We start from the raw sequence: 132,455 nt of genomic DNA, 5'->3' as shown, positions 1-132,455 counted from the left end.
TTACAAGGAGGACGGAAAAACTGCTCCCCAGGAAAGAAGCAGCAGAGACCCACAGGGCAGACCACTCGCCAGCCCACCATGACTTGTCTATCCTCACCAGTGATGACAGCATTCACTTTTTCTGAATCCCTCCAAACAAGGACTGATCCACCTCAACCCACCTGTGACCAGGACTGTTTAATTTTTATGCATAGCTTTCTCCTCCTGTCCCCAATTCCTTGTCTACTTAAAGCTAAAGCTCATGCCTGTGCCCCGAAGATGGCTGAAGACAAACTAAAGTGCTACTTTGCCGCTTCCCGCAGTGTGTCCCAGGTCACAAAATTAATGTCCTTTCTCTGCCCTTCACAATTACCATCTCTTTATTTGGAATACAGCTGCAAGTGGCTGGACCTGGGGAGTTTGGGCCTGGGGCTTAAAACTCCAGTTTCACAATCAGACCCCACCTTCCACAGTTTCTAGTCCATCTCAATAGTATACTTGGTTATGAATTCATCCACGGATGGACCCACTAGTTAGGAGAGATCCCTCATGATCCAATCACTTCTCAGTGGTGACTGGATCCACCAATTGGGGACCAAGCCTTCAACACATGAGCCTTTTGGGCGACACTTCACCCTCAAACCACAACAGGCCCAGACTTCCATAAAAAAAGAGCCTTGAAATGCTGTGGAGGACTTGCAGATGTGGGGTGAACAGGGCAAGGATTTCTGCAGGCTCTGGGATGCCAGGGCTGGCATGAACCAGACACACATCATCCAAAACTTGCTGCTGTGGAATTAACAATGCCCCAGACGGCCGTGCTGAGGAGGAGCTTTTGTTTGAAGACAGTGATGACTCAGTTTCTGACGCAGCAAATGCCAGTGATAAAGTAAGAGCTCTGGATACCAACAGAGACAAAGGGGCTTCAGCCCCCGGAGTTAGTGGGTTTCTTCCTTTTGAAGATGAAGAGCAAAATCGTTTATCTTGGCTGTTCTGTGACTGATTCTACTACTTCAATATGCAGTCATATGCCAGTGTTTGTTTGCTTCCATTCAATTCCCCCCTTTGCTCACTAATACCCAGCAAAGCGTTCATTACATGAAGGAACGCCACAACACAGGAGGCTTTTCAAATGCATTGCTTCTGTAGTCTCTGTGATTTTTTTCTACCTACATCTTGTAATCATTTCTAAATTGAGTTATTGGTTAGTCCGTGTGTACTAAAGTCTGTTAAGTAGGGTTCTTTGTTTTCAAGCATCAGAAACAGACTTAAGCTAATCTCAGCAAAAGTGAATTTTCTGAAAGGTTATGGGGAGTTCACAGAATCAACAAAAAGGCTTCGGGCTCAGCTTTGGAGTAGGTCAGCTACAAAGACCTTACTGAAAGCTGGGAAGCAGAAACCCAGAGGACGGTCTCAGAGCAAAGACCCTCTGGTCCCTTTGTAATGACTGGAATGGCACGAATTCTGACTGCCTTCAGTCTCCTCATCCTTCTGATCAGGATTCAAATTTGGGTGAGGAATGGTGGTCACTGTGTTAGTCTGGGTTCTCTGAGAGTCAGACACCAAGATAGGATTAACATGCGAGGATTGTTTCAGCAGAGAAGCAAGTCAGGAGAAATGGAGAGGGAGCTGGAAAGACTGGGGGAACCATCAGATCACGATGCAGGTCTGACCCTGAGGAAGGGGAGAGAGAACAAGATAGGGTGGATATGTCCCAGATGTCTGTGCGGTTCAAGAAAGGTTTGGAAAGGTTATTGGGGAATTCCCAAACCAAAGCCACCCATAGATGACTTTTGTATCTTTCAGGAATGGGCCTGCAATACCTAAGCATGGTCTTGGAGCAGCCTGGGGGGAGTGTGGCCTCAGCTGTTAAGTCCTTCAAGGTTTTAGTAGGCAAAGTTGTATCAAGTCCAAGTATTCGATATCGGTTATTGAAAAGAATAATTATAATCTCATATAAATTTTATTTTAATAAAATATTTATAATTTTTAATAAAATAATATTTTATTTAAGCATAAAATATTAGTATCCTTATCTGTCAAAAATGTCCTCCTCTGAATAGTGAATAGGAATAATAATTCCAAATTTCATTTAAAAGATAACTTTAGAATTTAGCAAAACAACTAACAATCGATATTTTATCATCTCATTGACTGGGAGAAGTTTGCTCATTTCTTCTGCTCTGAATTGTAGGTACACCAAATGAAAACCTTTTGCCTAGCATGAGAATAATAACAGAAAGATTAGTACTTCCTGTTTGTAATAGCCAACTTCTTACATTCTTTAAATCTTCATAGCAGAGCTGAGGGTGTAGCTCAGTGGTGCAGTGTTTGCCCAGCATGCAGAGGGTCCTGGGTTTGGTGCTTGGTGTGATAAACAAAAACAAAAAAACAAATTTTCATATCAAAGTCATTAGGAGATTTTTGGGTAAATATTTTTGACAAATGCTTTAAATTTAAATAAATATAAAATGATTTTATATCATTTACCTAACTTCTAACTGCTAATATTGGAAGTATTTTCCTCAGCCCTTCACAGGTGACCTAGGTATCAAATAGTCTGACTCAACATGATTAAAATTATCAGGACATTCTATAAAACTTTTACCAATTTCTAATGCATGTAAATGTTGTCTGCCCACATTGCTGTGTGGAGCTCTCTGACTCTCCCAGTTCCGGGTGTTGCCCACTTAATGAATTGTTCTTTGCTCAAATAACTGCTAAATTTAATTTGACTAAAATTTTTCATTTACCACCACTAACTATGCTCTCTTTGAAATGGCGTCCGTCCTTAGCTTCTTGAGAGAGAAATACGTAACAGGTGCTTTTACTGGAAAACACTGACTCCTTACTTGGGCTCCCAAATTAACTAAAAGCAGGAGAATGGCTTGGCCTCCCAGCCTCCATTTTGCATCTGTCTTTGTGTAAGCCATTCACCTTACAGGATGGAATCTAGAAAGGACAGGACTTATCCATAACATCTTCACAAGGAGGGATGGAGGAAATCGCCTTAAAAGAAGGGAACTTCAGAGCCAGCAATAACAACTTCTCTGGAACCTCCCAAAACAAGGACTGCAATAAAGACCTACCAGAGCATACCTGTGACTGGACTGTGCATGCCTTTCAACCCTTGCACTAATTCTTTGTCTACTTAAATCCATAGCTCATGCCTGTACCCACAGATGGCTGACGATGGGCTGAGAGTCTACTTTGCCTCTTCCCATGGCATGTCTTGGGCCATGTAATAAAACCTCCTTTCTCTGCCTTCACCATTACTCATCTCCTTCTTTGGCGTATAGGGAGGAGTAGCTGGACCTGAAATGTGGAATCCCACAAGTTTGGGCTTGGGGCCTAAAACTCTGATTTCAAATGTAATAAAGTAATGGAAAACACAGGCTCTGCAGCCAAGCTGCCTCATTTTTTTTTAAAAAAAGTACTGGAGTTGGGCCCATGTGGTCTAACACTTGAGCCATCTCCCTAACCCTAAACTGCCTGGTCTTGAATGCTGGCTCCAAACCTTCCCAGGTATGTAAACTGTATCCGATCATTTAAACTCTCTTTGGTTTCATAACCTTCACAGTAGATGATAATCGTACCTATCTAACGGGCTGTTGCAAGATTTGGATGGATTCATTCATGGGAAATGCTTAAAATAGCACTGGCACAGATTGAATAGTTTGTTGCTGTTAATCTATTCACATTCCTGGTCCATCTCCAAACTCCTGTTTGGGCCTCGGTTGTCTCTGTAGGGTCCTCTTTTTCCCAGTTCCCTGAGTCCTTTGTTCCCAAGAATTCTCCACAAGGCTTCTTCTCACTTCAGACACTTCCCCGGGCAGCTGAGTCTTCGCCTCCACCTTGGGACCATTTGCAAGTTGATGGCTCCTAGGCTTATGCAGCCAGCTGCCTTTCACATGAGCTCTAGATTCACAGTTTTAGCTGATTACTGCACATCTACCACAGACACCTCAACCTCAGCCAGTGGACAAGCAAATTCCTCTGTCACCTCCACCTTTCTAAACATTCCCTAGCCATTGGAGAGCCATTGAAATTAGAGTAGGGTGTTCTTCTTTGGTAATTTAAGAGAAGAAGGCGTTGTAATGTTAGCCAAGGTCAGGGCAGGTGCTGTTTTAATGGTAGAAATAATTATTCCTGGTCGACCACTGGGATAGCTTTGGAACATGATGGGTGTGACTTTAAAGTAAGGCTGGACTATTTAGAGAAAAGTTACGTAGCAAGCATTACTCTTTTCTCCCCTCTACTCTTGTAAGCTAAAGCTCACTGTGTGCCCCTTATCCAACAGAATCCAGCTTACTAAACGCAGCAGAGATTGCTTTTTCTTTTTCTTTCTTTCTTTTTTTTTTTTTTGGCACTGGGGCTTGAACTCAAGGCCTACACCTGGAGGCACTCCACCAGCCCTGATTTGTGAAGGGTTTTTTTTGAGATAGGTTCTCACAAACTATTTGCCCAGGCTGGCTTCGAACTGCAATTCTCCCGATTTCTGCCTCCTGAGTAGCTAGGATTATAGGTGTGAGGTGCCCGGTCAGGGACTTGATTTTGTTCATGAAGTAGACATCCTGGAAAATGGAAAGGAGGTGAAACTATGAGGAAGGGAGGTTAAAAAAGAGAAGACTGTGGGGAGAAGGGAGCCCGCTGGCCTTAGAAAATATGGGAGTCTTCAATCAAGGACAACCTAAAGCTCTGAACAGTGGGGCTCTATGCTCTTGTAGTCTGAAAGGAGAGGAAGAAAATAGGTTCAGGTCACCAAGCCTGTTTTTCTACCCAATGACCCTATATGAGTTTGTCACTGGTGACTTTGTTTAAAGATCTGTTTAAACACTCTTCAGAGTCCAGTGTTTGTTTAATTCAGAAGTAGTTTCCCAAACAGAATCTAATAAGGGAGAGAATCAGCTCCTTTTATTCCAAGTTACCACCAGCAATCAATAGTGTATTTACCACAAAGCTGCAGGGTCACTTGCCAGCATGAGCTCTTTCCACAGCCCTTGGAGAGGCAACATATGCACCTGAGCAAATGTTTTTGTAAAATTCGAGCAAGACATTTTTTTCGTATTCCTTTCCCCCAACTTCTTCCACTCCTGCAAGTTTCAATGTTAAACCTGAGTCTGATACCTCCTCTCCCCAGCACCACATCCTCAAAAATATCTCCACCATGGACAATGGAACTGTGAGGAAATAATGTCTCACCTAGACACAATTACATAAATCCTCAAAAGTATTCCTCTCTGAGAGAATGGTTTGTGTGTGCATCTTCTGGGGACAAAACTAAAGCTAAACAACAACAACAAAAAAAGCCTACTTACCATGCAGGGATCACTGCTATTGGTTAAAAGCATCACTCTCTGTGCAATCTTTCTTAAAGGTTCTCTCTTCACTCCACCTCCATCTAATGGTTTATAAAACCTTATTCATTCTACCCTACAAAATAAATGAAAAAAGTTACAAAATGAGTGAAAAAATTTATCAATGTAGTTCACACCAGAACTGAAATGAATTTAACTCATGATTAAAGCAGAAGAAAAGTTCTTGGAATTAAAAAGGAACTTTCTTAATTTGATAAAGATTTTCTCCCCAAACCCTGTATAAAAAGGATAGCTAACTGTGAAATATTAGCATTACTATCAGTCAAGAACAATCCATAGAAACCTATTATACCAACTTACATTCTTCAAAATTGTGCTGGAAGTTTAAGCCATAGCAGTAAGACAAGGAAAAGGAGAAAGAGAGAGAGAGAAAGAGAGAGAGAGAGAGAGAGAGAGAGAGAGAGAGAGAGAGAGAGAGAGAGAGAGGGGAGAGAGAGAGAGAGGAAAGAAGGAAGACATAAAGATTGGAAAGACAGAAATTAAAGTAACAATTCACAAAATAACCAATTATCATAATTATCACAGGAAATTCAGAGAATCAGTAGATTACTAGAACTAACAATAGAGCTTTTAAAAACTGAATTGCATTCTAAATACATCAACATGATAGTATCAAAATCTTAAAAATTCTTTGGAGCAAATCTCACAAAACATGTCAAAGACAGTAATAGGTACTAAAAAGGTGCTTTTGCTGACAGAGTGGCTCAAATGATAAGAGCACCTGCCTAGGAAGCATGAAGCCCTGAGTCCAATCCCAGTACTGCCAATAAATAAATAAAGCTAAAAAGGTGCTTTTGCTGAAAGGCACTGACTCCTCATTTGGGCCCATGAATTAACTAAAAGCGGGAGAAAAGCTTGGCATACCTGTCTCCATTTTTGTGTCTGTTTTTGTTTTGAGCCATTCACCTTGCAGCCACCTTGGAATCCAGGAAGGGCGGAATTGATGATAACATCTTTATAGGGAGGATGGAGGACCCTGACCCCAAGGAGAAGAACAGCAGAGCTTCCTTCAGACAGGACAGACCACCTGCCACCGGTGAAGACAATGACTTATTTATCCTCAAGTAAAGACAGTGATAATAACTTCTCTGGAACCCCTCCTAAAAGCAAGTCTGAGATAATACTCAACTGGGACCATTCAACTAGCATACTTCTCACCCCCGTCTTAGTTCTCTTTCCACTAACACCAAAAGCTTCTGTCTGGACCCCAAAGATGAGCCGAAGTGCTTCTTTCCTTCAGCAGTCTATGCCACATAATAAATCTCCTTTCTCTGCCCTTCGCCTCTTCTTCTCTCTTCATTTGGAGTAGAGGGGCGAATGGCCAGACATATGGAAACCCTGGAGTTGAGCCTGGCAGCTAAAATTCCAGTTTCAAGTCCTTTTAGAAAAAAAAAGGAAACTAACTGAAAAAAATGAAAGGATGCTACATAAAACAGAGACATATCTCCCTCACTGGCAGATTCAATATTGAAAAAAATGTCCATTATCCCCAAATTGTTCTCTGAACTCATAATTCCAGCCCAAATCTCTACAAGGTTTTACCCTATGTAAAGGGATTTTCCTTGCCAAATAAGAAATCTTTATTAGAAAGTATGATAATTACATAAGATTATAACATTGATACAAGGAGAGGAAATAGATTTGTGGTACCAAATAACAAGATGCAAAATGGGACCCTTCACACATGACAACTGCATATGACATTAAAGGAGGAATCTATCAATAATCACTGTGGAAAAACTAATCATATGGAAAAATGAAAATTATGCACCTGTCTCACACAATCCACAAAGGAAAACTCTAGAATAAAGAAGGCAGGCTGGAGGAATGTCTCCAGTGGTAGAGTGCCTGGCTAGCAAGTGTGAGGCCCTGAGTTCAAACCCCAGTACTACAAAAAAGAAGAAAAATGCAGACAGGAGGTAAGCTGACAGATGGCAGAAGAGACTCAACACAAAACGAAAATGTTCACCCTCACTTCTAATCAGAAAAATGTTAATTATAACCAAACTGAGCTAGCATTTCAGTCCATGAGAAAGCCCAACAATTTCCGGGTGCAGGTGGCTCACATCTGTAATCTTAGCTACCCAGGAGGCAGAGATGAGGAGGATCATAGTTCAAAGCCAGCCAGGGCAAATAGTTTGAGAGACCCTATCATGAAAACCTCATCACAAAAAATGGGCTGGTAGAGTGGCTCAAGGTGTTGGCCCTGAGTTCAAGCCCCAGTACTGCAAAAAAAAAAGACCAATGGTGTCAAGCGCTGGTGTGGACGTAGACCAGGAGAAACTCATACGCTGCTGCTGGGGCCCTAGATGGGACCAGCTGCTCTTGAGTAATACATGGTTAGCTTGAAGATGTGGCCTTAACTCTTAGCAACTCTTATGCACGTGCCCAAGAAAATAGGGCAGGGGGTGTAGCTCAGTGGTAGAGCATAAGGCCCTCCGTTCATGAAAATGTTAATGTTTTCCATAACTTTCTGTTAGCTTGAAATATTTTAAAATAATAACATTTTGGGGCTGAAGGCGTGGCTCAAGTGGTAAAGCCCACACAAAACCCTGAGTTCAAACTCCAATACTGCAAAAATAAAGCGACAAAAATATTTAAAATATGGTAAAACCAACCCTGATTGATTTATACCCTCAAAGAGCTATCTTAATGTAGCAGCAATGTATTGCATGTTAGAAATGTCTTCCTAATATTTTGAACTTGAGTAGGGATGTGCTATGAAATATCGATTTAATAACAGCATTTTCTATTCTTAGCACAGCAAGTGGAGAAATCATTTAAAGTTAAGCAGGGCTTTCCAAGATTGCTTTGCTAGGGTAAAAGAGTGAAGACAGAGCAGTATTTAGAGAATGGGAGGGAGAGATGAGCTATGATAAGGAAGAGCAGAATAGAAAGAGGACTATGGCTGAGGAGCCATGAGCAGACAGGAACAGGAGGAAAAACAGAAAGAATTAGAATGAATGCACACACAAAAACCACAGTAAAAGGAACAATTGTAAAGTGATGTACCAGAAAATTCTTTATGTAGTTATAGAAATAAGTTTAAAAGGCAGACTTAGTGCTTGGGATATAGCTTAGTAGTAGAGCCCCTGACTGGCATGCATGAGGCTCTGGGTTCAAATCCAGAGCAAGGAAGGGGAGCAAAGAAGGAAGGAAGAAAGGGAGGAAGGAAGGAGGGAGGAAAGGAAGGAAGAAGACTTAGATGTTAAGTATAAATTCATTTACTTAGGCCATAGAATTTTACAGTTACTAATGTTTTCTTCAGCACGCTTATTTCAGAAGGGGGAAACAGAGCCCAAGTTAGATATGGCTCCCTGTGGTGAAGTCTTAGGGCTGGTGGAGTGTCTCAAGTGGTAGAGTGCCTGCCTAGTAAGTGTGAGGTCTTGAGTTCAATGCTGCCAAAAAAAAAACCCCAACCTTGTGGTGAGGTCCTGAGCTGGAACCAGAACTCACATCCCTTGTGGGTACCTCAAAACAATGATTGTTGTACTGTAGGGCACTGCTTCATATCATGTGTGTCTCACAGGTCATGAAGGGGTGCTGGGTGGGAGTGGGGTGTGACAGGAGAACACAAAGAACTCAACAAGAGTAGAAAAGAAAACTCCAAAAACAGTCAACAGAGTGACATCAACAGTTACTTTTTTATGCTTCTATGGTTCTATGTTCTTCTTCTCCATACCTCCAGTCATTTTGCTCTCGTTTTGTTGGAGATGAAGTGAGAACTATTTCCCTGGGCTGGCCTCAGACCATGATCCTCCCTATCTCAGCCTCCCAAGTAGCTACTATTACAGGTGTGAGCCACCAGTGTCTGGCTTTCCTCTCTTGTTTTTTAGTCTTTTAAAAAACTCAATTCATGTGGTCCACTTCCTCTGTTGTGGGTATTTTAGCAGACAATTGGAATGGGGAATTAAAAATGGAGAGATGAGAATAAAAAATGCTGAGAACTGGGAACAATCTGTTCTCCTCCCACCCACCCACCCCCCACTAACTGAAGATCAAAATTCTTTTTTTTTTCCCCGTTTTTAAATTGTTTTGATGCTTGGGATTAAACCCGGAGCCTTGTACATCCAAGCCGGAGCTCTACCAATAAGTGACACCCCCAGCCATGCATACTAATCTATCCCCTTTTGCTATTTTCATTTTTTCCCCCAACAGAACATCATCAGTAACAGTTTTTGAACTCCAGCAGAGAAAGTATCAGAGAGTTATCTTCTTTAATTAGGCCCTAGAATAAGATTATAACCCACAAAAGAGGCTCTCTGGTCTATTAATAGCCGCATTGGTTTTTTTCAATAGTGAATTACATCAAATTGGAACAGAAATGGTTTTTAATGTTTGCTTGATTTTTCTCGAAGTGGTCCTATGCTTGTAGGCAGAATATAAAGCTAAAGAAAACAAGCAAACAAAAACAGTTATGTGATACGTAGACTTGAGGTTTCTGAGTTTTATTAAACAGTAAAAGATCATTGCTTCCTAATAAAATATACATGACAGAATAATGCTAGTTTTCCAAGAAGCCCAGTGCATAGGAAGGTGCCAGGTACACGTTTGTATTTCTTTCCATGATTTCCAGTTCTCCTGATGACCCTCGCTGGCAGCTCCACCGACCTCATGAAAGTCTCGCTGGTGACAGACTCCAGCATTAAGTAGCTGGCTAGACCCATGAATGCATCTTTGCTCCAGCAGAGTTGTGTGCAGGGAAGGCATCATCCAGCCCAGCACTTGCCATTTTCAACCTCCCTTTGCTGAGATTTATAGCTTGGCTACGCTTTATTCATCATGGAACTTTCGGGCAAAGGATTACTTCTTACAAATTCTGAAAACACACCCAGCAACCTTTCACGGAAAGCCTGACTCCCCCCTTCATACATTGTTGTGCTCTCACTTTTTTAGGAAGAGGATGCCATTAGCAAAGTGGTGTTTTCAATGAGAGCTTTGATGAAAAACCAATCATACATTTGGCAAACATTTGTTACGTAATGTAGTTTTAGTTCATTTGGAGTCTAGCAAGAATGAAAACATTCACTTGGAAAAAGTGAGGTCACTTGTTTTTGGAGAATTTTCTCAAAGAAAAAGTACCTGGGATCATACTAAATCAGCTTAAAAAAAATACCTTGTGGCAAAAAAAAAATCAACTAATGCTCTATACTACAATAATTAATGTATTTTTAAAAATAGTGCAAAACCCATGATTAAAAAAATAATAACATAAAGCCATGTAGAAGATTCAAGGATGAACGAGTCCTCAGAGGTCCCCTGGCCAATCCATCTATGGGGCAGAACTTCCCTGCATTATTTTCTTCTGAATTTTCTCCAGCCCCGTGGAATATCTATGAAACACAATACAGTCCTTTGATTTATAATTTTTTGAAGCATTTAATAGGCTGGAGTAATGCTGAGCAGAAATGATTTTTCTAAATTGAATTCCACTTTTAACTTACTTTTTTCAGGGGGTGGTATGAGGCTTGAACTCAGGGCCTCACATTTGTGAGGCAGGCGCTTTACCACTTGAACCACTCTGCCAGCCTTTTTATTTATGTTGGGTATTTTCGAGATAGGATTTTGGCAACTATTTGCCTGGGCTGTCTGTGAACTGAGATTCTTCTGCTCTCTGTCTCCTGAGTAGCTAGGATTACAGGCATGAGACACCTACGTCTGGCTTACTTTTAACTTGCGTTAAGACATTTCAAACGAAGGCATGACTCTTTCATGCTGATTTTCTATTTGGCGGTGAGTGTCAGGCTGGTATACTACTTACAGACAACCATCAGGCCAACCTTTTACAATGAGTTTGTGTTTCAGAAGAGATAGCTCTATGGAGTGTCACACTGCAATAAAGTGTTACTGTAACACATAATGCTTTGAGTTTTATTGCTTTATTACATACAATTACTCCATAAAATGATATCTTATCCATTTAGATATCCAGCTGGAAATGTCTGGAGGTTATTGATGGAAATAAATTATGCAAGATGTAATACATATTGTAGCTGATGGATCCTAGTGAACGATGGCTGAGATAACTATTGAAACAAAAGGAAAAGACAACTAAAATTCTTTATTTGTATGAGCAACAGTAATAAATGTAAACAAATTAGAAAAACTCTTTTGGTGGTATGGGGTTTGAACTCAGGGCCTCACACTTGTTAGGCAGGTGCTCTACCACTGGAGTCCCGCTCTCACCCCTTTTCTGTTTTAGTTATTTTTCAGGTAGGGTCTCATAGGTCTTGCTCAGGTAGGCCCAGAACATGAGCCTCCTATTTACACCTCCCGTACAACAGACGTGCACTCCCACTCCAAGCTTTTGTGGAGATGGGGTCTTGCTAACTTTTCGCCCAGGCTGGCCTTCCTATCTCTGCCTCCTGAGTAACTGGGTTACAGGTGTGTGCCACCATGTCTGACTCCACAACTTTAAATGTCAATTATTACACAAATGTATGCTTTGTCTCTTATAAATATTATTTACAAAATATAATATTTTAAAAATAAAAATTTTATTTAAGAAATAATATAATTTTAAAAAATTTTATTTAACTTATAAGTAGAATGTATAGTTCTGTAAGCAACTTTACCACACTACTGCAAATGTTTTTGAAAAGTAGCAGCAATTGCCTTGTATGTTTACAGCTATTCGTTCCATCTCTGTCAGCAAATTTTCTTCTTGGCAAAACACACTTAGAGCTTGGGGATCCATTTCTTTGTTCTGTTCATTAATAAAAGGCAGATATCTAATTTAACTATTTAAAAGAATTGTGTTTTTAGTGTAGTTGCCATTTCCAGAACTGTTCGTTTGGGATCCTTGTGGTACACACCCACGACGGGCACAAAAGTGACTGAGCAGACTGCTGGAGGGGTTATAGTTTACCTCCTGAATGGCCTCGAGGTCCATGTTCTAGGGTTTGGTTTCTGGGGTGGCGCTATTGGAAGGTAGAGCTTTTAAGTGAAGAGGCCCGTGGAAGTCCCTTAGTTATTGGTGACAGGCCCTTGAGGGGGATTGTAGAGCTCCTGCCTCTTCTCTCTTGCTTCCTGGCTTGTGATGAGGAGAGCGGTTTTGTGCCACCACATTTGTGCTTCCTGGCCACAGGTTCCAAGTGATGTGACCAGTAAATCATGGACAGGAACCTCCAAAACTGTGAGCCCAGATAAACCTTTTCTCTTTAAACTGATTGTTTCAGGTAGCAGAAAGCTAAGTAACACAGGAGTATTGGGAGGAGGAGTAAAGGATCTCTCTAGTACGTATAAATCTGCCCCAGGGAAGTGAGTTTGGATGGGATTGGGTTAATATGTAATCATTAAAGTGATTTCCTTTTCACCAAAAATCTGTAATAGTTTATAAAACTGTTTTCTTTTTCTTTTTGAAGCTGGAAATTGGACACAGGGCCTTATGCATGCTAACATGTGTTCTGCCGCTGAGTTACAACCCCAGCCCCTATACAACTACTCATATTGCTGGTTTGGTTGGGTAAAGGAAAAAAAGAGAGAGAAGGTGGAGCGAAACAAGGATAAGGGCAGTAAGGTAGAGAGATGAGGCTGGAAGGAGAGGGTGTGGTGAGCAGGTAGAGAAGCAGTAGAGAGAAGGATTTATAGCATCAATGATGGAGATCCAAGCACTGTTCGGATGCCATTTCCAGAAGTCTCCTCTAACCCTTCTCCCACTCATTGTCACATCTCTTTATTAGTCATCCACTGCTGCATAACTAATTAACTCCAAACTATCTCACCCAGTTTCTGAGGGTAAGGAGTCCAGGAGCATCTAAGTCACTGGGGCTCTGTCTCTAAAGAGGCTGTGGGTGGCTGCTGGCTTCTGAAGCTTCTGACAGGGACTGAACCATTTCCTTCCAATATGGCTCATTCCTAACATATTGACAGGCAGCCTACTTCTTTTTTTTTTTAAACCAACCCAGCCTCTTCAAAGGCTGCTGAGTGTCCTTCCAACATGGCAGCAGGCTTCCCTAAGAAATCCCAAAATGCCATTATGGCTGAGTCTCCAGTGACCAGGTTATGAACACTGTCCCTAATAACTCTTTCCTAATATTTGGAAAGGAGTCCCTTAGTCGATTCTGAAGGGAGGAGGAATCAGGACCCATCTTCTGAAGGGGCATCAAAAAATTTGTGAATATATTTTAAACCACGATATCACTAACCCTCCCTGGGCTGGCCAAAAGGTCCTGTTCTCTCTTCTGTGTGGAATAACAGCATGTTGCATTTATAACATCAGTGAGTCTATCAATCTTTTATCTAACTCACAATAACATTTTTAGTATAAATAATCCATTAAAATACAAAGACAGTGGCCCAGGCTACTCACAGTAAAAACTGTAACAGATTAAAGAACAGTTTTGCCAAGAGAATCATATCTTTTCAAACACAATTAGAGCCATAAAATGTTACTCACATAAGCTGAATGTGTTAAAAAATCATAGCCACAAAAGAAAACTTGTGATAATAGTGAGTAGCTCTTGCTGTGAGAACCTGAGGTGGACAAAAATGTTATATAACAGAAATCAAAGCTTTGTTATAAATTCACCTGGAAGTGAACTGATACCAAGAGACATATTCTCAGTAAAAGAGCAAAAGAAAAGGCAAAAATGCACAGTAGAGAAAATTGATCAAATGATCAGCTTAATCGCTCTGCAAACACTTACTTCATTGTGAGAATAATTCTGATTAAAATGCTGTACCTAGAGTAAAGCTGTCCTAATTACCTTAGGAGACAAAATGTCTGTAACAATATACTGTTCATTCATTCATTTCATATCTATATTCATATATATTCATTTACATAACCTTTGGGTTGGGGGACTCTGAAGGAAAGTCTTTTTCTTTCTTTTTGGTGGGACTGGGGTTTGAACTCAGGGCTTCACATTTGCAAAGCAGGTGCTCTACCACTTGAGCTGCACCTCAGTCCATTTTGCTTTTGTTATTTTGGAGATGGGGTCTGTGAACTACTTGCCTGGGCTAGCCTTGAACTACAGCTCTCCAAGTAGTTAGGATTACAGGCACGAGTCACTGGCACCTGAGGAAGGAAAGACTTTTCTAAAGTTGACATCTAAGACAGAAATCGTTAAAGAAAAGGTGAACAAACCTGACCACAGAAAAACCCAGAATAACCCAAAGTGCTGTAACTAATACCAAAAGAAAAATGAAGAACTAGGAAATTGATGCATTTGATGAAGAGTTGATATATTTAATGTTGCTCACAAATCAATGTGAAAAGACAAATAATTTAATTGAAAAATGAGAAACTGGTTTCATAAGAGGAAAAAAAGCAAACAAAATTGTGAAGAAATTTTTAACATTGCTAGTCAGCATTTTAAAAATACGAATTAAAAAATTCATACTCAGCCAGATGCTGGTGGCTCAGATCTGTAATCAACTCACTGGTAGCCAGTTGGGAGGCTGAGGATCTGGGTTCAAGGCCAGCCTGGGCAAATAGTTCTTGAGATCCCATCTCCAAAATAAACAGAGCAAAATGGACTGGAGGTTGGCTGAAGTGGGCACTGATTTGCTAGCTTGAAGCCCTGAGTTCAAACCCCAGTCCTCCTCCCAACCCCCAAAATGCATGCTCTTACATATAGCTGGTGTGCATATAGATGGGGACAACCCATCTGAAGGCAACATTGCACATAAATCCAAAGACTTATGACAATGACTCAGTAAATTACATTTACAAATTTATCCACATCTAAGAATAAACAGGCAAGCCTGTGTGTGAGAGTAGTATTCTTCATAAAAACGAAGATACAGAAATAACAAATATACTTTAACTGAGGCTTGCTTAATGTGAAAAGAAGATGCATCCCTACGATGAAATTCTTTTATGCATTAAAGTGACATGACTGTTTACTGAACTCAAAGGATGTTAATGATATTGAATGCAAAAGAAATAATTTCCAAATTGGATGTAGAATCTGATACAAAGGAAATCTCTGGGTGATAAAACTGTAGGTGTTCATTTATTCCACTTGCTTTTCTGTATTTTCTAAGTTAAACAAATGAATGTGGGTTGTTTTCAGCATTAGAAAAATTGTAATTTTAAGTACAAAAATGCTCAATTGTAATTAGAACAATGAGTTCTAAATTTTCTTTAGTAATTTATATAAAAGTTATACTGTTTTCCTGCTTCCTTATGAAAAATAACACTTTATGGACAAGATTTAGGTGCAGGCTGCCGCTACACTGAGCTCCTGTTCAACCCTCTTCCCCCATCTCTGGTCCCACTTTTCATTTCTACTTAACTGGAAGAAGTTAACTTGAACAGCTAAGTGACTCATGGAAGGCAGACAAAAAAATTCAAGTGAAATAAAAAGCTAAATGATGTAGGAATTAGACCTTGGATCAGCTCCTTATGTGAACATTGAGATGTTTGTGCAAGACTTGGTGGGCGATAATGGTTTGCCTCTTGCTCACATCCAGGCAGTTCTTAGGTTTTCAGTTTTACTTACATATGAATAAAAATTTCCCAATTTTATTTACAAATGGTAATTATTATTCTGAATTGTGTTCACTTAATTTAATGTAAAAGAGAGTGTTTTACCATAAGAAATGAGCATAAGCTGATTTACAATGCATTAGCAAAAGCACAAGAGCATTTTTACTATTTTCAAAGAGATCTCTTTGGGTTTGGAAATGTGAAGGGATCATCCCAGACATTTTTAACCCACTAGGTATTTTGTTCCTTTTCCTTCTAATTCTAGCTTTCATTTTGAATAACCTTAAAGTATTTCTCACATGGCAAAAATAACACTGACTTATCTAGATTCTGTGAAGAATAGTGTTTTGGATGCCACAAGCTTTCACCTTTTCAAGTTCTCAGCATCAAGCTGTAATTTCCTTTTCTAGTTTTCTCCAGAACCTTTAAATGAACAGCATAAGACCTAGAAAATGAGGAGGAAGATGGGGAGCAGATGAGAAAATGAAGACAGGAGAAAGAAGCTCCCATGTTTTGTTTCTGTTAATCAAAATCACACATTCAAAATCCTCCTGGTATCCTAACTAAAAGATCAAATATCACAGAGAAGCACAGTATATTTTTCCAGCTGTCTATAGGTCATAATGAAAGGAACAAAATGACATTTCCTATGATCTACTGGTGGTTCAAAGCCTATTTTAAGAGAGGTACACAAACATTTAAGTATAGCTCCTAACTAATACTTTAAGGAAAGATTTGATTTATATGTTTAGACACTAAAAAAAGAGGAAAAATATAGCCCATATGCTATGTCTTGGTCAAATACCAATGTGTTTGAAATGACAATAACAGTTTCCATAGCAAAAATAATACATAAAAATAACAGATTTTGCTTTGTTTTTCTGAATGCTGTTAGGAGCCAGTTTTGCTTAAAAAGCTAGTCAGGAATAAGTCACTTAGTTAAATTATCAGAGCGATGACCTCCAGACTTTGGGACCTCACAAAGCAACCAAGTTTCCGGAATGAGTGACTGAACTGGAGAGGAGTGAATACACAGTTATCACCTTTTTCATTTTATCAAATGAAGATACACCATACTCACTCGTCCTCAACCCACAACTACCACTAGTTCATAAGAGAAAGGACATCTTAACAGAAAAGAAGTAAGAACAAAATACTCTCATAATAAAAAAATAGTTCTTCAGAGGAAAAATATTAGTTTTATGAAAAAAATCACTACATTTTCTCAGAATAAATTCTATTAAAATATAATAGTGTTTAGAGACCACTAGGAATCACTAATTTTTAATTCCCATTTAAGCTAGTTAAAGTTATATTGATCTAATTCCTGACCCTAGAATGTATAACACATTTTTATTATTGTTGTTTCCTGGTTTTGTTTAGTTATTTGATAGCACAGGGATTTGAACTCAGGGCCTTGGACTTGCTAGGCAGGTGCTCTATCACTTAAGTCATGCACTGAGCCCTTGTTTTGCTTTAGTTCTTTTTCAAATAGGGTCTTGCTTTATTATGTCCAAGCCAACCTGGGAATGGTCCTTCCATTTATACTTCCTGAGTAGCTAGGTGACAGACTTTTTATTGGTTGTGATTGCGTCTTGCTAACTGTTTTGCCCAGGCTGGCCTCAAACTGTGATCCTCTCATCTCTGCCTCCCTAATGGCTAGCATTACAGGTGTGAGCCACAGCACCCAGCTAACCCTTTTTGCTACAGGCATTTTTCAAATAGCGTCTTGCCCATTTATGCCCAGGTGGGGCTGGACCATGGTCCTCCTATTTATGCTTCCCATGTATCTGGTTGACAGGCACGTACTACCATGTCCAGCTTTTATTGGTCAAGATGGGATCTCGCTAACTTTTTGTCTGGACTGCCCTGCAACCTTGATCCTCCCAATCTCCTTCTCCCAAGTAGGTAGGATTACAGGTGTGAGCCCCCGCCCCCCTTTACCTGCTAATTCGCTGATTCTCTTATCTATTCAAAAATACTTCCTGTGGCTTATCCTATATTAGGCACCGTTGACAATTATGAAGGAGAATAAGATTGCCTCTTCCCTTATGGAACACAGAAAGAATTGTAATTCAAGACAAAGCATACCATAAGGGAACACAAATAGGTCAGGGAACCAAGAGTGAGACCTGGAAGGCTTCACGGAGGATGTGACATTGAAGGTAAATATTGAGAAATGAGAAAATTTCAACAGCTCAGGTTGTAGTCTCTAAGGGCATCATGGAGCTCAACAAAATTAGCCAAACCAGTAGGTTTTGCAAAGGATTAAGTATATTCAAGGCCCCAGCTTGATATGGAAAGGAGAGTACTAGAGAAATAGGGTTGTAAAGACAGGCCATTTCCTAGAGGGACTTCAAAGTCAAGTCAGTTGTTCAGACTGTGTCTGATAAACAAGCAAAGGACTGGGGGGAGGGAGAGAAGATTCCTGAAATAGATATTTCACTTTCTTGTAAAAACTTGAATCTCCTTAATCCTCTGAGCTTTTATTGCCATCTATCAAATGAGGCTAATATCAATGTTAAATGCTATGTATGACTAAATTAAGTAAGATGCAGGATCAGACACATATCTGCACCCACCAAAGTGTATCAACTGTGGGTATTTGTTGAGTTGTCAAAATTCAGGTTTAGGAAGATTAATGTGTTAACCTGTAAATTCAAGAAATAGAAACCCAGGGGGAGTGAATGAGAGGAAATGAGGGATTTTCAGGAATGGAAGGAGTAAGTGGAAGTGAGAGTTATGTAAATTGCTCAGATGGAATGGGATGAGAGGGAGGGAGGCTCAAGGATGACACATTTTAAGCAGAGAATGGTGTCACAGCAGAATTGGGGGAAATTTGAGACGAAGCCATTTGAGAGGAAAATCTGATGGGTTTTGGGTTGTGTTTTTTTGGTTTTGTTGAATTTGAGATTCTAGGACTATAGTTGGGTGAAAGTTCAGCTCAGGAGCTGAGTGAGATACATAAGGAAGAGCTTTGGGGCCTTAATGAAGTAAGTGAAAGTGGCAGTGCTCTGTCTAGCAAGCACAAGGCCCTGAGTCCAACTCCCAGTACCACCAAGAAAAAGAAGCCATTGTGAAAGCTGGGTGTGGTGGTGGACATCTGTAAGCCCAGGACTGGGAAGGTAGAGTCAGAGGATTGTGAGTTCCAGGCCAGCCTCCACTACATAGTGAGAGCCTGTCTCAACTGCCTCCTACATCTCCTCCCTCTCCTCCCACCCTCCTACCCATTGCCAAAACAAAAGAGGTCATTGTGATGTCAAGGGAAGGAGAGAAGAGGAAGAAGGAAAACAGGGACTGAGTTTTGAGAAAGTCCTCTACTGAGCAGATGAGCAAACAAAAGAGGTCAGAAGGACATGAGAGAGAGGATTTGAAAAGCAAGACAGAACCAGGTGCCCATAGAACCTAAAAGAGAAGATGGGGTTCAGAACAAAGGGGCACTCATAAGTGGCAAATGCCATAGAGGCCAAAGGAACAAGGGTCGAAGTAGGTGTTGTGCAATGACTGTGAAAACAGTCAGGAGTGTGATGGCAGTAGAAGCTACATTGCCAGGAGAGAGAAGGGAAAATGTCAGTTTAAAGAAATTTCTAATTTATACTTTCAATAAGTCAAGACGCATCTGAAGGCTGGCAGAGTGGCTCAGGTAGTAGTAGAGTGCCAGCCTAGTAAGCAGGAGGCCTTGAGTTCAAACTCCAGTACTGAAAAGAATAAAAAAGTGAATAAGTAAAAAGGCACTATGAAACAAAAGCTACCAATCATATAAAAAATGGGCCTCTGATCTATTTCTCTAGTTTCTTGAGTATTCTTCCTGGGAATAACCAGGATATTCTGTATTTTGATTATTCTACAATGCTAGGGATTGAACCGAGGACCTTGGGAATGGTAGGCAAGTTGTACACCACTGAGACCACTGAGCTACATGTCTAGTCATATATATATATATATATATATACTTTTTTTTTTTTTCCATGGCAGTGGGGTTTGAACTCAGGGCCTCATTGCTTGCTAGGCAGGAGCTGTACCACTTGAACTACCCTGCCAGGCCCTGAATAAATATTTAAATGCCATACTAAAACATACTACTCTGCATCTTTCTCTTTTTACTTGGCCATATGCTGTCTTGGAGATCTTTCTGTATGATGCAATGACTCTTTAAACAGCCCTTTCTTCTACTGGTGGACATTTGGATTGTTTCTATTAAGTTGATAAAAAGAACACAATTTTCTTGGCTGACTAGGGGACTTCTAGAACTCTATCCCTGTTGACTTATAGAGACTTTGCTGATGTGTTGACTAAATAGAGTGGGACTTCTGTATTTACCAACAAATAGCTGTATCCACCCCACACCCCTCCAGAGTCCTTCCCTTTTTGATTTGGTCTGCTTTTACTGGAGAACCAACTTCCTGCTCTGTAACCTCCCCTAACCTTTCTATATAATCCCATCATAAAACTTTCTGAAAATAAGAAAAATAGCTCTTGCTCTAACAAGATTTAAATCCTAATGACTTACCCTTCAGTTGTTGTCTGGTGAAATAGGCAGATACATCTTACTATTGTAGACTGTTGGTACCTGGTGGAACCTTAGACATTGCCTGGGTCCACTCCATTGTATGGAAGTGGAAATCTGAGAGCGAGGAACTGGTATTTGCTCTCCTAAATGACAGGGCAGGAATAAGGAACAGCACCAGCTTGGAGTCCTCACTCCTAGCCCAGTGCTCTTTCTGTTACCCCTGATATCCTTCTCTGCACTGAGGGTGCTTAAAAATCATGGAAGCTTGATTTGAGTAAGGAATAAATAAAGGAAAAATGTCACTGAGGTCTAGGAATGTCCCAGGGGTGTACCTGGGAACCTGAGGGTCAGGTTTCTCCATTCGGTGCAGACACTGACTCACAGTTCGACTCTGGGAAGTTCTGTGGTCTCTCTGTGTTCCAGTTGTTCTAGCCACACACTTGGCATCCTACTACACAGACCTCACTGGAATTGTCGTGGAGGTTGATGAGGTAATCCTTATGAAAATCTGTTAGCTATTCGGATGAAAGCCACAGTTGTGTCTATAAATGATAGGCTGTCAGATATACAACACAGACTTCTCTATCTTATATTGCTTTATCAGAAGCAGCTACACTTCAGCCAACTAAACCCCTATTATCATCAGTTAGCTAAATCTTCCCCCGCCCCACCCTCTTGGTCATTTTTATATATTTAGTTTCTTGGCCGTTGGGTAGAACAGAGGCCTTGTGTATACTGAGTGTTCTAACACTGAGCTACATCTCCAATCTCCATTCGAAGTCTCCTTATTCTGGTTCCCTGAGTTTCAAACTAATATAAGGTCTTCACTTACTTCACCCCTCTGCCTCTTTGTTTCTCCATCCACCAAATGAGGATAATAACAGGGCTGTGTCTAGGATTTAATAAGTTAATTTATGTAGCATATAGCCTTGTGCATAGAAAATATTGGTGTTAGCTGTTATTCGTGTAGCTGAGAGTGGATGGTAATGGATGTACACACCCTTTCTTGGTCTTGCTGTAGTGCTTTGTGGTTTAGTATTTCTTTGCTTCTGAGGGGATACACTGAAGATTTCTGTAGGTAAAGTAACAAGGCTTCTAGCCTCTGGAGATACAGACACGATAATGAAGGAGAGATGGGTCACTCAGGCCACAGGGTCTCCTAGACTTCTCTCTAAGAATTTGCTTCTTCAGCTGTCTGGTTCAACGTTGTATCTTTGACACCCAGGGACTCAATACTGGCTAGTGAATGAATGAAAAAAATGAACTTGTGAGTCTATTCAAAGACTAAAATAGAGGATGGCCATAAGGAAGGAAGTCAGGTTGGCACTGTGGAGTTCCCAGGAGGAAGGACAGACACACTTAAGACAGAGAGAGGAGGGTTGTATGTGTGGGAAAAAGGGTCACTGTTGGGTGATGGACAAGAGACAGAAGACTCCAGGCCCAAAAATAGAAAGTAGAGGGATGGGTGTGCAGTGGACGAGTGGGCCCAAAGAATCACTGGGTTTTGTTTTGCTTTGAACAAAGTCAGCTATCGTAAGGAGGCAGTGGAGAGCATTTCTTTCTAACAGCGATTGTCTACAGAGATTTCCAACTTTTAAAAGGCTCATTCTGAGGGTGTCACAAGAACACCCTATTAGAGTGTCTGTCTACCTGAAAATAAATCCTTCTTCTTTGTACTCAGGGTGTTTCCCTGTTAATAATAGCCTCCTACCATGACCCCAAGTTGTTTCACAGCCTCCCTGAAAGTAAAAGCTGCTCATTGTTTTGGTACTTCCCCCCTCCCATTCCTAAATATACTCTCTCCCAATTGGCGCCATAGTAATGTCATCCCCACCACAGCACTGCCATTGAGTCAAGGGACAAGTCGGAGCAACTGTCTTTGTTTCCTTCTCTTCCTCATCTTGTTTAGTTAGATAGAAATAGTTTTCAATGAAATTCAATAAGCATTTACCCAACACTTGCTTTGAGCAAAGCACCATGCTAGATTATACATAGCAAAAAGGTGCCTAGGCATGGTCTCTGTTTGTTTGCTGATTGTATAATGACTGGCAAACCATTTCAGTATCTCTATTCAATCTTTCTAGACTATAGGTTTCTCTTAATTTGATTTGTGTGCTCTAGAATCCAGTTGAAGTCAGATTTGAGAATAATAAAGAGAAGTCTCCAAGAAACTTCCCAATCCCTCCCCTGAGTGTACTTTCTATCTCTTACAGCATGTACTGCTTTTACATTGTGTGCTATTTATTTGTGTACAATAATCCGGAAAGGAAGCAGGCACAGGGAAAGGTGTCTGAGGAGTGGAAACAGAAGACCTGTGTGCTTGGATTGGAGCCAGACACAGATGGGAATCAACCACGAAATCTTGGCCGGGCCACTTAATCTCCATACCTCTCTTTGCATCTAGAATTGAAAGGTAAGTGCCCATTTCATAGAATAATGTGGAAATTAAAGTCGTTATCATATGAACATGCTTTGAGAACTATTATCGATGTGCTAATTTTGTTATCCCTTATGCAATCTAGCAAAGGACCTTGCCCATGAGAAAAAAATCTATTAAATATTGATTAAATTACTGAATAAATTATAACAACCAGTCTGTGGCATATTATTCTTCACACTGATATTGTTTTCCTACCCCACATTGATAGTAAGGCTTATCTCTAGTGCCTTATAGGGCTCAGGGAGGAGTGTTTGTAGGGATTAAGCAGAATCAGAGGGGTGGTGTTGCTGGTGGAGCTGCCGGTTAGATAGTAAGTGCCCAAACCTCCCCTCATGCTTCCTAGGTCTTGCTTCTATCTTAATAGGTGAGGATAATAGGGAGGATCTAGTAATGCAAAGTATGGGCTTTGGAGTAATATAGTTCTGGGTTCAGATCTTGGGTTTGCCTTTACTAGTTGTGTGATGAGGAAATTTGAAATTTTGTCTAAGCCTTAATTTTCTCATCTGTAAAATGAAGGCAATACAGGATTTTATGATTAAAATTAGATGTGAGGAATTAGTTAAGTAAACACAGCATGTGTTAAGTACAATGATATTCTGCCCTTGCCCTTGAACATGAATTGAGCAACCACCATGGGCCAGGCACCTTATCAGTGATGGAGATAGACCCTGTCATGTCATCAATGTGCAAGTCAGAGAGGTAACTGATGACTGGCATACATGGTACCAAGTCTTATGACATAAATAAGAACAGGATGTTCTGGGAACAGTGTGGAGCCACCCATGCCCTGACTGAGAAGCTGTCAGAAGCTATCAGGGCAGGCTTCTTGGAGGGAGTGATGCGGCTTGAACGTGGAGGAGTAAGCCAGGTGGAAATGATCACTATGAGCAAGGATGCAGAGGTTTGAGAGAGCTCACACATTTGAGAATGGCAGGTCTGACAAAATGAAGCTGTAAAGGTTTGTAGATACCAGGTCATGGTGTACTTTGCAAAAGGATTTCTTTTTTTTTTTTTTTCAGAAGGAACCGGGAGGAACTGATGGATGTGCCTCTCACTTAGAAATTTGTAGGGGGGTAAAGTATCTTGATATCTGAAATTAATGCAGGTTAGCTGAGAGCTGGTGGCCTATAATCCTAGCCATTCAGAAGGCTGAGATCAGGAGGATCGTGGCTCAAAAGCAGCCCAGGGAAACTTTCTCCAAAATAACTATAGCAAAATGGACTGAAAGTGCGACTCCAGCAGTAGAGCTCCCTGCTTTGCAAGCACGAATCCCTAAGCTCAAACCCCAGTCCCACCAAAATAAATAAATTAATTAATGAAGGTTTGAGCCTTCACACCTGACCTTCGATCCTGGCTAAGACCCAGAGGTGTCCTAATTCACTTCACCCTTCTGTAATTCCGTGGTTAACCAGCGGTAACACCTGTCCCTCTAAATTCCAACTAAATGCAACTCGAGTTAGTTAGCGAAGTGCGTGTCACCTAAGGTGCATTTAAAATAACTATCAGTTCTCTTGGCTGACCTACTACTGGCTAACTGGAACATAAAGGCGACGGCTAGGCCTCTGTCTCCTCCCATCCTTCCCTTTCCTCTTTCAGCAGGGTAAGCAGTAGCAGACCAAAGCCAGGGACGTGGAGGATGTCCACTCAAGCGAGCTCTCCTAAGTGATGATTAAAAAGCAGCCTCCCGGAGCCGGGCGCGGGCCGGAGCGAGATTGAGCATGCGCAGTGCGCGGGGCGGTGGAGGTGGAGGAGCCTGCCGCGCATGCGCACTCCCGCCTCTGCGCTCTCCATCCAGTGCCGCAGCCGGAAAACCGCAGCGGCGGCGGCGGCGGCGGCGGTGGCGGCGGCTGCTGCTGCGAGGGAAGCGACGGAGCCGGGCAGCAAGAGGAGGGGGCGGTGTTTAAAAAAAAAAAAAATACAAGGACACAGTTGATAAGGCAGGAGCAGAGAGCTTGAGATTTGCGGCCTCCGCCGTCATCGGGGTGGAAGAGCCGGGAAGCTGCGGCGGCTGGAGACGGCGACGGCGACGGGAGGGGAACGCAGAGGACGGGACAGGCCGCGGGCGGCCTGCCGTGATTTTGACGTTTTCCTCCGTTTGGTGCGGCCGCCGCCCGGGTCCTGCGCGCTCCCTGGTCTTGCGTGTTCCTCTGCCGGCCAGCGGGTGGAGGGGCTCCCCGCTCCTTGGGCAGGGAACGGGAGGATCAGGCAGGGCGTGCGGGCATCGCCATGGCGGGGACATTTTCCACAACGTGATTGTTCAAGACTCTCGGCCCCCCCTTTTACCCCCCCCTTCCCCTCCGCGCCTTAAAATTCCGGGCCCTTCCAGCCTCCACCCTCCCCCAAGCCCGTGTGACTAAACGGAGACAAAGGGGAGGCGGCCTCGCTCACACGCGCGCTCGCGGGGCGGGCGGCTCGGAGGGGCGCGGGGACCGACGGACGGACGGACGGACCGACGCGCGGCCACGGCTCGGCCACATTCCTATGCCTGGGGGCAGCGGGTCCCGCGCGGGGCGGCGGGCTCGTGGCGCTGACAGCTGAGCTGCTGCTGCTGCTGCTGCTGCTGCTGGGTCGCCGGCCGGCCGGGCGGGCCTCGCCCTGTCCCCGGCCCCGGCCCGATGGTGTGAGCGCGCCTCGCCTCCCCTCCCCGACCACCCCGTCCCCCCACCTCCCACGGCGGCCGGGCCACACCATGTGAATGAAGGGCAGCGCCCGCACGTCCCGAGCAGCCGCCGAGAAAGATGGGGGATGCTGCAGACCCCCGGGAGATGAGAAAGACCTTCATTGTTCCAGCCATCAAGCCTTTTGACCACTATGATTTCTCCAGGGCCAAAGTCGCCTGCAATCTGGCCTGGCTGGTGGCCAAAGCCTTTGGGACAGGTAGGTGGTGGTTTCCCCTCCTGGTGGTGCCCATATCCCGGTTTTTGTTCCTGGTTCTCGAACCCCCCCCCCCCCACGCCGGTCCTGACCCCCTTCTGTGCGTGTCTTTTCCTGTACAGGTTCAGGGAGATGATGGGAGGTCGGGGAGAGAAAGGAAGGAGGAATAAAGAAAGCAGGTTTGGTGTCCGTGGTTTGGACAGATTTCCTTTTATTGGATAGCAAGAGTGTTAAAGGAAAAAAATTAGTGAGCAATTTTGCCGTGTTTTTACATAGGATGATTTTAATTTGTGGTATTTTTCTCATTTGCTGCATACACTTCTCCTTCAGTCATAATTGCTTGCGATGACACTACCAAGAAATCTGAGTTAGTTTCTTTATTACTGGAAGAAGGTGGATGGCACGTCGTAGTCGATTGATTTTGACATTTGTAATGGTGGCTGCTGTTCAGGCCCTATAGGATGGAAGGTGGCCTGTGTTGAGGTGTAGTGTTAATTTGGTCGTCATTCTTTACTCCTAGACCAGCCCTTCCTATACATTTAAGGTTCTTATTAAGCCATTTGTTAAAAACTAATTTAGTTGCCAACTGTAGGATGCTGTTTTCATTTCATATTGTCAGTGGAGCATATTCTTTTCTCCCAGTATGTTTTGGCTTCATAAATTAAGAGAAACAAAAACATCCAACTTTGGGGATTTTTGTTGTTGTTAGTAGAAGAGGTTTTTGAGGGCATGTGCTGTTGACACAGAAATCCCTGACTAGAGTGGCAATGAAACACTCCTTCCATAGTCCACCCTTTGCAGAATAACAGGAAAAGGCCTCCTGTTGTAATTCCTTAGCTGTTGCTGGAGGAGCCCATGCTGTGGAATGCTAAAAAAAATTTAGAGAGCTGGCTTTTCTTTGGAAGATGCTCTTGTAATTTAGTCTGCTAACTTGTAATTCACCAGATTTCTGTTACCCAGTTCATAAATTTTGGATACATAAAATATTTTTTGTAAAGTGCCTTAGTATTTCCAAAGTTTTCTCCGGACATTTAATACAGCCTTCTTTTTTTTTTTTGAAGGATGGCAGATTTCCAATTTTAGGATGGTGAAAATATGTGGGTAAATGGTTTAGTTCAGTTTTACGGTTTAAACTTATACATAGTTGAGTGTTTTCAGGACTCGTAAGGCTTAATTAAACAGATAAATCTCGCTGTTGGAAAATTATTTGAATTCATTTTGGGGGAACCTCACATGGGTGTAATCTTATGTGTATGTCAGCCCTAATTTTATTTGAATTCTCATGCTTTGCTATTGAACTGTCATCAGGAATATACATAACAAGTGTATTTGAAATAATTTAAGTTTTAAATATTCCTTTAGGGCTAAATGTCTAGAGAAACACAGGAGACGCATGTGCATTGCTGCTTGTTTGTTGTTTAATTTCCCACTGATGCGTGTGGTGGGACTAATAGATGTACTTTGTTTTTAATTTAAGCAGCACCCTGAATGTGTTATCCATTTGGAGGGTAAGTGAAAGGCTATTTAAGTATTTAGAAAAAAATGGAAGGAGGAAAATTTATGTAGTACCCTATGTGGAACATAATGTAGAAAAATGGAAGGCAGAGGGCATCAGAAAAGTAGATCGGATACTTAAAGCCAAAATTTGGCTGTGCATTCACAAAGGCTGCTAACCAGAAAATGCCCTACTTTCAGGATATGTGTCAGGCCAGTGACTTGATGGGAACCACTTGAGAAGAAAGGAAGTGAAAAGAATATGCCATGAATGAAATCTGACCTCTGTCGGGCACACTGCTAACATGCTTTACGTGAATTTTACATTTGGGATTCACAACTTGAGAGTGTGTGTCAATAGTGTGTTGCCCATTTAAACAGAATGAGGAATCCTGGGCAGGGAGGTTGGACAGCTCTCTTAGTGACACTGTAAGTGATGGAGATGAATTTACATTTGAGGTTGGACTGCAGAGGGTAAGGTAACAGTGGAGATGGGACATGCCTGTGTATGCCCAACCCTCAAAGTATATTACTTCACTTATGGGCTGGGGCATGGCTCAAGTAGTAGATCACCTGCCTAGTAAGTGTGAGGCCCTGAATTCAAATCCCAGTACCACCAAAAAAAAAAAAAAAGCAACTTCACTTATTCCTATAGCTATCCTAGAGATACTGTTCTCGTTTTGCAGATGAAGGAATTGGCTTGGAGATTTCTTTGCACAAAGGTAAACATCTGGACATGGCATGTGCCACATGCCAATTTAGGGCTTTCTGACTCTGAAGACTTTGCTTTTTATTCTACATCATTGTGCAGAGTAATACTTTTGTCTGCGAGTGTGAAAAATGTGCACATAGTAATTGTTGAAGTCTGTTTTTTTTTTTTTTTTAAAGATCAGGCAGATCTTAACTCATTTTCAGATGGTTTAGATAAATATTGTTGGTTACATTTCCCTTGGCAGCGGTTGAAATGGGTAAAAGATCGTAATCAAGACCTTAAGAGAGTGACTTACTAGCGCAATTACTACATTATTAAAGAAGTTCTGTTTGTACTCTTTGTTTATGCTTTGTCAGCAGTCCTTCAAAACATAAATTTATATGAAATGAATAGAAAATAAGATTTTTTATTTTCTGCGATAAGCATTTGCTTCAAACACTTATGCAGAAAGTTAGTAGACTAACTTAGTAGACACGTTAGTGGGTTAGTACACATGTTTCAAAGTTATTGCCCAATTATATTCACTTATTCAAAAAATTAGCCCAACTTTCAAGGTTAACTTATTAAAATCTCTATTTAACAATGACAAATAGGGTTTTTCTGTTAGAAGCCTTCTAACTTTTGGCATGTAAAAAGTAGTCAATTTTAGAAACATATATTTGGAAAAGTCATTTAAAAATGATAGCTGGAAATTAATCGTGGGCATAGATTAAACTAATTGAACTTTAAAAAGAAGGCCCTAACATTGTGACCCCACAGAAAGCAGACATGAATATTTATTGAGTTTGAAGTCTCTTGTCAGGAACTTTAAATAATGTTCTTTTCTTTACCCTAAAAATATTCCAAATAGCTCAAGTCTTTATAGTTTATTTTGTGGAAGAAAGTAGCTGCAGTTTTGATCGAATGAAGCATAAGTTCGTATAGATGAATTTGCAACAATAATTTGATACTTTAGTTTACTTTAAATTGCAAAGGAGGAGGAAGTAAACTATTTGCTTACATTTGAAGAGCTTAACACATTTAAGTGATGATATGACTGAATTTGTTTTCAATATTCTGTTCCCTTAAATCCTTTGGGGAAATGGTAGGTACAGAACCTTTTGTGGTAAATTCTTTTTTTTTTTTTTGTGGGTTGACTGGAGTTTGAACTCAGGACTTCACAGGTGCTCTACTACTTGAGCCACACCTCCAGTCCATTTTGCTCTCCATATTTTAGAGATGGGGTCTTGAGAAGTATTTGCCCAGGCTGGCATGAGCCACCCATGCCTGGCTCCTTATTAAATTCTTGATTTGGAGTTCTTAATGTGGAACTTTCTAGTGTCAATTTATAATGTTAACCTTATCAACTGTCATTTTCCTTTCTATGCCATTTAGTTTAGTTATGTAAAAGCATTTGCTATTATAAATATACCTTGTTACTTTTTTTTTTGTATATCCCAATAGATCTTTTCAAAATCCTACATAAGACCTGACTCTTACATATTTATGAGGATTGTGAGAGCAGTGGATAGCATTGTGGTAAAGAAAGATGTGGAGCAAACAGGTGAGGTTGGGACATTACTATTAAGCCTGGGCTGGAGGTGATGAGGGCTTGAAGTGGGATGGAAGTGACAAGAAATCTAGTATTTATTGAGCAGTTACTGTGTGCCAAGCTCTTTACACATAGTATCTCATTTTAATCCTCATGACAGCCTTATGAGATGGAAACTGGAGTGATTACTCCAGTTGTACTGATGAGACTCACGGGTTGAGGCATGCAGATCCACACAACTAGTGGAGCTGGGATTGGAACCAGGGAAATCTGATTTCAGTCTATGCTGTTAACTACTATATGGGCAGAAATCAAAGGAGCAGAAAAGAAGCAAATGACAGAAAACGCAGAGGTTGCAGAAATTTAATCCTTAGTATTTCTGAAAGACTGAATTTGGGTTGCATGGGAGTGGTTTAAATGAGAAGAGAATATATAAGAGGATAAGGTCACCTGAGGTTTTAGGGAGGATGAGGTTACCTGAAACTTTTAGATTTAGTGACTGGGAAGATGAATTGTGATTCCAATTGACAAAGATAGAGAAAAGCACAAGTTGGAGTGGGAAGGCAGCTTTTGTTTTTTATAGCCTTGAATTTGATGTGTTAGCCAAGCATCTTGTCTGGATAGTTAGAAATGTAGGTCTGCAGTGTGACTGAGAAATTGAGTCTAGAAATAATAATCTGGTACTCTGGGTATAGCATTGTGATTGAAATTAGAAGTAGATGTGAGGGTACAGGAAGAGAAGAAATGAATTTAGAGTGATGAGTAGTTGGGATGAGGGAAAAGGAGGACGAATTAGAGCAATCAGAGAGTTAGCAAGAGGACTGAGAAAGTACTTTAACACTGAAGCCCAGGGAGGAAACAATTTCAAGGAGAGTAAGTAGTCTGCAGTGTCAAATGCTGTAGGTTTAGGCAATGCCTGTCTTTTAAGAGTTTATGCTTTAGTAGGGGAGATAAGAGAATGTAGAACTACATTAGAACTCAGGAAATGTATGGTAACAGCCATGTAATGGGACAGTGACTGAGGTAGACGGGTAGGGTGGAGAGGGATCACTTTCAGCCTCAGTAGTCTGTGAAGGAAGACCTGTGGAGTGGAGCTAAACCCTGAGGAGAGTCAGATAGAGTGGAAAGCAGGTATTGTAGATGGAGGAAATGGTTTGTGAGTAGGCACGGCATTGTGACACCAGGTGACATCAGTGAAGCAACATAGATCAGTTAGATGAGAGGAGTTTATGTAATGAATTGATGGTAGATGCAATTTGAAAGGTAAATTGGGTAAGGCCAGATTAAGGAATTTAGTTTTATTATAAATAAGCAAATTATCCAGAACACATGGATTAAAAAAAAGAAAAACTACTATTTCTAATTTATAATAACATGTACTTTGTGCTAATTACTATTTTAGCATTTTACATGCATTTTTAATTCTGAAAATAACACTGTTAAGTAGATGTTATTTTAGTTACTCATCTAAGACTCTAAAGCAGGGTTTCCCAATTGCGGAACTGTCACAGATAATTCTTTGTTTTTGGTGACTCTCTTGTGCACCTTCAGCTTACACACAAATGACAGCAGTACTCCCTCCTCCTACCTTCATTCCCACCGTGACAAATAAAAGTGTCTCCAGATATTGCCAGACATTTCCTGGGGTGCAAAAAGACCCTAGATTAAGAATCACTGCTATAAAACTTGTAACAAACATCAATTTAAAAAGGTATTTTGTATTTTAAAGTATGACTTACTTATAAGACATACTGATTTTTAAAATATTCAAGTCGAATAATAATTTAGGAAATATATTTGCCTTTTGTGTGTGTGTGGTACTGGGGTTTGTGTTGGGTATTTTTGAGATAGGGATTCTCTTTTTTTTTGCCTGGACTGGCCTCAAACCATGATCTCTGCCTCTAGAGTAGCTGAGTAGTCGTGAGCCACCAGTGCCAGGCTATTTGCCATTTTTTAATAAATGAAGAAACAGGCTTAGAGGGGTTAACTAAATTGCCTTTGATCATCCAGCTTGTTAACAGTAGAGCCAAATTAGTAGACTTACAATACTAAAATTTACATTTTAACCTCTGTGTTATAGTGTTCCTGTTGTTCCTTATAATTTTTAGTACAATGTTGGAAGTGAAGGCATTTTAAAAGCCTGAAAACCTTTCATTGGTCAGCCTTGAATGTTTTTTCTTTCAAAATTTAAAGGTATCCTCGATTTTTCTTTAACAAACCTATTAATATTTGGGTAGTTAGAAAAAGGAAATATATTTAGCATTGATCTGTCACTTTAGGGCCCCTTCCTTCCCTCAGTGGGTCTGGTTTTCCATGTATATTACTTTATGGATCCTTCAGTTAGTAAATCACAAATAATGGTATTTACATGAAATGTTGTGCACTAATTAGTAGTGACAAGCTTAGTGCTTTAGGTGTGATAATCATTTCATTTATCACATTTAGCACTTCCCCACCTCAAACCTCCCATAGTTTTTGCCTTTCTCTTTTAACATGGATATTTTTAAATTAAAGGCCTGACAGTAGGATCTTTGCAGTTTTCCTTTCACCACTTACTCCCTTCTCCTCTGGGGTTGTCTGGAAGTATTCTCTGACTCAGTTTTCCTACTTGCTGAATAGTCATGATAGTAATTACTTATTCACCTTTTTGAGTTGTTCAGAAGAAGTACAACTGCAAAGCGTCTGCATTTATTTTTGTCACACTTAGGCTGCTGCTGGATAGTCCCTTTCCCATTGTGTAGTGGGATTTATTTATTTTAATTATTTTAAGGAATTCATTTTAATAGAAAATATTTTTCCCTACAGACTAGGCAGGATAAAATAGACAGTAACAATATAGAATAGAGAGGGACCTCAACTTATTCTGTAACCCTCATAGCTGTAGTCTGTACTATCATTCCTGTAACATTCATGAGATACCTGAATCTCTTTTCTTGAGATAGAGAACTGGAAATGTTAATTGAAGCAGTGTTCATTTCTCCACTCCATGTTTCATGCACCTAGGTTCCTGAGATGTGTGAGTATGTGTGATGTTTTTGTTTTTAAGATAGCATCTTGCTGTGTTGCCTAGGCTGGCCTCAAACTCACCATCCTCTTGCCTCAGCCTTCCGAGTAGCTGGGATAATAGATGTGAATCACTGAGCCCAGCTTTTGTATGTGATCTTGAAATGTTATTTTGAAACTGCCACATTTTCCCTTTCCCATCCCTTCCTTCACACACATTTTCTATCTCTAAAATGTAAATTGCAAGCAGATTTTAAGCCCTTTGAACTTGTGAAATAAAGGATATTTGAAACATTTGAAATATTTTATACACATTGTAAAGGAAAGTTTCAAAGTAGATAGTTTCATTTTCTTCATGGTAGCTTTCTACTATTCTTAGGACTCTCTTTTTTTAACTGTCTTTTTTCCCCAGCCTTTTTAGAAAAATGATATTCAAATAGATTGCTGTGTAAATTTATTCTCTAACTTGTATGTTTTGTGGAATTTTGTACTTTAACAGACTTTTGAAATGGCAGAAATACTGTCTTTAGTCCTTTCTTATGAAGATGCTAGAGGTCTTGATTATAGGTTCTTGAAAATTTATTGACACTTCAGTACTGTATATCTATCTATCTATATCTATCTATCTATCTATCTATCTATGGCAGTACTGAGGTTTGAACTCAGGGTCTTGACTCTTGCTAGGCAGACTCTCTGCCACTTGAGCCACACTTCCAGCCCTATGAGGGCTGAAGTGGTAGAGCACCTGCCTAGCAAGTGCGAGGCCCTTAGTTCAAACCCTAGTACCACCCCCAAAAAATTTTCTTTTGAATAGGTAGAGCAGGCACAGATTCAAAACTCAAAAGGTATGAAAGAGTGGGTCTAACAAGAAGTCTCCTTCCCACCTACCCCAGGCCACTCAGTTTCTGTTCTAAGCAAGTTGAATTCTGAAGATCTCTTGGAGTATACTTCAAAGTGGTACAATTTATGGTATTATATTTACCACAGTTTTAAAGAATCTATTTGAATACAGGGTAGGAAATGGATTGGAGCAGAACTAAATGTTACGAAGAGGGATTCTGTTGAGAAATTATTATGGTCTGGATGACCAATGATGGCAGCTTGAATTTGGATGCTTTCAGTTGGTATGGAGGGAAATGGATGGACATAAGAGGTGAGACTTGCTGATTGAGTAGACATCTGGAAGAAAAGGTGAGATCTTGGGAAACATTAAGATTGATTCTATTTAGTGAGAAAGAGAAGAATGGAAGAGGACCAGATTGCATGTATATGAGAGAGGACAGGGGAGAAAACAGCATTGAGTTTGAGGAATATCTGAAATTGGTGGTGTTTGTAGTAGTCTTTAGGAAATTCACATAAGGAACTTAGAAGATCTTAGGGATGAGAGATGTAGGTGACATGAATTAATTTATTTATTTATGGGACTGGAGTTTGAATTTAGGGCTTTGTGCTTGCAAATCAGGTACTCTTATTCTTGAGCCACACCTCTAGTCCTGTGGGTGACAATTAAAATCAAGGAAGTAAGTGACTGGATTCAATCCCTAGCTTAGCCCCCCAGAAAAGGAAAGAAAGTAGGTGACTGTCAGTCTTTTGTTGGAAGAGTGTGGAGAAAAGGGCCCAAGACTGGAGAGCCATAAAGTAGCCACACACAGAATAGAGAGGAGGAAAGAACCAGGGGAGTGTGGAGTCTCAGAAACCTAGAAAGAAAACACTGAGGATGAGGGAGTATTATAAGGTGCAGCTGAGGAAGATTAAGCAAGAAGTTTCATTAAGCAAGATGACTTTGCTGATAACATTTTAAGGGGAATGTGAAGACAAATATGATTAGGTTGAAAGTGAGTGGGGGATTATACAGAATGGCATTTTCATTTGTAGTAACAGAGAACCCAACTCAAATTGGGTAACAGTAAAAAGGATTTATTGGTGCATAAAACTGAAAAGGTCTTTTTTTTGGTGGGTACTGGGGATAAAATCCAGGGCCTTGTGCATGCTAGGTTAAGTACTGTACCACTGGGCTACTCACTGTACACTGGACCCTTCTGTGATTCCTTTAATCGTGACCTTCCTCATGGGTGGATTTCATTCTTGGACTGTCTTCTCTCATGGCAGAAAATGGCTATAGTAGTTACAGCTCTCACCAATGAACCATGCCATTCGCAACTCTTCCTTTTTCATTGCATGAAAGTTCTGTGCTCTTCTCTTGATTTTTCTTTTTTAAACAAAACAATTCTATTGTATCTCAAATATATATGTACATATATATATATATATATATATATATAAAATCACAGTAAGTTTTCAGATACTCATCACTCAGCTTCCACAGTGATCAACTTGTAGCCAATCTTGATTTATCTGTAAACACTCCTACCCCTACCAGTTGTTTGAAGCAAATCCCAGACATTGTATCATTCCATTTGTATCGGCATGTTTCTCCAAAAGTCAGACTCCCTTTTAAAATACCATGACACTGCCATCATCACAGCACTGTCATTGTCATTATCACACCATTCCTCAGTATCAGTATTAACATTTCTGATTGTCTCGTACATGTTTTTGCTTTTGTGCTTTATAGTTTATTTGGATCCACATAAGGGCCACATACAGGCCAAACTTTGATATGTTGTCTAGTTGTGTGTGTATATATGGTTTCAGTATATAGGTTTCCCCTCCTACATCTCTTCAGAAAGCAAGAGTTTTTGTCCAGTAAAATTTCTCATTGTCCAAGTCTTCACAGTATTGTTTTAACAAGTTTCTTTTTATCCTGTATATTTCTAACAAGTTGGCATTTAGATTTAGAGGATTGATTGCATTCAGGTTTTTGTTGTTGTTTGTATACTTTATGTGTGATTTGCCCTTCTACCAGGAGGCACTTATTGTCAGGTTATCTCTCATTCATTGGCTGGAATACTCCTTTAGGAAGAACTCCCCTTTATTACTTAGTTGTGCTGAGTGCTATATGGGAAATTACCTCGATGCAGTAGTAACCTCTGTGCACATACCAGACAAACTGCCTCAGAGGTCACGGAGCAGAAAGCTCTCAGAACAACGTAAGATCCTCACATCGTATGATTTGTTTGATAAATTTATAGTGAGAAACGAGTAAAGAGATGGAGTGAGTTTAATACACTTAGGATAGGGTGGAAGCAGGAGGGGACCATACTTGACATCTGTAGTGCATAATGGTCGTGTGTCCTTTTATGCCCCACACCCTTCCCTGCTGCTGATGTGGTCATCGGGACCACAAATGATGTTCTACCAAGGGGGCCCACAGAAACACACATGTGTTCCATCAGAAAGCTACCAGGGGACGAGCATATCTGCCACGGCTGTAGCAGCTGTAGCTTGCCAACAAGCTTAATGAGTAGCTGTGAGTTTTGTGTTTTGGGGCAGAGGACACATAAGCCAAGATGAGCCTCATCAGTGGGTAATTGAAGAAGGACTTGTGAATATGAAGTGTTCATTGACTCTGTTTAGTCTCATGTATATTTATTACATCATAAATATTTAGTACCTTGTATATTTGTGTGTCATGAATATTTAGTACCAAGGTGCCTCATGAATATTAGGTATCTTTTGCTTTTTCCATTCCTTTAATGTTTAATATACATATGATACTATCTACTTACCTTAAATACATTCTGTCAGTTCTATCTGGTAAACTTTTTACATGAGAGCTACTTAAAATATCTTGACACATTTCGCCTATATTTTACAAAGTAAAAATTCATTAATCTTTTATAAGAGAATTGAATAGTCTCGCAAGTAAAAGTACATTGAGCTACAGCAAAACAGAATAAATGTTATCCTCTTTCCTTTGATGGAGGGGAAATTAGACCAAACTGAATGGCTCACAGGCCCTCGAGACTTTGAAAGGATGTAAAAAATTAGGAAGAAAGAACATTCTAAACAGAGTGAACCAAGTGTGCAAAGGCTGAGTACTGGAAGAGAGCATGGATTCCAGCAGTTAAGTGTGACTGGCAGAGACAGAATGATTTCTTTTTTATAGGCCAGAGGAAGGATTGTAATCCTCAGAGAGGGAAGACATCATTGAAAACCTTGGGGATGGTGGTGGTATGTGTGACCTTAACAAATTTGCTTATGGAAATGAGCAGATTTTGGCTATAGTAATGGGTTATTTGAAATGGAGACAAGAGTGTTGGAAGACAAAATTAGGAGTAAATTTAGTAATTGAGATGAAAAGTGTTGATTGACTGGATCAGGGAAATGTTGAGTTGAGATTGTGAGGACCAGCTGATTGCTTTGGACTGAATTCTGGATTTTCCTAAGGGATAAAGGAGAGGGGAGCTTTAATGATGACTTCTAGATTCTGGCTTGTGCAACTAGATGAATAGCAGTAGTTCATTGATGTAGGGAGAAAGATTGGTTTAGCATTTTAAGGCTTTCTAACTTTTTTCCAACATGAATTCAAAGATACAAGAATTGCACAAAGCCACATGTGATGACACACATCTTAATCCCAGAACTCAGGAGGTAGTGGTAGGAGGATCTCAAGATCAAGACCAGTCTAGGTTATGTGGCAAGACTCTCTCAAAAAGTAAAAAAAGAATTGTACAATGAACTTCTGAATACTCTTTACCCAGATTTCCCAACTATTAACATTTTGTCAGATTTGTTTTGTCATTTTTCTGTTCCCTCCGTCCTATACAAATACATGTACCCATTGTGTGTGTGTGTGTGCGCATACATATATAAATAGATATGTGATCTGCATGCATTAGGGATGCATGCCCCCTTACCCCTAAAATATGTCAGTGTATATGCTAAAATGAAAGGTAGTTCTTTTACATAATCTGTTTAAAATCAGGAAATTTAAGCTGGGCATGGTAGTACAAACCTGTAATCCCAGCACTCGGGAAGCTGACGTGAGAGGATCTTAAGTTCCAAGCTAGCCTGAACTACAAGTGAGTTTGAACAAGACCAGCCTGGTCTACATGGTGAGACCCTGTCTCCCTACCCCCCCACCCCCCCCAAAAAAAAAAAAACCAGGAAATTTAACTATGAAATGATCTAATTCACAGCCCATATTCAGTTTTGCCAATTATTTTAATGTCCATTTTTGTTATTTAATTTCCCATTCCAGGACCCAGACCAGAACCATGCATTGCATTAGTTGTTAAGCCTCTTCACTCTCCATTAAACTCAAGTAGTTCTTTAGTCCGTCCCTGTATTTCGTGACATTAACACTTGCCAAGACCAAGGGCCCTAGGCTACATGCTTAGCTGAGCATGCAGCCTCTTCCCTGGACGCTGTCTCAGCTCTTGCTAAGCCTCCGTTACCCTGCATGCCTGGTTCAAGCAGCCAGTGTTCTGCGGGGGCTGACTGGCCTACCTCCTTCTTCTTCTATGTGTTCCTCTGGAGTGCTGGCCCTGCATTCAGGAGGTACCGTCCTCCGCTTTTGCTCTGAGTCACTAGAATGATGATGAGGCCCTGGCAGGGTGCTGGCCCATGTATTCTCAGTAGGAATACCTTGACAGTGTGAGGAAAACGGTGTACTAAGACTTGCCCTCAGACAAGAGTCAGTGGAGACCAAGAACTGGACACTTCCCAAACCCCTGCTGCTCTTGCCTTCTGGTGCCATGCTGTGTTTGACTTTTTTCCTTCTTTCCCACTTTCTCTCTTCCCTCTCTTCCTTTTGTCTACCACCACCACCTGTCTGTCCACTGCAGTTGTGCCCTGTTGCCCCTCTGCCCAGCACTATCTCTGCATTCCACAGGGGACTTGGGCAAGGTGTGCAAACCTGTTGGTTAATAGCCAGCCACAGAGGAAAGATATTCAGAGAGAGAAAAGTCTCCTTATCCCCTGTTCCTTCCAAGGTCACAGCAACTTGACATCCTCTGTCATGGACAGGGATGCCAGAAAGGCTGGGTGGAGAAGTGGGATCTTCTTTTTGCCAATACCCCCGTGTACTGGGGTGCTTTTGATGTTGATTTTTTAAAATTAAAATGTACTTTTATCTTCTGTCCAGTTATTTTACAGAATGTCTCTCAGTGTGGTGTTGTCTAATGTCTCGTAATGATTAGATTAAAGTTTGGAAAGTCTGGCGAGACTACTGCAGAAGAAATGTATTCTCTGTAGATCACATCAAGAAGCACGTTTGTTGTCGTATTGGTGGTGCTTATTTTGATCATGTGGTTAAAGTGGTATCTGCCAGTTTTTTCCACTGTAAAATAACTATGTTTCCATTTTTAGTAATGTATGAGGACACAGCTCATCAAACTTTTACCTACCATTTTAATAATTGATTAAAATGTAATAATAATTGATTGTTGCGTAAATCAATTATTAGTAGTGTTTATTGTTCTTGTTTAGGTTTTTATTTTTGGCAGTAGTGAGGTTTGAATTCAAGGCCTCATGCTTGACAGGCAGGTGCTCTTACTGCTTGAGCCACTTCACCAGCTTGTTTATTGCTCTTATTTCCCCTCATTTATTAGTTGGTATTCTACAATCAGGAAGAGCTTCTTTTCTTTACTATATATTTATATTGGGATGCATGCATAAATTCATACTTTATTCAGTGAATTATAATCCTTTATTATTGTTTTATTTTAATGGTTGAGTTGTCCCAGAATTGGCCAGCGAGACCCCCTTTCATCTGGATCCTGTGTCCTGTTGATATGGCTCTGTCACTTGCTATAGCATTTCCTTACTTTCTGGCACACACACAAAGGTGTTCTTAGCTCATCTTGTACTTTCTCTCCTCCAGCCCTGGAAACAGTCATTTCTTCTAGGAGCTCTGTTTCTTTTAGAGGAAAGGATATTAGAAACCAGGATATGGATGCTAGGCCTGTTGCTTTTGGAATGTTATTTAGCAGACAGAGCTAGCAAACACACATGCATACATAACAGAGCTGCATCTATTTCTTTCTTTAGCTGTATGAAGATACAGATCTATCTTAAACTCAGTGTATTTGTACAGATACTTCCTACTTCATACAGCATCAGAGTTCCTCTTGTACTTTCTGTCATAGTTCTAACTCCATGGCACTTAGAAACCGTAGTCCCGTTTTGAGTTGAAGGTTTCTTTGTGGCATGCAAGTGAAGAGCTGATTAGGCTTTTTGGCTTCCTTAAGGATCTGGAACTCAGAAGAGGAACTTTGGTCTCATGGGATAATGGGAGTAGTAATTTAAGCCCAGGAATGCCACACACTTAACATTTTTTTCAGCAATGACGAGCAGGAGAGGAAGGAGCTTTTAATTGGTACCTTCTATGAAGGCAAGACTCATGTTTTAGGGATATTTCATTATTTTAGCAAATATTTGAGTGCCTATTTTGTGTCAGGCACAGTTCTAGATGCTAGTGACAGGGCAGAGAGGTATCCTGTTCTGAGGCACATTATAGTGGGAAGGGGCAGAAATAAAGTTACAAAATACTATGGGATAATAAATTCTGTCTGCAGAGTCAAAGTAGGATGATCATTTGGGTTGTCAGGGAAGGTGTGTCTGAGGAGATGACGTCTCATTGAGATCTGAAAGGAAAGCAACAACCATGTGGTCAGGAAGAGGAACATTAGAGACAGAAGAAATAGGCCAAAAAGTCTAAACTTGGCATGTCCTAGCAACAGAAAGACGTGGGTGTCTGGGGACAGTAGATTGGGGGAGGGGAGGTCACTAAGATCAGAGTAGTAGCAGGTGGTATTTGTAGAATATGGGGAAACTAGAACTCAGAAGTTAATTACTATATAAGTAAATGAGTAAATGGTAGAATTAGGACTCTTAGAAATACTTTTTAATCTAAACCCCATTCTTAACCAAAGCCCAAATTTGCCCCAAGTTTGGGATTGAATGCAGGTAGTAAATTTAGGTTAACTGAAAAAAAGGTTTGCTTTTAAAAGGGAATGCTATTAGAGTGGTGAAGATGGCCCAGGAGAAAACTAGTTTTTCAAGGCTTGGTAAAAGTAGCAAATTAAGACTATTAGCACAGAATCAGGGAGTTATTTGAGGGAAAATTGGAAATGTGGGAGTTCCTGCAGGAAAAGGCTAATGACAAGAATTTAAAAAAAATGTCACTGAGTTAGCTGGGGGTCCATGTATAGTGAATAAGACAGACATAGTCCTTGCCTTTTGATCATGTACGAAGGTATTCATTTTGGTACATCCTTGTCAGCAGTGGGTTCATGTTTTGGTTTTTTGCCATTTTGATCAGTAAACAATGTCTCATTGTAACTTTCTTTGATTACTGATACTATGAGTGTCTTTCATGTATTTGTCCATTTTTATGTCTTTCAGTTAATTTTAAGTTAAGAGTCTGGCTTTCAATTGGAGTTTTTGAACTTCACAAATTCTGTATTACTAATTATTTAAGAAACAATATTTTAGATTAGATTTCTTTCTTTTTTTTTTTTTTTTTGGCAGCACTGGAGTTTGAACTCACGGTCTCACGCTTGCCAGGTAGGCACTCTTACTGCTTGAGCCACTTTGTCAGCCATAGTTTTTTAGATTTGAAAAATAGGTGGCATTCCTGCAATTTAATATTTCTAAAGTACATTCCTGCTTCCTGCCCCTTCATTGTTCTAAAGATATCTGTACCCCTTGCAGGAATACTGATGAAACTGGTAGCTTTATAGAAAATTGCCCTCTACCTGTACCTCAAGCATTTCAGGTGAATGTTAATTTCAAAATTAAAATCTCATCAGGATATTTTAATAACATCATTAAGATAGGTTCTGTCTAACTCCTGGTATACAAGAAAAACTTGTTTCTTATCCTTTGCAATTCTAGCGGCAGTATTTCACTCAGCCATTCCATAGTTATTACTTTCTTATCTTTTCATTCTGGATGTTAGGAAGGGAGTGAAACCTCTTATCTTTGTTTTTGCCTATTTTCTACTACTGTTTCAGTTCATTTTTTAAAGAAAGTGTCGCAATTCCAAATTGTTTCTAAAAGCAATAGTGTTGTGCCATTGGTAAAATGGGGTTGAACTCAGGGCCTCATGCTTGCTAGGCAGGCACTCTACCACTGAGCCAATTACCAGCTATTTTTGCACTGGTAATTTTCAAGATAGGGTCTTCCTTTATGTCCAGGCCAGCCTGGACCTTGATCCTCTTGGACCTTTGTATTTCCTCCATAGCTGGGATAACAGGAGTGTGCCATTGTTCCCAGCCAATGATTGAAATGGGGTCTTGTGAACTTTTTGCCCAGGCTAGCCTCAAACCTCTAGCCTCTCTAGTCTTCTAAGTAGCTAGGATTGCAGGTTTGAGCCACCATGCCCAATCATTGAAGACTTGCTTTTAAAGTGACCTTTTTTTTTTTTTTTGGCAGTGGTGAAGTTTGAACTCAGGGCCTCATGCTTGCTAGTCAAGAGCTGTACCACTTGAGCCACTCTGCTAGCCCTAAAGTGACCTATTTTGTAATATTCAGTGTGGAGTTTTGTATTCTTTTGAGGGTTGAAAAATCTACTTTTATTATATTCCTGAATCTATTTAGGTAGATGATATAGAGCTAATACTCTGTATTTATAAATATGTACCCTTGGGCAAGATAACCTTTCTTGAGTTTCTTATCTGTCAAGTGGGGATTTCTGGGGTTTAAATAACAGAAATTCATGTTTAGGACAGTGCTTGACACATAGAAGGTCCTTAATAAGCATAAGTGTATGTTCTTACTATTTTTTTTCGCATTACTGGGATTTGAATGCAGGACCTTGTGCAAGCACTGTACCACTTAAGCCATGCCCCAAGCTCTTTTTGTTTTAATTTGTTTTTCAGATAAGGTCTTGGACCATAATCCTTCTACCTGTACCTGTGGAGTGGATGGGATTACAGGCTTGTACCACCATCCCTGGCTTGTTTTTTGAGCTAGGTCTTGCTAATGTTTTGCCTGAGTTGGATTCTAACCATGATACTTCTGTCTCCTCCTTCTGAGTAGCTAGGATTACAGGCATAAATCTGTGTATTGTCTGAGTTGCCCATTTCACTGAGATGGTATCAAGATCCTGTGTGAAAATGGATGTAAACGCAGGGTAGATAAATTTGTGATCCTGGTAATAAACACTTCTTTTTCTTTGCACAGCAAGTGTTTAGATACCAAATCACTGTATTCATCATTTCTTATTGACAGAGGAAATAAAATCCATTTATACATTTTTAATAGTTATCTTAAAATAATTTTCTTTTATGATTTTTCTTCTGGATAGCTTTCATTTAATTCCTATGATATTAAAACAAGTATCTGCATTACATCCTGCAGCTCACAAAGCTGAGGAACTATATTACGTTTAAAGTTGGCTCAAACTGGGTACTGCAGCCTTGAAGGAAGGAAAACGTTTCGAATTATTAAATGAGGGTATTTTTAGGTATCTCCACTATCCCAAATTGATGCCTCCACTCTGGCCTCTTTCCTGAGTCCTATATCTTGTGCTGCTTATTGGATATTTTCACTTGAATATTTTTGCTGTTGTTTCAAATTCAACAGGTTTAAAACTGAGCTTACGATCTTCCTTCTAGAACTGGAGCTGCCGCTGACTTTCCTTTTTCTATTAATGCTGGCACTGTCCCCTTGTAACCCAGACCTGATGATCCTCTTTGATTTCCATCTTGACCTCTGCTTAATTCCTAAGTACTTCTTGTTTGTCTTTAGCAGTCCTTCACTTCCTGTCTTCATTACTGCCTCAAACTTTATTTCCTTATTTCTATAAAATCTTCTAGTTCTGATTTTTATAGCCATCAGTATTTATTACAACATTTTATTTTTTGAGACAACAGTCTGACTGTGTAGCTTACCCTGGCCTTGAACTCATGATCCTTCTGTCTCTACCTTCTAGGCGCTGGTATTTCAGGCATGTGTCACCATGCCCAGCTGAACACGAGCTTTTGTTTTATTTCATTTAAATTCTATTTATTTATTTTTTGGTACTGGGGTTTGAACTCAGGGTCTACAACTTGAGCCACTCCGCCAGGCTTTTTTTTGAGATAGGGTCTCTTGAACTATTTACCCAGGTTGGCTTCGAACCATGATCCTCCTGATCTCTGCCTTCTGAGTATCTAGGATTACAGGTGTGAACCACTGGCACCTGGCTGAGCATGAGTTTTTGAACATCAGATCTCTACTAAACAACAGCTAAGCTTTATCAGGAAGGGAGAGAGACCAGGGGCCTTGAGATAGAAGGATAGTTTAGGCTGTCTGTTCTGCATCTTGGTAGCTGTAAAACTTTTTTCTTAATCCTCATGTAGCTGTTATGGTGTATTTCCTGGTTGACTACTTGCATGTGCAGTTATTCACTGACATTAGTTCTTAGGAATCTTATAGTTCATTCTGTATTTTTAAACTTTGCATGTGAAATTACTTTCCCCAGAGCCACTAGACTCAGAAAACTTTTCTCCTTGCTAGTTGAAGTCTTTATTTGGAATATACTCAATTTAGATAGTATCTCCTGTAAAGAAGGTTTGTATCTTTCTTTCATTCTAGCTTATATGCCAAAGTCCAAAGACATCATCTTTTCAGTTAAGGGGATATTGTTATTCTTTAGAGGGAATCTTAAGTTCTGTGTTATAAATAATAATAATTGTTAAATTATGTGGTTTTTTAAATAAAAATCTTCTAAGAGAATTTTTTTCCTTAATCTTTATAGAAAATGTGCCAGAGGAACTTCGAGAACCATTTTATACAGATCAGTATGACCAGGAACACATCAAACCACCTGTTGTGAATTTGCTTCTGTCAGCTGAGCTGTACTGTCGTGCTGGGAGTCTCATTCTCAAGAGCGATGCAGCAAAACCCCTTTTGGGCCATGATGCCGTGATCCAGGCTTTAGCACAGAAAGGCCTTTATGTCACTGACCAGGAGAAATTGGTGACTGAACGAGATCTTCACAAGAAACCCATACAAATGGTGAGTCTCTACACACCCAAGATTATTTTAGCTTTGAAATGAAGACTATTGACTGTGAATTGTACTGCAAAACAGAGGAAAATATGTTTTGAAATCTGATTACCATCTCTAGAAGTTTAAAAACTTCCTTGTAAACCTTTCTTCTAAGTGAAGAAAAATTTTAACAAACTTTCGGACTATTTGGTGGCATCTTATATCCAGAAGAAACAATTATTCATTTCTAACCATTTTGACATAATTTTTATCTAATTAAATTTTTTTTTATATCATAGAGATTAGTTGGAAGAGATGGAAAATCCATCCTTTACTTTCTTTTCATTAGGCCAGAGTTGAGATTTGTAAAAGTTTGTTTATGTGCTCAAATAACCTCTTGGTAAATTTGTACATATCAGATATTTTAGTTTATTCAACAATCATTAGCTTATGCTTATAAAAAACACAGGCAGGACTCTAAACTGGCCTGGGTCAGCATAAAGGAATTCTCTCAAAGATAGTCTCTGGAGACATAAGTCCTAATGTTTTTAAGCCATTGTGTGCTGTTTCAGTCCATTGTACTGCTTTAGCTTAAGTTTCTCAAAATGCAGGAATCATTAAGAGTGCTAATAAAAATGGTTTTGTGTGTTTGATTAAATTATGTAGTCTCATGAGACTGGTAATCCTGCTTGGGAGGAAGGGAATATATGTAGAAGAGTATATTATGAAACTATGAAATTTAGGAAGGATGAGCAAAAATGAGGTTTCCAAATCTGGTACTAAATGAGGTGATGGCCTACTTTGCTTTCTGCCTGTTTCTCTTCTTTTGGAAACCTATTTTAGGGACTGGAGATGTGGCTCATTGGTTGAGTGCTTGCCTAGCATGCACGAGTCCCTGGGTTTGATCTCCAGCGATGCAAAATATGAATAAGTAAATAAATAATAAATATTTTAATACTTCTAGGGAATAGAGAATGATGTTTCAAGATCACGTTATAGACTTATAATAGAATTATTAAGGATAACTGATAATATTGATCTATTATCAGATAATGAGATTTTTAACTCCACCTTCATCTATCATTAGGTTGCCCTCTGACTTTTGTACATTTCTCAGGGCTCTACAACTTGAGCCACTTTGCTAGCCCCTACACAAGTACTAGAGGCAAGTAGAATTCTACTTCTGTGTCATCTATTTGTGTGTCACATTCAGCTCCTCCAGAACCACTCTACTAGTTGGACTCTCCTGCCGATTACTTCATTTCCATTGTTTCAAGGCCAAGTGGATAGTTACAGAGCACACTGATAATTTTGTGAATCAGTATTTGCATATCAACTGCTCTTTCAAAGTTATATAGATAATACTCTAGATAACCTATGTGTCCTTAAAGTAGATTATCTATTTTAGAATCTTGTTAATAAGAATAAAACAAACTTAGCATACTTTCTCCATTTTTTTCCTAGTGTACTTTGTGTGTGTGAAGATACACTATGAAGGCATTTGTAGAGTTAATTTAAAAGTAATGCTTTTGGTAGATGGCATATTGCATTATTCAGATTTCTTTCACACTATTGGTCCTGCTGATAACTTTGAATGGATTTAAAAAATATTAATAGAATTAATTTAAATGATACAGAATTTCTCTTTTTCTGGCTCTATTTGTGGGTTAGAACTTGAGAATTCTTTGCAGTATCACATACACTGACCTGTATTTTTAAGTGTATACTTTCAATTTTTATCACAATTTAAAGTTTTCCAATTGCTGTGATAATTTGGTTAGTGATATTGTAATATTGGTTAGTGATATTGTAATATTTATTACTCATTTCCCAAAACCTAGGGGAAAAAATTTCTCAGACTACTAAAAACTTGTTCCTTAAGAAATATGTTTTTTTAAAGAGCAAAATGGTAGTTATGAAAAGTATCAGTTATCTCCTTTGTCTTTTTCCTTTTAAAATAGTGTTTTAAATTAAACTGTATGTCTTGCCCCATCTTCTTTATCACTTTCTACCTCTAAATTATCTTAATAATTTTAGCATGTTTCATTCTGTATGCTGCCTCATAGCCTTTTTTGGGGAAAAAATATGTGGTGGTAACAAAAGTATCATCCCAAGTTTTAAAGAAATGTTTGTACCAGTTTCTTTTTGATCAAAGTCTACGATAATATAAAACTTCCTAAGTGAAATTATATATACTAAGACAGTGATTTTTAAACAATATATACCAAATCATTAACTTTGGTTTCTTCTGGGAAATGGGATTAAAATGGGGTTGGAGGAATAAATGAGGCTTTCATTTTTTATTTGTATTTCTGTATTGCTAGCATTTTTATATAATTATACTGTTTTAAAACTTAAAGAAACTGGTGGAGTGGCTCAAGTGGTAGAGCACCTGCCTAGCAAGTGTGAGGTCCTGAGTTCAAACTCCAGTGCTGCAAAAAAAACTTATAGAGAAAAAACTTCAATTCAAATAGAAATGATAGTTGTCTCAAATGAAGTGCCTTGTATGTATACTAAATATTTCTGGTATTCTATTCACTTTTTAATTTTTGCAATACTGGTGTTTGTACTCAGGACCTCCCACTTGTTAGACATGTACCTTACCACTTGAGCCGCATTTCCAGCCCTTTTATTCTTAATTTGTTTTTCAGATAGGGTATTGTGTTTTTGCCCCCAGCTGGCCTGGGACCTCAATCCTCTTACCTCCACCTCCTGAGTAGCTGAGATTACAGACAGTGCCACCATTCCCAACCCCAGTATTTAAATTTTTAAAAAGAAATGAGTACTCAGCTTTTAGCCTTTAAGTAAACATAGGATATGAGAACTCATATTGAAGAATTCTCCAAGTAGTTCAATTTAGCAGTCATTTTAGAATGAAAAGAGATATGATGAAGGCAAGTTTGACTAATGAGTTGATCTTATTATTAATTTTGTTAATATTGAGAGGAATGCTTTTCCAAAACTAAGAAGTCAAGTCATCACTTGCCTAGTGTGCTCAAGGTCCTGGGTTCAATCCTCAGTACCACAAAAAAAGAGAGAGAAGTCATGTTGGAGAATATATATCATTTAAAAACATTTTGAGAATATAGCTTTTTAAATGTGTTCTGTATTTATATCACTGGAAAAGTATTTACAGTCACTTTATTTTGAAAGCCACTTAGTAATTTTAATGTTTATAATTTTATTTCAGCATTATGTATAGAATGCTCAAAGGAATTATAATTATGGTCTGCATAATAATCTTATAACTATGTGAGTAGAGCTGGGTGCCTGTGGCTCACACCTGAAGTCATAGCTTCAGGTGTCATATAGTCATATGTTATAGGCTGAGACTAGGAGGATTGCCTGGGCAGGGAGTTTGTGAGACTTCGCTTCAATCAGTAGCTTGGCGTAGTGGTGTTAACCTGTTGTCCATAGCTATGCAGGAGGCTGAGATCAGGAGGACTGTGTTTCCAGGGTAGCCTGAACAAAATTGTTCATGAGACCCCATCTCAACAGAAAAAATCTGGGCATAGTGGTGCATACCTGTCATCCCAGTTAAAGTTTGAAACATAAAATAGGAAGATTGTGGTTAAGCTGGCTGGGCTAAAAGCATGACCCTTTCTCCAAAATTACTAGCGCAAAAATGGCTGGAGGTGTGACTCAAGCTGGAGACCACCTGCCTAGCAAGCATGAATTCCTGTGATTAAGACAAATGGAAACAATATATAGTCAGCCCACCATATCCGTGGGTTCTATTCAGTGGCTTGTGCTTGCAGGCAGGTATTCCACCTCAGAGCCACCCCCTCCCCCACACACCTGCTTTTGATTTTTACCCTATATCAGGTAGGCTCTTGTGTTTTGCCCAGGACTTGCCTTAGACCACAATCCTTCTACCTACAATCCTCTGAAGCAGTTGAAATCATAGGTATGTGCCACCACACACCTTACTGATTGAGATATGGGGTCTTTTTGCCTAGACTGACCTCAAACTTCAATCTTCCCAATCTCCACTTCCCAAATAGTTGTGATTACAGATGTGAACCTCCATGCCTAGTGCCTCAACCAGCCTTTAATTGAAGATATTCAAGAAAAAAAAATTGTCAAGATACTGAACATGTATAGACTTTTTTCTTGTTATTTCCTAAATAATAGTGTATAGCAACTGTTTATATAGCCTTTGCATTGTACTTGCATTATATGTAATCTGGAGATGAATTAAAGTAGGAGGAGATGCATAGGTTATAAGCATACACTACACCACTTTCTACAAAGGTCTGGAGCCTCTATAGATTTTGGTATCTTCAAGAGCTCTTGGAACAATCCACCGGAATAACAAAGAATGGCTAGTTACAATGTTGAAAAAACACATAGTTCTGAGAACTAACATAAATATCTGCTTGAATTAACATTAAATTTGTGACTGGGTAATAACCAGAGGAAAAGTTAAAAACCACATTAAAATCAGATGAACTTTTTCAACCGATAGTATGTTCTAGCCCAAATCTTGTTATCTGTTAAATTATTTATCAGAATAAATACTGGTATCCAAGATGATATGAAAATTGAGGGACTCGTAGCAACTGCAGCCAAATGCTAAAGAAGAGAGCTTCAGAGTACAAGGGAAGTTTTGATCTTTCTTCCATAGAAAGTGTCATGAGAATGGCAGTAATATCATTGGGTTGGGCTGTACAGCCTTTGATCATTGTCAGAAAATTTCAAATTTACAGACTTCATCACCAGGAGAAACCTTAGAAATCAGAAACCAGTGCCTATAAAACTTACTGAACGCTACTTGGGGAGCTTTGAATATGGATTCTGCGGCTCTCAAGCCAGAGCGGCTAAATTAGAGCCTGGAGAGAAGAGGAGAGACATGCATTTGTTAATATGTGATTTTTATGATTAAGAATGCATGGGAAGGGCTGGGGACATGGCTCAAGTGGTGAGCGCCTGCCTAGCAAGCACAAAGCCCTGAGTTCAAGTCCCTGCACAGCCAAAAAAAAAAAAAAAAGGAATGTATGGGAAACACTAGTCTAATCCAGAGTCATTTTATGTGCAGCACAAAGCGAGGGCTTAGAAATGTTAAACGGGACCTGGCAGGGGTGGCTCACAGCTGTAATCCTAGCTACTCAGGAGGCAGAAATCTGGAGGATCATGGTTTGAAGCCAGCCTGGAAAAATAGTTCATGAGCCCCTATCTTGAAAATACCCATCATAAAAAAAAGGACTGGCGGAGTGGCTCCAGGTGAAAGCCCTGAATTCAAGCCCCAGTCCCCCCCTAAAAAATAAAAGAAACGTTAAAGGGATTTGTCTGAGGTAGCAAAACTAGAGTTAAAATCTGAATGAGCCAGAACTGTTTACGTTTGGTGTAATCTGATGCACATTTGCACACTGAAGTACTTGGAATCATGCTTGGCCAGCTGTATCTAAACTGCAGACTATTGTGGATGAAACTCTTGGTTGTGATTAACTTTCTGATCATGTTTGCATATATAGGAACTAAAAGTTGACATTTGTAAAACTCACTAAAATATATATGAATATAAATGTATGTAGTGTATATGATATGAAATAATAAATTTTCATGTGTGACTTATAAGGTTTATTTAATTTTGTTTTGGAACCAACATTATTATATAAGCTACAATTTTATTTTGAAGTTCTTTATTTTGATGTATATCAAAAAGAGATGGAATATTATGTGTACTTAATGGAAATTAAAATGGGCTGATTTGTCACTGCATAGGTAAAGCATAAAATGTCTCTTCTGAGTTGTTAATATTGTTATAGTGGATATTTTTAGATATTCAGAAAATACAAGCTAAAAAGTTGTGGTCCATCTGTGCAGTAGCATTACACTGCTTTGTTATAATGTGATGGGAAGGCCAGGGAAGCTGTAGTTAAAACAGAAAGATAGTAAGAGTATTTTTCAGCCTTAAAATAATATTTCTATATGTAAAGAAGTGTTCATTTTATCAATTGGGTTATGTCCTGCATCCATTTGAATGATAATGAACATAAAAATCTAGTGAGGAACACACTCTGCCTAATGATAGCATGAAATAAGTGCTCTCAATTTAACAATGGGAACCTAGAGGTGAATGCGAGGGGAAGGCATCATAGGAGAGATTGACTAAATTGTTTCAGTGGTTTGGGAAAGGGGTGGGGTGGCACTGTTGACTAGATTGAATGGTTTAACCCAGTTTGCACTGGGAAAGTATGTTATATATCCCAAATTATTGACTTCGTTGAAGTATACAGATAAGACGCTAGATTATGAAGATCTGTGAGTTGAAACTAAACATTTTTGACTTCTGTGGGTTACATAAGGATCATGGAACAACTTGCCACACTATTTCTCTCTCTTTCTCTTTTTTAATTGTTACTGTTTTCTTTTTTCCCTCTGCCTGTATTCAACAAAATTTTGCAGAACATTTCATGAACGTCTTTATTGCCAGGTTAGAATAAATTATTACTAGGGAATTCTTAGGTCTTTATGAGTTGCATATATTTATCTGGTAGCTCTTTTTACTTATTTTACTGTGTACCCAGGCAGCATACTTATGTTTTATACACTCTGTCTCATAAACTAATTCTTATAACAACTCTGAGTATTGTCCCTGTTCTACTGGTGAAGAAACTGAGGGCTTTGAGACCATAACAAAGGTCATGGAGCAAGTAAGCAAGCAGTGAAGGTAAGATTCTGACCATGTCTGCTTTAACTATACAACCTGTTCTTAACCACTAGATTGTATTTTTGTCTTTGCCTAGGTAATAGGTAGGTGGTAAGGGTGAGGTAGAAGGAATAGAAATGGCTTGATGCCTGTGTATATCTCTTTGCCTAGTGTTTTGTTTGCAATCTTGGTAATTTTCCTAGTCTTTTTAGAGTAGTTTACCCCTTCTGTTCTTGTTTCAACACTTAAGTTAATTTCATGTACCTTGGAAGTAACTGACATGTTAAGTAGGATGCCTGGATAGAAGATAAAAGAAGAATTGATAGAGTCTGGGTAGATATGAGTTTCATGGTACCTAAGAATGTGCAAAGCAATCCTCTCATTACCATTATTTTTTGCCAGATACATGAAAAGTATTGAGAACAGAGAGACTGAGCACAGGAGCACCCTCTCCCCTCTTACAACTGTGTTTATCATGTTAGAGTCACTGTTTATTTATAATCATTTATTTGTTAACTCTAACTTTATTGAAAGTAAACTGTCTGAAAAAGAGTTTTCTTTCTGATAGAAATGGCTTGATGAATGGTGCCTTTTTTTTAACCATATCTTACAGAAACCTTTTATACTTGTAATAAAACTGAATTCAGTCTGATGACTTATTAATTTATTCAGTTTATTTAAGGGATTTCTACAACATACTTGGTATTGTCTTCTGTGATTAAAGAGTTCGTGTCCTTCAGTGTATGACTTTCTAGTCAAGGTTATAGAAAATGAATCAGATTTTAATACCAATATTTATGGAATGTAGGAACAGCAAACTCAGTACTACTCTTAAGCCACATTTTGAAAGAGGTGGAGGAATTTCCAAGGTAGTGAAATGAAGGCTGTGCTGGAGGTAATATATGTGGACTAAAAGGAGCTGTTAAAAGGGAGTGTTAGAGCATGATGCACTTAGAGGGAAAGCAAGGGCTTGCTTGTAGCTTTAGTGTTAGATACATACTGGGAGATGATGAGGATGAGATCACAGAACAGATGGAGACGGTCCAGAATGACCATCAGTGTGGCAATCACTATGTGTGTTCTGGAAGTGATAGGGAACTGCATAGCACAAGGATAAACCCTAAGGAGAAGCTATCATCGGACTGTGCTTCAGAAAGTCACTCCGGTGATGTTGTGGAAGAAACACCACTCAGGAGGTAAAATAGCTGGCTAACAACGGAGAGGCTGGGGAGATAGAGATGTGGGATTTAGTGAGAGGGGCATTTTTAAGGTAGGAAACTGGGGTTTGAACTTAGGGTCTTGTGCATGCTAGGCAGGCACTATACCACTTGAGTTATATCCCTGGCCCTTTTGTTTTTAGCTACTTTTTGAGTAGGGTCTCAAATTCTTGCCCAAGCTAGCTTGAATTGCAGTCCTCCTGTTTCTGCCTTCTGTGTAACTGGGATGACAGGCATGTACCACCATGATCAACTTTATTGATTGATATAGGGTCTCACTTTGCCTGGCCTGACTTTGAACTGGCCCCGAACTGAGCTCCTTCTGATTTCCATCTTCCAAATAGTTGACATTATAGACCTGAGCTACTGTGCCTCTCCTAAGATAAACTTTTCACCATCTGAGTTGGGAGATAATGAAGAAAACCTATAACAGGGCTGACAAAAAATAGTTTATCCTTTATATCACCTCTAATTTGTAGTGAACTGCTAGAAAATAGGGAAAAAATAGCAGCTGGGTTTCATCCATTATGGTATCCTGAGGGCCTAGATGGTCACTCCCCATCTTCTGTGGCTCCTGGTGTTTTTGATCCCTGGTATTTTTACCTACTAATGATTTTAAAAATTTTTTAAATTTCTTTTATTCATATGGGTCATTTCTCCCCCCTTCCCCCTGCCCCCTCCCTTTCCCCCTATCCCCTCTCTCTCCCCCCCACCCCCTTGCTACCAGGCAGAAACTATGTTGCCCTTACCTCTAGTTTTGTTGAAGAGAGAGTATAAGCAATAATAGGAAGGACCAAGGGTTTTTACTAGTTGAGATAAGGATAGCTATACAGGGAGTTTACTCGCATTGCTTTCCTGTACATATGTGTTACATTCTAAATTAATTCTTCTCCAGCTAACCTTTTCTCTAGTTCCTGGTCCCCTTTTCCTATTGGCCTCTGTCGCTTTAAAGTTTCTGCATTATTTCCTTTGCATTGAGGACATCAAATGCTATCTTGGTTTTTTTGGGTTTCTTGCCTATCCTCATACCTCCCATGTGTGTTCTTGCCTCATCATGTGATCAAAGTCCAATCCCCTTGTTGTGTTTGCCCTTGATCTAATGTCCTCATATAAGGGAGAACATACGATTTTTGGTCTTCTGGGCCTGGCTAACCTCACTCAGAATGATGTTCTCCAGTTCTATCCATTTACCTGCAAATGATAACATTTCGTTCTTCTTCATGGCCGAGTAGTATTCCATTGTGCATAATTACCACATTTTCTTAATCCATTCATAATTTTTAAAAAAGTAATGACATCGTTTTATAGATTAGAAATCTTGAGCCATGCATTTGGTAGAATATCCTAGAATATCCAGTGTCTTTAGTTATGTTACATATTTCCCATGAAGTTGACAGTCATTCATTTCTTTGATGGAATTTCTGCAGATACTCTTGGAAGAGGTAGAGGAGAGGTCATGGGGATGGAAAGAGATGCAGTGTGGACAGTGGAGTAGGACTGAGGTATCGAGCTTGGGGATGAGATGAAATATGTGGAAAGTAGTATAGTTTGTTGATATTAATTATTAATATGTGATAAAGGTAGTAGCATTCTTGTTTTATACATGAGGATACTGATTTATAATGGATTACAGACTTTGTCTTGAACCCACCCACAAATAACCCCCTCTTTTGTAGTGTTTGGTAGCTTGTGAAGAATTTATGAATTATTATTTGGTAACCAGAAAAGGCAAATAGGGAAGTTACTTTATAAGTAAGGAAGCTCTATGGATGGATGAATTTGATACTTACTTGGTTTCTGCTGAAAGAGGAGTAAGAAGCAGAAATGATAGATTGTGACCATATTGCTAGGTTTTGACCAAGCAGAACTAGATTTCCAGCTTCTCACACAGTACTTGTTCTACAAACACATCATCTGTCTTCCTTTCTCCTGTACACTGTACACTGTGTTGGTTATGGAGAGACTAGCAGAGAACATCAGTGTGGAGTAGGATGTCAGCCAGTAAAAGATAAGCAGCAGTGAAGGATAACCTGGGGGAAAGAACAGGGGAGAAAATCCTAAGAATAGGAACAGGAGGGAGACAAGGGAATTGATCTGGTTGCCTGCTGCAGGCACTCTTTTCCATATAGGCAGTAGGTCTTGTTTAGTGACCAGTGACATAAAAATAGGTTACTAACTTAAATAGGTGGTTCATTATGGGATGATCTCACTCCACTGCCTGGGATCTGTCTTATTCTGAAGTAACAGTGTTCTCTTTTGTTTAGATATGTTAACAACAATAGCAACAACAACAACACATGTACAGGTGGAGCACAGATTGAGATGTATTTATCAGTTTCAGTACAAACGTAGAATTTTATAATTTGTAGAATTATAATTCAGTGCTGTAGAAACTGGACATTCACAGCAGTTACTTGTAGCCATGTGCACCCTGGATCTGGGTTGAACAGATTGATCCCTCATCCACCCTGTGATACCCATTTTTTTGTAGTTTGGTAGACTACAGCAGTTTAGCAAATTGTTTTTCATTAATGTCAGTGATGTGATTTAATAAAATAGATAATTTTAAAAAGCAGCTCCAAAAACTCTTCGTTTGGGTGCTTGCTTGTTTTCAGACACTTGTATAAATGACTTTCCTATAATTGGGAGAGAAATCTTGGCAGTGCTGGGATTCCTTCTGAGCCTGTACTGTTGGCGTGAGTGGAACGATACAGTGAGTCATGCTATAAGTGAGCGGTTACAAAGCTGTCTTGAGGCTTATCTTTTCAGGGGGTTCACTTGATATAATCACAGGGATATGAGAATACTGACTAGTGGTAAACAAACAAAATTTAAAAAGCTGACTTTAGAGAGTGATAAGAACTATGAAAGAATAATAGCAGGATACTGTGGACAGTGAGCTGAAGGAATTTCAAGCCATTCTGTTCAAGTGGCTCAGGGCAACTGTACACAGAAGATTGTATTTGAGAAGAAATCTGAAGCATAGTAAGGAGCCAGCTAGACAAAGATAGGGGTAGGGAGGATGAACATAACTGATGGGACAGAGCTGACGGGCCTGAGTTGGTAGATGTTCCTCAAAATAAAATTTATGTGTGGTTGACAAAGGTACTACTAAGAATTTCCTGGAGGGGACATTTTCAGGAATTTGATATTTTAGAGCCACAATTATTTACCATATAATTTGTATGCTGTGAAGTGCTTGACTCATTCAATAAGTATCTGTTAAATTACTGAGTAAAGAAAGGACAGACCAAGCCACTGCTTTAATGAAACTATAATTTTGGTAGCAAAGATGACCAGAAAACAATTAATCCAATGATGACAGTTTCCAAAAATGGTAAATGATATGAAGAAAATAAATCAGGAAGGGAACATGCTGTTTTCATGGGAGGTGGTCAAGGAAGGCAAGCAATTAAATGGTCTGAAGTTTATTTTATTTTTTTGGTCTGAAATTTAGAAGTCCTGTGTAAATTTAAAATTGGGAGTCATCAGGTTGCTCAGTAACATCCTAATTGTTCTTTGACTCAGCCTTCAAGGTTGCTTTGTAGAGAAGTACTTCAGTGAGAACTCTGCACAGAAAGAAAGCATTTCAGAGTTAGTACAGGTTTGATTCCAGCCCCCGATGCAGAAATCTGGTAAGCTTAGGGGCTGAGCCAAGTGAAAGGGTTTCTTTTGTTCTCAGACAGATTGGCCTAGAATCAGGTAGTCATAAGATGCCCTTTATTTTCCTGTAACAACCAGACATGAAAATTACTATCTCAATAAGATCAGTGACTATCCTGCCTATTTCAGAGGAAAAAGATTCTGAAGGTGAGAGAAAGAAAGAAGGACGTGCAGGAGGAGATGGAGCTCTAAATGCTCAGTGGTGGAAAAGTAGGGGAGAAGTTGGGTGAAAAAAACGAGGAAGAAGAGGCAATGAAAGTTGAAGGTGGGTGCTAGCGTTTGGATCTGGAATGTTCCCGAAAGGCCCATGGTGCTATTGGGGGTAGAGGAACCTGTAGAGGGATGGGACATAGTGGGAGGTTTTAGGATATTGGGGTTTTTTTTTTCTCAAAGGAGATTGCAGGACCCTTGGCTTTCTTACTTCCTGGCTGCCATGAGATGAGTGGCTTTGCTCTGCCACATCCCGTTCACACATGTGCTACCTTACCGTACGCCCAAAAGCAATGGGGCCAACTGACCCAGACTGAAAGCTCCCAGATGAGAGGTGAAACAAACCTTTTCTTTTTATAAGTATTTGTTATAGTAATGGAAAGTTGACTGGCACAGTAGGGAAAGGAAGGAGCTGAACTGGGAAGGAGAAGAGAGTTTCCTTAAGACCATCTACTTGAAAAATCCTTGGGAGGAAGAATGAACTTGGGTTTCTCAATATGTTAATGTCTTATTTATGGGTCATCATTTAGAAAGAATGACTGATGATCAGCCTTTCCTCCTGGAGGCACAGATCCTGGGTCCATAAACACTGCTGACTTTTATCTCCAAAGTAACCAGAGCAAAATGGACTGGAGGTGTTGCTCATGCAGTAGAGCACCTGCTTTGCAAATGTAAAGGCCTGAGTTCAAACCCCAGTCCCACCAAAGCAAGCAAGCAAACAAACAAAAAGAATCTAATTAAGTGATTAGATTGTTAATTTTCTACTTTATTATGTTTTTCTTTTGTCCTTGAGACAAGGTCTTGCTATGTTGCCCAGGCTGGTATGATTCTAAGCATATACCAACATGCCCAGTTTCCACTTTATCACTTTAACATAATAAGTACATGTTTACTTTTGAATATTAGTAGGAAAAAAAGAACGTAGACTTCTGTCTTCTATTAGATATTTTACTTCCCTCTGTACCTTTGCTTTGCAAGTTTAGCTGTATTGTTTAAAGTTTTAACAGTTAATTCTGTTGAAGAGATAATAACCTGCATTTTTATAAACACTTTTCATAAAGTGAAGCATATTTGAGATATAAATAGATTCAGCAATCAGTATTTTAGGAACTAAAGGCAAACATGACAGATTTTAGGTTGTTGCTCCAACTTCTTTCTTTCCTTCCTTCCTTTCTTCCTCTCTCCCTCCCTCCGCCCCCCTCTCTTTTTGGTATTGGGGTTTGAACTCAGGGCCTCAAGCTTGTTAGGTTGATTCTCTACCCACTAGGTCAGTCTTTTTTTTTTTTTTTTTCAGTGCTGAGAATTGAACCTAGGTTCTTGTGTGTATGTATTCTGAAGTAGTTAAATTGATTCTGGCCAGCTTTTGTTTTTGGAAATTGCATACTGCAAAGCCGGGCACCGGTAGCTCACACCTGTAATTCTAGGTACTCAGGAGGACTGAGGTTTGAAGCCAGCCTAGGCAAATAGTTTGAGAGGCCCTCTCTTGAAAATACCCAACACAAAAAAGGACTGGTGGACTGGCTTGAGGTAGAGCACCTGCCTAGCAAATGTGAATATCTGAGTTCAAACCTCAGCACCACTAAAAAATAAATATTGCATACTGCCAACATAAAAAATTCCCCCCGACATTTCTTCTATAAAGCTGATCCTCATTTCCCGCCCTGTAGTGGATCTGTGCTTTCTTTTCTTTATCTCTTTTTTCCCCCTCATGAAACTAGCTGTCTTGTAATGAGGAAAGGTAAGTAGTGATTTATTTCAAGGTCATCTTTCAAACAGCAAGTTTCCCAACTCATTCAAATATTTTCCAAGAAACAGCATTCTTACACTTCACCTTGTAACAAAAATCAGGAGTTATCCCAGCAACTTCATTTGTTGTGTGCAGTAAAACTTAGCTTCATAATTCTCTTCCTGGGAAGTTTGACAAAATAATACCCTTCTTGCCAGCATGCATTTCAGCACTTTTTTTTTTTTCCAGAAGAGAAGCAAGTCATTATTCCTATTCTTAAATGTGATTTGTTGACAAGCTGGACTGTGTATGATGGTCTCAGGTATTTTGGGGAGGAAATAGACCAGAGAAGATACAGGGTGACACTAGTTATGCTGGGATGAGGTTACTTTTGTCATAGTTTCAGTTCATGGTTGGCTGGTTCCATGTTTCTGGGCCTTTGGTGAGGCACTGCATCATGGCAGAAGGGTGTGATGGAGCAGAGCTGTTCACCTTATGGCAGCTTGTAAGCACAGCAGAGCCAAAGTGTTATCTCATGCGAACAGTACTTGCCAATTTGAAAAGTTTGTTCTGGTAAGATGTTGACTAACTGAAAAGGTCAAAAAAAAATTTGACAGTCTTTTTTGATCTCTTTACATATTTCTTCAGTTCAGAGTTAGCAGAATCAAGATTTGACTTCTTGATGTTACCAGAGTGTTTTTTAAATTTAATTTGGGGGTAAAAGAGTAACCGTTTTGTGGCTGGCTTACATCTGTTCCAGCACACTGGTTTATATATTCAGATTCCTCTCAAGTAAGCATATATTTTCCTGCCAGCTACTCAGTGAGTCCCATACTTACAACTTGCCTTTTCCTGAGAGCTATGGGCTCTGGCCAGTGTCTGTGTGAGAGGCCATGAGACTATGGCTTAGGGAACGTTTGGTTTCTTAGTTCCTCTTCTATGACACGTTAGTTAATCTGGGCATTTCGTGCCAGCAGTCCGAGGTTTGAAAGGAAATGGGTGAGTTCTACATACTTGGGAGGTTGGAGGAAAGCTTGTTCCTACTTCTGACTGTTCTGTTTGAGTATCAGCTCTTGTTAATCTCCATGCTGTTATTCAGCTGGAAATTTATAAGAACCTGGTATGGCTAGTTATCACAGGGAATATCATAACCCTCCTTTTTCTCTTTTTCATACATAATGCTTAGGAAATGAAGCCTGACTTATGGTAGAAGCAAATTAGGGAGCAGCATGGTTGTGACATAACCTTATGTGTTCAGCTTCTTTCTCTTCTGATAAGCTAGTGCTGTCAAGCACATTTTTTTGTACACACTCTGCTGAAGGAAATTGCCTAACACACTTCCTTTCAGGCAAATTTTGAGTGTTAACTAGAGCTTTTACTGATGGCTATTTTTGTAGAATAAAACATATTACAGTGTATTTTGCATAGCTTGTTTTAGATTTTGAGATTTGAAGCATAATTTTTGGCTCAGGACCAAATATGCCTGGAAAACTTCCTAATCTGGAAAGTTATAAAACACAAACATATTTGGAAGTATAACATATGTGACTGGTTAAAATATAGTAGGAATGTCATATTGGTTAGCAAATGAAAGAACATAGTTGTCACTTTGCATTGTTGGCATAACATAGCAGCAATTATACTGAGTGGTGGTGGACAAGACTGAGATGCCATATAAAAGTTATCATAAAACCAAATCTTGCCCAGGTCACTATGGGTAGGACATTTAAAAAACACATTTTTTGGGCACTTAAATCCCAATTTGTTGGATATAATCATCTGCTTTAGTGGGTTTTTCATAAAGCTCATGCTTTGTGGTCTTGTAGATCAGTTTTTGCTTTTCCCCCTCACTCCTATTCACATGTCTTTGGCTCATTGTCAGTGCCATTAATTACTTAACATATTAGCTGATACAATACTTGTTTGTGGTAAAATATTAAATAATTACAATGATTTTAGATTATGTAATTCTGTAGGCTAATGTCATATCCATACCTTAAATAATAAGAACACTAAATATTTTTACCACTTGAAAAATTTTTAGAATACTTTGATATACATTTAATATCTTATGTGGTAAGAAATCAAGTATTAGCCCACATTTTTAAAAATAAATTTTAATTGGCACATAGTAATTGTACATATTTATGGGGTACAGTGTGACATTTCAATAAATATATACAATATAATGATCAGATCAGGGTAATTGGAATATTTGTGATCTTGGACATTTATTGTTTGTGTTGGGAATAGTAAAAATCCTCTCTACTAGCTATTTTAAAATACTCAGTTAATTGTTTTCAATCATAGTTAGCCTACTATGCTATAGAACATCAGAAGGTATTCCTCCTATCCATGTTGCTGCAAATGACAGAATTCCTTTTTTTTCTATGGCTGAATAATATCCCATTCTTTGTATATGCCACATTTTCTTTATCCATTCAACACCTGGGTTGATTCCTTATCTTGGCTGTGTAAGTAGGGCAGGATAAATGTGAGTACATTTATCTCTTCTACATACTAAGGATCATTCAACATTTAACTGATAAAGATGAGGCTCAGTGAAATCAGTTGACTTCCCACAGTTAGAGCAAGCTTCTTAAAAATCAATTTTATGAAAAAGTTGATTTTAAAACAAAATATGATCCCTTAAAGTAATTTGAGTTTGGGGGCTAAGGGGCAATGGTAAACCAGGGCCCTGGGTCCAATCCCTAGCACCACCAAAATATTTTTAAATAAATAAAGTAGTTTGAGTTTTGACAAATACATACATACACTTGTGTGAATACTATTCCAATTAAGATATAGAACATATATTACACTCTAAAATTCTCTTGTACCTTTTGCATTCAGTCCTCAAAAGCCATCCCATTCAAGGCATCCATTAATCTCTTTTCTGTCGATGTGGGTTAGTTTGCCTGTTCTCAGATTTCATGTAGGTGAAAGCATGACATGAGAACCTTTTGTTTTAACAGGACTCTTTGCTCATATTTTTTTGATTCATTTATGTTACTATGTGTTGTTCTTCCTTTTTAGTGCCGAGTTCTGTTCTAATCTGATGGCCACACTTTGCTCACCTGTTGGTGGATATTGATTTTCCAGTTTGGGGCCTGTTATCATTTGGGCTGTGAACATTTTGCATACATTTTTGTGTAGACGTGGATTTTAATTTCACTTGAGTAACTACAATACCTAGGATTTGAATTGGTGGGCCATATGTAAGTATGTGTTTTAACTTTTCAGAAGCTGTGACATTTTCCATTTTTCTTTTGCCACAAGTAGGGTGGGAGAGTTGAAGCTGCCCTGTGTGTCCTCACTTGTTTTCAGTCTTTTTAACTGCAACTGGGCCATTGTCTATTTCTGCATCTTGCCTAGGGTTAAATCTCCATTCTTACATCATTTGCAGAGTATAGATGATTGACATTCCCTGAGACCAAACATGATGAAGCTTCTTTGCTCAAGTTCCCATTACTACTCATCTTCAAGTGCTTCAGGTGCCATGCTGAGGGAGGGAGCCTTTCAGAATTCTAATTAAAATTTTATCACATGTTATACTTTACCTACAGTGTCAGTGCAAAGTACTTTCTCCTCACTGTATTTCAAGAAGAAATCTACCAAAAATTATCTTGCCTTTGTTAGATCGTTTTGTTTACTATCTGTGTACTATAGCGCTCCTCCTTTCTAAGAGAAATCTATTTGAATAGTGTCTTGGCAAGCATAAATAGAAAGTTTTAGTGCCAGGTTCCAACATATGTACTGTAAAAAAATGTGTATGGGTATGACTCTGGGCCTTCAAATGGTTTAAGTGAAAGAAGTTTGTAGAGAAAAATCATACGTAAAACTGGGTCAGTTAACTTTTGCTGTGTAACAGTTACTCTCCAACCACCCCCTCAACCCCCCACCCGAACTTCATGGCTTAAAACAATTTGCTCATGAGCAATTTGGTGGCGCTTAGTCAGGCAAATTGCTGATTTCTCTTGAGTTCATTCGTATGACTGCAACCTCTGATAGACAACTCAGCTGAAGCTAGACATCCAACATAGCCGTATTCTGCATCTAGCAGTTCACACTAGGTGTTGTTTAGACTGCCTTGGCTCTTTTCTACAGATCTCATCCTCCGGGAGGCTAGAAAGGGACTCTTTAAATGACAGCATTGTTCCAAGAGAGTGAAAGTAGAAGTGGCAAGGTGCCTTTAGACCTTGCTTAGAAGTTCCACAACTTCATTCTGCCAAAGCAGGTTTCCAGGCCATCCAAATTCAAGGAATATGGAAATACACTTCCTCCCATGATGGGAGAAATGGCAGCATCACATTGCAAGGTGGCACGAATCAGGGTAGTGTAGTTTGCTGGAGGTCTTTATTTATAATTCATTGGAGGCAATCATGAGAAAAACATATGATGACGTAAAAAGAAGACTCATACTTTATCCATTGAACATGAGTATGACTTGTTAAATGTATTTTCTCAAACTGGAATGTGTGCATGTTAAAGGTTAATATATCACCTGTATTTCTTATAGCCCAAGGAGGTCAGAGTAGCATTTTCACATGGGGGGGTGTTGCAAATATTAATAGCAATAATAAGAATATTGTATTAGTAAAAATATTTGTAATGTGCATTAGTTTCTCCCCGATGACTAATGTAATTTAGTGGGCTTTTTTAGTGGTTTTTTTTTTTTAAATACACTTATTTGTACATCTTTTATGAAGCAGCTGCTCAAATCTTTTTCTCATTTCTTATTGGAGTTTTTGTTTTCTCATTACTGTTAAGAGTTGTTATAGTAAATACAGATCCTTTGTGAATATTTTTTCCTAGTCTTTGGTTTTATCTTTTCATTTTCTTTCAAGGAATTTTAAAGTTTGATTGAGACCAGTTTACATTTTTTTTTCTTTTACTGTTAGTGCTTTTTTAAGTCCCAAGTAATCTTTGAAGAATTTTTTTTCTTTGAGAAGTTAATAGTTTTAGCCTTTACATCTAGGTCTTGATTCATCCATTCTTTTTGTATAGTAGGATGGAGATTAATTTTTTTGAAAACCAGATACCTAGTTATTTGAACACCATTTATTGAAGACTTTATTTCTCCATTCATTAATTTTGACATTCATGTCTGTTCCATTTATTTGGCCATACCAGATGTAGTTTTATAGAAAGTCTTGAAATCTGTAGGGTAAGCCATCCAACTTTGTTATTCTTTATCAAAATCATTTTAGTTATTCTAGGTTCTTTGCATTCCCATATAAATTTTAGAATCAGCTTGTTAATATCTCTAAAAACTTGCTAGGATTTATATCCAAAGTGTGTTGAGTCTATAGACCACGAGGGGAAGAGTTGATATTTTATTAGTATTGAGTCTCCAGTGTAAACAAAGTCTCTTCCCATTAAAGTGTTACTTATTTCAGCACTATTTTATATTTTTAGTATATGAGTCTTAGGTCTGGCCTTGAACTTGATATGTAGCCCAGGCTGGCCTTGGACTCTCAATCTTCCTGCCTCACCTTCTTGAATACTGGAATTACAGGTGTGTATCATCATGCCCAGCTTTACAATTCCATTTTGAATATGAGTTTTTACTTTGTTACCTTGCTAAATGCATTAATTAATTCCTAGTGGATTTGGGGGAGTTTTTCAGAATTCTTAACAAATCTAATCATCTTGTTTGTCAGTAAATGCAGTTTTACTTCTTCCTTTCCACTATGTATGCCTTTATTCTTCCCTTATTGCACTAAGATTTTGAGATAATATTGAGTAAAAGTAGTGAGACCAGCATCCTTGCCTTACTTCTCATGTTCAGTTGACATTACTAAGTATGGTACTATTCGTAGGATTTTTGAAGAGGCCCTTTATCAGACTAAGGGGATTCCTTTCTATTCTCATTTTGCTGTGATAATTGTATATGGGTGTGTGTGTGTGTGTGTGTGTGTGTGTGTGTGTGTGTGTGTGTCTGTCTGTTTAAATCATGAATAGGCAATTTTGTTTTTCTACTTCTATTGAGATAAGCTACGGCTTTCCTACTTTATCCTGTTAATATGTGAATTGTATTGCTAGATTTTCAGGTATTAAAAGATTCCTGGAGTTTAACTCATCTGATCATGATAGACAATCTCTTTTAGGATTGGTGGATTTAATTTGCTAGTATTTTCTTAGGAATACTTGCAGCAAAGCTCACAAGAGATATTTTTTCTTTTAATTTCTTTATCTGGTTTCAGTTTTAGAGTATTACTGACCTTATATAATGAGTTGCAAAGTGTTTTTTATTTTCCTAATGGCTTCATCTAAAATTGGTGTCATTTTTTCCTTAAGTGTTTGAGAGCTTTTGCCATCAGAGCTTGATGTTTTCTGTATTGGAAAATTTTTAAATTATAAATTAACTATTCAAAATAGATTTACAAGTATAAAGATTTTCTGTTTCTTTTGTCAATTTTGGTTCTGTTGTATCTTTCAAGGCATTTGGCAATTTCATGTAAATAGTTAAATTTACGTAGAGGCTTATCAATTCTATTAATCTTTTCTAAAAACTAGCTCTTTGTTTCATGTTTAAACCATTTTTGGTTCTCTATTTTAGTGATTTCTGTTGTTTTATTATTCCTATTTTCACCTTATACAGCTTTAATTTGCTTTTATTTCTAGTATCTTAAGACGGACTCTTAGGTCATTGGTTTTAAAACTTTGTTTTCTGATATAAACACTTAAAGTCACAAATTGCTCTCAATGCTCTGCTTTAGCTGCAACCTGCAATTTTTTCCTTTCTTTTCCTTCCTTCCCTTCCTCCCTCCCTCCCTTCCATTTTTTTGCTTTTGTTTGTTTTTTGAGACAGGATCTTATTATATAGTGCAGGCTAGCCTCAAATGCCCAATCCTCCTGAATCAGCCTTTCAAGTTCTGGCATTATAGTTGTATACCACCACGTGCCCACTGAAGCCTGCAAATTTTGACATGGTATATTTCATTACCCATGGATTATTTTGAAGTGTCTTTTTAAAAAATTACCGAATAGCTATCTTTTTTCCCTCAGATAGCTTTTTTTTTTTTTTTTAAGTGGGCCTGGGGTTTGAACTTATGGCTTCGTGCTTGTAAAGCAGGCACTCTGCCACTTGAACCAAATCTCCAGTCCATTTTTCTCTGGTTATTTTGGAGGTAGGGCAAACCTTGGTCATTCCAATCTCAGCCTCCCAAGTAGCCAGGATTATAGGTGCCTGTCTCCCAGACGGCTTTTAAACTTTTATGTATCTGTCTGTCTTGTGGTACTGCAGATTGAACTCAGGGCTTGAGCATGCCAGGCAAGTACCATGCCACTGAACTATACCTCTAGCCCCCACATCGCTTTTAAAAAATAGAGAAGTTCCATATATCCTTTACCTAGTTTCTTCCACTGGTACTTTTATGATATGACAGAAAAATCAGGAAATTGACATAAATGTACAAGCCATATTCAGACTTTAGTTGTCTAATATGTACTTATTTGCGTATATGTATGAGTTTCGTTCAATCTTACCACATGCAGACTCATGGAACAATCATCACAACCAAGACACAGAACTATCATGAAGATACCTTACGTACCTCTTCACAGCCAGTTACCCATTCCCAGTGTAGCTCTTCCACCTCTACCGTAGTCCTTGACCTTGGCACTCATTAATCTGTATTTCTTAACTTTATTGCTTAGAGCAATTGTAGGTTTACAGCAAAATTGAACAGAAAGCAGAGGTTTTCCATATACCTCGGTGTTCCTCCCTCCCCAGTCCGCAACGTAAATTACCATAGTGGTAGATTTTCTATGATTGATTAATCTCACATTATCACCTAATGTGTCTGCTTTACATTGGTGTTCACTCATGGTTTCGTATATTCTGTGGGTTTGGTCAAATGTGTAATGACATATAGTCACCATTATACTATCCAGGTAGAGTAGTTTTACTGTTCCAAAAATTTTCCATGTTTTACTTATTCATCCTTCCCTGCTCCCAACCCATGGAAACCACTGATGATCTATTGTCTCCAGAGTTTTGCCTTTTTCAATTTGGAATTCATATTCTTTGGAATCATAGACTAGTTCTCCTTTTTCAAATTGATTTCTTTTGCTTAGTAATCTATATTTAACATGTGTTTACATGGCTTGCTAGCTCATTTCTTTATAAGTACTGGGTAATATTTTATTGTCTAGATATACCATAGTTTGTTTATCCTTTCTTGGTTGCTTCCAAGTTTTGGCAATGAAGAGTAAAGCTACTATAAACATCTGTGTACATGTTTTTATGTGGATATAGTTTTTCACTCCTTTGGGTAAATACCAAGGAATGGAATTGCTGAATCATACAGTAAAAGTATGCTTATTTTTGAAAGATACCATCACATTGTATTTCAAAATGGTTATGTAATTTTTGCATTGTTCCACATCTGCAAGAACATTTGGTGGTGTCACTGTTTTGGATTTTTGTTGTCCTAATAGATGTGCAATGCTGTATTATTTTAATTTACATTTCCATAGCGACATATTATTTGAGCATCTTTTTATATGCTTATATGCCACTTGTGTATCTTCTTTAGTGAGTTGCCTTGTTAAGATCTTTGAATTAATTGAACATTTTCTGGCTGGTGAGTTTTAAGTGTCCTTTGTATATTTTGAATAATAGTCCTTAGGCAGATAAGCTTTTTACAAAATTTTCTCCCAGTCTTTAGCTTTCCTTTTCATTCTCTTGACCATCTTTTGCAGAGGGAAAACGATTAATTTTAATGAAGTCCAACTTATCAATTGTTTTTCATGGTGTCATATCTATGAAGTCATTGCCAAACACAAGATCATCTAGATTTTCTCCTGTGTTACCTACTAAGAGCTTTATAGTTTTGCATATTGCATTTAGGGATGTGATCCATTTTGAGTTAATTTTAATGAAGGACATAGGTTTGTTTCTGATTCATTTTAGTTTTTGCATATATATGTCCAGTTGTTCTGGTATTATTTGTTGGAAAAAATATGCTTGCCCCATTGTATTGCCTTTGTTCCTTTGTCAAAGAGCAGCGGTCAAAGATATTTACGTGGGTCTATTTTGTGGCCGTCTGTTCTGTTCCTTTCCTCTGTGCATTCTTTTGCAAGTTCCATGTTGTTTTGATTACTGCAACATAATACTGAATCCCGAAGTCAGGTAGTTCTCCAACTTTGTTCTTTAGTGTTGTGTCTGCTATCCTGGTTATTTGACAGGTGTGTGGCCCGGGCCCACCTTTTATTGGTTGAGAATAGGGTCTTAGGAACCTTTTGCTTGGGCTGGCCTCCTGCTCTCCACTAGTATTGTGGGCACTAGTCACCACACCTGGCTTCTGTGCTGGCTTTTTTTCTTTTTCTTTTGGCTTTGAACTGCAATTCTCTCAAGTGGTTAGTGTTATACTGGCACCTGGCAGTTATCTGCTGAATTTTGACAGGCAACAGATACAGACTTTAAAAGAAAACAATATAAAACAGAACCATTGAGAGAATAACAAATCCAGTTTGCATAATAATTTTGGGCCATGAATTTAGGCTGAAAAGTAACCAGTTGAGTAAATTGAACAACCAAAGGGAAGTAGATGAGTCCTGTTGTAACTACCTGGCCTATTTTCTTATTTTATGCAGTTGGATTTCAATTTCCCAAAAGAATTTTATCCAGGTGCAGTACGAACTATGGCTAAGACATTTTCTTACTTAACCAATAATCAGGGCAATAAGAACACCCAGAGCCTATGACTGGTGGAATTAAGAGAGTATCATTTAAAAAAAAATGACAACTAGTACAATTTCAATAACGTTACACTGGAGATTCTGCTAAAGTTACCCACCAGGTGGACTAAAGGACTCCTTAAATTGGGTTTTGTGCAGTTACCCACAGTGGTTAGTGATTGTGAAATTTTATCTACACCATTATCCTGCCAAGTAAAGAGCTCGGCATATATAAAGCAAGATTAAGAAGGGGAAGAACCTCATTATTACAGGAAGTCTTACTTTGTCATCTTGGAAAAAGCTGTCCAGAACAGCTTTGAATGTCTCTGGCTATGGCATTGAACAGTTTGGTAAAGTTTCTGTGAATGTAGTCCTTCATGCATTAGGCACAAGCCTTGTTTCTTGAAATTTACATTAAGTTGTCTAGCTTTAGCTTATAGAACTTTAGGAAAAAGCAGCTCCTGTTCTGAGTTAGAAAGGTAGCTAGATAGTAGAGAAAACTAGAAGACATTGGCACCCAGTCCAACCTATATAGGTAGACAGTAAAACCTGAAAACTGAACAGAATCATAGCCTCATAGTTTTACTTTAGAAACATAATTTCTCTTAATAGTCATGCAAATTTCACCAAAAATAATAAAAGAAAAACCAATTTGTTTGCAAAATGAGTTTCTTTTTATTATATCTAGCCCTGATTATTGAATAAGTGGTACTGAGAAATGATTTACTGTATAGTAAGTCCAGATTTAGAAACCTTTCAAGGATAGAAAGCCAAACCAAATCAGACTTCAGATTTCATCTGTAGTGCCTAATATCTTGAGGTTCTTGAGCCCTCCAGGACATCCCAGCCAAAGGCAATGTTTCCACTTCTATCCTGTTTTAAGGAGAACAGATTCTTATTAAGTCTGTGCAAGTAACTATATTTCCATAAATAGCTTTTGTACTTTGGAGGAATCAAATGGAGGGGGGAAATAAATGCTACTTTTTTTGTTCACACACGAAAATATTTTCCCAAATTGGCGTTAATTATAGCTAGCTTAAAGAAAAAACTTTCCTTAAATCTGGAAAACAATAAAGAGCCAATAGTGTTCCAAATAAAGAACATAAAAGCTATAACTTAGTAGTTCATTCACTTACATGTAATGTAATTAACTCCTGTTCTGTTTGATCTTTGTTAGCAGTCTCATTGGCCTATCAGATTCTTCATTGACGTTCTGGAAATACTGATCTTAAAGTTATCAGAAACCTGTACCAAAGAGAACATGTTAGAGTCTTTCCATGAGCTTAACTACAAATGCTTTTAGAGAAATCAAAACTGTGGATGGCACAAAGAATAGTTTTGATTAAAATTCTGATGAAAGTCTGGGAACTGACAAGGAAATTCAGTTATTTTCATTACATATACCATTTTAAGATAATAGTATAACATCAGGACCATCAAGCTTTTATAAATTCCATGTAATATTTAGGACATTCACATCAATAACATCTATACAAATATAACTTAAGGAAGATTTAGCATCACTTTATTATTTGACAGTGCCTCCTGTACAATTCAGTGTATACCAACTAAGCCTGGTTAGTTTATCACCTGTACAAGATGAGATCTGTAACCTTTCAAGTTCTCCATGGGCCCACTGGAAAATGTCAAATAGTTCTAGATCAAAAAGACTTAGTTTAAGGGCTGGGCATGGTGGCCCACAGCTGTAATCCCAGCTACTTGAGAGGTAGAGACTGGAAGATCATGGTTTGAGGCTAGCCCGAGTAAAAGTTATTGAGACCAAGTCTCAATCAACAAGCTGGTGTGGCAGTGCACACCTATAGTCCCAGCTGCTTGGTAGGTGAAGGTAGGAGTATCGTGAGTTTGAGGCCAGCCTGAGCAAAGTTAGTGCAAGACCCTATCTGAAAAGCAAACTAAAAGCATGAAGATTGGGGATATGGTGTGGCTTAGGTGGTAGAGCATGAGGTCTTGAGTTCAAGCTCTAGTGCTGGTGGGAAAATAAAAGACTTAATTTAGAATTTTGATCCTGAGGAAGTCTACCAAAAATTTCAAAAATGTTTAAAACACTTGATCAAAATAGGATTGTACATCTGTGATAGTTATCGTTTGGGTATTAAATGACCCCCAAAGGCCTTTATGTTAAGCATTGGTCACCTCTAAGGGTAGCATGTGGGAAGTAGTGGAATTCAGATTTGGGCCTAGTGAGAGGTATTTAGGTCATTCAGGAGCATCACATTCAAGGGGATAATGAGACCTCAGCCTTTTCCTCTTCATCTCTTGCTCACAGCCATGAAGGGAATGACTTTGCAGTGCCACATGCTCCTACAGTGTCAGGTCTAAAAGCATGGACCAAAACCTTCAAGACAGCCAAAATAAACCTCCTTCTTTACAACTTGATTATCTCAGGTATTTTTACAGTTGCAGAAAGCTAACATAATTGTCTTTCCTGTAACCACAGTGATAATTAAATTACTCTAAAAGCAGATAAATTAAGGGCAGGGATCCTTAACTCTTTTTAAGGTTCAAAAATAAACAAAACCTTAACTCTTTCAAGTGTCCCAAGTAATCAAAAGCCTAATAAAGACATGATACACAAGACATGTTAATAAGCCAGTAAGGTTTCCTAGGCCAGTTACCAAAAGATAAAGAAAAACCCCTTGTCGTGTGATTGTTTCTTCTCATGGAAAGCCCACTTTGATAACCTGGCAGTCAGACTTGATGAAGAGTTTCTTAAATTTAATTATCCACTGGAAGATTACATGACCAAGGTTATGAGTGCCCATCATATACAAGTAAACAAGAAAACTAGTACCTTGAGCAGAGGAATGTATAACATTAAAAATAGTATAAGTATGTGAAATTGATTACATGGAACAATTAAAATACATCAAGGAAAGTCGAGTAAAGAATCAATTTATACGAGGCTTTTAGGAGAACATTTTTGAGCCCCACACTATATGGGGGGGTGGCAATAAAAAGCATCAGACCACAGTAGCAGTGTCAGAGCTGGGGAGAAAAGAAAAGGTTACAGGAGCTGACTAAAAAGTTGAGGCAGAGACACTCATGACTTTAGGTAAGAAGTTAAATGGAGTCTGTAAAGCAGGAAAGAACTACAGTTCAAAAGATAGTTCAAATCATAAAGAAAAAGACTTCTTACTTAAAAATCAGAATCTGGCAGAAAACCTTAAGGCTCTAAACAGAGAACTAGATTCTAGTTTTGTGTCAGTGTACTAATGCTCAATTTTTAGAAGAACCTATAATTTTCATCTAATTGTACCCAACTTGATCACATACAGAATTTATTTCATGAAATTTGTCCTTTATAACCTCTGATTTGCCCAGGCCTTTATGACCTCCTTAAGCCTTTAGTTTTGCCATGTATTTCTTTCTCTGTATTCTGAAAAGACCCTCTGATTTATATGAATTACTTTTTCTTAATAAACTTTTTTCATATGTTCCTTACTTTTCTCATCAAAAACACATTACAATTTTCTTCTTTATATATTGGCTTATATATCTGGAATTTTTAGCTCTTTGTGATCGTAATTTCTAGTGAAGACCCAAGAAGAAAGCAATCTTAAATTGCTTGCCATGTCCCAACAATTTATGAATACAATTTCTATAAACACGATTCCTCACAGAGCAGTTTTCAATGTGTGACAGATACCTTTGTTAATAGACCCAAATGTATTGTCTTTTCTATAGAATTTAAGAAGCCAAGAGTACATGCATTTCTATTTAGCAACTAATACTTTGGTATTTTACCTACTTAGAATGACCCAAATGTTTTATGAGTCACAAAAGATTCTTAAAAGGTTAATAAATATATTTAGGAATAGCATCACAATGGAAATATGCATACTATAGTAAACTAAGTACTCAATGAGGTTGAGACAAGGGGATCGTTTGAAAGACAAAATGAGGAGGATTAGATCAGATATTTTGAAACAAAAATCCTTGGCTATAACGATCAGTAACAGGAGTGGCATTAATCCAAGATTAAAGAGACAGTTATTGGACAGATATCCTTGTAGAAATATTGCGTGTGTAAGGTTGTGATGTCATCTTGTGAGTTTCTCCCTTGTAAACTCCTGGCTTTATTTAATTTATTTCACTTTAATAATATTTTAACAATTTATTTAAGAAGAGTTGTCATTTTGATTCTGACAACTTTTATAACCTCTAACCCTATTTTTGATATAAGTAATGTTATTTTTAGGGTATAAAATGCCTCATTGTTATCATCACCTCATTTTATAGATGAGGATATTGAAGCACAAAGAAATTAGGAATTTGCCACAGAACACAGTAGGTGCTGGAGTCAGAATTGAACCCAACATTCTGCTTACACAGTCCTTGCCCTTAGCCTGTGCAGTCAGATCATAGGATTTACATAGAGAATTAGTAGATAAGACCAGGAAGAGTGATTATTTTAAGATCTCAGAAGACTTGGATATTATTCTAATAATTTTGGACTTGTTTGGTAGGCCCTGGGAAGTCCCTGAAGACTTTTGAATGTAGAGTGATGTGACTGGAAATGAGTTGTAGGAAGGTTCATCTCTTATAGCTGTGAAGGGCTCTTATAGGTAAGACTCCTGGTAGTCAGCTATTCTTGGGCCTGTCTGTTTAGGGATTTAATGGATCATTCTCTAAAGTTTGAGGCCAGGGAATTTATGATCCTTTGATGGTCAGCTGTATTTGGAATTCCTGCTCTATTTACTTTGTTTACTGTATTTGGATACTAATACAGATTCCTATGTGTCTATTCAGAATAGCCCTATTTAAATGTTTTTAACTTGTCATTTGAAGTTAAATATAGTCCAAGATGAAGTTGATGTTTCTGCTCTGGAGGTATAATATCTCCCAATAGTCTGGGCCTTGTGTTTTTTTAGACATTTGGGCAGTTATTATTTCTTGGACATATTAAGGTCCAAGTTCTGTTTAATACCAGTTCTGTTTCATATTATCCCAAGTACAGTTCTCCATTGAGTAGTATGGGTTGTTGGTGTTTTTCTCTTTTTTAGGGGTGGGACTAGAGTTTGAACTCAGGGCTTCATGCTTGCAAAGCAAGCACCCTACTGCTTGAGCCAGGCATCTAGTTCATTTTGCTCTGGTTATTTTGGAGATGAGATGTCATGAAGTATTTGCCCTGACTGGCTTCTAACTGCAATCCTCTCAATCTCATCTTCCCAAGTAGCTAGGATCACAGACATGTGGGTAGTGTGATTATTAAATTCACTAAATGTAAATGATAAAATGTAAACCACATATTCATTATGCCTCTATGGACAGATTAAAGGGAACTCTCAACTGCTTCTTGAGTATTTGTCCCATAAAATTTTGGGCTGAATTAAACAGCAGCTGAATAAGTATCATTATGATGATAGTCACATGCTAGTAGTCAAACTTTTTTGACCTGCTACCTATATTTAATTCACATATTTAATCAGGGATGTCCAAATAAAATAGACATATCACTATATGGGGTCAGTTGTTTAAGCACATGTTATATTGTTAATAAAGACTGCAGTTCTCATGAGAGAGGTATTTTTGAATCTCATGGAAGTCACCTCTCTTACCAGGTCTGCCATGTTGACCATTCTACCTGGGTACCACAGAGCAGCAATGGCACTCTTTGGGCCTGTGTTGAATACAACAGCAGTATGTCTAGAACCAACAGTTCCTTAATCTTCTGTAGGTTACTGCAAAAGTATTTGCTGCCCAGAGCATATTCCTGACTTTGTTTTTAGGGTCCATTCTTTCTAAAAAGCACCTTGGACCAACCACTTTTTTTTTTAAGACAGTATCTCTCTGTGATGCAGGCTGACCTTGAACTCACTGTGTAGCCCAGGCTAGTCTCAAACTTGCCATCCTCCTGCCTCTGCCTCCCAAATGCTGAAATTACAGGCTTGTGCCAGCCACACCTTGCTCCAACCTACTTTTGATAGTTTGGGTTTTTAATATGCTAAGATTTTCTTATCATATTCAAGGACAGACATTATAATTGAAAATAAGTTTTTTTCTGATATGTATTCTTATAACAACAATAGAACTCTATGCCTTAAGAGTCTATCCACAAAATAAAGGGATGCCTAAGAAATATCACATAATGACCTTTAAAATTGAAGTACTTTGATCCAAATTAGTTGGATGCAAAGTCACGAACTTGCAATCCCAGCTACTCAGGAAGCTCAGACAGGAGGATCACTAGGTGAAGGCCAACTTGGGCAACAAGACCCCATTTCAAAACAAAAAGGATTTACTTGGGGTGTAGAGCACTTGCCTGGTGTGTATGAGGCTCAATCCATAAAAACTCCAAAACACAAATTAGTTGGATGTTTGGGAAAGTGAAAATAAAATTTGTAGGAGGAATTTATAATTAATTTAGCATATTTATTTTCTTTCATCATCAGTTCATAAGTAGATGTTTCCTGCTTAAAGGTATGTAAGAATGCAATTTTATAAAAGAAGCAAATAATTTATTTTTAATTTCTAAATTACTTGACCATCTAGAAAAATGAATGACTGCTCACCTTGAGCAATAAAAATCTGTATAGACACATGAATAATGGCAATCTACTTAAGAGTTATCAGTGGTGATTTATGAGGAATTACATTAGAAAATTTGGGAAGGTAGCATCATAAATTAATCTGATTTTTTTTTTTGTTAACATCTTGAGATGTAATTGACATGCCAGAGAATTCAACCATTTAAAGTGTACAATTCAACATTGTAATATATCAATAGAGTTGAACAGTCATTGCCAAAATCAATTTTAGAATATTGTTTTCATTTCAGAAAGAAACATTAACATTTAATATAAATAGAATCATATAATATGTGATTTTTGTGGAACTGGCATTTTTTGCTTATCATACTTTTTAGTGTTCATTCGTGTTGTAGTATCTATAAAGAATTTATTTTGTCTTATTACAAAATAAGATTTTTTTTATAAGCAGTATAACACATTTTGCTTATCCATTCGTCACTTGGTGGACATTTGAGTTCCCATCGTTCTGACTTTTATGAATAATGCTTCTATGAACATAAATGTACAAGTTTTTGTGTGAACATATGGTATCATTATTCTTGGACATGTACCTAAGAGTATAATTGCTGAGTCAAATGGTAATTCAGTGTTTCACTTTTTGAGGAACTGTCAGTGTTTTCCGTAACAGCTGTGCCATTTTACATTCCAGATAACAGCGTGAGGATTCCAATTTCTCCACATCCCCACTGACACTTGTTATTAGGACTTTTTAAAGTTATACCATCCTATTAGGTTTGCATTACTATCTCAGTATTTTTGGGAGGGGGTGGAACAGAGGTTTCAACTCAGAGCTTCACATCATTCATAAGGCAGGCACTCTGTGGCTTGACCACACCCCTCATCCACTTCACTCGGATTATCTTGAAGATGGCCTCTCACAAACTAGTTGTTCAGGCTGGTCTTGAACCTCAGTCTTCCCAACCTCAGCCTTGCAAGTAGCTAGGATTACAGGTGTGAGCCCCTGGCTCAATATGGTTATGATTTACATTTCCCTGATGACTAATAACATTGAACAGCAGTTTTTGTGTGCTTACCAGTCATTCATGCAATCTCATTTGGAGAAAAGCCTATTCAGATCCATTCTCCACATTTTAAAACTGAGTTGTCTTTTTATTATTCAGTTGTAAGAGTTCTTTGTATGTTCTAGATATAAGTCCTCTTACCAGATACATATTTTCTCCCATTCTGTGGATTGTCTTTTCACTTTTTTGAAAGTGTCTCTTAAGGCACAGAGTTTCTAATTTTGATGAAGTCCAGTTTATTTATAACCCTCTTTTGGTTTTGTGTTTTTGGCATCATCACTAAGACTCCATTGTCAAATCTAAGATTATGAAGATTTACCTTGATGTTGTGTTCTGAGGGTTGGGTTCTTATTAGGTCTTTGGTCCAGTGATTAAATTTTATATATGGTATGAGCTAAGAATCTAACTTCATTCTTTTGCATGTTGACTAGTCAGTTGAACTAGTACTATTTTTTAAAAGACTATGTTTCACCATTGAGTGGTGTCCTTGTCAAAAATCCATAGGTACATGGTTTTATTTCTGGATTCTCAGTTCTGTTCATCGCTAACAAATCAGTACCACACTATCTTAATTACTATTTTTGTGTAAGTCCTCCTTTGTGCTTTTTTAATATTATTTTTTACTGTTCTGTCTTTTGATTTCTAGAATCAGCTTATCAGTTTCTAAAAAGAAGCTACCTGGAACTCTGATATTCTATTAATTTGTACATCAATTTGGGGAAGTGTTGACAATATGGAGTCTACCAGTTCATGAGCATGGATGTCTTTATGTGGAGAGAGGATTATGAGAAGCCTATGAGAACTGGACATTAGCACAGCTGTACCCAATGTTCTGTAGGCTGAGTTTGGCATAGCACTAGCTACAGAATAAGGCGAGAATAAGATGCATAGCAGCTGTTTTTCCTAAAATGTTTATCTGTAGGCTGAGATTGGCACAGCTCCATCCACAGAAGAGGAAAATGCAAGACAGCTGCTTTTCCTAAGTTGTTTGCATTCAGAAAGATAGAAGGCAGGTTTCTATTGTTACAGTGTCACGCCTCTCCCTGAGAACTGTTGCTCTACCTCCTTGTTTACCACTGGGTATAAAAGACTCTCCTGAAGGAGGACATGAGGTTTTGGCTTTTGGCTTTTGCTTTGGTCTTTTAGCTTTGGATTTCTGGGCTTTTGGCTTTTGGATGAAGGGAGGCTTTTTGATGTGGAAGGCTTTTTGGAAGGGAAAAAGATTGCTGAAGGGAAAATGAATTGCTGAAGGAGAATTGCTAAAGGGGAATTGCTAGCAAGTCTGAGGGCCGAGACTTTAAGAAAGCTAAAGAGAACATGGGACAGTGCAAGTCTGCACTGAGAACTTATACAGATGCTTTAGAAAAGCTAAGCTAAAGAAAAGCTAAGAGAAAACATGGGACAATGTGAGTCTAAGGAAAGAGACTTTAAGGAAAAGAAAAGAAGACTTTAAAAGCAAGTTTTAAGGAAATACTTTAGAAACAAGGTTTTAAGGAATTGTAAAGGAGTAAGGCCTTAAAGAATAAAGACAGAGATAAGAAGCAGAGAAAATGAAGAGAATAACAGAGATAAAAAAGCAATGAAGCTGCTGTGCATCTTCATCTGAGCACCCAGCACATGATCCAACTTTCTTTCTGTCTATCCAGTGTCCTTTCTGCATCTCCCGTCACCACCCAGTTAGACCCAGTTAGGTTCAATAATAACAAGGGAGCAAGAGAAAGCTCGCTCCATCTTTACATTTATTTAGATCTATAAGTAATTTCAACAATATTTTGCAGTTTCACATTTCCTCTATAAAATTTATTCTGAAGAATTTAATCTTTCTGATGCTGTGTTGGTCAGTTTTCTGTCACTATTCCAAAATGCCAGAGTTAACTTTTAAAAAGAAAGGTCTATTTTGACTCACAGTTTTAAAGGGTTCTATCTGTGGAATGAAGTGGTGGATGAAGAACTGTCAGAAATAGGGTAGAAAGTAATAACACCAGGAAAAGTTACACCACCAGTTGAGGAAGATTAGGGTGTGGCATATATGTCTGGGATGTGTGTACATTTTGTGTGTTCCTACACGTCAGTACATCTGGGTACCTTTTTTTAATACTCACCTAGTATTTCTGGAGAACAGTGCTATGCATAAACAAACAGAAACTCGTGTCATACCCACATGCTTTACTGATTTATCAACTGCATTGAAACAAATGTGCATTTTCTATCAAGTATTTGTACTTCTAACTGCAAAATGAAAGCGAGTCTAACCCATCTTTCAACCAGTTTTCCAAAGGATAAACACAAATGATTTCTAGTCAGGTAAAAAAAGGTACTCGGTAATTTCACCCAACAACCAGGCAATACATATTCTTTAATGTAGCTCATGGAACTTTCTCCAAAATAGATCATATTTTGTGACACAAAGCAAGTCTCAACAAATTCAAAAAAAATCTAAATAATCCCTTGCATCATATCAGATCACAACAGAATAAAAGTAGACCTCAATAACAAATGAAACCACAGATAATATTCAAACATATGGAGACTGAACAAAACACTGCTGAAAAATCAATGGGTGACTGAAAAAATAAGGGAAGAAATAAAAAAGTTCCTAGAAGCCAATGAAAATAAAAACACAACCTACCAGAATCTTGGGATACAGCAAAGGCTGTGCTAAGGAGAAAGTTTATAGCTGTAAATACTTAAATTTAAAAAAGAGACCTCTTAAATAAACAACCTACTGATGCACCTTAAGCTCCTAGAAAAACAAGAACAAACCAAACCCAAAACCATCAGACGAAGAGAAATAATAAAAATCAGGTCCAAGATCAATGAAATCAAAACTGAACAAACTATACAAAAAGTTAATGAAACAAAAAGTTGGTTCTTTGAAAATATTAACAAACCCTTAGCCAACATGACAAAATGGAGAGGGAGAAGACCTAAGTTAGTAAATTCAGAGATGAAAAAGGGGACTTAACCAAATACTAACAAAATCCAGAGAATCATTATAGAGTACTTTGAAAACTTACATTCAAGTAAACTGGAAAATCTAGATGAAATGGATAAATTCCTAGATGCATATAACCAACCAAAATTGAGCCAAGAAGATATTAAACACCTAAATTGTCCCATTACATGCAATGAAATTGAAGCAGTAAGAAAGAGTCTCCCTATAAAGAAGAGCCCAGGACCTGAGGGATTCATGGCCAAATTTTACCAAACCTTTAAAGAAGAACTAACACCAATACTCCTCAAATTTATCCAGGAAATAGAAAGGGAAGGAACACTACTAAACTCATGAAACTATGAAACCAGCATTACACTCATTCCAAAACCCAATAAAGACGTAACCAGAAAAAAGAATTATAGACCAATATCTTTAATGAATATAGATGCAAAGATTCTCAACAAAATACTGGCAAACAGAATTCAATAACACGTAAAAAAGATCATACACCATGACTAAGTCAGTTTCATTCCAGGGATGCAAGGATGGCTCGACATACGTAAATTCATAAACATAATACAGCATGTAAACAGAAGCAAGGACAAAAACCACATAATCCTCTCAATAGACACAGAAAAAGCCTTTGACAAAATCCAACACCCTTTTATGATAAAAATTCTGAAGAAACTAGAAATAGAAGGAATGTTCCTCAACATAATAAAGGCTATATGTAACAAACCTAGAACCAACATCATTCTAACTGGAGAACATCTGAAACCATTCCCCTTAAAATCAGGAACAAGACAGGGCTGTCTGCTTTCTCTATTCCTTTCTCCATTCCTATTCAATATAGTTTTGGAATTCCCAGCCTGAGCAATAAGACGAGCAAGAAATAAAAGGGATTCAAATAGGGAAGGAAGAAGTCACATTATCCCTATTTGCAGATGACATGATCCTATACCTAAGAGACTCCAAAAACTACCAAAAAAGCTGTTAGAAATCATATACTCTTTCGGCATACCAAAAAAACTGTTAGAAATCATACACTCTTTCGGCAAAGTAGCAGGATACAAAATTAACATACAGAAATCAGTAGCTTTTTTATATACCAACAACAAACAGACTGAGAAAGAAATCAGGAAACAGTCCCATTTACAATAGCCTCAAAAACAATAAAGTACCTTGGAATAAATTTAATGAAAGAAACCAAAAACCCTTTTAATTAAAACTATAAACCACTGAAGAGGGAAATTGAAGAAGACATCAGAAGATGGAGAGACTTTCCATGCTGATGGATTTGTAGAATCAACATTGTGAAAATAGCCATACTACCAAAAGCAATCCACATGTTCAATGAAGTCCCTATTAAAATTCCAATGACATTCTGCACAGAAATAGAAAAAGTAATCTTGAAATATATATGGAAACACAAAAGACCTTGAATAGCCACAGCAATTCTGAGAAAAAGTCCAATGCTGGAGGCATCACAGTATTCGACTTCAAACTGTGCTACAGAGCCATAACAATAAAAACAGCATGGTATTGGCACAAAACAGACAGGAAGACCAATGGATCAGAATAGAGGATCCAAACATAAACCCATGCATCTATAGCCAACTGATATTCAACAAATGAGCCCAAAACATATGATGGAGAAAAGACAGCCTCTTCAACAAATGCTGCTGAGAAAACTGGATATCCACATGTAGAAGACTGAAACTAGATCCTTGTCTTTTACCCTGTACCAAAATCAACTCAAAGTGGCTCAAAGACCTTAATATAAGGCCTGAAACTCTGAAACAACTCCAGGAAACAGTAGGAAATACACTGGAACAAATAGGTATAGAGAACGACTTCCTAAGTAGAACTCAAAAGATTCAGCATATAGGAGAAATGAACAAACAGGACTGCATCAAACTAAAGAGCTTCTGGACAGCAAAGGAAACAGTCACCAGACTAAGAGACAGCCCACAGAATGGAAGAAAATCTGTGCCAGCTACTCATCTGGTAAGGTTTTAATATCCAGAATCTACAGGGAACACAAAAAGCTCAGGCCCCAAAGAATCAACACCCCAATGAAGAAATGGGCACATGAATTAGGGAATTCTCAAAGGAAGAGGTACAAATGGCCAGTAAATACATGAAGAAGTATTCAACTTCCCTGGTTATAAAAGAGATGCAAGTCAAAACAACACTTAGATTTCATCTCACCCCAGTTAGAATGGCCATAATCAAAAGTAATAACAATAACAAATGCTGGTGAGGATGTGGCAAAACAGAAACCCTTATACACTGTTGGTGGCATGCAAATTAGTACAACCACTGTAGAAAGCAGTATGGAGATTCCTCAGAAAACTAGAGATAGAATTGCCATATGATCCAGTGATGCTGCTCCTGGGCATCTGAAGAAAGACAGGATAGATATAGTAGAGGCATCTGTACACCGATGTTCATTGCAGTACTATTCACCATTGCCAAGCTCTACAAGTGCCCTACAACTGATTAATGGATCAAGAAATAGTGGTGTATATACACAATGGAGTATTACTCAGCCATCAGGAATAATGACATGTGGTTTGAAGGTAAATGGATGCAATTGGAAGATAATCATGTTAAGTGAAGTAAGCTAGGGTCAGCAACACAAAACCTACATGTTTTCTCTCATATGTGGAAGATAGATCCAAAGATAAACATATGAACAAAACCAAGCTTGATCATATACAAACTCAGATACAGAACATGTTTCTAACAGTAGAACTACTCTGTGGAACTCGGGGAGAGAGGGAAAGGAAAAGAGAATGATAGAGCATCAGTAATATCACATAACATAAGATGTGAAGGTAGAGGATTTAAGGATGTGCATTGAAAGCTGTTAAAAAATGGGGGATGGGAAATAAAGGGGTAAGGGGGAGCAATCAAAGGGGTTGAACAGACTAAAGCACACCCACAGTGGGCATACATTAAGACACCACTTTGAACATCAACTTAAATATTAATAACAAAAACCAGGACTGTAAAATAGGTACAGTGTGTGTGGGGGGGTTACTAATGAGAGTGGGTATGGTGAAGGAAAGAGATTAAGGTGACGTTATATGGTAGATGGATTTCATATACCTATATGATACAGGGGGAAGAGATGATGGGGGCAATGTGAATAATGTACAATATAAGTCTAATCAGAATTGTCATTACAAATCCCCCCTGTACAAAAATTATTTTTAAAAGGTACTCAGTAATCAAAGAATTACAAAGTCGAACAAAAGTGGGCTCTTTCATAATGATTCTGATCAGAAAGTGAATCTATATAATGTTGGCAAAAATGTGGAGAAACAGGTATGCTGGTAGCATGATTAGTGGAAGATAAAGTTGGTGCAGTCTTTCTACAGAGCAGATGACTGGTGTTCAAAACTTAAAATGTAGTCACCATTGGTCCCAGGAGCCCCACAACAAAGAGTGATCCCTAGAGAGATACAGTGTTGTAGCATTGTTTTAGTGCCAAAGATAGGAAGCAGTGCCAGTGTTACTCCTATTTGCTGTGCACTGGAAGATATTGTTGGAAGTCTAGAACTGGGACAGCAGAAGCACTTTCTACTTTTAGTAATATTTGGATTTTTAGTAACGTTTGGATTTCTAAAAATTTCCATATAGTAGATTTATATATTTTTTTTAAAAAGTGCCAAAGGAAGCTTATAAGTCTGTGATGAATGAATTCAATGAGGAAGAAGTTGATGGCAGGAAAATCATTAAAGAAGTTTTTGTCCTGTTCAGGAGTGAGAAATGTTTATATTCTGAATCGAAGATCAGCGTGGAGGGTAGATTTGAGAGATGTGTTTTTGAAATAGAAGCTATACGTTTTTACTATGTGGATGTGAAAAACGAGGAAAGATTATTAAAGGTGATTCCAGTGTTTATAATTTTCATTGTAAATGATATATGAACAAAGGTTTATGACAATCAAAACTGTGAAGAACAGGAAAGAAGACTCTGGAACAGAATACAGTGAGTATCTTAACAACCTGATTTGTAGGCAAGCACTGAGCATAATTAAAAGAAATGATGTCTTTAGGTGTCCTTCCTTAAATGCTTGCATGAAACTTGTCATAAGAAGCTCAATGTAAAAGCTGCTCCAATCTGTCGTCAGTATCCATAGTAGCATTTTAGTTTGGTCCAGTTAGCTCATCTTTAGCATGTATGCTTTGTTATTAAGGTTCTATAGTCTTTAGTCTTACTGCTATCTTTAGGAAATGTTAGTATTTTTAATGTATAGGCAGCAATTTCTAACTAATTTTTAAACTGTTTTTTTTTTTTTTGTATTTTCAGAGTGCACATTTGGCCATGATAGATACCCTAATGATGGCTTACACGGTAGAAATGGTCAGTGTAGAAAAAGTGATTGCATGTGCTCAACAGTATTCAGCTTTTTTTCAAGCCACGGATCTGCCCTATGATATTGAGGATGCTGTCATGTACTGGATAAATAAGGTAGGATTGTACTCACTTGAGTAAAAATGAGTTCAAAGCCAGAAAAAGTGAAATCCTAAATTATTCATTGTGACTCCATTACTTTTTGTCTTAAGACAAAGTGAGAGCTATAGTTGTGCAATTTACTTGAAACTTTTGATTAACAAAACTGTTAAAATGATGGAAGTAGGTTTTATGTTTATTAATATCTGTGATTATACTTAGTCATGATTAATCTAGTTTATATCAGATGACTATAGAATTCAGAGCAATTAGAATAGAGAACTACACATAGTAAGTGATCAGCAAATATTTCTGAGTCCAAGAATGAAATAATTTTCACTCATTTTTCCAGTTAGGAGAGTTTTAGGTTTACTTGACCAAGTTCCGCAAAATTGGTGGATTCTTTTCTTGGAAATTTTGTGAAGCTGCAGTTTGTGCTTTGAGGATGCTTAAATTGTCAGTTCATCACTTTTTGTTAATTTGAGTAATCAGTTACTCTTAATCCCTTTTCATTTACAGCTGTCACCCCAGAGAAAAGTAAACCTGATTTGTAGGCAAGGACTGAGCATAATTAAAAGAAATGATGTCTTTAGGTGTCCTTCCTTAAATGCTTGCATGAAGCTTGTCATAAGAAGCTCAATGTAAAAGCTGCTCCAGTCTGTCGTCAGTATCCATAGTAGCAGCACTGACATAGAAGATCCATTTCACCTTCTGCCCTGGAGTTCCTTTATTTATTCATCTTAGTTTTTCTCCACTCCTCTTTAGCTATAGAGAATGATGGTCACATCCTAGACTCTTTCATCATCAGAAACTATGTGACCTTTACATCCCCTTGCAGACTTCCATTCTTGAACAGTTCCTCCCATCCTTCCAACTCATTTGTTTTAAAATCCTCTACTGTTAGAAATGTTCAACATTTAGTAGATTGGTTTTCAGGTCCTGGATTCAATCCCTAACTTAAAAAAAAATCAACTTCATCATGACTTTAAGCCATTGAACTTGTAAATTTCTTACCATCTCACCCACCAGGGTCTTGCTGCATAGCCCAATCTGGCCTTGAACTCACAATCATCATGCTTTAGCCTTTAAAGTGCTGGACTAGCACAGTGTTTGGCTAAGAGATAATTGTAATAAACACCGGCTAAATTAATAAGCAAAAAGTATTTTAAATTACAGAATTAAGGTAGGCACTTTGAAACTTTCAAAATGTATCCAAAAATAAAGAAATCACTTAATTGGGAATGCCTAACCTTCTTATACAGCCCTACCTTCCCCATTCAGTTTTTAGATTAAGTTTTAAACCACTTCTTTCAATCTGAACCTGTTTCATTCTGCAAGCCCCAGCTTCATTATTTATTCTCATTATGATTTTGCCCTGGTCTCAAATTTAGCATTTATTTTCTCCTTTTGACTCTTTGTTTTTCCTTTGTTGGGGGGTAGTACTGAGGTTTGACCTCAGAGCCTCATGCATGCTAGGCAGGCAGTCTACCACATAAGCCATTCCACCAGCCCTTCTGACTCTTATTTTGGCTCATCCTAATCCTGCTTTTTTTTTTTTTTCTCCTGGATAATGTACCCACAAATCTAAAAGAAATTTAACATAGAAAAATTGGAGTAATGTGGTTAAAATGGTTCTCAGCATTGGTGTCTAAAATGAATTTAAATTTAAAAACAAAAAGCAAAACCATAGAAGACAAGATTATATTGATTATTAAGTGATGCAGAGGTATGCAAAAATCTTAACTATGTGAATCTTACATTATTTGGTCCTACCTCTCTTTGCAGTCTCATGTTGTAAGCTCTGACTTTGAGTTTACTGTGCCCTAGTCAAATTGTTCTTCATTCAGTTACTCAGATACCAAGTATTTTTCCCACCGCAGGGCCTTTGCTTGTGTTTATTCTCTGCCAGGAATACCATTTACTCTTATCATGGCTAGCTTCTTTTCTTTAGGTCTCAGCTTTAGTAACCTCTTAAAGAGGCTACCTTTGTCTGTTCCACCTGCTATAACAAAATACCTTAGACTTATAAACAACAGAAATTATGTCTCTCAGGTCTACAAGCTAAGAAGTCCAAAATCAAGGTGCTGGCATATTCAGTGTCTGGTGAGGGCTTGCTCTCTCTTTCAAAGGCGGCTGCTGTTCATGTCCATGTTCACATGGCAGAAAGTCCAGGGCTCTTCCTTCAGCCCCTTATGTGCATGAATCCCATTCATAAGGGTAGTGCCTCATGACTAACTACTTCTCAAAGGTACTCTCATTGGGTATTTTCATGTATGATGTGAGGAGATAAACATTGGGAAGATAGCAGAGACTTCTGATACATCTTTTCTGAAATCAGTCTGTCTGTCCCTTTATTTCTCACTCCTGTTTGTTAATTTATAGCATTTCTTACTTTTTTGCTGGGGAGGGGACTTGCCTCCTTGCCTTATGCAGATGAGGACCGTTTTGGCTTTGTAGTCTGCTGTACACCCAATAACCTAATTCACTGTCTGGCACAAAACCAGCATTCAGTGACTGTCTAGTGAATGACGAATAAATAAATTAATGCAATGAGTCACAATGTTCACTTGTGACTGCTTTGTTTTGTGGACAAAATTGGATAAAAACATTTTTTTTTTTAAATCATGAAGATGTTTTCAAACTGGTAAACCAGTTTCGACTACATGGTAGTGAATTAGAAAGTGCTCCTTTATTCCCTTAAAAAAAAAGAAAAAGAAATGAAAACACAAAAAGGAAAGAAGGCTGGAAAGACAAAATGTGTAAACTCGCCCACACTCAGAACTGTGTTCCTCCTCTTTCCTCACTGGTAAATGGCACAAAATGCTTAGCATGCTATAAACTTCCTTGTAAGTAAGGCAGGTATTACCAAAACAGAAAATATTAGTGATTTTGGCACCATGTCAGATTTGTTACAAATACCCAGAAATACTTGATAAAATATAATTAAAAACATTCATACTGCCAAAAGCTGAGTTTGAAGAAAATTCTCAGGTGCTAGAAACAAAGCAGGGACTAAAAATTTTTGTGGCCAGTAGCTTACTATTTTCTAGAGTACCATTATTAAAGTTTTATTGTTACTGCAGTGACCTTAAAATTGATTATCTTGAAGTCTAAAATTGCCTAAAGTATTGTCAAGAAATAGTTTGGACACTAGATAAACTGTTTCTTAACCTTTTTAGATTCTGGGCTACTTGAATAATCTGAAAGGTGTTAAAGTAGGCCTTCTCCCGAAGTGTTCTCATATGCAGAAATTTTTTTTGTGTTTTTATTATGGCTTTATGTTGCACTAAAAACTCACCCATGACCCATGGATGGGACTGTGAGATCAGCACTTAATGAACTTCATTCAGTGTTTGCTGCTGATAATAACAATGTTTAATTTTAGTGAAAATAATTTTCATTTACTAGTCCTAAAATAGGTTGTAAAATTTTCATTTAGGATTTTGCTTCCTAAAGATTAAAAATGGTATTATCATTGGGTGGCGGAGGCTCATGCCTGTAATCCTAGCTACTCAGGAGGCAGAGATCAGGAGGATCGCAGTTTGAAGGCAGCTCCAGGCAGCTCCAGGCAAATAGTTCGTGAGACCTTATCTTGCAAAAAAAAAAAAAAAAAAAAATCCCAGTAAAGGGCTGGTGGAGTGGCTTAAGTGGTAAGAGCAACTGCCTAGCAAGTCTAGCAAGCATGAGGCCTTGAGTTCAAACCCCAGTGCTGCCAAAAGTGGATGAATGAGTGAATAAATAAATAAATGGTATTATCAAGTACCTCTTTTTCTCTAGTACTCCAGCCAGTTTCTGACATACAGTAGGTGCTAAACAAGCATTTGGTAAATTAATGAATTAGTTTTATCTCAAAGCTTACCTATAAGATACTTTTTTCTGATTGTAAAAATGAAACTTTTCTTCATTTCAGAGGTACTCCTATTCGACTTCAAGGATTTGACCAGGGCATTTTAAAGTGCATGCTATTTTATTGTATATTTGAATATAAATGCAAATTAATGTTTTTTATATTTTAAGGTAAATGAACATTTGAAAGACATAATGGAACAAGAACAAAAATTAAAAGAACATCACACAGTTGAATCTCCAGGAGGTCAAAAGGTATATATTTCAATGAAGGAAAAAAAAAGTGCTTTCGTGTGTGTATGTTATTTGGATGTTAGTAGTTACGTTCATTACAATTTTTTAGTGCTATTAACCATACCGTAAGAGGCCATACCATAAACACTAAGTCGAAGTATAAAATGAAGATTAGATGGATGATAGTGTTTGTAATAAAAATTGTTGATGACTAGAACTCGATTTCTGAGGTATTTTGGCAAAAGTAAGTTTTGTTGACCAAATGTATAAAATAAGAAAAATTAAAACATAATAGTCTTTATAGTGATTGACTGTAAGACCAACCTTTAAAACAATATTTCTGTAATCTTAAGTTGTACAAACTGGTTCTTTAGAAAAGAGGAAAAAAGAATAACATAACATGGATTCATTCTTTAAAAATTCTCAAGTAGGTTTTTAGAATTTTCTTCTTTGAAACAAAAAATGTATTTTTAGCTATATAGTATATCTTACATGTTTTTTAAAGCATATTGTAATGCGTGCCTTAAACATACACAGTATAGAATTGAGATATAAGAAATTACAATTATTCAGGAACCTTATTTTACATTTGGATTACTTAAGTTTCTTTCCTTATTACATAGTACTTCTATTCATTTTGAGCTTTTCTATTAGGCAGTGATATCTCTGTAAGAGCAGAAAGAGGAAGTAAAGGAAAGAAAAAGAAACTTTTGCTATCAAATCTGACAGAAAAATTTTGTGAAGGACCACCTAAAATTTTGTTTTAATTTCACATTTTGGTATCACATTTATTTCCCACGTTGAGCTTGCTGATTAGCTCCTGAAAATAGGATCTGTGCTTAATCCTTCAACTTAATTTTGCTGTGGTCCTTTCCCCTAACAGTAGATTAGAGTATAATTCTTTTCCCATCATTCTGGATTACATGTATCCTTTTCCTGACCTCTGTCCCTGTGTGTGTCTTCACTCTCACATACCCCAAGCTTTTCTGTTAGTTTCCCTCCCTCTCTTTCCCATAATGTAGGAGTTGAAATCTTTGCCTTGGAGATGTATATAAACCAACCTCAGGTTAGAATAAGATTAAGGTGACATCATTTTAGCACAAATGAAATTTTCCCAGAAATCTTGTTTATTATGTATAATAGTTAATTTGATGTTCTTAGTTGCACATTCTGAGCAAATGGGGATGTTTTATACTGACCCAGTAAATATTATTTCTATGAGAAAAAAAAATACCATTTGTATTTCAGAAAACCAGATGGAGTGACCTTTAAGAAAAATAAGCTATGGAATCAAAAACAAGCTACTGGTAGAGGCGACACCACTTGTATCATACCACTGTGACTTTTTCATAGGACTTAGCCCATGCAAGCACACGTACTTGAATGAGTGCATAAATAAATGACTGTGTGATTCATTTTATTTAATTTTTTATTAGCATATTGTACTGGGGGGTACATTGTGACATTTATAAAAGTGCTTGTAATTTATCTTAGTTAGATTTACCACATCCATTGTGATTCATTTTAAATATTTGGATTAGTATACATTTTTATTTTAGCACACATATAGCATTTACACCTTCATTTTCAAATGAATTTTTTCTTTTTTTTTCACATTGTCAAAATTTTTGTGAAAATAGCCTTGAATATACAGGTGTGATTATTATGAAGAAATACACTTTCACAGAATAAACTAGGGAAAGGAATTTTGCTTTGTTACACAGCAATGAGATTCGTAGTACGTGAGCTAGCTACTTGTTTTTTCAGGAAATATTCCATTCTTGATTTTAATGCTATAAAAGCAAAATTTGTGATCCTTTTCTGCTTTTAGAAATAAGAGATAAAATGACTTACTCTTTCTTATTACTGTATAATAAGAGGTTGCCACTCTTCCCACCTGCTCTAGCTACCTTGCCTACTGAGACATACTCAGATGCCTGGCTCTGTTGTCAGTCACTTATACAACTAGAGACAGAACCCATAGTGTTGAATGATAACACTTCTTATGTTTCATCCTTGTCCAATTCCTGTCAACTCAGATGTCCAATAGAATTTGTTTAATGAAACTTCATTTTATAACCATAGTTTGGTAGAATATAGGCATATATTAAAAGATACTTGTACTATATATTATCAGTGTTGGTCCAAAATTAAAGATTCTAAAGGTGTTTCTTTAGGTTTTTAGATCCTCTAATGATGTATTTCTAATTGTTGAATTGGAAGGCATTTCAACTAGTGGTACGTCCTAGGAAAATGTTTTGTTTGAGCAATTTACTACTGCTATTTCTTGTTTTTTTAAGTTGTTCTTTTTGCTTCTAATACTCCTTTCCACTCTAAAGTAGGATACATAGCTAAATTTGAATTCCAGGCAAACAACAAGGTATTGGTATGTTGTGTGGGTATCTTGTATTACATGGGCATCTTGAATTTTTATTTGTTAAGTCTGGAAACTCTACACATCTTTAAGGTTATGGTCAGGATGGCATTCACTCTAACATTCATGTTCTTAAGGTGTTTCCACAGAGTGCTATAGTGAAACAAGAACTACATTTAAAGTCAGAACAGCTTTGCAAGTACCTAGCTTTGTGATGGTTACAAAGACATTTCACTTCTTTGGGCTTCTTTTTCTTTCTTCGTAAATATTGAAAGTGGTTCCTATATTCTGTAACTAAATGGTTCTCAATATTTCCCTTCCTGATACATTAATAAACATAAGGGAATGGTAGCCAAAAAGGTTAGTAAACATAGTAAACAGTTATCGTAGATTTCGCTGTACTATTTTTCCCTTTCAATATTGTGAATATTCTTTTAGAAGAAGGTCCCTTAGTCTATCCCATACTGCTGGGGAGGGAAGCTAAGCTCACTTCCTGAACGAGAGGATATTTATGTATGCTGTTTGGATTTCTTCTATAAGGAAGATTTGTGTCTTTTCCCCCATTTATTTATACTGGTATGGACTTACGTATTTATTTTTTCTTTTGGGTTATAAACCAGCACTACATTATTTTGGTGTTCAGCTTTTTTCCACCTGCCATGGAGTTCTTTTAAGTTGGCTCTTGTGTCCCTTAGACATGCCTGCAGCCTTTTGTTTGTTTGTTGTTTTGTTTTGTTCATCACTTCCTTACTTTTTTGGAAACACAGGATGTTCTATCTAGACTCATCTTGTTTTTTCTTTTCCCCAATCCTACAATCAGCTATGTGTTTATTTTGATGCTCAAACTGTCTCAAATTTAGCTAGTGGGGGCCCCTTCAAACTAGCTCCTATGCCTTTTTGCCCCTCCTTATTTTCTGGCTCAAGATGTTTTTAAGCTCATTTCATAGATCCATAGTCATAGCCCTGGACTCAGCTATTTCTCCAAGAAGTCCTGATTTTTTTTTTTTTGGTAGATAACAATATTTATAAAGTCTAAATACTTTTAAGTTCCTCATTTCTACTGTGGTACCAATACTTCTAGGCCTTATTTCAGTAGACAGAAACTCAGAAATAGACTTCTAAAAAATATAATGATCAAAAGGAAAACAAAACAAAACAAAAATACTATCATGAGTTCAGATAAAAATTCCAATTCCATTCCATAGAAGAGTTACTTTTTTTCAGATTGTAAAAATGAAATTATTTTTCTATAGTGAACCAACACTATAGACATTATACCCTGTAGTATAAGATACTTCTCTACATGCAGAATTTACAAATAATAATAGTAAAGAAGCAATACAAAAAAAAAATTAATGTCACCGGACCTTTTGAACTTCAAATTTTTTAAAATATGAAGATACAGAAAACAAAATAGGAATTCTGGGAACTTTCCTTTGGAGTGAGCTGTTTCTAGGATGTTATTCTCCTTTGTCACCACCTCTACCATATTACCCTGTAATTCTAAGCCTACTAAGGGCAGTTTTCATGATATCACCCGGAGAGCTTAATTGAAAGCATAGAAGATTTGTTAGTCAGACTTGCTATCACTGTGGCAAATACCTGAGGAAAACAACTAATGGAAGGAAAGATTTATTTTGCTTTGTGGAGTTAGAGGTTTCAGTCCATCATGGTGGGAAGAGTGTGCAAGAGCAAAGCAGCTCACATCATTCTGGCTAGGACACAGAGAGAAAGGGGCTGCCTGAGCTAGCAAACTTCCTCCTTTTTTCCCTTTTATTCCATCCCCAACCTATGTGTTGTGTTGCCCATATTCAGAGAAGGTCTTCCTCCCCTTAGTTAATCCTCCCTGGAACCACAGATACACCCAGAGGTGTGATTTACTAATCTCATAGGCACTTCTCAATCCAATCAAGTTGATAATCATGATTAACCATGACAAGTCCACTCTGTCAACTTGACACCCCAACACACCTCTCACAACCCATGTGAGCTTGTCCTGCGAAACTAACTGGGGGCAACTGGAGATGCAGAAAGGACAAAAGATAGAAGACAAATATACACAAACCTGGGGTCAGGTGTGCTGGGCACTCAGATGGAGATGCACAACAGCTTCATTACTTCTTTTCTACTTTTCTTTTACTTTGCTTCTTTAAAACCTTACTTCTTTTCTGTTCTTTAAAGCCTTACTTTAAAGTCTCAGTCCTTAGACTTGCACTGTCCCATGTTTCCTCTAATCTCTAAAATAACTCCTAAAGTCTTGGTCCTTAGACTCACAGACACACAACAGAAGCAGCCTCAGCAGCAGCAACCAGCAGTGTCATCAGCAGCAGCCAACCTCGCAAGCAGCCAGCTTCACAAGCAGCCAACCAACCAACCAACGTTCTCCTTCAGTGAGTCTTTTATATACAGTGCAAACAAGGAGGTGGAGCCACAGTTCTCAGGGAGGAGCATGACATCATAACAGGAGGAACCGGTGATTGCTGCTCTCTGAATGTAAACATCTTAGGAAAAGCAGCTATGCTGCATTTTGTCCTCGCCCTCTTCTGCACTGGGGACGTGCCAAACTCATTCTACAGATTATTGAGCATAGCTATGCTTATGTCAAGTTCTCATATGCTTCTCATAATCCACTCCCCCCACACACCTCCTTAAACTATATCTTTTCACCCCTGACTCTTAAAGGGCCCATACCCATTTATAACACAAAGTGCATTCAGCTCATCTCGAAAGTATCCATAGTCTTAATAGTTCTGAAATTGTTCAAAAGTCCAAGTTCAAAGTCTCCTCTGAGATTGACCTGTAAAATCAAAAAGAAAATTATGTACAGTGATACAGAGTAAACATTCCCATTCTAAAAAGGATGGATGGGGGCATAGAAAGAAAGGATTGGACTAAAGCAAGACTGAAACCTAGCAGGGCAAATTAAATTCTGCAGCGCCATATACAGCATCTGAGGCACATGGTGTGAATTGATACCATAGGGCTTAGGCAGGCCTATGGTCTTCCTGGTTGCAGCTCATCTGGATGGCCTCTTTGTTGGGCTGGCTGTACTTGTTGCCTGCAGCTTTCTTCAGCAAATGTTCCACCTTCCTAGAATCTCTAACTTCCTGGGGTCTCCATTACATCTTCAACTTTACCTTCACAGCTTCATAGGTTGCCTTCTCAGGGACTACCTGCAGAAATCTTGACTCTGCCACACATTCTCTGGCCTCCCAGGAGTTCCTTGGAAATTTAATGGAAGCCTCTATGACCCTATAACTCTTGCATTTGCAGGCCTGCAAAACCAGCATCACTTGGACAGCACCAACATCTTCCTTAGGTGGTGGGTGGGGGGCGGGGTGTTGTGTTCCAACCACAGCTGTACAACTGCAGTAGGCTCTTGAGTGTGTAGAGACTGAATGTGGGAAAACATTTCCCTTGGTGGCTCTGCAAACATGGTGCCCTGGAGCTCTCTTCTCTAAGCAAAATCTTTCAAGTGAGTTAAAACTTCGTACCTTGAGCCTGAAATGAGTGGGATCTGGCTAATTCCTGATATTCCCTCAAGGCATCTTTCCTATTGTTCTGATGCAAAGCACTTGGCTTCTCTAGTGACCCTCATCTCTTTAGCAGCCACACTTTTCCATGGTCCCAACTTTATACCTTCTTCCATTTTGGACAAACTGCATGTTTTCAAACTTTTCTGTTCTGCTTTTTTGCTTACAGTTCTCACTGAAAACTTGGCTAAAAGCAGCTGCAGTTATGCCACAGATTGATGCTGGGCTTCCTTGAAATTTCTTCCATCAGATTAAACTCAGCCTCATTCAAAGTCTCTGGGCATGGACAAAAGTAGATAAATTCTTTGCCAGAATGTAACCTGAATCCTCATTCCTATTTGAAACCTCATGAGCCTGGCCTTCACTATCCTCATTCCTGTTGGCATTCTGGTCTTCCAGTGGCCCAGTAAGCTCTACTTAGAGCATTCTAGTGCTTCTCTAGCACACATCTCCAAACTCTTCCAAATTTCTGCCACAAACTAGTTACTAAGGTTTCTGAACCATGTGGTCAGGTAGTCACAGTAACAACCCCATTTCTCTGGTACCAATTTTCTATTTTATTCATACTTTCTGTTGCTACGACAAATACCTGAGAAAAAAATGAGGGTGGAAATATCTGTTTTGGCTCACGGTTTGAGAGGTTTGAGTCAATCATCATGAGGAGTGCATGGTGGAGAAGAGAAGTTCACATGATGGCTGTCAGGAAGCAGAGAGAGAACATCTGCACTCCATAGAGTTTTTTGTTGTTGTTCCCTTGTTCCATATGGGACATTCCTTCCACAATGAGAATTCAGGCTTCCAACAATATCGGTATAGTTTATTTTTTGGTCAGTCCTACAATACCTATAAAATAGTTTCATACTAATATGAAAAATAACCTACTAAGAAGAGATTAATAATTGTTAGCAATCATTTTTCTTTTCTTTTTTTTTTGGTGGTTCTGGAGCTTGAACTTAGGACCTCACTCTTGCCATACAGGCACTCTACCACTTGAGCCACTCTGCCAGCCCTGTTTTGTGTTAAGAATTTTTGAAATAGGGTCATGAGGTCTTGAGAACTCTTTGCTCTGGATGGCTTCAAATCGTAATCCTTCTGATCTCTGCCAACTGAGTCACTAGGATTATAGATATGAGCCACTGGTGCCCAGCTCATTTTTCTCTTTAGATTGGTAATAGATAGTCATAATACTGTTTTCTAAGTTTGCTTGGTTCCCCTTGCCCTGCCTTTGTTGTGGTTATATTAATATATTTGGGTTCATTGGTTTCTGTTCTCATTCCCTTTTAGTGATCTTTTCTGACCGTATCCTTGTTGGTCTTCTTTTCTTTTTTTTTGGTGCCAAACCCACACACTCAGGATGTTAAGCACTTGCTCTCCCAGTGAACTATACCCCCAGCCTGGTTTTGTGTTTTTTAAAATATGTAGAACATTGACATTATTCCAAAAGTCCAAAGTACACAGAAAATATACCCAGAGAAGTATCACACCCTCCCCTTTCTCTTCTACCCTTCACTTCCTGCCCTTATAGGTGACCAAGCACATCTGTACCTGTTTCCTTTTTCTCCTCCTTTTCTATACAAAATATAAATATTTATTCTTTAGCACTTGCTTTTTTCAGTAGTGCTATTTCCTGGAAATCGCTCCAAACAATCCATAGAAATCCTTCTCAGTCTTTTTTATAGTAGCTTAATACTCCATTGCATATATATATACCATAGTTACTTCAACCATTTTCCTGTGTGTGGACATTTAAGTAATTTCCATTATCTTATTAGAGATAGTGCTGCAAGAAACGATTTTCTTTATGTACTTTATGATCTTGGCTATGTATAGTCAGGTAAATGAAAGTGATGGGTAAATGCATATGTAATTTTGATACTGCCAAAATCTGCTCCAAGGGAGTTTGTACCATTTCATATTCCTAGTAGCAATTCAACACAACTTTTGGACCTATACAACTAATAGCTAGAAGATTAAGTGGGTCACGCAGTGACAAGCCACAGGTGTGACTAACCTTGAAGGATCCCGACTTCTTGAGGGCTCCAATAAAGATCCCACCAAACCACTATCTTCCCAGAATGGCTGGAGAGTAACCAGAAAAAAAATTGAGAAATAATCCCATCTCCTAGAGTAATGTAGGTACCAAGAGGAAGACAAAGAACTATTTGGGGAGTATTAATGACAAGTCCTAAAACAACTAACCATGTTTAGAGTGAGCCAAACTTGCATTATTAACAATGCTTAAACTTAGAACTCTTGCAGAAAATCTGGTTGGTCCCTGCCATAAATAGAGACTTGTTAAGTCTCACCTTTCATCCATGGTTTTAAAAATCCCTTTGTTCTCATCATTATTTATACATTAAAACAGGATACTATGTTGCATTCTACCCAAATCTTCTGAAAACAAAAGGAGGGGACTGCTAATCACTTCTTTAGCAAAGAAATTTGCTATATATATTTGAACTTTTTGAAGCCTATGTTTGTAAGTATACAGAGTATAAATATGTGTTCTTTTAGGAAATTACTTTCTTTGTCATGCTTCCTTCAAATGGCCAATCTATATGTTTTTCCTTTTTTCTCTAAAAGTAAGATGCTACTACCAATTTAGGCTGGTGGGGATAGGGAATCAAAGGCCAGTCAGCCTAAATTAGTTTTTAAAAAAATTCAGTTACTGGACATTTTAGGAATATCTTGGACCATTAGAAACTTCTTTATACACCTGCTGTTAGACATAGTCCACAGTAATTCCTTAATACCAGTTTCTGTGCTGTGTTCTTCTGAATGAGAAAACAAGAAACTGCCTGCTTTTAAATTTTCTGTTAGAAAGTGAGGACCTCAACACATTTTCAGTGGCTTACTGCTCTGATTCTGTTCTTGTACTTTTTGTGGCTATTGTTAACTGTAGCTGCCAAAAACTTTCCATTAAATGGGAGGTTATGCATGCAACAAAATTATTGGAATCTTTCTTCCTGATGCTGTAAGAAAATTTACTGGAGCTGGGAATGATGCTTCACATCTGTAATCTCAGCACCCAGGAAGTTGAGGTAGGCAGATCATGAGTTTGAGGCCAGGGCATCTGGGCTACCTATGTGGAGAGACCCTGTCTCACAAAGGGGGGAGGGGAAAAGGAGAAAAAGTGAGAGAGGGAAAGAGATTTATTGGAAATGCTATCTATTTGTGGAAAGCTAGTATTTCCCTGATGCTTGAGATGACATTTTTCTGGTTCTTGAAGTTCTTAAAAGTACCTAATTTATATAATTTTTCCAAATAATCTTATTTTTACTGTAAATTTATCTAGGAAAACTTTATACATAAAATTGTTTGTGAATTTTAATTTAGATCCATTTAGTTTGGCTTGGTTCAACAAATATTTATTCAGAACTGCCAGAAATTATTCTGGGACATACAAAGATAAATAACTACAAACCATTAATTTTATCTGAGATTATGAGTTATTCATTTTTAATTAGGATGCCCCTTAGATAGCAAAATTATTAACCCTTATATTTTCAGTAATTCTACTACATTGGTATTTGCTTTATACATTTATTTGTCAGAATAATTTTTCTTCTTTTTTCCTTCATGAAGGATATTCCCTTATCAGACTTGGGCTACTAATATTTAAGAATTATGACTGCAAATGTAATGCTAGAATCTTTTTAGTTTTGTGACATGGATGAATTTTTTAGTATAATATGTGACTTCAAATCTCAGAAATAAAATTCTTTGCTACCAAAATATACTGTGTATCCTAGGTATCCTAAAACGAATTTCTATGTGTGGAGAAGAGAGAGGACAGTCTCAGGTGGTAGTCTTTATTATTAGAAACCTGTATGTTTTTTTAACTGAACTATTGACATACAAGCAAATGTCATGAGACCCATAAACTTGGAACTCCACCGTCAGCTCTGCTATAATTTGTTAATTGAAAATAATTCTGATGAATTTTCCCTTTACCTTTTGCTTTCCGCCTTTTATTTCTGCCGCTTCCTCTGAAGTCTCCTTCCAAATGGTTTTGGAAACTGGTTCCAGTAAGTTTGCCCAGCTACTTTAATTTGTTCTCTGGAATTGTGATTGTAGAATGGTATTGTTTAGGTCTTACTGGTATAGTCATTTCATATAATTCTGTTAGTCACTGAATAGAGATTGGATTTTAAAATATTTTATCATAGTGTAAAATAGAAAGATCTAGCCAAAGTTTGTATTAGAAGTTTTAAAAATGATTTATTTAAAGAGTGAGTATCCTTTTGCTTATCTTATAATATACACAGACCATCCATAAGTAGATAAAAGAACAAACAATATAAACAACCTAATGGTTGTAGTCTCATTAATTCAGTAGTTTTAGTAAAGGTCGATTTGAATTGCATGTATAAATGTTCGGTATTTTTATCTTTTTGATTGAATCATTTTCTTTTCAGCCTGAGGACACTTTTTGTGTGACAAAAAAAGAAAAACATTCTCTGTGTCCTCACCAGTATTGAACCTAAACTGTATTAAATTCTGGTTTGAATTGAAGGATTGGTATTTTAAGATAAGTCTGGGGGGGTTAAATCATGTCAGAACTGTTTCACACCATAAGTAATAAAAGTATGATTCAGAAATACACCATAAATGTTGACATAGAAAATGTGGCCCTCCTTTTGAATGCCAAATTTCCAAATTTGTTGAAAGAAAAGTAATGTTTTCATTCAGTGAGTTGATAAAGCATATAGCACACTCAAGTATAAAAGGGTCTCACAACTTCATGAACTATAGGTGAACTATCTTGAGAGTTGTACATAACCTCATATTTAGAGTTGTGTGTATCCAAGGATTTAGCATGTCTCTCATAATTGTTATTCTAAACACACACGCACACACACTCTTGTCCAGAAGTGCTACTTGGCAGAAGGGCATAGAACAAATCACACAACTCAGTTCTTGTTCGTGACTCTGAGTTCAGTCTAGTTTTGATTCCACATGACCAAAGAAAAGAAGATAAGGTTCTGGAGCAGTGTTTGCTAAGTGCAGGAAAGGTAGCTTAAGGTTAGAAGATGCCACTGGTTGATTTCTCTTTTCTTTCTTGCCTTTCTGATCTCTCTCCTTTTCCCTCTCTCCTCCTCTTTTCATGGTTGATTTTTAAGCTGTTTCCTAGCAACAACATGTGGGGAAGTTTTCTAAAGATTATGTAAAAATCAGTAATCAAAGAATCCATGAAGCAAATGCAAGTAATTTTCTGAGTATAGGTATCTTTGAGTTGGAGTGTACCATTAAATACAGATGTCTAGCTTGCACGGGTTAATAAGAACAAGCTCCTCAAAATCTTCAGGAGGAAAACATGTACCATGAGTCTTGTCCTTGGATAGCCAATGAGAGACAAGCAGAAATATCTTAGTTAATAATGCCTGTGTTATTCTGAAGGATGTCATTTAAAAGAAATTTAACTTTATCTCCAAATGTTAAATGTTCTTTTTAGTAAATTTAAATTTTTCTATTTTCATTCTCACAAAAGTATTTTCTCACATAATTGTATTTAGTTAGAGAATGTACAGATGATTAGTCTAGGTAGAATTAGAAGGAAATTATTTTTTGTTACCTTTTTTTAAAAATGACCATTAAATATCAGTAACCTATATAATCATAAATTCTGCTAAAATACTTTAGTATGCACCATCACTAAGTCTTCAATACTTTTTTTCTTGGCTTTAGGAAGGCTACTAGCTAATAACAGCTAACCTTTATTGATTGTTTCTGTGTGCATAGCACTTTGTGCCCATCACCTATTTAATCCTCCCATGTTTCTCTGAAGTAGATACTATTACCATCCCCATTTTGCAGATGGGGAAAATGAGAAAAAGAGTTTAAGTAACTTGTCCAAGATCACAAAGCTAATAATGGCAGAACCGGGATCTGAACCCAGGTAATCTGACTTAAGAGTTTGTCCTCTTGACCACTTCTCCAGCATGTCTCGTTTTTAGAGAGCTGTCTGAAAAACTTGTATCCAGCCATACCAAGCAATCTTTGGAAATTAAAGGTCTCTTGTGTTTTTCTGAGGGGAGAGCAGAAACAACTCTTTATTTGCTCTCTTACTGGTTAGCAAAACTTGGGTTGGGAGAGTTTTTTCAGTTTCAAAGTTGTTAACATTTCAAAATCTCAACTTTCAAACAATAAGATGGAATATCTTGGGGCTATGATTAGAGTTTCTCAAAGTGATGTTTCTGTCTCCAAATTTGTTTTACCTGCATCCCCACCCCATTTTGATAACTCTTGTCATTCTTTCTGCCCAAATGATGCTTTTGCTTTACCCATGTAAAGACCTTCAGTCTTTCTGTATAACAACTTTCAGTCCAACTCTAAAGGAGATGAATTTTAATCTACAAATGAACAGATGATGTGGATACAAAGTGTTTATATCTGTTTTATGATGCTCTTTAAGTATATGAGCTAAATCATGTAAATTTATAATAAAATATATTAAGTATTTATGTTTTTAACTTTAGCAATATGTAGAATTATTTAGAAAAGAAGGATATTGGTGAGAATTTTTCATTTCTCTTGGTTTATGTTTTCTTATTGATACATAAGTCTACAATTCTTGATTTCCTTCCTGTGTGTTGCTTAGTACTTAACGTCTCTCTCATTCTCCACTCTCACTTTCTGTAGGCTCGTTATAGGAAAGAGCAAACATTGCTTAAGCAACTGCCTTGCATTCCACTCGTAGAAAATCTGTTGAAGGATGGCACAGATGGCTGTGCCTTAGCTGCCCTTATCCACTTCTACTGCCCTGCTGTTGTCAGATTAGAGGGTAAGTAAGTATTCCAGTGACATTTTCTCAACTATAGATAATGGCAACAAAAATTTAAGAGAACAGTGTTTAATAAATTGTGAAAGCTATTTTAGAAACAGCAGTTAAGTGTAATTCTGAGGAAGATAGTTTCTATGTAATGACTACTATATTTGAAAATGTATGTTTGTTAAACAGAGTCTACATAGTTGTGTGTTTATGCTAAGTCACTAATTATAACATGAGTATGAAATGTTCATCAAATTAACCCACAGTTTTCACCTTGCCTTTTTTCTATCTGAAGACATTTGTTTGAAAGAAACCATGTCTTTGGCCGATAGCCTGTATAATCTGCAGCTAATTCAGGAATTTTGCCAAGAATACTTGAACCAGTGTTGCCATTTCACCCTGGAAGACATGCTCTATGCTGCTTCATCCATAAAGGTAAAGTACATTACTCTCTTTGCCCTTTCTTTGTTAGAAAGTTTGTTTTAAAAAATACAAAATAAATAATCTTGTATTATATATGTAAATTGTATTATATATAGTTACATTAAGCTTATAGATTAACTATCAGTGAAAAGCATTTGAAAAAAATTTTTTTTCTTTTTTATTGAATACATTATTAGCTACAAATTTCTCTTATAATGCAAAGTTGAAGTCATGAACAGATTGTCGTAGTGTTAGCAAAATAGAGCACAACCCCTATACAACTAATGTATGCTAAAAGATGAGTTTTTGAAAAAAATAGTGCATAAACCATCAAATATTTCTAGACTGTAGGTAGATGCTAACAAAAAGTAATATGCTTCCTTTAAAAGTAATGAAGCAAGCCAAGCATGGTGGCACACAGCTATAATTTCAGCAGTCAGGAGGCAGGCTGGAGGATCTCAAGTTAAGAGACCAATCTGGGCTACATAAGGAAACACTCTTCTACCCCCACCCCAAAAAAAAAAAAAGCTGGGAGGGGGCTCAAGTGGTAGTCCCCTGCCTTGCAGTTCCAATGCCCTGAGTTCAAATCCCAGTACTACCAAAAAAATAATGGAGCTTTTTTTCCTTGAAGAATTTTTAATTAAGCAATCAGTTGAAAACTAAGATCATGCCATTATGCATATAAGTAATATATAGTTGTATAAAATGCTGTAGTATCCATGCATATTTTTATATGTATAATGAGTCTGTGAGCCTGAAATTGAAATTTTCACTTATTTTTTTATTCACTTATTTGCTTATTTTCACTAGGTCAAGTGTAATTTTTCTTTAGTTAATTTGTCACCTTTATTGTCATTTGAAAATTAGTGTTTCCTTTAAATTTCATTTAAATTAGTATCATTTCCTTAGTTGCAAGTAGAATATATTTTACTCACATTGGTGTTAAAGACAACAATCACAAGTGGATCCCTGTTATTATAATCACTAACATATTTACACAAATTGATGGGCTTCACTGCAATGTTTGCATATTTGTATCTTGTGCTTTGATCATGGCCACATTCCCTTTTGCCTGTTCTTCCTCTGTCCAGGTAGTTGCTCTTCAACTTTCAGGTCTTTCTGTGTCTGACTTATTTAGCTTTACATGATGTCCTCCGGTTCTACCCATGTTCCTGTAAATGACATGATTCCATTCTTCCTGGCCTTTGTTTTTGTCTTAGCAATCCTGGAAATTCAACCAAAAGCCTTGCACATGCTAGGCAAGCCCTCTACCACTGAGTTACATACTCAGCAATTTCATTCTTCTTTATGACTTCAGTAATAACTCATTGTGTATCTATACCATAATTTCTTTATCCATTCGTCTGTTGATGGCACCTAGGCTGATTCCATAACTTGACTGTTGTGAATAATGCAATAAGCATGGGCATGGTGTTGTCTCCTTTGCATGCTGAGTTCAGTTCCTTTGGATACATATCCAGGAGTGCTATATCTGGATATATATATAGTTCTATTTCTAGTTTTTTGAAGAACCTCCTTACTGTTTTCTATGGTGGTACTAATTTACATTTCCACTAATAATGTATAAGAGTTCCTATTTCTCTAGGTCCTTCCCAGCATGTGTTATTTTTGGGTTTTTGATAATAGCCATTCTGACTGGGGTGAAATAGTATCTCAATGCATTTTTGATTTGCACTTCCCTGTATTGAGCATTTTTTCATATATTTATTAGCTGTTTGTACTTCTTTTGAGAAGTCTCTGTTCATATTATTTGCCCATTTTTATTGGATTATTTGTGCTGCTCTCTGAAGGATGTCATTGGGATTTTTATGGGGATGGCACTGAATCTATAGATCACTTTCAGTGATATAGACATTTTCACAATATCAGTTCTGTTGATCAGGAACATGAGGTCTTTCCATCTTTCAGTGTTGTCTTCTATTTCCTTCTTCAGTGTTTTGTAATTTTCCTTGTAGAGATAATTTTGTCTTTTTAGGTTTATTCCTAGATACTTTATATTGTTTTAAAGCTTTTGTGAATGGGATTGCTTTCCTGATTTCTTTCTCAGTAAGTTCACTATTACTTTATAGAAAAAGCTACTGATTTTTATTTGTATTCTGCCACTTTGCTGAATCTGTTTGTCAGTTCTGAGAGTCTTTTGGTAGAGTCTAGGATTTTCTAATTATAGAATCATATCATCAGCAAACAAAGATAATTTGAATTCCTCCTTTCTATTTGTATTCTTTTTCTTGTTTGATTGCTCTGGCTAAAGTTTCTAGTACCCTTGTCTTGTTATTGGTCTTGTAGGAAATACTTTCAGTTTTTCCCCATTCAGTGTGATACTGCCTAGTTTGTCATATACATATATAGAGACTTTATTGTGTTAAAGTATGTCATATATATATATATATATATATAGAGAGAGAGAGAGAGAGAGAGAGAGAGAGAGAGAGAGACTTTATTGTGTTAAAGTATGATCCTTCTGAACCTAGTTTCTTCTGGACATTTATCATAAAGGGATGTTGAATTTTATTAAAGGCTTTTTCAGCATCTATTGAGATTATTGTGTATCTTTAATTCTATTTTTGTGTATTGTGTTACATTTTTTTGATTTGTATATATTAAACTATCCTTGCCTGTCTGGAATGAAGCCAACTTGATCATGATATGTCATCTTTAATATGCTGTTGAATTTGATTTGTAAGCATTTTATTGAGAGTGTTACATCTATATTCATCAGGGTTACTGGTCTAGTTTTCTTTCTTTCCTCTTTTTTTATTTTTTTCTTTGTTGTTGTTGTTGTTATTGTTGTATCTTTACCAGGTTTTGGAAGCAGGGAAAGTCTGGCTTCATAGAATGAATTTGGAAGGGTTTCTTCTCTTTCTGTTCTGTGGAATAGTTAGGAAAACATTAGTTTTTCTTCAAAGTCTGCTAAAATTTAGCAGTGAATCCATCCAGACATGCCTATTTCCAGCAGAACCCTTTCTGAGCTCCAAGGTAAAAAGCAGCTTATTGATCCAAAATGTCATGTGGTAAAACAATACTTTGTTTTTCCAGTGGCCCACAGCTGTAACATTCTTTCCTATTGCTTATATTCCTACCGAAAGTTTGCTACTTCTACTGAAAGGCTTTAGGAATAAATGATCTGATAATAGATTTAATTTAAAAGTTTGACTTTATATCAGTACTAATCAGAGTTCCAATGCCACCCTTAATTGACATTGTTAATCAGCCCTCTCAGTGTACTAGTGCCTTTTGCTTTAAATTCTTACTCACTGCTATCAACTTCTTTTTCCTTTGCTCATTTCAGAATTAACAAAGGGCAGAAGTAGTAGAACCAATAATAAAAGCATCTCTGAAATAAGCACTACTCCTAGTGATCCAAAAGAGTATCTACTCCCTACTAACATCAAAAGAAAATCTTTGATTAATTTTTAAGATTTACACTTTGCCTTTTCTTATCAAATTGGAAGTTAGGCAACATTATTTCCATATATATCTTGCTAATCATTTTCCTGGGACTTGCTATTAAAAATATAAATATTACTGTAATCTCAAAGGAAAAATTATTTTACTAAATACATTGAAACATGAGAGTTATATTTAAGTTGGTGTACCTTGGACTTTCAATAAATGTTACATAGTCCTGATACTTAGATCAAATATAAATACACTTTATTAAAAACTGGTATATAAAAATAGATAATTATCTACAGAAGAGGCTTTGGTCACTTTCTATATTGTTTACTAAATTATTGGAACCACAGCTTTAAATTCAGTAGGCTATTTTAGACTATAAACCACTGAGAGGTTCCTTTGTTCATGATGCTGGGCACCTCCTTTTCACTTTAACTTTCATAACAGATGTTTCTGAAGGCACAGTAAGTGAGCACTGCTTTCCCCTATAGTAAAATATAATCTGGTATGGTCATTTTAGAGGACAGTTTGACATTAATCAGATTTAATAATTTATCACAGAGAACTATAGTCCCTGAATTAATACAGAGCACTGCAAACAAACAATAACAACAACAAAAAATCCACAGAAGGCATGTATAAAGATTGTTCGTGGTAGTGAAAAGTTGGAAATGTTCCCTTTTTTTTTTTGGCTTAAACAATAGAAATTTTTTGTTTAACAGCACCAGAAGTTAGAAGTGGAAAGTCAAGGTTTGGCAGGGTTGAGTCCTTCTGAGGGCTGTGAGAGAAGGATGTGTTCTAGGACATGCTCCCTGGTGTATAGCTGACTGCCTTCTTCCTGTGATGATGCATCCATCTTAGGAGCATAAGTTAAGATGTGTTTTGTAATATAATTGAGCTATTTAAAGGAAGGAGGGAGAGGTATTTATACTGACAAAGCTCTCCAAGACATTAAGTGAAGAAAGCAGCAATTTATGTAGTTTAGAAATCTTTTTTTTTTTTTTTTTTTTTTCAGTGCTGGGGATTGAACTCAGGACCACTAAGTCACCTGCCAGCCCTCAAATGAAAACATGTACACATGTAGTAGACCCTCTGAATCTGCAGAGAACTACAGATTAAAAGTATTCAGAAAAAAGTTACATTTATACTGAACATGTACAGGCTTTTTCGTCATTATTCCCTAAACAGTTCAGTATAATAATTGTTTATATAGCATTTACATCATATTAGGTATTATAAAATCTAGTGGAGGCAGAGGTAGGACGTGCATAGGTTACATGCAAATACTATACCATTTTACATAAGGGACTTGAACATCCACCGACTTTGGTATCCATGGAGGGTTGTGGAACTGACCCCTCTGGTGGATACTGATGGAACATTGTATGTAAATGACAGAAAAAGGTTTGTAGAAGATACACACAAAACAACAATGATTTCTTTTGAGTGTAGTATTAGGATATGGGGGAAGGTGTGTCTATCCTATATTATCATATTCTGTATTGTTTATTCTGTGTAAATATGTAGCCATAGTATATTTTCCTTAATGTAAAGAAGAAAAGAAGATTTTAAATTAAATTAATGTGTTATCATTCCTGGAATATAGTGAAAGATGACTGTCATTAGTCATCATAATTTCATGAGCTTTACTGCCATCTAATGTTCATACAGTACAATTACATTGTTAGGACAGTTACCAAGGTCCTTGAAATATTCCTTTCCTATCAACAGATAATTTTTGAACACTTAAGCAGTGTTCTTCCAAAAGATAATCAGCTTTCAGTTAACTATACCAGTAGAGTGGAACGCTACACCAACACTTCCAAAGTAATTATGCCCTTTGGCTTTAGAAAGTATACTATAAAGATAAGAAAAAATGAGTCACAGTAAGCTTACTACCCAGGTGTGTTCACTTTTTTTGTTGCTGTGATAAATACCTGAGAAAAGCAACTTAAAGGAGGAATGATTTATTTTGCTCACAGTTTTACAGGATTGGTCCATGGTCAGCTGACTCTAGTGTTTGTAGACTGGTAGTGAGCCAGAGCATCGTGACAGAAGGGGACGGTGGAACAGTGCTGCTCACTGATGGCAGACAGGGATCAAAGAGAGTGCCTGCGCTAGAGGGCTTTCTCCTCCTCCTGTTATGCTCTGGGTTGCCAGCCTATTGGATGGTACCACCCACATCGAGGGTGGGTCTTCCCCCTTTCTCTGGAAACATCTTCTCAGACACACCCAAAAAGCTGTGCTTTACTAATCTCAATCCAATGAAGTTGATAATCAAGATGAACCCTCCAACCCAGGGATACCCCTATCAATTTTTGGATGTTTTGCTGGCTGGTCTTTTTGTTATACATAGATTCATTCATTTATACATTTATTCAATAAATATTATCTGCTGTGTTCTGGGTACTGTTTAAACAACTGAACATAGAATGAGAAGCACAAGCTTTGTCTTTCTAGGCCTCGTGTCTAGTGGGTAAGAAGAGAAATGGGGGAGAATATGGTGTTGTATAAAACTGCATAGATTTGAGGAAAGGAAAAAAAAGCAATCAAGTAGCTTATAAGAGGCTAACCTCTGAAACTATTAAGCAATGTATTTCTATTGTTTAAGCCAAAAAAAAAAAAAGGCAATGGAAAAGGGAAGAGTGAGAGTTGCATTTTGACAAGTTTGTTCTTAAGTTGAAAATAAAAACTATCGTGTTCCAAACAAGAGACAAAAGGTTTGAATCATAGCTGTTATGATGAAGACAGAAATGGATTAATTTCAGAAATCTTTTGAATGCAGAATCTACAGGCTTTGGTGACAAGTTAGATAGAGGGAGGGAGAGAGAAGGAAGGCTTATAAATTTCTGGTTTGCGCACTGGAATGATGGTGCTTTTCAATGAGATAGGACCGGAATAAGATCAGATTTATAGAGAAGATCACTATTTCAATTTTGGACATTTAGTGCCTTTGAGATAGTGAAAAGAAAATGCCCTGTAGGCTATTTTATATGCAGGTGTGGTCAGTATATTTGAGAGTCATTTCAAAGAGGGGAGAGAGCAAGAATATCAAATGCCTATGAGAGGGCAAATAAGATGAAAAATCTGTTTGATTTAGCATGTAAGTCACTGGTGACTTGAACATGTAGGTTTTGGAGAAATAATGTGGTTCAGTGCCAGACTGGAATGGATCAAGCAGTAGGAAGGGATGGAATGAAGAGTGTTAGTATAGGCCTGCTCTTTAAGAAGTATGTCAGACAATAAGAAGGTGGGGTGAATAGAAATGGGAAAATGATTAAAGTTTCCTTTTGTTGGTTAATGGGAGATATTTGAACATGTAGGAAAGATTCAGTTAAGAGGCAGGACAAATACACAGGAGAAAGAAATACAAAGAGTGTGAGGTTCCTGAGAAGGCAAGCAGGGATGAGATCCACTGTGGTCTGGTGAGTTGCAAACATTACCATGTTTTAAAGAAAGTCACAACTTTAATGGCTTCTTCAAATAGGTGTTTATATATAAGCATTTGAATATTCTAGAAATTTACGGTGAAAACAAATACTAAGAGTAAAGTAGGAAATCTACCAAAATCTGTTTACCGTGTACTATCCTTCATGACACACCAGCCTGTTACAGTTAACCACTGACACAGCAAGTCCTCTTAAATATCTGATCATCTCAGAGGTAATAACTCATAATTCCTCTCACTACCTGCTTCTCCCAGTCTTCTCCATTTTATTAAATGGTAGTATAAGTTGTTGAAAACAAAAACCTAAGAGTCACCCTTGATTCTTCTCTTTCATTTCTTCCTATATACACCAAGCCTTTTGGAACTATCAGATGAGAAATGAATATTTATAAGTTGCCAGGTTAAATACGTGAACTAAAATCAAGAGAGTATATGAAACCTAAGGGAGAATGTAGCACCTTGGGGAATATTCAAATTCAGCAGATAGGAAGAAGAAGGCAAGACATTTTAATGTCAAATAAGACCATACTCATCAAATCCTAATAAGTTTGGTGGTAACTATTTTATTAGAGCCAAATACACAAAGTTTAAAAGACACGATATTTTAAGTAGTTAGAAACACAGATTTTGTACAGTGCTATTTTTTGAAATTTGCCAAATACTAAAATTAAAATAATTATTCATGTATACAGCTTTAATGATATATGCCTTTTAAAATACACACTTAAGCCAGATGTGGTGGTACATACCTATAATCCCAGCATTTAGGAGACTGAAGCAGGAGGATCTCGAGTTCATGGGCAGCTGGGGATACATAGCAAGACTCTGTCTCAAAAAACCAAAAATAAAAATATCTAAGCTTATAGTAGAAACATGCTTTTGAGGACTCTCAGTTTTAAGAGAGTTACAAATTGTGTCTTCAAGTATAAATGATAAAAAGTTGTTGACTTATCCTTACCAATAACTTTGCAAAACTGAGTGGGTGTGTTTTTTTTTTTAATTAATGTATTGGGGGTGCATTGTAACCTAATGAATCTGCTAAATTATACAATCAATATTTTTGTACATTTCAAAGTTATTTTAGCCATAACAATCTGGAATTTTGATGTCATTTAGTACCTGATTTACTGGTGTTTTGTTTTGTGTTTTGAGACAGGGCATTGATCTATAGCCCAAGTTGGCCTAGAACTTGTAGCCCTCTTGGTTCTGCATCCCAAGTGCTGGAATTATAGGCATGCACCACCATGCCTAACCCTGAATTGCTGAGCATGTAGATAAAATGTTTTTAATTACATGCCTAGATATTTTTCAGAGAAATTGAAATTGAGTAGAGCTTAATTTTTTTAAAATGATAACTGTTCTTCAGAATATCAAACAGCTGGATATCTGCTTAAGTTGTTTGTATTCACTTTGGAAGAAAATTGCTTTACATGTTATCTCAAAAGTTCTGTACAGCTAGAGACATTAATGTCTGCTAGATTAAATCACCATTATGGAACTACACAGCAAATCACAAAAGAGATTTTGAATATTTATAATTTTTACCCACAAAAGCTAACATTTTATTCCAATTTTAATGGACTACAGTAGGTATTCTCTAAAAGTGAATGAATGGTATTTATACCTGTGTTTGAATAGATAAAAACAGTATAATTCTATTCATCATTAATGTTACGTCAGGTTTTACCTAGTTTAGGGTTTCTTTTAATTTTCCTCACTTTTCTTCTGCAGAGTAATTATTTGGTGTTCATGGCGGAACTCTTCTGGTGGTTTGAAGTGGTGAAACCATCATTTGTCCAGCCCCGTACTGTTCATCCACATGGAGGTAATCAGTCCTTTCACGTTTTCATGTAGAAAAATGGGAAGTTCACATAACCTCACCTGGTAAATTTTTTAGAAGGAAGCCTGTTGTTTTAGATTTCAGCTGTTAGCCTTGATAGATTGTAAGTACTGTGATATTAAAGCCACCGATCATAAGAAACATGATCAATATGGTTAAGAGAGAAGTAAAGAAAAGGCATGAATGGCTCTGAATTTGAAGTCTTATGATCTGGAACTTTTAGCTTCAAATGTGTGCCATTTACTTCTCTTTGCATCTTTTACTCCTATCCCTAGCTTTTATTTCCTATTTCAGTCTTTTTTTTTTTTTTTTTTAAGAACATTGTGTTATCCAGAATCCTCTCACATTATGACTTGGCCTTAACCTACAACTTGAATTTATTATTAAACCATAAGATTTGCATATATATTTTTAACCCAGTAGGCATCGATATTATTACAATATTATGATGTATTGGTTATATATAATAAGAACAAACTAATACAAAATAAGGAAGGTACTGCAAAGATCCCTAGGAATAAGAATAAAATTCTGCCAGGTACTGGTGGCTCACACCTATAATCCTAGCTACTCAGGAGGCAGAGGTCAGGAGGCTATGGTTCAAAGCTAGCCCAGGAAAATAGTTCACAAGACCATATCTTGAAAATACCCATCACAGAAAAGGTCTGGTGGAGTGGCTCAAGGTGAAAGCTCTGAGTTCAAGCCCCAGTTCCACATACACACACACACAAAAAAAAAGGCAGAAATCAGGAGGATCAAGGTTCAAAGACAGCCTGGGCAAATAGTTCTCAATCCTATCTCAAAAATACCCAACACAAAACAGGACTGGTGGACTGGCTTAAGTGGTACAGCAACCTACCTAGCAAGCATGAGGCTCTGAGTTCAAACCCTAGTACTCCCAATAAAAAACCAAAAAAAAAGTAAGGATTCTTCCTGAAACTTCTCTAAAGCAAAATTTAACATAGCAAAATAAATTTTTATTGGATTTCATTATAAAACCAGAGGTTTATTTCTACAGGGAAAATTATTCTAAATTATAAGTTTAGACCCTCCTAAATGACCTTTCTTAGAGCAAAAATTATGGGACTACTTCTTTTCTGCTACTAGTGGTTCCCCCAATCCAACAGAAAACATGATTACTGTTTTGTGTAACTACTCAGTAACTCTTCTTGGCTCTAAATTTTTCTAATCACTCTCATTGCCTCCGCCTCCCAAAAAAGTAAAAAAAGGAAAGAGACAAGAAAGGAAAAATACTAGCCAAGGGGAAGGCACATCATTATTGTGGATATAATGGGCTTACTTGAGGCAACCCACTGCATTTCTGGCAGAATTCTGTGAAATATGCCAATGAGTATTTGGTCTTAGTGTCTCTAGGCTATTTAAAGCAGATTCTGAATACTGAGCCACTAAATAACCAGGAAAACTTTTTAAAAGATTAATAGCCTTCACTAAGGCCATTAAGGAAGATCACATACCTTTATTAATTTTTATAACCAATATTTGTACAATTTTTACATGAATTTTCATGTGTATTGCTTTTTGTGATTACATCTATGAAGCCCACTACTCAAAATACAACAGCTGTTACATTAAATGTCAAAATCAAAAGTAAACTGTTTTCCCCCAGAATTACTTACAAAAATGTAGCTGCTCTGGTAGGTTTAATTATTTTCCAGTGAAATCCTGTGTACCTTTAATTGATTACAAATACCAGCTGTTGCACAGAAAGCAAAGATGGCCATATGTATCTGAAATTCTATGAAAACTTTCACAAAATAAAGCACTCAAATTTATCTTTATTTTAAATACCCACATTTTATGGTAACCCCTTTCCAGTTAGCTTCAGCCAAGTAAATTTTTAAATGTCAGAGTACATCAAGAAGAATTTAAAGAAAATTTGACCCTTTGAAAATTATTTAAGAAGAAAACTTGCTAGGTATAATGAAACACACCTGTAACCCCAACCTTTTGAGAGGTTGAATCAGAAGGATCATTGGTTCAAGGCCAGCTTGGGTTACATAGTGAGACCCTGGTGCACCCTCACCTCCTTCCCCCCACCCCTGAAAAAAAAAAAAAAGAGAAAAGGAGGAGCAACCTTACGTAAGAAGAAACTATTTAAAAAGAAAACAGGGCTGGGTGTGTGCAAGGCCCTGGGTTTGATCCCCAGCACTATGAAAAAAGTGAAGCAAAGGCTGTGTATATTCTGATTTCTCTGCGCATTTTAAATAGAGATAAAATTTCAAGAATTTATTTGTGGCCCAGAATTCCTGAAATAATATTAGAAATCTGCTGAACATGTAATTTTGAGGTTTTCTCTTTTATTCTAGCGGAACCTGTGAAAGATATGCCATCAATTCCTGTCTTGAATGCTGCCAAAAGAAACCTCTTGGATCATTCATCCAGCTCTGACTACACTTCAAGGTAGATTCCACAATGACTTCACTTATTTCCATTCTATCTACTAATGCAATTAAACAATTGTTTAATTTAATGTAACAATTGTTACATTTTTAGTTGGATTTTAGATTATAATTCACTTACTTATTAAAGCCTTTAAAATTTACACTGAAATGAATGTTTCATAAGTAGGTTTTTAATGAATAACACCAAAAAGTAAAATAGATTCTAAGGTCCAAAAAATACTCAAAATCAAACTTTTGCTAAATAACTTATTATAATTGATAATTTTCTAATATATAGCTGAGAACTATCAAACAGGTGGCTCTTAAGCCTTTTAGGGAAACTTTTAAGTTATATTTGTATTTTTAATTTTTTTTGTGATACTTTTTTTTCAGTTACTTAGGACCTCAAACTTGCTAGGCACCCACTCTTATCACTTAAGCCTTGCTGCCAGCTCTTTTTCTTTATTTTTGAGATAGGGTCTTGCTTTATGCTGACGCCAGCCTGGACTGTGATTCTCCTATTTATGCTTCCCTGCATAGCTGGGAATGACAGGTACACACCACTGTGCCCAACCATTGGTTGAGATGGGGTATCACAAACTTTTTACCTGGGCTGGCCTCAAACTGCAGTCCTCCTCATCTCTGCTCCCTAAGTAGCTAGGATCACAGGCTTAAGCCACTACACCTGGCCTAATTTTTTTTAATGATTTTTAAAAAAATCTTTGAAGTAGTTTTTCCTACTGTTCTGTTTTCTATTTACTGTAAATATTGAGAGATAGCCATAGGGTAATTGTAATATTGAATCTTTAATGGTATAAGCCTTAAGATCAGGAACTAAACTGAGAGCAAAGTAAAAATGTCCTGCTGTTTAATATCAGGATAACTCTGCTACTCAGCCAAGTATATGGTAAGGTTATTAGTTTGTTTGAAGATGTTTTCAGTAGATATGGTAAACAGGTTTTCTTTTGTATTTATTAGAATCTGAAATTTATATTGACTTTAGACTCCCTAGTCTACCTGATATTTGTGTTTAAAACTGATGCTTTGTGGGTTTTTAGAAATTCAAGCAGATCTATTAAAAATACATTTTAAAATTTTGAGCAAAAAGTTCAAAGTAATTTCTGTATGGATTCTTGGCTATTAAAAACATTAAGATTTATTCTGAAGCGCCATCCACTCACATTAAACGTAGGCTAATGAATGTGAAAGCCAAGGCTTACTGAACTCTTGTAATGCTCTTACTTCCTTTGTAGGACTTCTACCATCTATTCCATCTACCTATTCCATAACTGTCTCTGCAGTTTAGTATAAAAGAGTTAAAATATTGCTGATCTAGGAGCTTCTTTGTATTTTTTCCCCATGGGAAACTTTCTCTAAATATTATGTCCTTGTTGGCTACATAATGACGTTTCTTTCCTTGAAAATTTAGAAAATGCTCAGTATTTGAGGTCATCACTCTCACACTATTAAATCTTTAAATTCTACTTTAAGTGGCTGAAGTGGTAGAGCACATGCCTAGCAAGCATGAGGCCCTGAGTTCAAAGAAAAAAAGTGAGACTTTTGAGAGTAGATTATTCCATAATTATGATTTCTAGGAACCTGATAGAGCAATCTTCCACATTTTTGACCCTAGAAAATGTTTTGATTTAGATTCATTTGGTGGACTTTTTTTTTTATCTTGGACACCTGAGTGGCTACTTTTTCCCAGCAGAAACCCTTTTTTATAACCCAGTATTTAAATCCTTTTCCTTGAAGAGTTAACTGTGTGACATTCTAGGCTCCTAGTCATCCTCTCACTTCTAACTGTCCACATGCTCCCTTGTTTTTCTCTAGCATTGTAGAAGTCTTGAGGAGGGATTTATTCAATAATTTCTGCTACTCTTAGAAATAATGTAGTCACATGTACAAGTGTTATTGTACCTAAACAAAGAACAAAAGACAGGCAGAGCAAAACACATTGCCAGCAGGTACTCCACAACTGGCTCCCTGCTTACTCAAGACTTACACAATATCAGAATACTCTGTGCACATGTGAAAGTGAAGCTTTTACATCACTTGAACCATTTGGGGAAGAAGAAAAGAGTAAATATATTCAGAATTACAGAGCTAAAGGAGAGGAGACACTATAGAAGTGACTTTAGAGGGAGGGATATATAAAAAAACACTCTCTGACAGTCCTAAAAATGACTACAAATAAAACTTGAGAGAAAGTATGGTATGCGGTTATAAGGAGGAAGGTCCACAGAAGCAGACAAAGCACTTGATTTGGACAGAGTAGGTTCTTTAGGTATTGTTGCTTTTGGGAAAAGCTCATTAATTAAGCTTTCATTAAAAAAGCTTTTGAATTATTTGTCTGACTTGTTCATGTTCCCAGTTTGCATTATCTGAAAAATAGTACTGTTTGAACAAGCTACAGAAGTCACAACATCTTGTTCCCCAATTCATTTTCAACTGATGAGGGTGGGGTGCTTAAACTTCTTCACTTAGCAAGGAAGGACGTGCAGTTTAAAACTTACAAAGAGAAAAATTTAAGAGAGGGTAGTCTGACCTGGCTAAATGTCATTTTAACTTGAGAAGGAGACTGTCTCATCCCTTGCATTAAGTGGAATGGGGTAGATAGAGTTCAGTAAGGAGCAGTAACAGAAGACCATGCAACCCATGGTCTTACTACCTGTTGGAGATGAGCAGGCACAGGCCCGTGAGGAGCAAGTCTGTCAGGGTCTTTTTCAAGGGTTTGTTGGACCTTTAGTTTTTAGAGATTTAGATTTGACCAAAATATTTTCAGTTGTTGAGTTTCATTTAACATCTTTTTTATTTCTCAGTCTTTCTTTTGGTAAAATGAAAACAATATGATATATCTTATTGAGAGGTATATGAAAGAACTTCAAATTGTTTGGTTAGAAGGCATTAAATATATATAGGTTATATTATAATCATAGCTATTGTTTGATTTGAACAATAATTTTTTTAAATTTAGGATATAAAATCAGAAGTGATAGTATATTTCTATTGCAGCCATTCTATGTAACGTTTATTGAAGAGCTACAATGTAACATTTTTAATGTATTCTATATTGCAGTGGGGAAGGAGCAGCATTCACACAGTCCCATCATTTGCCTTCTAGATATTCACGTCCCCAAGCTCATTCTTCAGCCTCAGGTAATGTATTTGAAAAAGCCTGTCATAGGTAAGCTACCTGGCAAATAATTGAAAATAAGTATAAACAAATACCTAGACTTCTTTCTGAAAAGAGGCTATTATATATACAACAAAAGGCTGTTCTGTTTTTATGTTTGCTTTTCATTCCTCCTTTTGTCTGGTTCTAGAATCAAACCCATGACCTTGCATATCACATGCTCAGCAAGCCCCCTACTACTGAGCTGCATCCCCAGCCCCATGCTTGCTTGCTTTTATTGTCTTTGTTTGTTTGTTTTGCTTTTGTTTGGTTTTTTTTTTAGACAGGGTCTTGATATGTAGCCCAAGCTGACTTTGAACTCACAACCTTCCTTTCTCAGCCTCCCAAGTGCTGGGATTAAAAGAGTGTACTATTGCACCCAGCTTTTGATTTTCATAGTAAAATGAAAATCTCCACATGTATCTACTTACTTTTTTGGTGGGGGAGGGGTATTGAACCCAAGGCCTAAGCTTTTTTTTGGAGGAGGGGCAGATCTGCTGGGGTTCCTACTTACTTTTTAGTGTTATGAATGAATCCTCAAATATGTGAAATCTGTTAAGTTTAAAATTTTTTACATGATTTCAGTAGCCTTTTTTCTGTTTAAAGGAGGAATTAGAAGGTCTTCATCCATGTCTTATGTTGATGGCTTCATAGGAACATGGCCCAAAGAAAAAAGGTAAACAAAGAGAATTATTCTTAGTATATTCACTTAACAGGAAATGACAATTTTGTCATTTCCTTTGTTGTTAGCTAGGTTGCCAAATCTCCACTTAATTAGTATGTAAATTTTAAAAGGGCACAATAGGCAGTTAGATGGTAGAGAGGTCAAACGGGCTAAATTTAAAAGGTAGCTAAAAAGTCATAATCTTACTTTGAGGACAGTATGATTTTAATAAATGGGGAAAGAAAGGACATATACTCCAAATAGCTGTTGTTCATTGATATTTTAAAAATCATCTATTTTCTGGGATTACTTAAGGATTTTTAAAATTTTTTCCAGATCATCCGTACATGGTGTTTCATTTGATATTTCTTTTGATAAAGAAGATAGTGTGCAGAGATCCACTCCAAACCGAGGAATCACTCGTTCTATTAGTAATGAAGGACTTACTCTGAACAACAATCGTGTATCTAAACACATTAGGAAAAATCTGTCCTTCAAGCCCATGAATGGAGAAGAAGAAGAAGAAGAAGAAAGCATTGAAGAAGAACTTAATACAGACCCTCACAGCGACCTCAAATCTTACATGCCCCCTAACACAGATGAACTAAATTCTAATGAGAATGTGCATTATAAGCTTCCAAATGGAGCTTTACAAAATAGAGCACTCCTGGATGAGTTTGGCAATCAGATTGAGACACCAAGCATTGAAGAAGCATTACAAATAATTCATGATACAGAAAAATCTCCCCGTACACCTCGGCCAGACAAAATTGCTAATGGCTTCTTTCTTCATAGCCAGGATATGAGTATCCTAAATTCAAATCTCAAGCTAAATCAGTCTAGTCCTGATAACATAAGTGACACAAAAGGTGCCTTGAGTCCCATAACTGACACTACAGAGGTAGACACTGGAATTCACGTTCCTTCAGAAGACATTCCTGAAACTATGGATGAAGACTCTTCTTTGAGAGATTATACGGTCAGCTTAGACTCTGACATGGATGATGCATCTAAATTTCTTCAAGACTATGATATAAGAACCAGCAACCCCAGAGAACCTTTGAGCCCTTGTCCAAGTACCATAAGTACCAAGTCTCAACCAGGGAGCAGTGCTTCTTCTAGTTCTGGAGTTAAAATGACCAGCTTTGCTGAACAGAAGTTCAGGAAACTGAATCATACTGATGGAAAGAGTAGTGGAAGCAGTTCTCAAAAAACGACGCCAGAGGGCTCTGAACTTAATATTCCTCATGTGGTTGCTTGGGCACAAATTCCAGAAGAAGCAGGCCTTCCACCAGGACGGGACACAACACAGCTGTTGGCTTCTGAAATGGTGCATCTCAGGATGAAACTAGAAGAAAAGAGGCGTGCTATAGAAGCCCAGAAAAAGAAAATGGAAGCTGCTTTTACTAAACAGAGGCAGAAAATGGGTAGGACAGCATTCCTTACTGTGGTGAAAAAAAGGGGGGATGGGATTTCCCCTCTCCGAGAGGAAGCGGCTGGTGCAGAAGATGAGAAGGTTTATACTGATAGAGCAAAAGAAAAAGAATCACAAAAAACTGACGGGCAAAGAAGCAAGTCCCTGGCAGATATAAAAGAGAGTATGGAGAATCCTCCAGCCAAGTGGCTCAAGTCTCCCACTACCCCTGTTGATCCTGAGAAGCAGTGGAATCTGGCAAGCCCCTCAGAAGAGACTTTAAATGAAGGGGATATTTTAGAATATACAAAATCCATTGAAAAGTTAAATTCATCCCTGCATTTTCTACAGCAAGAAATGCAACGCTTGTCTCTTCAGCAGGAGATGCTAATGCAGATGAGAGAGCAACAATCTTGGGTGATTTCGCCTCCACAACCCTCTCCACAGAAACAGATTCGAGATTTTAAACCTAGGCAGGCAGGCCAGTCATCAACCATTGCACCATTCTCATCAGACTCCCCTCGTCCTACTCACCCGTCTCCACAGTCTTCTAACAGGAAGAGTACATCTTTCTCTGTTAAAAATCAAAGGACTCCTAGGCCAAATGAGTTAAAAATAACACCTTTGAATCGAACCTTGACACCCCCTCGATCTGTAGATAGTCTTCCTAGGCTAAGGAGGTTTTCACCAAGTCAAGTTCCCATTCAGACTCGGTCTTTTGTATGTTTTGGGGATGATGGAGAGCCACAGTTAAAGGAATCCAGACCTAAGGAGGAGGCTAAAAAGGAGGAGTTGGAATGCAAAGGGACCTTGGAGCCAGATGAACATAATCCTGAAGAAAAAGAGATCAGACCTCTTGAATCAACAGTGTCTGAAGTCCTGACACAGCCTGTCACAGAAACTGTATGTCTGACACCAAATGAGGACCAATTGAGTAAACCCACAGAACCACCTCCTAAACCCATGTTCCCACCTACTGCTCCTAAAAATGTTAACCTGATTGAAGTTTCCCTGTCAGATTTGAAACCCCCTGAAAAGGCCGATGTATCTATTGAAAAATATGATGGAGAAAGTGATAAGGAACAGTTTGATGATGACCAGAAAGTATGCTGTGGATTCTTCTTTAAGGTAACATCAGTTTGCACAGTTTGGGTGTCTTCATTAGACAGCTGTATGTGTGTGTTTCTTGTTTGTTTTGACATGCTCACTTCTTTAGTAGCAATCCCTTTTGTTACAAGTCTGCCATTCCTAAAACATATTTGTGGCTCCCTCCGCCTTGGTGGACTATATTAGCAATATTCAAGCACAGTGCTCAAACATTATTCCAATATCAATCCAAAACTGTAATCTTTTCATCACAGTCATGGCATATGGTTAATTGTATTGCCTGTTTTAGCTCCTCTGCCTCTCTTTTTCACCTTCACAAAAGCCTTTTTAAACTTAAGCTATTCAAGCTGGGCATGGTGGTACACAGCTATAATCCCAGCACTCAGGGGGCTGAGGCAGGGGGATCACAAGTTCGAGACCAGCCTGGGCTACACAGTGAGACCCTGTCTCAAAAACCAACAAAATTAAGTTACTCAAATCTCTTCAAAGAGTGATTAATTCCATTGCCAGTTGCTGAAAAGCTCATAATTTGTCATTGTATCTAAGTATATGTTAAGGTTTCTTAAAATTGCAACTATCTTTCCTTACAGGTTTTCTTTTAAAAACTGACCAGATAGGATCTTGCAAGGTGACAACTTTTAAAAGCGTATATAGTTTGGACAGTTATTACTTGAAATAGTTCCTTTTCATTGTTTTTGATTGTTTTATTAGGGGGGTTAAACACAGAGCCCCACACATGCTAGGCAGGTGCGTTACCACTGAGTTATACCCTCATCCCATGAAATAGCTTCTTTAAAAGCATGATAAAGGTCTAGTACATGACCTGTTGAGTATTGTCTTACTTGTTTATATTTCAAGTAGCAAAGCACTGTTTTTCTATAATCAGAAATGCGTGTTATTCATATTTTTAAATTGAGGACTATAACAGATAATCCCTAATCCCGTATAGCTCCAGAATTTGAAATATTAATGTTGATAGTGGTTAGTGTTGATATTGGGTGCAACAATTACTGAGCAGTATCACTTCATTTTTTTTTTTAAGTGGGACTGGGGTTTGAACTCGGGGCTTTACTCTTGCAAAGCAGGCACTCTACCACTTGAGCCACACCTCCAGTCCATTTTGCTCTGGTTATTTTGGACACGGTCTCAAACTGTTTGCCTGTGCTAGCATCAAACTTTGATCCTCCCAATCTCTGCCTCCCAAGTAGCTAGGATTACAGGCATGAACTACTGGCGTTTAACTACAGTATCTATTACCTCTTGATGGTGATACTTAGAAATTATCTTAGATAAAGAAAAGGTAGAAAAGCCTTAATAATATTACCCACTTTTATTTTTCTAAATTTTCCACATTTATTCTATGAAAGAGTATGTTTTTCAATAGTTGGAAGCATGCGTGTTATTCATTTCTTTTTTGAAATAAAGGGATTAATATAGACCCTAATCCTGTACAGCACCACATTTTAGAATATAAGTAGAAAAGACAGCACCCAACAGCAACAATGTACTAATTTGAGATTTTAAATTGAAGCATACAGCAGTAGTGGGGGAAAAAAGACATTGAAGTGATTACCATTGCTGGTTTTACTTTTGATCATTTAATGCTGGAAATGTGTCATTTTTTAATATTTGATCTCAGGGTGATTGTCCTGTTTTAATATTTAGAAATTTAATGTGAGTCTCTTAATCATGATTGGTCTCTTAATCATGTGAAATTTTTAATAGAATACTATCATATTCTAATACCTACTATATTTTAATAGACTGTCACTACAGGCACTAATAAGTATTAAAGTTTACTGTTTAGTTTTAGAGAGCTTTCCTGTTCCTGTACAGAGAAAGCAAACAGTGGGGAAAGCTCTAGTAGAAAACAGGCCATACATTGAACCTTCATTCCGTTCATCCCATTTCTTCACCACACAAAGCTTCTTAGGTGAACTCCCTGACTCTAATCATGCAATTCTGTTCTCCATACTGATAACTGTCCCAAAAGCACAGCTCCAGTTGAGTCTTTTTCTGTTTTTTTAAAAAAAAAAGTCTAAAGAATTGCTTATTGAACACAGGCCACACCTTTTGTATAACGTTCAGGGACTTTGACAGACTACCCTAAACCTATGCATCCAGCCTTTCCCGTAACTTCTGTTTTACATTGTTCTAGAACACTAACTTCAAGTTTCATCTAAAGCTTTCGTGCTTCCTAAGTGGAGGTTAAATACCTCCTCCTTTGTGTCTGGGTGTGTCCTGAACATACGTATAAGAGCACCTGTGACCCAGAGGTGTTAGTTCTTCCCTTCTTACTTGCTTTGTCTCTTAAGAGTGTGAATTCCTTGCAGTACTGGATCTTTGCTCCCTAGAGCATAGTGTAGGGTATGTAGTTTGTTAGGTATAGAAACTTGCTTAGACAAACCATTAACTCTAACTCTCTTTATTCTCCGTTAATTCTTCCACAGGGCTGTGCAAAGTACCTTATTTGTACCTCTTCCCCAATGATTTTTAAGCTCCTTGACCTAAGGCACCATATCTTTTTATTTTAGTATCTGTAGTGTATGGCACTATATTGGATGCCAGTGGAATAAGCATTGGCAAAGAATCGTTAAGACAATGAACCACTTGTATAGCCTATTATTTTCCTGAATTCTGAAGCATTTAGAAGTCCTCTGAAAACTAGGGTTGTCCCTAAGAGCCAGGGCAGGCCCAGGAGGCCTTATATATCCTGACTAACTCTCTTCAAAGGGAAAACCTAGTTTTGAACCTATCAAACTATCAGAGCCTCAACTTTAAAAAAAAAAAAAAAAAAAAAGTAGTAGCAGTTTCATTTATATTATGTGACATTGGGTGGCTAGTTTGGGAATGCTATTTATCCAACTTTAAATGTTGCTTTTTTTTTTTTTTTGAGGGCAGACTCCTCACTTAGTTATTTATTAGAAGTCAAAAAAAAAAAACTTTTTCTTTTGATGCCCATTAAATTTAAGTGTCCTTTTTACTTGACAGAATTGTTAACACTTTAACTCAGTTCTTCATAGTTTCTGAAACATGTCCACATTAGGTATGGTGGGCAGTACAGATTTTCAGTTATGAAAGTAACCATATTACATGACTACAACAATTGAAATTGAGAGCCTTAGTCCCTAAAATGTTTTATCTGCTTCAATGAAATTTGTTTGTAGGATGATCAAAAAGCAGAAAACGATATGGCAATGAAACGAGCAGCATTGTTGGAGAAACGATTAAGAAGAGAGAAAGAAACTCAGCTTCGGAAACAGCAGCTGGAAGCTGAGATGGAGCATAAGAAGGAGGAGACAAGGTACTGGGTGTGGCCGGGTGGGTTCCACATCTTAGCACTGATGGTGCAGGGCATTTAGACAAGTGCGCCAGGAGTATGCTGAGGGGAGGGTCCCATGCATCCTTATTAATGTGTAGAACTGGACCGATGCTGACTTTTGTGCATTGTAGAAGTTAATTTCCTCAAAGTTTTGCCTGATTTCGCATGTCAAAGTAAAGTTCTCCAGAAACATTAATTTAAAATATTAAGTGTTTAAAAAAAATCCCTGTAACTTTGGGAAATTATCTGTCTATCCATCCATCCAACCTATATTTTCTCAAGTACATTTTAAATGAAGCACATTTTTCCCCAAGATGCTGAAATATGGTAGCTCATCCTTCTCACATCAACATGTAACTCTCTCCAGTATTACTTGTCTTTGGAATGCAGAATAAGAAATTCAATTGATTTCTTAGGCGTAAAACTGAGGAAGAACGTCAAAAGAAAGAAGACGAGAGGGCACGCAGAGAATTTATTAGGCAAGAATATATGAGACGGAAACAGCTAAAGCTCATGGAAGACATGGATACAGTAATTCGGCCCCGTCCTCAGGTGGCAAAGCCGAAAAAACAGCGGCCAAAGTCTATTCACAGGGATCATATTGAATCCCCCAAAACACCAATAAAAGGTCCTCCAGGTAACAGGTTATTCTGAGGAGTCTGTTCGTAAAACACCAGCATGGTTTGTCATAGTAACTTGAGTATGCTTGGTAAAACTCAGCTGGATGCACAATTTTATGCATGCTCTGATTTGGAATCCCAAATAAAGCCAAAGTGAGCCAGTGAAGATTTTGATGAATGATGCATTATGTGTGCATGCATATATGCAGTAGAACAAATGTGAATGCTAAAAAAGTAATTTAAATACTAACTTAAGGAACCCTACCTCAGATATAATCACCTGAATTACTAACTACTCTTTAAATGCTTATGGATGTTATGTGCATGAAACGTATAAAAAACATGTCTGTAGGGCTTTTTTTTTTTTTTTTTTTTTTTAAGAACTGGGGCTTGAACTCAGGGCCTTCAGGGCCTTGCTCTTACTTGGCAGGCTCTCTACCACTTGAGCCATACCCTCAGCCCAATACTAGGGTTTGAATTCAGGGCTCTCATGCTTGCCATGCCCCTAGCCCTTTTTCCTTTAGAGGTTTTTTTGTATAGGGTCTCAAGTTTTTGCCTAGGGCCAGCATAGACCTCGATCCTCCTACTTTCACTCCGCACATGGCTGGGATTAGTCATGAGCCTCCACTACCAGCTTTTTTTGTTGAGCTGGGGCTTTACCTTTATACTGGGCTGGCCTTGAACACCAGGCCTCCCAGCCTCATCCTCCCAAGTAGCCAGGATTATAGGCATGAGCCACCAGCACACGGCTGTTTTTCTTTCCTGAAACTTCTGACGACAGTACCAGGTCTCTTGTTCTTTTTGGAACAGCAAGTTAGTCCTATCATTGCTTTTTAAAAATAGGTTTTGTGTTACTTTTCAACTGTGTATATATGCATGCAAGCATATTCTGTATTTAGATTAAAAGTCAAAAAATGAAATTACAGAAGCTTAGTTTTCATATGCTGGTGTTATCTAATGAACAGACTCTTTGCTAGTTGCTCCTTTTACATTTCTAACTTTGTTTTTGTTCAGGATCACGAATTTATCGTGTTTTTTCAGTCTCTAGCCTTTCTCTGGCATCGCTGAACACAGGTGATAACGAGAGTGTTCACTCAGGCAAGAGGACACCAAGGTAAATACAGAGCATTTGGATACTTTCCACAGAGAAGAATGTGGTATCTACATTATACAAAATTTTAAGTAAAAAAATTCTTTTAGTATTTTCATTTTATAACATCTGAATCATCATAAATTTCCATAAATTTTGCTGATTTGGGATTATCTGGGGACTGGAGGTGTGGCTCAAGTGGTAAAATGCCTGTGTTTTAAGCACAAAGCCCTGAGTTCAAACCCCAGTCCCACCAGAAAAAAAAAAAAAAAAGTATAGGAGTATCTTTTAAAAAGAAATTATATAAAGAAGGCTATTCATCTTTCAATGTTTTTTATCATTTAGAACTTGAATTATTGACAAACACTAATAGTAATTATACAAAGGTGGTTGCTAATTTGATTATGATCGTTGGTAGAAATAGAAAATACATTATCTAGAATCAGCCTCTCTAGCTTATTTCCCAGTGAATATAAGAACTTTTCTATCCTGACATTAGAATAATGTAGGTTGCCTGCTTAAATTTAACACTTGAACATTTGAATTTAACACATCGACGACAGATCTCTTTGCCCTCTTTCTCTAGGATACAAATTAGAAGCAGAAAGTCAATGTCAGGAAGAATGTTTCTAGTGCAGGCATCAGCTTAGAGCTCTCATCTTTGCCATCTGACCATGTTAGCTGCCAGTTTCAGATGGAAAACATTGTTTCAACAAATAATTTATAGAGTGCCTACTAATTTCTGTAAATAAGACAAACAACATTATCACCATCTTACTTTTAAAACACTAGGTTGATTTTGGTTGATACTCTCACATATGCCCTCTGGCCCCCAAACATTCTTTCTCTGTTTGAGATGTAAAAAAATATATTATTTGCTATTTAGGTCAGAGTCTGTGGAAGGCTTCTTATCTCCAAGTCGCTGTGGCAGTCGAAATGGAGAAAAGGACTGGGAAAACGCATCAACAACCTCCTCAGTGGCTTCTGGAACAGAATATACAGGTCAGTGTGTCTGCTTTACGGAGACATTTGAATTTAGTACACTGATCGAATACCCATGAGCTATGCTAACTGAAGTTTTATTGCTGGTAAACAAAAACTGTAGGCACAAGCAATTAGGCAGTAACTTGTCCCTGATAAATAGAAATGGATTTCTAAACAAAAGTGGTGATGCCACTTCACATCTCATCCCTTTACTTTTCTTTCAAATGCTGGATCTGAAGAAGCTTCAGAGAAATTTGTTCAGGAGTGCACAGGTCCTTGTTACTGTGTAATGGCTAGAATCCCCAAGTCCTCTCCCCAACACTGGGATTTCAGGATCTAGAATCTGTACCTTTAATAATTGTAAGAGGCTCCAAAAGATAAGACTGTATTGGATCTAAGAGGGTATCTGACCTCACGCATCCCTACCAGGTCCTCTTCCAGCCTCTGTTTGAGTGGTATGATTTGAGGTAAAAGCAAATCAAAGAACAGAATTAGGTAAGGACCCTTGTACAGACATGAACCTGGAGAGACAATGAGAAGAAAGGTAAGCAGCACATTGAGAAGTGAAAAGGGAAGGCAAGAAAGCATAAATGGGAATGTCCGTGGGAAGGAGATAGCCCCATCTACCTGCAGTCCCACAGAAGTGGAAGCCTTGCGAAGCCCTAATGAACTTAGCACTGGCTAGAGATTTGTCTCTACTCCGGTTTTTAATAAAACCTCGTACAGCCAATCTGACAACCTTTAAAGCCTGGGATTGGACACCATCGCCCTCTTACTCCCTTTGCTTCTCTGTTAGTTTAGTTAAACAATCTGAGCAACTTGAAAAATAAGCTTTTTCTTGCTTTCTTAAAAGCTTAAATTACTTTTATGGGCCCATTCTACTTTAAGCTCACCAGTATATAATCTTACCAGACTTAAGAAAAGTTAGCAGAGCCAAGTGCCCATGGTTCATGTCTGTAATCCTAGCTACTTGGGAGGCTAAAATCAGGAGGATCGAGGTTTGAGGCCAGCCTGAGCAAATTGTTCGTGAGACCCTCATCTCTAAACCAGAGCAAAATGGACTGGAGGTGTGGCTCAAGTGGTCGAGCATCTGCTTTGCAAGCAGGAAGTTGTAAGTTCAAAAGTTGTCCCACCAAAAAGAATACAGGTTAGCAGACAGTGTGGATAAAGCTGTGTTTTTATTGGAGTATCACCAGGAAGATTTCAAGCATAGAATTTGGCTTTTTCTCATAGTTTCATCCTGTAGGAGCAATTATATCATTTTAAAGAAGTATTTCTGTCTTGGGAATGTTATTTTTATTATTGTTTTAAATGCTTACCACAGGACCAAAGCTCTACAAAGAACCCAGTGCAAAATCTAATAAACACATAATACAAAATGCCTTAGCTCATTGCTGTTTGGCTGGAAAAGTAAATGAAGGTCAGAAGAAAAAAATACTGGAGGTAAGCACATTTGCATGAAAGTTAAACTTAGCAACACTCTAAAACTGTAGGAGTCTGTTCTGCTAGTGCAAGAGAAAATACTCTCAGGCAGATTCCTAAAGTTCAACAGCATGTAAAAGGTCTGCAACGAGATGTTTAGTTATTAGATTGCATTAGTTCACTCAGCCTGCAAGACTGCATACCCAATTACAGACCCAGAGCAGGCTTTAAGATTTGCCAGTAAATTAGGGCTAGGAGTTTGACTCAGTGGCAGAGTGCCTGCTTAGCAAGCACAGGACCTGGGTTTGATACCGAGCACTGCCAAAGGTAATAAAATAAGATATGTCATCAGATTTGACCAAGAAACATTACACAGTTATATAAACTTCATGCAGCAAAATGTTATAGACTTTTTATTATTATTTTCTCTTTTTTCGGTTTTCTATTCTAAAGGAAATGGAGAAGTCAGATGCCAACAACTTCCTGATCTTGTTCCGGGATTCAGGCTGCCAGTTCAGGTCTTTGTATACATATTGCCCAGAAACTGAAGAAATCAATAAGCTGACTGGGATAGGCCCTAAATCCATCACTAAAAAAATGATTGAGGGACTTTACAAATACAATTCTGACAGGAAACAGTTTAGCCACATACCTGCTAAAACTTTATCTGCCAGTGTTGATGCAATTACCATTCATAGCCATTTATGGCAGACCAAAAGACCAGTAACACCCAAGAAACTTTTACCTACTAAGGCATAGGAGTTGGGAAATACCTGCTTCAGAACATTTGTGGTAAGTTTGCACTTCCTCTTTCCTGCCTATAGAAAACCTTTCTAATTGCCAACAGACTTTATTCATTAAAACTGGACATTAACTGTTGTCATGAACAACTGGAATGTACACCACAGTATTTTGGAATGCAGAAGATTCTCACTTGGGAGATAAGTCTCAGTGATGAAGGAAATATTTGATTCACAAGTGGAGACTTCTATGTGTTGCCAGGTTTGCCTGCTGGTAGTAGAGACAGTGAAGCACTGAGTTCATGGACACAGTGGGACTATGGTTGAAATGTGGCTAGGATTGCAAATTATGTGTTGTGTTTGTTGCTTTTTTTTTTTTAACCTTTTACTGTATATACTTGTCTTCAGATGATTTATTTTGTTGCTTTTCTCTCTTGGGAGTTTATTCTAAGATACCTTTGTATTTTGTTCTATGTGGAGATCATGAAAGTAGGAAGTACACCGTCAGAAGTAACTCGCACCTTTCTTATGATGTTAAGAAAAACACTAGTGTTATGTTTTACAATAAGCCTCATGTTTTAATGGTGTTATAGCATTTGCAAAAATTATTCTAAGTATTTACAATTCTGTATTATTTATTCACTCAAGTATTAACATTTCTCTACTAAATAAGAGGAGGTGTAAAGAGCTGCTAAATAGTTTGCTTTAAACCACATGAGCTTAACCAAGAATATGTTCTAAGAAGTTGCTGATTAAATCAGTGCTGTTTCACACCACTCTGGCCAACTTAGAATAATTTAGATTGTTCTTTTAACAAAAAAAACCTTTCTATATCTTTTAAAGTAAGTCACTTTATAAGCTGGCAGAAATGAATGACACTTTGAGAGTAGTCTTTCAGTATGAAGATGTAAGACTTCCTGAAACAAGTTCTCAGGGGGTCTTTACATTATATTTATAACTGATATAAAATTATATTTAGAATTTTAAAACATGTACAAAGGGCTACATTTTAATTTTAAAATAGCTTCACATTATTTTACTTCTATTGAGTTTTTCTTCTTTTTAATCCTTTTAAAGTGGAACAGCTTAGATTAAGGACACACTTGAAATCTCCTCTCATGATCTTTGTTCTTTAGCAATGTATACCAGAGGGTTAGTTGGGGAAAACCTTCATTCTCAGGAAAAGACTTGAATGATTATGTGACCCTGTTATGTTTCAGTGTTGTGACAACTGTGTAAACTGGGCGGGGGGGCGGGGAAGACAGTATTGTATCATAAATGAGATGTGTGGTTTGTTTTCTTTCATGGATGTAGAGATGAAAAATATATACATTTCTCTGAGTTGTTTGGAAAGAAAACTAATGTCTCACACGATGCATTTATTTTAAAAACAGATAGGAAGGAGATGGCCTGAGCTGTACTTTCTATCATGAGGCCTTCAGGCATCGGTGCATCTGGGTTATCAACATTTTCTCAAACGCTGTCAATATTTTACTGTAATTTATGTTCTTATATTTATGTATATTTGTTAAAACTGTAAAAAAAATTTCACAGATTTTTTTTCTCAATATTTGTGCAAGATATATGTGTAGCTCAAAACTATTCGTGATCTGCTGTTTGCATGTAAGAGACCAGGCTATGTAGCTCTTATATTTTCATTGTATACATATTATGTATATAGTATATGAATATTAAAATGGGGAATTGCACATTTTACCTTTCAGACAAGTTCTATTACAATGAGAAAGAAATGATCATCAAATACATGTTTGTTTAGATTAGGACTAGTTTAAAAATTCTAAGCGAACCTAATCAAAATGTGGTGCATAATAGTCAAAAGAAGGATTTAATAAGCATTTTACATTACTAAATTTTCTTTTCAGCCAGTTAAGTTTTCCTTATCAAAGAAATCTTGATTATTCCCTGGGAATTACATAAGGAAGAACTGGGCGCAAGACAGTGGAGGAACTGTCTCAGGCTAACAGGCTGACTGCCCTTGTCCCTAAACGTGAGTGTCCATGTGTCTGAAGGTAGAATGTGAATATGGCCGCAAAGTTCATTGCTCTCAGTATAACATTTTACTTTATTAATGCAAAAGGAATACGGATATATTTAAGTCTGCAGATTTTTTAATGATGGTGCAGCTTTTTTACAATTATGTTTTAAATTATACAAATGAAAACTAGCTATTTCATAAAGTTGAGGGATTTCTGTCAACCTTACTGAAATACACTGGTGCTTTCATCATCAGAGGTCAAATTATTATTACAATTATTGAATTGAATTTGCCAAACACAGTCCTAGCTACCAGTGTAGCCTGTCAGATTCTGCTATTTGACACAGCTTTGGAAAGCTTTTAATTCCTCTTGGCTTTTCGATTTTGTTTCAGAATGACTGTTACAGTTTTTATTTGGCTGTTTAAAGCCAGAGTCAGCTATTTTAATTATGATTTCACAGACACTGTTGGGCAATGTATGGTGTATGGCGTGTTTACCTGTCCACTCTAGAGCATTGCTTACAGGTTTGTAAAAGATGCTGTGCTGTAAAATACTGTCGTATTTGCTATTTCCTGGTACAGTGTAGTTCCCCTCGCGTTTGAATAAAAGCATGGCACCAAATGACCCCTTCCCTTTTTTGTTTCTTGAATAAAATGGGGCTTTGGTAAAACTACTTGAACTTAGGAGAACTCCTCACACTGTTTCCCTGCCTCTTAGTCTATGTTTAACAATTTAAATATTTATAAAAGGCAGTTTTTAATAATGGTAGATTTTGTTTGAATACTGACCTAAGGTAATGTTGAAAAGTCTGTAGCTTTCTAATGTTAGCGCAAATGGGCTGTGTTTATGTGGTACGTAAGTATTTGTGCTCCTTCTACATGAGTCATGTCCATATTATTACCACAATTCATACTCTGTACCTTTGAAATTAGTGTCTAGTGAACTTGCAGATCAAAGTAGCCAGAGGAATCCAGTTTGGGGAGGGTTAGGTTTTTGGTTTTATTTTGTTTTGAGGCAGAATCTCACTGCACCCAGCTTGGGAAGCCAGTTCTTAACTGTTATTCTGTAAGTTTCACTTTGATTCTACTTATTCAGACCAGGGCAAGAAAAAAAAATCTGATAACAAAACAAGCAAAAAAATATCTTCATGCATAATTGTGTGCCTGAAGAAATTTTCCAGAGGTCTGCCTGGAACTTCTGCCTTTCAAGAGGATATTTGAGGTTCAGATCAGAGTTACACGTCCACAATACTTGAAGTACTTTTCCAAAATAAAAATATTTAACTCTGAAACCCAGGTGTATTAGAGAAGTATATACAAACCATGCTCCTCTCAAGCATACACACTCTTGAGTACTTTCCCTGAGGGGGCTAAGTGATGGGTCTCACTGGGGCAGAGGAAAATGTTCTGTAGTGACAGAACATGGCCTGTTGACACAGAGATAATAAAGAATAAAAACCTCAAGGAAAATACAACTGTAATTCTGTGACCTGGGAACCAGAGACTGTAAAAGGCATCTGAAAAATTAGTACAAAATCACATCATCCCCTCAAAATGTACAGATGCCTAAAAGTGGATCGGTGTCTTCTTACATGGAAGTTTTTCTTTTCTTTATTTCTGTAGTGTTGGAGATAAAGTCAGGGCCTTGCCCATGCTATGCAAGTGCTCTGTCACGGGGCTACATCATTATGTTACATTACATTACATTAAAAAAACTGAGAGCTATTTATGCTTTGGGATAAGTTGATGGAGGGCGGGGTATGGCACAGGTTGGTATGTCAGAGTTGCTCCTGAAATAGGAGCTCCAAGATCTAGTTTTAGTCTTCTCCTTTTTTGAACCTGTGGACATACAGGCCTTCTAGCACCTCAACATTTCAAAGTCAGATGCTAAGACATTCAAAATTAGCTTTTAGTAACACCAAGGTACTCATAACTAAAATCAGCTCAATCCACAGTAAGATATCTATGTAACAAAAATGAGGAAATGTTTACTTTCCATCGAAGAGGGTAAAAGCAAATGAGTTAACAAAGTATGTTCTAAGACCCACTAAGATATTTCTTTAACATGTTAAGCAAAGCCACAGGGCCCCTAGGCTACTGATGTATTTTATTCTGCTTACCCCCAGTCTATTGTGGCTAAATCTGTGACATCTTCCAATTAGCATTAGAAACATTGTGGAGCTGAAGGTCACAGAATAACATGTCATTTACAGCACGTTCAGTCCACAGTTTCACTTAGCTGCAGTGATTCCCAGCCCCTCCTGGTTCCCATACTTCAGGGCTTGCCTGTTAACATGGAAAAGGAAATGTGTCTCCCAATCCTCCAAACAGTTAGAAATTACCACGTAAATGCTGCTTTACAGTTTTGTTTTGTTTTATTTTTTGCGGTACTTGGGCTTAAACTCAGAGGCTACACCTTGAACCACTCCACCAGCCCTTTTTAGTGAAGGGTTTTTTGAGATAGGGTATTGTGAACTATTTGCCTGGGCTGGCTTTGAACCACAGTCCTCCTGATCTCTGCCTCCTACTGAGTAGCTAGGATTACAGGTGTGAGCCACCGGCACCAGATTGTCTTATTAAAACTGACTTCATCCAGGACATAAGATTCTTACATCATCAGCCAGTAGAATGCTACTAACTAGTTTTCATCAAACTATTAAATTTTGAATTGCAGAAACCACCAGTTCTTTATAAATATGGCACGAAGCTGTTCGAAGACTACATCTTCTACTTCCCTAGGCAGAGGCTAAGTGTTGCAGCCTCTGGCCTTTAAGTGTTATGCTGTTTTCACTACTGTTGTCTCTCCTCCCGGATGTAAAAGCAGCAGAATATGCAGTCTCATCGGTTGGCTGACTGAACACTTAGGAGGACCACAGATACGTTTGTGTACATTAAGAAATGAGTTTGCATTTTGATTTTTTAGCCTACAATCAGCACCTTAACACAATAGGTAGTCAGTAAACATTTGTCAGATAAATACATGACAGGAGGGTGACTAGGCCTGGTCCAAAATTCAGAATTAAATCCAAAATCTGGTCTTATGTCCAAGGCCACCTCTGATTTACTGTCATGGATATTTTTATCCCCAAAATATCCCCAAATTGGCTCTCTGGTCTGACTCCCTCCAGGTTACCCTTAACCATTCCATAGGGCCCAAGTGCAACTTGAAAATCTCATCTGTTGGCCAGGAGACAAGTCCCTTCTACCAGCTCTCTAGCCCCTCCCCAACCAACTCAGGGCCAGGCTCAAGGCTCAGTCTCCACCCTGTGCTCTCCTCCCAAGGAGGCCTTCGCAGTGGGCCTTGACTGCCACCTCCACACAGAATCTACATCTGTTTAAAAGTTCTCCCTGGCCCCACCTGTGTAGCCAACTGTCATAGCAACATTTTCACCTTTAAGTTATCCTCAACTTACTTGCTTAAAAGACACACCTCGACTTCTAGGAAAATCAACTCTCCTTCCTGACATATCTAGCCTGCAGGACAGACCTTCAAGGTCTTCCACCCTTCCTCTCTTCCAATGCAGAAGAACCTCACAGCCACAAAATCCTGTCAATTTGTAATTGCAACCTGCTCCTCATCCATCCTTGTGTCTGTGCACAGATAAACATGTGTTTCACCCTGCAGAGCCTTCACAAATCCTGCAAGTGTTTCATCCCATCATTTCCCACGAGTCAAAACTTTGCTGGTGTCTACAGCCTAGTCTCCATCTTCTAAGATCAGCATTTGAAGCCCTTGCAGGCTTCCCCAGCTTACCTTTTCAGTATTGCTAAAATGTTACCTAATAGGGGAATATACTAAGCATACCAAAACAGAAAAACATGACATTTCAAGATATTTCATAAGTAGTCATGAAAAAAAAGTGGAAGGACTTTGTTATTTTGAATTGAGGGGAGGTGGGGGTGGGGAGTCAAGACAATTATAATCTTTTTCAGTGCTTAAGACCCCTGAAGATCTTCATTCTATGTTTCAGGCCTATCTACAACCATCTTCAGCACAGCTGACCTTGACAGAAGGCAGGATGTCACAATCTGCCTTGTATCAAGGTCATTAGTATCCATCTTCAATAATGTGTAAGCATTCTTCATGTCTGTTACATTCCCTGATACAGTCCTAACAAAATCAGTCCACCTTGGAGATGACTTTAAGGATTATTTCACTGGTTTGTGGCAGGATTGCAGCACTGGTGAGGCAAATACACCGCCCCCCCCACCACCACCACCAGCAATGAGAGAACTCGACAGCAGGTAGCTAGAACTTTCTGTGAAATCACTGGAAAGTGATGGCAAGTTATGTTTCAGAAGCTTCTGTGGGCAGAATAGTTGCTACAAAGAAAAAATGCTACTTCCTTTCAGAAAAAAAAAAAAAAAACAGGGCCATTTTTGTATTGAGGGACTTCCCTATTGCTTGTCTTTTTGTTTCAGGTGGGTGTGTTGCCTTTGAAAGAACCCTTCAGCTGCAATGGAAGATAGGAATCTTACATTCCTTGAAAGCTGCACTTCTCCCCAGCCCTCCAGCCTGTCCCTGACCTTCCTCCCCATTTCCTCCAAGGGTCATGGATGATGTCTGGGGTAGATCTGACCCTGGGACAATTAGACAGCTGCAGGCCACAAGGCTTTCACATTGAGTCATTCCCCACCCCACCCCCAGTGGTGAGGGTTGGAGCCTACCCAGGGCTCGGTCTAACTCAGATGGCATCTTTCCCAGCCACCCCACATTTAGTACCCGAAAGTTTCTAAAACAATCAAGATACTTGGCAGGGCCTCTGGTACCTGGGTGGGGCCCCTAGCCTGGTGTGGGCCAGCATCCCTTTGGCGGTGAGGCATCAGGGCAGGGCCGAAGCTGCCACCACCTTCTGTCCCCTCTACCCCCTCTTACCACACACTCCACCCAAGGTCTCAGATGGAATTCACCATGGCGACACTGGGCACCCTGAACTGTGCCACCACAGTTGCCCAGATGGGGCGCCTATTTTTGTAGATCTCCAATGCAACCTAACAACCACCCACTTTGAAAGGAAGGTCCTGCGTGAAGGAGAAGCAGCCAGCCAGCCAGAAGGGAGTGTGTCTACATGATGCCACCGCCCAGGAATGGAGCGCTCAGACCAGCACGGGAGGGGCTTCCACTGAGGCTCTCATTAGATCCCCACACCACCATTATCTAATAGCAATTATTTCCTTTTTAAGACATAGAAATTGGGGTCCATGATCAAACAGCAATCGAAAGATAAAGCTGATAACTTAAGTCAGAATCTCACCACTAACAATCTGATCTGTTTGTTCACTGAACAGAAACAGATGCAATGATATGTAAGAAATGTATGTATAA

At 37.8% G+C, this 132,455-nt stretch overlaps 1 protein-coding gene across 2 annotated transcripts; it reads left to right on the top strand.

Annotated features, from left to right (window-relative positions):
* Positions 1-24,550: 24,550 nt before the first annotated feature.
* Camsap2 (calmodulin regulated spectrin associated protein family member 2) lies at positions 24,551-127,754 on the top strand. 2 transcript variants are annotated; one of them, XM_074048682.1, is made up of 18 exons: positions 24,551-25,619; positions 43,947-44,206; positions 82,163-82,324; positions 86,324-86,407; positions 96,289-96,321; positions 98,936-99,077; positions 99,361-99,500; positions 108,085-108,178; positions 110,521-110,614; positions 113,675-113,754; positions 114,377-114,446; positions 114,771-116,976; positions 120,123-120,259; positions 120,694-120,914; positions 121,939-122,011; positions 122,874-122,989; positions 124,296-124,414; positions 124,847-127,754. In XM_074048682.1, exons 1-18 carry the CDS (start codon positions 25,481-25,483, stop codon positions 125,150-125,152), a joined length of 4,476 nt encoding a protein of 1,491 aa, XP_073904783.1. In that variant the 5' UTR covers positions 24,551-25,480; the 3' UTR covers positions 125,153-127,754. The 2 variants fall into 2 exon arrangements, with proteins under 2 accessions (XP_073904783.1, XP_020028213.2); XM_020172624.2 differs by lacking the exon at positions 96,289-96,321.
* The last annotated feature ends 4,701 nt before the right edge of the window (positions 127,755-132,455 follow it).

Source organism: Castor canadensis, chromosome 11 (genome assembly GCF_047511655.1).
Source record: "Castor canadensis chromosome 11, mCasCan1.hap1v2, whole genome shotgun sequence".
Taxonomy (NCBI): Eukaryota; Metazoa; Chordata; class Mammalia; order Rodentia; family Castoridae; genus Castor; species Castor canadensis.
This window is presented reverse-complemented; position numbering and strand designations above follow the sequence as displayed.

Coding starts and splice junctions, on each gene's coding strand:
- Camsap2 (XM_074048682.1), top strand. CDS start 25,481: ATGGGGGATGCTGCAGACCCCCGGGAGATGAGAAAGACCTTCATTGTT. Junction 110,615..113,674: donor AGCTCTGACTACACTTCAAG/GTAGATTCCACA, acceptor TCTATATTGCAG/TGGGGAAGGAGCAGCATTCA. Junction 120,260..120,693: donor CATAAGAAGGAGGAGACAAG/GTACTGGGTGTG, acceptor TTGATTTCTTAG/GCGTAAAACTGAGGAAGAAC.